The sequence below is a fragment of the Schistocerca nitens genome, chromosome 8 (assembly GCF_023898315.1).
Source record: "Schistocerca nitens isolate TAMUIC-IGC-003100 chromosome 8, iqSchNite1.1, whole genome shotgun sequence".
In the NCBI taxonomy this organism is placed as follows: Eukaryota; Metazoa; Arthropoda; class Insecta; order Orthoptera; family Acrididae; genus Schistocerca; species Schistocerca nitens.
Window position 1 is genome coordinate 354,130,188 of NC_064621.1, and position 144,179 is coordinate 354,274,366.

The window sequence follows — 144,179 nt, forward strand, 5'->3', positions numbered from 1 at the left end:
TCCATCGCACCCCCCTCAGATTTAGTTATAAGTTGGCACAGTGGATAGACCTTGAAAAACTGAACACTGATAAATCGAGAAAACAGGAAGAAGTTGTGTGGAACTATGAAAAAATAAGCAAAATATACAAACTGAGTAGTCCACGCGAAAGATAGGCAACATCAAGGATAGTCAAAACTCAGGAGCGCCGTGGTCCCGTGGTTAGCGTGAGCAGCTGCGGAACGAGAGGTACTTGGTTCAAGTCTTCCTTCGACCGAAAACTTTAATTTTTTTATTTTCAGACAATTATCAAAGTTCAGGCACTCACACATAATCAACTTCGCTCTCCAAAATTCCAGGACATGTTCGGATTTGCTTGGACATATGCAGGATTTGTCGGTCTACACACGGAAAAATTTGAAAACGTTATAACATATGTTTTGACAGAGCACAGGCTGTGCGACTGTGAAACTGGTACATTCATTTGTTGCAGTTTATGTGACAAACTCTTATGTTTTCATCACTTTTTGGGAGTGATTATCACATCCACAAAAAAACCTATATCGGTCAAGGTAGAAGAATCTTTTTACCCATTCGCCAAGTGTACAAGTTAGGTGGATCGACAACATATTCCTGTCATGTGACGCACATACCGTCACCAGTGTCCTATAGAATATATCAGACGTGTTTTTCTGTGGAGGAATCGGTTGACCTACGACCTTGCGATCAAATGTTTTCGGTTCCCATTGGAGAGGCGCGTCCTTTTACTAATCGCACGGTTTTGCGGTGCGGTCGCAAAACACAGACACTAAACTTATTACAGTGAACACAGACGTCAATGAACGAACGGACAGATCATAACTTTGCGAAAATAAAGAAGGTAAACTTTCACTCAAGGGAAGACCTGAACCAAGGACCTCTCGTTCCACAGCTGCTCTCGCTAACCACGAGACCACGGCGCTCCTGAACTCACATTATCCTTGATGTTGCCTATCTTCGCGTGGACTACTCAGTTTGTATATTTTGCTTATTTTTTTATAGTTCCACACAACTTCTTCCTGTTTTCTCGATTGATCTGTGTTCAGTTTTACAAGGCCTATCCACTGTGGCAACTTATAACTAAATCTGAGGGGGGTGCGATGTGGAGGTTCCCTTGTCAGTAACCGCTGCGACGCACCATAGATCCATGGAACTGCTTGTCGATAAAGAGGAGCAACGTTCTGTAATCCTCGTGCTGATGTGTTCCATTGTCTACCTGCCCTCCTTATTATTTTCTGGTTTGTACCCGACCATCAGAGTTTTACTCGGTCGGCTCTTAGGTCGTAAATATAGGCCGTAATATTGTACTAAGACACTAGTTGTCGTGTGAAAATTTGTCCCGCTATTTATTTTCCTTTCGTATTTGTACCCGATCATTAATGTTCTAATTAATCAGCTCTTGGTCGTAAAAACAGCCGGAACAATTGTACTAAGGCACATGTTGCCGTTAAACAAAGAGGGACCTTTTGGTTAGATTTAGCTGTTAACCAGTTCAGTTCTTTGACGGTAATTGCATTTCTCAGTCATTAGTTATACTCTGGACAACCTGTTCTAGTAAGCTGTTCGTTTCTGTGGTTTGAAAGTCCAGGTCATTATTTCTGTATTTTATCTGGATCTTGTGGTTCCACCGAGTGAGTACTCTTGTAAAAAGTGTTAATAAGTAATATTTTAAGACGTTTCTTCAGAGCGGTCTTAATAACTGACAATCAGTTTAACTTTGAAGATATTAACAGCCAAATGTGACCAGGGCTTTAGTCATACTAAAATTATCAGGAGATACTTATTGGGATCCAGTCGCACCTTGGTTGCCGATTGCAATTAAGAGGTTGGTTGCTTTGAAGTAAGCCTTATAATTTTCACATTGTTTACTAATCTGTTTAACCTTTAAGCACAGGTGCGCATCTTAACCTCTAACCTTTCGACATACAGCTTTAAAATTAAAAGTTAAGTCATTTGTTTTGAGCAATTGAATCACCCTTGTCATCAATGGGGCTTATATAGTTTTCATGTGTTGCAGAAGGGCATTTAATAAGACAGACTGTGTCCAGCGCGGTAGTAAAAACTGCTGTTTCACCCGATAACGGGCGGGCTGCTGGTTCGGCCGACTTGTAACCACTGTCATATTGTTTGCTGTTTTGCAGTACATCACTTCAGATTCGTTTTGCAAAGATTAAAAGCTTATTCAACTTAAGGTTAAAGGGCCAAAGAATTTTGCAAATTTGTTCATGTTGTTAAAGAAAATTTTATGGTTAAATGTATCGATTATCTGTAAAATACACTGTGACCGAGCGGTTCTACGCACTTCAGTCTGGAACCGCGCGACAGCTACGGTCGTAGGTTGGAGTCCTGCCTTGGGCATGGATGTGTGTGATGTCCTTAGGTTAGTTAGGTTTAAGTAGTTCTCAGTTCTAGGTGATTGATGACCTCAGATATTAAGTCCCATAGAGCTCAGAGCCATTTGGACCATTTTTTTGTAAAACACAGTTTATATATTTTAAGTAAACAAGTTACAAGTTGTGTGAAAAGAAAGTTATATTGGTGGGTCCTCCCTTCCAAGTTTTCCTTAATTCCAGTAAGTACCATGTGTCAGATTTAGATGGCAGTAATCATATAGCGATGATAAGAATACACAGTCTCGTCACATTAATGTCATGACCGCCAACGTTGGACATCAACGCGCGACATCCACTCACAGTCGACAGGTGGCAACACTACCAGTGGAGCGTAGATTAAGCTTTTGACAATCCTTGTCGTAAAGCGGAAATAGGTCGATTTATCTGACATACAAAAGGGCATTTTCATTGACTTTCGAGCCAAGGGTGGAAGTATTTCCTAAACAGCTAAGTGTTATCTTGCCATTGTTGTTAAAGTATATTGTGCCTGAGAAATGACCCTATACAAAACTGGCGCCGGGGCACCGTGGTGCACCACGGGCCATACATAACAGGTGTGAAGGACGGCTGTGGAGATGTACACGGCGAATAGACGTGCTATTGTTGAGCAACTGACGTAACGGGGTACCAACATTGTCTCCTCAACGAACGTTCAGAGAACGTCGCTCCGCAGTAGGTGCCAGGATCATACACCTATGCCGAATGCTGTTAATTTGCGATGAAGGATGGAGTTCGTACACCAATATCTCAAGTGGACGTCCAATGAGTGGCGACGGCCGGCTTTTTCAGATGAATCACGTTTTATTCTCCACTGGACAGAGGTCCTTCGGCGTGTACGGCTCTGCCACAATCTTCGGAAGAATACGGGCTCGAGGAGGAAGCGTTATCTTCTGGGGAATGATTTCGTTTCATTCCTTGAGTGATCCCGTTATTCTGGAAGGCACATCAACACAAACATGCATCTATCCTACGTAAATGCAGTTTGTTCTTCCTCAGCCAGATGACATCTGAGCATGTGCAGAACAATGTAACGTATCACACAGCTCGCATTGTAAGTGCATGGTCCGAAGATCACCAGAACAAGTTTACCATATTCCCCTGGCCACCAAACCCCCCGCCTTTAGCGCCACTGATCATTAACCTTTAAACCTAGCGTAGCTGACCACGGCATTGGACTCGGCACGACTCCGCATCCAGGGGTACATTCCAGAACCTTATTGCCTCTCTTCCTGCGTGTCTCGCAGAGATCCGAGCTGCAAAAGAAGGTTTTTCAGGCTTTTGACACGTGGTCACATTAATGTGACTGAATCGTGTACATTTGTAGAGGATAGAGTATTGTGGAATAGGCCACCGAGTCTTTGGACTACAAGTCAAAACGACACAAAATTATCTCCGAATAAGTGACAAGTAGCCGCATAGTTACTTTCCTCGATATGTAAATATAATTGCTGTTCAAATGTCAAATTTCAAACTGGACAAATGTTTCAAATGGCTCTGAGCACTGTGGGACTTAACACCTGAGGTCATCAGTCTCCTAAAACTTACAACTACTTAAACCTAACTGACCTAAGGACATCACTCACATCCATGCCCGAGGTCGGATTCGAACCTACGACCGCAGCGGTCGCGCGGTTCCGGAATGAAGCGCGTAGAACCGCTCGGTCACAACGACCGGCTCAAAATGGACCCCCCCCCCCCACTTCACTTATCAAATACAACGAAAGTAGCTGAACGGAAACGCTCAGCGTGTTTCAGAAGATCCCAATTGTTACCTTTAGCGTTTAGCCCTCTAGACCTTGTGTGTGTGATTTTATAAACATTAAATTACACATATGGGTAACGGATATGCGAAATTATCATGGCAGTTCTTCAGGGACACTTCTGCATTCACGTAAGAATATAGACAGTAAGGCATGGAAACCAATAAGTGCCCTTAAGATCATGACATTGCTTCCACCATCAGTGCACCGGTTGAGCAAAGTGTTGTTGAGATGGTACCTTCGATGTATTTCTCATATAATCGCAAGAGATTCTATAAATATGCAGAAATATACGGCTTCCCGTCACCATACAACATGCGAGATGGTTATAATTAAACTTTCGCTACTTGAGTGGATCCTAACACCAGAAACTGATTGTAGTAGCATAATGAAAGTTTGTGGAAACATTTGTAAAGAAAAGCAGAAGAGAAATAACGTACAAACCATTGAGTGAAACACATTTTAATTTCCACATGAGTGGGTAACGTTTTTTAATGGCGTACCATGTTTACGTTCCAGACTACAAGCTATAACGTTTCCTGGTAAAACATGCTTTATAGCTACGCAATTACAATTTTATTTATATATATGCACTGATTACGTCTGTGGACTCTGGATAATAATAGAATGGAGACAATTATGTTATATTTTGTTTTTGTAAAGGATTCAGTAGTGGATTTGTGAAATAATATATGTGTCGGTGAGTTCTGAAACACCACAGAAAAGAATTGATAAAGAAAAACTCAAAGATTTCATGACAATCAGCCATTGAATAAATAGTAGAGTAAGAATAATAATGTCGGTGTCGTCTTCTTGGAGTCACGTAGAGAGGAGGAACCTGTGACGCTATGTTTAGCGCATAGGTAGCTTTCATTTGTCAAGATTGTAAGCCGGACGCCATTAGGCGCTGATTATAAAGAAAGGTGTGTGAACTTGTTATTATTCAAGTTTTAAATATAGTTATTTAATGAGATTCCGTATGGTATTTTTAGAAAGCTTGCCTGGTATTTTATCCGTTTATTTAAGACATTTTCAGCTTTTTAAGGATTGTTCGTGGTGCTTAGCTGCGACACGGTGGAACGAGCCGCCGCCGCGGCAGATTCAAATCTGATAATAAGGGCAATCATACCGCAATAAGGGGTGAATTTAAAATTATTTCTTACAGCAGTTCGAGATCGGAGTACAAAGCAGCAGATTTTACGTTGAGTTTCACAGGCGGATGCGGGCAGCTAATATTGTAAACTTTAAGTGTCAAAGTTAAAATACTTTCACGTTTCAAAAGGAAATCTTGCTCTGAAAAAATTATGGAATGGTAAAAGTTATAGAAAAATCATTTTCTGCTTAATAATGATAGTCTCATGTTATAGTGTTAGCCGTGGTACTGATTAATAACTAATGTTCACGAAAAATCCACAGCAAGGTTTGAGGTTCTTTAAGCACTGCGTACGGTAATTTCATTATTTTTGATAAAAGAAATAATTTCAGAACATTTTTACGGTAGTTGTATCACAGATGGATATGTTGTGCATTCTATTGAGTTACAGTAATAAAACTATTCATTTACAAACAAGCCAGTTCCAGTATAATAATAATTAATCTCAGTTGTTCGTAACATAGAATTAACCAAAATAAACCAGTGTACAGAAAAAATATTGGAACGCGAAAAAGCGCTACTCGATGTGACGACCTTTTGTATCCACGATAGCCTTGAACCAGACTAGAGATTGCACTGGTGCTGCCCGAAATTTCTAAGGCGGGATGTTAGCTACTACAGATTTGCAAATAAGGAATTTCGCTCGCTCATATTTGCTCAATGGCGAATGGGAATGCTCGAAGCGGGCAGGCTGTGGTCGAACGAGGCGCCATGGGGAGCTCTGTGTGTCTGCACACTGGAGTCGCTCGTGACGTACTCCCACCATTGATGGAACTAGATTCACATCACTTTAGTTACGCTGTAGTGGCGTATCATTTTGATTCACAAGAGAAAATAGGTTTATGCAATAATGAAAATTTGGAAACTGTTTGGAGTTTCGCAGGAAAACAATGTGGCGACCAAGTCAAACTGTCCTCAAATTACCAAATTATTCCCTGGTACCGTAATTACAATGAATCGACTCGTTTGGAATAAATTCTCTTTCATCTGACCGAGATAAGGTTCCATGCCGCTCTGAAACTGCATTCGCTACCCACATTAAAGGCTGGAACGCAAAACATTCTTCTCGGTAAATTACACAGCATGGGAAAAGAGTGTTGCTACACTTTCACCTCTGAAGCGGGTCACCGTCACTACTCTGTATCTACATCTATATGGATACTCTGCAAATCATATTTAAGTGCCTGGCAGAGGGTTCATCGAACCACCTTCACGATTCTCTATTATTCCAACCTCGTATACTGCGCGGAAAGAATGAACACCTATATCTTTCCGTACGAGCTCTGATTTTCCTTATTTTATAGTGGTGATCATTTCTCCCTTTGTAGGTCGGTGTCAACAAAATATTTTCGCATTCGGAGGAGAAAGTTGGTGATTGGAATTTCGTGAGAAGATCCCGTCGCAACGGAAACGTCTTTCTTTTAACGATTTCCAGGCCAAATCCTGTATCATTTCTATGACACTCTTTCCCATATTTCGCGATAATACGAAACATGCTGCCTTTCTTCGAACTTTTTCGATGTACTCCGTCAGACCTATCTGGTAAGGATCCCACACCGTGGAGCAGTATTCTAAAAGAGGACGGACAAGCGCTGTGTAGGCAGTCTCCTTAGCAGGTCAGTTACATTTTCTTAGTGTCCTGCCAATAAAATACAGACTTTGGTTAGGCTTCCGCACAGCGTTTTCTATGCGTTCCTTCCAATTTAAGTTGTTCGTAATTGTAATACCTAGGTGTTAAGTTGCATTTACGGCTTTTAGATTAGACTGATTTATCGTGTAACCAAAGTTTAACGAGTTCCTTTTAGCACTCATGTGGATCACCTCACACTTTTCGTTATTCACGGTGAACTGCCACTTTTCGTAGCATTCAGATATCTTTACTAAAGCGTTCTGCAGTTTGTTTTCATCTTCTGATGACTTTATTAGTCGAAAAACGACAGGGTCAACTGCAAACAACCGAAGGCGGCTGCTCAGATTCTCTCCAAAATCGTTTATATAGATAAGGAACAGCAAAGGGACTATAACACTACCTTGGGGAACGCCAGAAATCACTTCTGTTTTACTTGATGACTTTCCGTCAATTACTACGAACTGTGACCTCTCTGACAGGAAATCACAAATCCAGTCACATAACTGAGACGATATTCCATAAGCAAGCAATTTCACTACGAGCCGCTTGTGTGGTACAGTGTCAAAAGCCTTCCAGAAATCCAGATATACGGAATCGATCTGAAATCCCTTGGCAATAGCACTCAACACTTCATGACAATAAAGAGCTAGTTGTGTTTCACAGGAACGATGTTTTCTAAACCCCTGGTTCAAATGGCTCTGAGCACTATGGGACTTAACATCTGTGGTCATCAGTCCCCTAGAACTTAGAACTACGTAAACCTAACTAACCTAAGGACATCACACACATCCATGCCCGAGGCAGGATTCGAACCTGCGACCGTAGCGGTTACGCGGTTCCAGACTGTAGCGCCTAGAACCGCACGGCCACACCGGCCGGCCCGATTATGTGTCAATAGACAGTTTTCTTCGAGGTAATTCATAATGTTCGAACACAATATATGGTCTACAATCGTGCTACATATCAACTTTGATATGGGCCTGTGATTTAGTGGATTACTCATACTATCTTTCTTCAATATTTGTGTGACCTGTGCAACTTTCCAGTCTTTGGGTACGGATCTTTCGTCTAGCGAACGGTTGTATATGATTGTTAAGCATGGAGCTAATGCATCAGCATACTCCGAAAGGAACCTAATTGGTATACAGTCTGGACCAGAATACTTGCTTTTATTAAGTGATTTAAGTTACTACACTACTCCGAGGATATTTACTTCTACGTTAATCATGTTGGCAGCTGTTCTTGATTCGAATTCTGGAGTATTTACTTCGTCTTCTTTTGTGAAGGAATTTCGGAAGACTGTGTTTAGTAACTCTGCTTTGGCAGCACTGTCTTCGATAGTATCTCCATTGCTATCGCGCAGAGAAGGCATTGATTGTTTCTTGCCGCTAACATACTTCACATACAACCAGAATCTCTTTCGATTTTCTGCCAGGTTTCGAGACAAAGTTTCGTTCTGGAAACTGTTACAAGCATCTCGCATTGAAGTCCGCGCAAAATTTCGAGCTTCTGTAAAAGATCGCCAATCTTGGGGATTTTGCGTCTGTTTAAATTTGACATGTTTGTTTCGTTGTTTCTGCAACAGTGTTCTCACCCGTTTTGTGTACCATGGAGGATCAGCGCCGTCGTTTGTTAATTTTTTGGTATAAATCTCTCAATTGCTGCCGATACTATTTCTTTGAATTTAAGCCACATCTGGTCTACACTTGTATTATTAAATTGTAATGAGTGGAGATTGTCTCTCAGCAAGGCGTCAAGTGAATTTTTATCTACTTTTTTGAATATGTAGCTTTTTCGCTTACATTTTTTTTCGCTTACATTAATGAAACCGACAAACTGCAGAGAAGGATTCGTGTCTGGAAATGGAGAAAGAATGTCCTACGAACATGTGTTCGGGAATGGACGGTATGCGTGTGCCAACAACAAATCGTTCCGGAACACCGTACAGAGCTACACAGCACCCAAGTCGCAACTGATGTTCAAAGTGACCTCCATATGATGCGGCTGCAATGCAGGATACACGTAATCGAACTTTGGCTTACACCATGTTGGCGGGCCGCTTGCCTGGAGCTTGTACCACGGTTCATCTTGATATCCTGTAGAACCCTTTCCTCCAAATCTCCTGTACTCACAGTCCGCCATATCCCTGCAAGTTCGTCTGTCTGAAAGGGCTCATGATCACACAAAAGCCAATGGGCTTAAAACGTTGTTTGATGTGGTTGGTGACGGCCAGGATACTTGTTTTGGTATAGACGCGCAGGCAACTGATTAGCCGGACAGAAACACCATCTCAGTTTGGTCGTGACAAGCATAGCGGACCATTCTGCTGCTCACAGTAAGCTGTGTCAGTCATACAGCCTGCAAGAAACAAGAAACGCACGACTCATTATCAGAGGAACTTTCATTCGTCAGCGCCATCTACCGTGCTAAGGAAACATTTCCGGACACCAACGACCTTTTTCCCTTCATTTCCAGTGAGGAATAAGTCCCAGCAGTTCGTCGGTTTTGTTAATGTTCCACAGTGTATTCAGGTTAAATACATATCAATCGCATCGGCAGAAGGAGTGTGGTAAGGACCACAGCCTGGTCACTCCGAAAACAGAGACTTAATTTTTTTGGCTGCTGTGAGGCTGCCATTCGCCCAACAGCCAGAAATGAATATTTACATCTATCACAAAAATAGACTAAGATATTACTGCCACGTTATACGAGTTTTGTTCTAACTTATCAGGCGCTCCCATGTCAACACATACTTGACACGAAGTATTTGACGACTTATCCCTATTAATGTACGAGTACAAAATAAATGCCCAGTCTTTGGAAGCGGTAACATCCGTCAAGTATCTATTCGAAATGATCTCAAATAGAATGATCAGATTACGCAAGTAACGGGGAAGGCGAACTCTAGATTGCGGTTTGTTGATAGACTCCAGAAGCGATGCAGTCTTTCAACAAATGAAATTGCATACAATACGTTAGTTCGTCCAGTCCTAGAGTATTGTTCGTCTATATGGGACCCTTACTAGTTGGGTCTGATTCAAGAGATTGAGAGGGCCCAAAAAAGAGCGGCAAGATTCGTGACTGGTACATTTAGCCATCGCGAGAGCGTTACAAATCTTATAGAAAATTTGAAGTGGTGCACACTTGCAGATAGACGACGCGCTAGACGGAAGGGACTGCTCACTAAATTCCGAAATCCGACCTTCGCAGAATATGTAGAGCATATATTATTACCACCAACTTCAAAATCATTTAATGATCACTATTCAAAGATGAGGGAAATTAGAGCTCGTTCTGAGGCGTTCAGTGTTTTTTTCCTCGCGCGATACGCGAGTGGAACAGAGGGGGGAAATATGACTCGGGCGCGAATTGTGCCCTGCGCCACACACCGCTTGGTGGCTAGCGGAGTATGTATGTAGATGTAGATGTAGATATGTATCAGGCACAAACATTTTTAATAATCGGAAGGGCGATCACAGAAATGTGACTGTCAGCTGCAACGACCGAATTTCGACTTTCTCCTGAAATGGTTCAAATGGATCTAAGCACTATGGGACTTAACATCTGAGGTCATCTGTCCCCTAGACTTAGAACTACTTAAACCTAACTAACTAAGGACATCACACACATCGATGCCCGAGGCAGGATTCGAACCTGCGACCGTAGCAGAAGCGTGGTTCCGGACTGAAGCGCTTAGAACCGCTTGGCCACAGCGGTCGGCTACTTTTTCCTCTACGAGACGGAGAGAGCGCACTTCAAGCTCTCATAGTGTCCACAGTTTTAGGCGATATTATTACATTTGTACTGTACTGGCAGAAAACCTCTGACGCTGAAACTGGCGTTCTCCAATTAAGTGCAGTTTCCATTTGTTAGACAAGCAGCATGTATTAAGTAAGAAACCTGAGTCTACAGCAATTTAAGGCCACCTCTGTATCTTCGGGCCCTGTATTACAATGACTTGACAGTTTGTACACCCACAGAAAAACAACTGTTGGAAACTTCTCGCCTTACGGTACTGCTACTGCAACTATGAACAGCTCGAGTTCCTATGCAATGTTGTTGCCGTAACCAGCAATCTTTTCAGAGACGCTTGCCTCCTGAAACATTTCCATGACTGTATCGCAATGCCTAACTACAGATTTACTTTCTAAACAAGCTGTTCCACCTACTCTTCCTTTTCGTTTCGATCTTGTCTGTATTAAGTCATCAATTTTCTTCATGGAATGGGCAGTCTGGCAGCATACGTCGCGTAATAGACCACTACAACTCATTTTTCAAATACTGATCGTCGAAAATGTGTTTCAGGACTGTGTTCATAACGCGTGTAAGGCATGGAAAATGCTAAAAGGATGTAGTGCGTAGCATATGTTATCGCCTCAGTCAATCAGCGATAAATCGAATTGTGGTATCAACGTTCGATACCACCCTTGTTAGGGGTTGCAGTTATCGACCGCCGTCCGTAATAGGTATCGCTGGACCCGCGAGTCGCGACCAGCACCGCTAGCGCCGCTCCGCGGCTTGTATCAAGTTTCTAGTGAGCTCTCGTCCGCTCTTGCCGGGACGTCAAGTAGTAAAGTAGCATAGCCTTCAGCTGGTAGGGAGCAAGCTCTAACAAGGTGCTTAGAAACGTACGGCCTAAGTCAAGCCTCAATAGCTATATGTTTATAATTATATGTATGCAGCCAAGAAGAATCCTGTAGAGACAGTTAAGTACAATATATATTACTTTTTACCAACGACTTCTAATTATTTTAGTCGTTGCAATCCAGACAGTGCAGTCAGCACCTTATCGATGCTACTGACAAGCCTGCTGTGATTTATATGATTGGCCACCAGTCAACATTGGCGACGAGTCGTTCATCGTTATCATAACACAAATCTTATTAAAATTTTCGAGCGCTACCCCCAACAATTTGAATAATACTCCTCAAATTTACTTCCCAACAAATTGCCTGGATTTTTTTCTAACCACCAAAAAGAGCTGTCGCCAACAACATATTTTTCAGTAGCTACTCTTGATAAACAAATTACGCAGCAACACACATGTAGCACATTTTCTGACCTTATCGACAGGTCCATGCACCTGCTGTGTATCCACACGCACTCACGCCTAAGGCCTGAATAATGCTGGGAATCACTCTAGCCCATATTTCATCGGCTTGTCTTTCATTGTTTCGTACTACCGTCGTATCCAAATTCTGAACTGACATTTAAAAGTTCCTGACACAAAATGCGAAACCCCACATCTAAATATTAATGTAAACTGACGAAGACCTCCAGCACTCATTTCTACGCACGTTTTTAAATGCCGTAGTTTTCAGTGAACCTGTTAATGTATCACAACTTATACTTTGTCGTGTTCTGCAGATATGCGCCCTCAGATGTGTGGTAACCGATGCACAAGGAGGGCAGAGCACTTGCCACACTACATGTACGAGACATACTTATATGCCAGTAATGAAAATCTCTCCCAAACTTTGCTACTATCACCGTCTTTTGAAGTCTTCATACATTCTTTCGAAGCATGTTCCGCTTTCGCACTCTCCTTGTTCTCAAGCCACGCGACTTAATCCTACAGCGGGCGACAGAGTGGTGCCTGGGTGACCGTAATAGACGGACGGGCAATTCGAGCATGAGACGCTCGAACGACCGTCAAGGAAGTCGAGTGGAGCTGCTCTTACAGTCCAGAGCTGCTGTATCAACATCTGTTGGACTTACGTGGAACTACAAGCTCCAAGCAATGCGAGCTAGCATAAACGTCAACTGCAGCCCTTTAATGGCTACCTCCTTCACTATGCTCATCTCCAATGTGTGTTAGTGGCCCATAGTTAAAGTTGTGCCCTTCAGGTAACCACACAGCCAGAAATTATACGGTTTCAAATTTTGTGACCATGTGGCAACACAGTTTGAAACGATAAGCCAAAGATTCTATTTCCTCCAAATGTGGCCGTCCGCTGTGGCCATGCGGTTCTAGGCGCTTCAGTCCGGAACCACTCCGTTGCTACTGTTGCAGGTTCGAATCCTGCCTCGCGCATGGATGTGTGTGATGTCCTTAGCTTACAAGGGGAGGCCGCCAATTGTGAAATTCAGATTCGATTCATACTGCGCATAATAAAAGCTCATGGCCAGAGGTGTAATGTGGCAAAGCACCAAGATGCACTTCTCAGCCGTTGTCGAGAAAATCGACACTTAAAATAAGCCGTTGCCGTGAAATACACTCTACGATTAATAATTTTCTACAGTGTCGTGGCGCAGCGGTAAGCGCTCGGGTTCGTAATCCGAAGGTCACCACCGGATCGAATCTCGCGCCATGCAACCTTTTTTTTTTTTAGTATTTATTTTTGTAATTCAAATGTGTACACACACACACACACACACACACACACACATACACACACACAATCAGTTGCAACAGTTATGCATATAGTAAGTTGTTGAAAGTCGTTTGTCGTGGAAAAACTGGCGACTTCGAACATCATTATGTTTTCCGCAAACAAAGTTGTATTTCACAAATGTTGTTAATTGTCTTCATAATATTAACCACGTATAGTTAACGGAAGACGTAAAAACGATATTCGGAAACGAATACGTATAGCGTAAGTCAAACATTCGAATTAGAGTGGAAACCCCACGAACACAAATTTGCTGTGGCAGGTATGAAATATAAACTCCGTTACTCGCTCGTTACACTTGAAGGACAGATGTTGAATGGGCCGAAACGAGCCGCCGCATAACAGCTTAGTTTCCTGCTAACTTCGAAAGAAGGTAGATGCGGTCCATAGCGCAACTTATAACATCGTCGAAAATCAGTGCGGACGTGAGAGCTTTGGTACACCCTGTTAAACAAACGGAAAAATGGAGGCGGTACAATTGGAGAGCGATCCGCCTTCACCAACATGCATAAGCGATTCATTAATAGAATATAAAAAACTAATAATAAAGAAAGTTGCATGGCGCGAGATTCGATCCGGCGACCTTCGTATTACGAATCCGAGCGCTTACCGCTGCGCCACGACACTGTAGAAATTTATTAATCGTAGAGAGTATTTCACCGCAACGGTTTCCTTTAACTGTCGATTATCTCGACAACGGCTGAGAAGTGCATATTGGTGCTTTGCCACATTACACCTCTGGCCATGAGCTTTTATTATGCGCAGTATGAATCGAATCTGAATTTCACAATTGGCGGCCTCCCCTTGTTAGTTACGTTTAAGTACACTACTGGCCATTAAAACTGCTACACCACGAAGATGACGTGCTACAGACGCGAAATTTAACCGACAGGAAGAACATGCTGTGATATGCAAATGATTAGTTTTTCAGAGCATTCACACAAGGTGGGCGCCGGTGGCGACACCTACAACGTGCAGACATGAGGAAAATTTCAAACCGATTTCTCATACACAAAGAGCAGTTGGCCGGCGTTGCCTGGTGAAACGTTGTTGTGATACCTCGTGTAAGGAGGAGAAATGCGTACCATGACGTTTCCGACTTTGATAAAGGGCGGATTGTAGCCTATCGCGATTGCGGTTTACCGTATCGCGACATTGCTGCTCGCGTTGGTCGAGATCCAAAGACTGTTAGCGGGATATGGAATCTGTGGGTTCAGGAGGGTAATACGGGACGCCGTGCTGGATCCCAACGGCCTCGTATCACTAGCAGTCAAGATGACAGGCATCTTATCCATATGGCTGTAACGGATCGTGTAGCCACGTCTCGATCCCTGAGTCAACCAATGGGGACGTTTGCAAGACAACAACCATCTGCACGAACAGTTCGACGACGTTTGCAGCAGCATGGACTATCAGCTCGGAGGTCATGGCTGCGGTTACCCTTGACGCTGCATCACAGACAGGAGCGCTTGCGATGGTGTACTCAACGACGAACCTGGGTGCACGAATGGCAAAACGTTGTGTTTTCGGATGAATCCAGGTTCTGTTTACAGCATCATGATGGTCGCATCCGTGTTTGGCGACATCGCGGTGAACGCACATTGGAAGCGTGTATTCGTCATCGTCATACTGCCGTATCACCCGGCATGATGGTATGGGGTGCCATTGGTTACACGTCTTGGTCACCTGTTGTTCACATTGACGGCACTTTGAACAGTGGACGTTATATTTCAGATGTGTTACGACCCGTTGCTCTACCCTTCAGTCGATCCCTGCGAAACTACACATTTCCGCAAGATAATGCACGACCGCATGTTGCAGGCCCTGTACGGGCCTTTTTGAATACAGAAAACGTTCGACTGCTGCCCTGGCCAGCACATGCTCCAGATCTCTCACCAACTGAAACGTCTGATCAATGGTGGCCAATCGCAGTACAACAGTCACCACTCTTGGTGAACTGTGGTATCTTGTTGAAGATGCATGGGCAGCTGTACCTGTACACGCCATCCAAGCTCTGTTCGACTCAATGCCCAGGCGTGTCAAGGCCGTTACTACGGCTAGAGGTGGTTGTTCTGGGTACTGATTTCTCAGGATCTATGCACCCCAATTGCGTGAAAGTGTAATCACATGTCAGTTCTAGTATAATATATTTCTCCAATGAATACCCGTTTATCATCTGCATTTCTTCTTGGTTTAGTAATTTTAATGGCCAGTAGTGTAGTTCTAAGTGTAGAGGACTGATGACCTCGATGTTAAGTCCCATAGTGCTTAGAGCCATTCGAACCACTTGAACCTCCAAATGTGTTAACGGAGTAACCGAATGAACTCAAGAGCAATGTGTCGATTCCTCGGGAGAGCAGCAGGTCTACTGAGGTTTTTTTGTCAAAACACCGTTACGATTAAAGCCCTGCTTGCGTTTCCCACAACCATGTTGACTGTCTGCCACAGTAATGCACCCTGCTGCTGGTGTTTCAGCCCTATGTTAGCGTACAGTACTGACAGAAAATCCTGACATTAACATTACTAACATCCTGAAGCATCAGGTCTGAACATTATTCCTATAAAGTTTGTTATACGTTCAATAAATGGCTTTCCGTCGATACTAGCTCAAGTAGCGAAAGTTTAGTTATAAGCACTTTTCATTTTCCATATAGCTACTGAAAGACAAAGTGGCCGCGAACCAAGATGTAAGCCGGCCGGAGTGGCCGAGTGGTTCTAGGCACTATAGTCTGGAACCGCGCGACCACTACGGTCGCAGGTTCGAATCCTGCCTTGGGCATGGATGTGTGTGATGTCCTTAGGTTAGGTTTAAGTAGTTCTAAGTTCTAGGGGACTGATGACTAAAGAAGTTAAGTCCCATAATGCTCAGAGCCATTTGAACCATTTGAACCAAGATGTAACTAAAACCACTGCTACGCAGTGCGGTCTACCTACGTATAAAGGCGGAATAGAGCATACACTTTTGTCAGTTTATTTGCTTTTCCAGAACATTAAACTTCCTCCTGGTAGACAATGTATAAAATTATTAAACTCATTTCAGCTCACCTGCAAAAACGTCCCTCTGTTCAACGTGTACATCTTTCCTACTTTGATCTCCAGCGGCTGTCCGACCACCATTGTGAAGGTAAGCAGGCTGCGTCTGCACCGAGTGTCGAAGTCCACCCACGCATTGCTGTATGCTGAGAGCATCAGCCTCTCGCTCTGTAACTCACGCAATCGGTTAATGTTTTACTCTCAAATAATAACACATATCTAACAAGATTATCCGGCTCTTTACTGGACATTAGTTGCATTTACATACAGAAAGATAACTAAATGAAATCGCAAGAGTATTGTATTTCAGAGAGTTGATATCTTAATGTAACGGGAGAGACGGAGATTATAACAAAGATATGACGCAAAGTCAACAGCGCAGTACTGAGTTCAGTGCGTACTGTGACGAAATGTTCGCTATCTGGAAACAATATGATTTTCGCCCACTTGCATGACTGTTGGTCCCATAACTTTTCGCATAACCTTTCTCTTTGCTGGGGACAGCAGTATTATAATCACTGAAAAAACAAGAGAACGCCTTGTAGAGGAAGAAAATTAAACCCTCAAGGAAGTTTACAACTGGCCAGTATGCAATAAAAGGAAATTCTTCAGAAAGAAAATAAATGCCGTGAATTTCAGTTTGGAGAGGGAGAAGTGATGTAAAATAAAATGTAGATATGACCTCTACATACTGCATTAAAAACACCAAATAACTAGTAATGAATATTGATTCTCGGTGGAAATGGCGTGAACATACATACTTGCAAATATATGTGATCAGCAAATTATGCTGTAAGAGTTCTGTTACCAGTGCGTAACAGTCTGTATCTTTTCGTTACATGCTACACATATGTACACTCAGTTGTTAGATATGGAATCCTTTTCTGGGGAACAATTACAAAAAATGTAGATACAGTCTTCAGAGTACATAAAAGGGCCATAGCAACAGTAAAAAAAGAAATTGCAGTCGAGCCCATTGTAAAAACCTGTGAAAAACACTAAAGACTAAAACTGCACCATGAGAGCATATTTGTCAACCAGTTTTAACCATTAGTGAGTGTGTATTGTGATAAAAAGCAGTGAACTATTATAATAAGTAATGATAGTAACACCAGAACCTTTCAGCTATGCAATAAGCATGATTTTTATGTCACAGAGAACTAGAGTCGTAATGCTTCATAGAAATAGTCTCTCTCTCTCTCTCTTTTACACTCTCTCTCTCTCTCTCTCTCTCTCTCTCTCTCTCTCTCACACACACACACACACACACACACACACACACACACACACACACACGCACACCCACACACAAACACACGGTTTCATAATACAGCAGATCTGAAAAATGGGCTTGCATAGCTACTGTCTGTATACTAATCGGTGAACAATGATTCATCAAGAATGTGATTAAGAACTGAACAAGTGTTATCCATCTTATTACACTCATAGCGTCCAGTTGTGCTAGTGTTTACGTTTCCACTTTTGTAATAATGAAACACATAATTTATAGCCACCTGATATCACAGTAATATATGTGATCACCTTGCAGCACATTGCACAAGCAGCGATTATCGAATATTAACGCGTAGACCTACCTTCTCTGCTCACGTCACGTGATAGCAAGCAAAGAGGAGCTACTTAACGCTAATGTTGTGAGTGCAACTCAGTATCTGAGTTCCAATATACTAGGAAATTAGTTTTATAACCAACAATCGTCTAGTACACTATCATGACAAACCAACTATCTGGTACACTTGAGTGCGATCATTGACCTAATGGCGTAGACTGGTTTATCAGTAACGTCATGACTGACGTCATAGTCCTAACCAGTTGCATCGTCCTTATCAGAGGGAAGACACGCCCCTTCCCCTCCCCAATCTCCAACGAATCAACAATTCTGGATGGTAGAACTAAACCTTTTTGTTAATGGAGCATTAAAAACCCTCTACCTTTTCCCTTCCTTCTACCCCATCTCCAGCCAATCACAGGACAGTATTAGAAATGAAACAGCCACTCAAAATTATAACATGATGGCACTAACGTAACTGTATTACTGGAAAATTAAAAAGCCTCTTTACCTCCCCTCTCCTCTCCCAACGTCCTATCACCACTTAATAATAACATCCAAGGTGGGGGAACTAGCTCAGTTGTGCTCTACGCCCCAACCACTCTCTTTATCTCCAAACAGTCAGAGGGAAGTTTTAAAAATGAAACATTGAGTCGAAAATCAAGATGGAGGGAACTAGCTCAGTTCTGCTTTAAACCTCCACTACCCTCCCACTGATCTTTCCAACCAATCAGGGTGAAGTATTAAAATGCTGGATGAAAATGGCACCAAGCTGCACTGTTTCCTTGATATTTACGTAAAGTTGAGTAAAGCACACTGTGGAATGTACTACATCCCTTCCCCTTTCGCCCAATCAGAGTCTAATATTTCAGCAATTTCAATGAAGCGCCATCTGATTTGTGCTCTATAGTATCGGAACTACCAGAAATATTTAGCAGAAAATAAGCCACACACCTTAAAAAGCACCATAATTGGACAAAACAACGAAAATGTGGTGAAATACGTTTTCATTCCTGACATAAACAATTGTATGTGAACTAGCTAACCAGTTGCTGAGGTTCATTCCATTCGCAGCTATATACGATTCGCTATCGAACCGGTATACATATATCACTATGGGACTTGAGTATAACATACTCTGTATAAATAATTAAAAACCACAATTTGCTTGCAAAATGTGACAATAGTGATACGCAGGTACTGAAGGCGAGATTTAAATGGAATACTATCCTGCGAGCTCTGAAATACGCGAAATAGAGCCAACTGTTAATTTATGCCCCAGTGGCTTGTGCCACAAACAGATGTTTGCAATGGTCAAAAGGTTAAGTGATCGATTTGTGGGTCCCACTTAGTACAAGACACTACACAACCTTGCATTAATTATTTTCCGAGTCTATGACGGCTTTCAAATATCACAATATTCTAAAATGTCCGTAAAATGCGTGAACGACACCAGCCAGTGTGCCACTTACATTACAGCAGTATCTAACTACGTAAAGTGTATTCTGTGTTCAGCAGCACTTGTTTGGTCTAAAGTTCGATAGGCATACCACACTTTCCAGTTCTATGTAGCTTCAAGTAAAATATTCTCGCTTATAAACTGTTTGTATAGCCTATTAAAATTCACACAACCTGCCTGCCTATCACGTTATGGAAGATTTATAAGAAAATTCGAGTAAAATACAATTTTATTATATGTCAGATTTCACACACTTTCCAAGCACAATGGGCCTTCAAATTGAATAATCCGCATCGAAGTTGTTTATATAGCATATTAAAATGCACCCGGCTTGGATGCTTATCGTAGTATGCAAGACCGCTACGAAAATACGAGCAAAATAAAATCATAAAACTTGGAAGCACTGTAACAAATGTATATGAAAAGTCTTGCACAGATAACAGTTTTGGGGGGTCCAAGTGTTCGGTTCCTGTTTGAGCTGGGAACATGCGTTAAAAAGTTTTTTGTTTATTCCGGACGAGCCACCATTAGTTTAGCCATTCCAACATCTGTCATACTGTAGCTGTGTTGCAGCATATTAAGCAAGGTGCCAACAACGAACAGGAGCTGCCAGCCAGGCATATTGTGTGAACCGATCAATTACATTTGCAAAAGATTTTAATTGGGCTGAAACTAATGCTCTGCTAATGGCACGTTTTGTATAGGCACTGTTCCGATTTTACGTGCAAAAACACTAACACTTAAGCAATCACAGACTGGATCCAGACCAATGGTTCAAATCTAAACTTTTGCTTTAGTCGCGCAAAAAGCACGTTCTTTGGGAGGTTTCTAAAGGGCCCCTTGTACTTTAAACTTGTACGAGTCGGTTCAAACTTTGCACAAAGGTAAATAAATAGACAAAGTCGAAAAAAAATGATTTTATCCAACAATCTTTATCCGTTATTGAGCTACTATGATTTAAAGTCACGCTAAATATAGCACATAAAATTTGTTCTTAACGTGAACTGAATGCGCCTAAACGATTTAGAGTGAACGAAATACGTAAAAAATGCATTATTACGGTAAAATTGTAGAGTCCCTCTCAAAATTTAGCTTCATACGGATTTCACGTGCAAAACCCCGTTTTTTGTGAGGTTTTTTATGCATGTCACTTCCATGTTTCAAACTCGTGCTAACCGAATTTTGTAAGAAGGAAGACGAATACATACAACTGATTCTCGTCCTGTTGTTCGTGAAATCTTTATTTGTTACCGCGAACATATGATAGTAAAAAATACATTCTTACGATACTTATAATAAGCGTTTGCAAAAAATCTTTCATCGCTCAGGTTCGACTTGCGGAAAATCACTCGTTTGCACATGAACCTGTGTTTTGCAAAAATGTGCCTCATTTTAATAGCTGCATTTGGATATACTTTAAAACAAAGCTGGTTGTTACAGTTGATTATCGTTTCGTTATTTATACTTTAAAGATTTTATTCGCCCGTGGATTAAAATCATCGAAAAATCTTTGAACGTGTAAGAGGATGCACCAAACCGGAATTGTACACATTCCTGTACAAAATGATAAATTATACCGTTTGATCGAGCTTTTAAAGCCTTATCGATGACGATGCAGAAGAGAGGTCACCTAATTTCTAACCAATTTTCTTGTAGAAAATTTGTTTTCAGACGAAATAAGCTTAAGTTCGTCAGTTGTTGTACAGGACTATGAAGTTGGTAGTATTTTCTCGTGTTGTGCTTATTTCAGCCAATCACACAGATACTTAATTCGGACTGGTTGTTGCAACACTTCGTGCCAAAATTATTCAGGTGAGTTTTTCTAGCAGCGGTTTCTTAATATTCAATTCTTATTATTGTATACTTTAAATAAACAATGACAAGAGTGTTAAGAGATAATAACAAGATGTATGCTTCGCAATAGTTTATTATTTGTTGCTGGTACTGTCCAGCGTTCGTGTAGCACATGATTCTTTAGATAGACATCTTTTTCTCATTTTGTTTCAGAAGAAAGATTTCTTTTACAACATAATTAGATATATTTTCAAATATTTTGAAATGATACGTTCACGCACCTGATAGCTAAGTTAAATGTAACCATACATCGGAAAGGTTTCCAATAGTTGGGCATATTTTGGTCCATCAGTTAACTGATCAGAGATTAAATCCTCAACTATTTAATAGTCACGTGGATTGTCAGCAACATAAATTAATTAAATTGTTCGTTAGTTCTTCTTGTGATTTAGAATGTTTCTTCCCGGTGATCGTCAGGTCATTGGATAGCCTACCCTAGCGCATTGTTGTCCGCACTTTGCGATACATTGTAAAGATACTTCCACATTTTATAATGGTCCATTGTAACTTCGTCTTTGTGTTATTTCGTACTGTTTCATCACAGGGTTCGTCATATGGGATATTTTTCAACTAATTTTAAGCGCAATTATGTTCAGTCTCGTGTTGCTGTTCGCGAAAAGGCTTTGCCGTTTAGACTCCATTTGAGAAGCAACCTTTTTAACAGCAGTATGTGGACACGGAGAAATTCGCAAGATTTTCTAACTTTCGAAGCTGTTACTTTACATGAAGTATAAGACCACGTCTTTTTTTTTTTTTTTTTTTTTTTTTTTTGAACAAGTATCCTACATTTTCGTTCGTATCGTAGGTGTGTGGTATCGATAGTTACGATGCCACAGCGTAGGTTGGCACTACGAGAGCGGAAGATCTTCGCCTACGACAGCGCCCTCTAGCCGACACTGTGCAGCTCTACGAGCGCCACTCCGCTTTCGCCCAGTTCATGAAGAGCAGACGGCCGACAACCATCGCTTTAGCTTAGCTTGCTATTGAGACTTTCTTATCTGGACCCTGGCTTCGCACCTACGTGCTCACCTGTATCAAAGATACGTGTTAATTTGTATATGTATATGCACCAGAAAAAAACCTCTTTTACTTTACTTGCAGAACCGACTTGTGACTAGCCTTACCTCACCTGCTCCTACTCGCTTCCTTTCATTCGCCCTCTTTGTCAGATTTCAGGAGCAGACCCACGCGCCGCCTTCCAGGCGGGATACAAAAAAGTGTATCTGTTCCGGCGTAACGACAGGCACCGGTACGAAGATGAACGCAAGAGCAGAGAAGCCTGTGAGACGACATCAGACAATAGTTCGCTGAGTAAGACGGCACCGTGACAGGAGCGGCCTCTACCCGAAGAGAACATATGCGCCTCTCCTGCCAGCCTCGGCCGGACAGTAGAAGATGGACACTGGTAGATCCGGACTAGAAGAAAGCACTAGAAGAGCTGTTACTTGTGATCCACATCCATTACTTGCATGGACATTCTGTACAGCGAAAGACAGTGATTATTTGCATGTCGTCAATAGCTTGCGATTCGACATTGTAAACCAAATTTAAGTATTGTCAATCTACTTTACTGTAATAAAAACCGTTAATGGATTTTCTTGAATTGTTGTATAGCTATCCGAGAAAGCAACATACTTTATCTGCGTAATATAAACTATCTCCGCAGACTATTATCATAAACTTGGCACAGTATTCAGCATTTCATTCAGTATCGTATTTATGTTTGCTGTTATTTGGTGAACCTTGTTCGATGTTTATGGTTATTTTTCATATGTTTGCACCTACAGTCTTACGCATATTTGAATAAAATGTAAGTATAAAGCAAAAAATAAAAAAATGAAAAAAGTAACGAGGTTATAAATTAAAAGACTGAAAACAAAAACAAGAAACCTCCCACGGGGATGAGACATTGACGTGGAGACAAGGCTTTTGTGCTCTGAGGACACAGTAGGCTGTACCTGACAGATTCAATTATACCTGGCTGGTAATGGCAGAGAGCCAGATCTATGATGCCCCACTCAAGCAACATGGTTATAAAGACTATAAAAAACCTGAATCGGATCAGTTGTCGCCCGAATCAACAAAAATCTACGTCCATTACCCAGCTATGGCACTCTGTCATAATTATGGTGGAGTAAAAGTTGAGAACCAGAGTGAAACAATGCTAATATTAGCACAAAAAAGGTAATATGTTTTGGCCATCCTTGAGGACACTCAAATCGAAACGTCTTGACAGGTTACTTGACTCCATGCATTACATTACATGGCGTGGGTACAAATACTAACAAGTAAAAGAGTGCGAATATGTCAAAATATTTTGATTTAAATGTCTTTGAAACTGCAAGTCTAAAAGCTGGTTTCCTTATTTTTCATCCCTGACTCTGTCCAGAAAATATCCGCCTTTTCTATGCTAGGATAGGACCGTTTTTTTGTTCTGGTATTACTCATAGTTAATGGTGGCATTCTGTTGTATCTTAATTTATACAATTAGCAACAAAATGTTGGGTTTTTTGTGTAAGCACTCCAAAATCATCCTCTCTAAGTATGAGCCTGAAACTACTGTTTCAGAAAATCCGTCTCAAAATGCAATGTCTCTGTCATCTTGGTAAGGTTAGCATGGAAGAAACACCCAAGCAGTTTCCTTCAAATGTGAGGAAGAGTGGCGCAGTGTCCCAGACACGACTTTTTACCCACGACCTGATCTATGACCAGCTGCTGTAGGCACTTTGCCCTCGCCTCAGGCATACAATGTTTGTCTGCGTCCACTGAAAGCTGAGGAGCACGATCCTCGTACTAAACATCATCTTTGCCTCGGCGTTATAGCGTGTGTGTGCTAGCGCGCGCGCCCGCATATGTGTGTGTGTGTGTTCTTGAAACAATTTTGAAAAAACTTCACCGATTTTCATCCAAATACCCAAGCTTCCCACTACGATAAACACATAAACAAATACAATAGCCCGATATATTAAATATGGCGGAGCCACACTACTTTAGGCAGTATTCCACTCGGAACACATCTTTATATGGTATTAGCAAATACGTCCGTTCCCTACTACAAGTCGTCTTGTCTAGTGCGTTGGGGAATTTTAATTATACGTCATATTTTCTACATAATGCTACTCCTAAAACATTCCACACTTTACTTGGTGTACACTTGCGGCTCTCTCTTCACATACAACAGTCAGTCCTCTTTTTCGTTCGCGGGGATATATAGCTGTTTTTTTAATTCTGAGATTTATTCTCAGTTAGGAGGCAGTTAGAATGGTGCATAATCGTGTGAGCGGAAGTTGGCAATACACCAATGTGCAATACGTTGAAGCACTAAAGAAACTGGTATAGCCAAGCGTATTCAAATAGAGAATTATGTAAACAGGCAGAATACGGCGCAGCGGTTGGCTACGCCTCTGTACTTGTAAGACAACAAGTGTCTGGCGCAGTTGTTACTGCTACAATAGCACGTTAACAAGATTTAAGTGAGTTTTAACGTGGTTTTATAGTCGGCGAACGAGCAATGGGACACAGCATCTCCGAGGTATGATGAAGTGGGGATTTTCCCGTACGACCACTTCACTAGCATACTGTGACTATCAGGAATCCGGTAAACCGAGCGAGGTGGCGCAGTGGTTAGCACACTGGACTCGCATTCGGGAGGACGACGGTTCAATCCCGTCTCCGGCCATCCTGATTTAGGTTTTCCGTCATTTCCCTAAATCGTTTCAGGTAAATGCCGGGATGGTTCCTTTGAAAGGGCACGGCCGATTTCCTTCCCAATCCATCCCTAACCCGAGCTTGCGCTCCGTCTCTAATGACCTCGTTGTCAAATGGTTCAAATGGCTCTGAGCACTATGGGACTTAACTTCTGAGGTCATCGATCCCCTAGAACTTAGAACTACTTAAACCTAACTAACCTAAGGACATCACACACATCCATGCCCGAGGCAGGATTCGAACCTGCGACCGTAGCGGTCACGCGGTTCCAGACTGTAGCGCCTAGAACCGCTCTGCCACTCCGGCTGGCCACCTCGTTGTCGACGGGACGTTAAACACTAACCACCACCACCACCCAATCCGGTAAAACATCAAATCTCCGACATCACTGCGGCCGGAAAAAGCTCCTGCAAGAAATGGACCAACGACGACTGAAGAGAACCGTTCAACGTGACAGAAGTGCAACCCTTTCGCAGACTGCTGCAGATTTCAATGCTGGTCCACCAAAAAGTGTCAGCGTGTCAATGATTCAACAAAACATAGTCAATATGGGCTTTCGGAGCCGAATGCCCAATCGTGTACCCTTGATGACAGCACAGCACAAAGCTTTACGCTTCGCCTGGGACCGTCAGCACCGACTCTGGGCTGATGATGACTGGAAACATGTTACCTGGTCGGACGAGTCTCGTTTCAAATTGCATCGAGCGGATGGACGTGTATGGGTATGGAGACAAGCTCATGAATCCATGGACCGTGCATGCCAACAGGGGACTCTTCAAGCTGTTGGAGTGATATGGGACCCTGATTCGTCTAGATACCACTCTGACATATGACACGTACGTAATAAGCATCCTGTCTCACCACCTGCATCCATTCATGCCCACTGTGCGTTCCGACGGACTTGGTCAATTCCAGCAGGACAAAGTGACAATCCAAACGTCCAGAATTGCTACAGAGGTACCAGGAACACTCTTCTGAGTTTAACTCTTCCACTGGCCACCAAACTCCCCAGATATCAACATTGTTGAGCATATTTGGGATGCCTTACAATCTGCTGTTCAGAAGAGATCGGCACCCCGTCGTACTCTTACAGATTTATGGACAGCCCTGCAGGATTTATGGTGCCAGTTCCCTCCAGAACTACTTCAGACGTTAGTCCAATCAATGCCACGTCGTGTTGCGGCACTTCTGGAAGCTCGCGGGGACCCTGCATGATATTAGGCAGGTGTACCAGTTTCTTTGGCTCTTCAGCGTATTACGCAGATCAGAGGAAGGCGCCATGACATCAGACTGCACATGAGTGTATCTCAGAACAAGCTGAGATTTATGCTCACGAAGCTGCGCATCTGTATCATGACTTACCACGCCACGTATTCACATCGAGAAGCACACGTTAAAAGATAATGTAAACCCGAATGTTTTATCATTAACACACTGCAGGGAATAATAAATCAGCATTAAGAAGTTATGCCGGCCGGGGTGGCCGAGTGGTTCTAGGGGCTACAGTCTGGAACCGCACGACCGCTGCTGTCGCAGGTTCGAATCCTGCCTCGGACATCGATATGTGTGATGTCCTTAGGTTAGTTAGGTTTTTAGTAGTTCTAAGTTCTAGGGGACTGATAACCTCAGAAGTTATGTCCCATAGTGCTCATAGCCATTTGAATCATTACGAAGTTATAATTTTATTATTAAAAGGTAGAATTGGCAGGAAAACAGTATTTGTCAAATGGACTTATTCCTAAAGATTAAAAGGACGTCATCTTATTCCTCAGAGGATGACATTGGCAAAACATTCGGGTTTGTATCACTTGTTAACAAGTCCTTTGTGATGTGTGTAGATAGCACATTAGATCCGAAATTCAGTGTTTTTAGTGATCTTAATACTTCCTACGAAAAGCCAGTCATCGTTAAGGAATTAAGATTTTAGTGTCCAAACGAACAAATAAGTCGACATGAACGTTGCTCAACAGTGTTAAAAAGATATCGTGTTATTCCCCGCAGGGTGCTTTTGTATCATCTGTTAACAAGTGCCTCAAGATATGTGTATATAACATCTCAGAGTCGCGGTACAGACATGCAGATCTCTCAGTTGTTCAGTATTTCTAACGACCTTAATACTGCCTTCGAAAAACCAATGAATATTAAGGACTTTTGATTTTAGTGCCAAAACGTAGAACTTACGGACAATACCAGCATTTGTTGACATGTATGCTATTCCGCTGGTTGAAATGACGTCATGTTATTGGTTACACATGACCACTGTTAAAACATTCGAGTTTGTATCATGTGATAACAAGTACTTCACGATGTGTACATACAGCACATCAGAGGCGTGACACAGACTTGCAGCTTCCCATGAATCCAACAATGAATCTTCAGCATGCATGAAATCTCAGTTTCTTCTGAGAGTAGCACACATGCATTTTGATGACACAGCACGTTCCGCCGGTCTGACGGCGTAATATTAGGCATTAGTGTCTCCCCAGCTTCCACTTATAAATTCTGCATTCCTTTAACTGTCTGAGATCTGTCGGCTACTGTAAAGATGAGAAATCAAAGAATCGATTTGTGCTTCGACTTCATGACTGCTCTAACGCCATACGAGGAACATGCAAGGAGAAGGATTCTAGGTACGTCTTCACGGTCAGCTCTTTAAACCTGATAGAAGTATCTAAGACATCTTTGTACAGGTGGTACATCTTACAGTGGAAACAGATGACAAAGAAATTAATCGGAAGAGAACAACATGCCATATTTACAATGCAAGGCTGTTTCAGCTCTTGGCAACATCCAAATTATTTAATCCTGACAGCATCACGCCTACGCAAAATACATACTGCCAGGCCTGCCCTTTGTCTGACACATAACCACACCTTTAAAACACCTGTCAATTGAAGAATATGGGTGACAAAGCGTTTCTCAGCCTATATATACTACTGGTGTGATGAAGATTTGTGAGATTGGGCCTACCGGTTGACAGAGTTCCTTTTCGACTTAAATAAAATGTTTTTTGCACAGGAGACATATATTGTCAGCTGCTCTGATTAGACGAAAACCTGCTAGCTTCTGCTGTTTCCTGTCATGGACTCGAGTCAGACACTGAGGCAGTAGACTGAACACCGAACACTGCTGTTCCCTCCACAGTTGGACACTGTAGGACATGCATGCATGCGAGTCATCGGTAGCTAGCACGCCCACTAGTGACTAGGCAATGACTTCCACGCCTGCCATCAGGTAAATCAAGTGAGGATAGTTTCCTGTAAATCATCATCATATTAAATTTGATTCGGACAAGGTCCATGTGTATCCTATGCCCATCACACACTAGCTGTAGTAACTGCTTTTACATTAAAAAATTTTCCCCTATCGTTTAGAGGATACTAGGAGTAGTCTCATAGCAACATCACACACTGATAATGTATGATAATGATATGTAGTTATTGCAGCGTCTCATTTATTTAACATAGTACAAGCACGATTTTTATAGCCATTTGCAGAATATGCTACGTAATATTTACTGTCATTTTCAAGCATCCCTCATCCATCCTCACTGGTAATACTAAGGACTGCAAGGAAGTATTACAGGATGAAAACGGACTACAGACGGATGGCAGGAACTACCACGTGGTTATAATTAAACTTCCCCTGTTTAACATGTTGTTGTTGTTGTTGTTGTTGTTGTTGTTGTGGTCTTCAGTCCTGAGAATGGTTTGATGCAGCTTTCCATGCTACTCTATCCTGTGCAAGCTTCTTCACCTCCCAGTACCTACCGCAACCTACATCCTTCTGAATCTGCTTAGTGTATTCATCCTTTGGTCTCCCTCTACGATTTTTACCCTCCACGCTGCCCTCCAATACTAAATTGATGCCTCATGGAAGGAAAATTAACACAAATAAAACAAAAGTATTGGCACTAGGAGGAAATAAGGAAATAAAAATAATGCTGAATCGAGAAACACTAGAACAGGTGCAAAATTTTAAGTATCTTGGAAGCAGGATAGACACCGACTGGAAGTGCACCACAGAAATTAAAACAAGGATAGCAAAGGCAAAAGAGTCGTTTTATAAGGAAAGGAGAATCTTCTGCAGCGGTCTGGACAGAGAACTCAGAAAGAGACTCATAACATGTCTTGTATGGAGTGTTCTTCTATATGGCGCTGAAACATGGATTATGAGAAAACAGGACAGAGAAAGGCTGGAGGCTTTTGAGATCTGGACATGGCGGAAGATGGAAAGAATAAGTTGAAAGGACAGAGTAAAAAAAGAAGAGGTACTGAGAAGAGTGGGAGAGAAAAGACAGTTACTAGATGTAATAAAGGGAAGAAAAAGAAATTGGATTGGGCATATATTAAGAAAGAATGACGGACTGATAAAAACAGTTTTAGAAGGTTATGTAGAAGGGAAAAGGAAGCGAGGAAGGAAGAGATTCCTAATACTGGATGACATGATGGACGGTACAACATACAGCAGCCTTAAGAAGGAAGCAATGGATCGCAGAACATGGAGAGGCAAAAGGACCTGCTAATATAGCAGATAACTGATGATGATAATGATGATGATGATGATGATGCCTCAGAACATATTCTACCTACCGATCCCTTCTTCTAGTCGAGTTGTGCCACATACTTCTATTCTCCCCAATCCTATTCAATACCACCTCATTAGTTATGTGATGTACCCATCTAATCTTCAGCATTCTTCTGTAGCACCAAATTTCGAAAGTTTCTATTCTCTTCTTGTCCAGACTATTTATCGTGCATCATACATGGCTACACTCCATACAAATACTTTCAGAAACGACTTTCTGACACTTAAATCTATACTCGATGAAGCAAATTTCTCTTCTTCAGAAACGCTTTCCTTGCCATTGCCAGTCTCCATTTTATATCCTCTCTACTTCGACCATCATCAGTTATTTTGCTCCCCAAATAGCAAAACTCCTTTACTACGTTAGGTGTCTCATTTCCTAATCTAATACTCTCAGCATTACACGACTTAATTCGACTACATTCCATTATCCTCGTTTTCTTTTGTTGATGTTCCCCTTATATACTTTTTTCAAGACATTATCCATTCCGTTCAACTACTATTCCAAGTCCTTTGCTGTCTCTGACAGAATTACAATGTCATCGGCAAACCTCAAATTTTTTATTTCTTCTCATGGATTTTAATACCTACTCCGAATTTTTCTTTTGTTTCCTGCACTGCTTGCTTAATATACAGATTGAATAGCATCGGGGAGAGGCTACAAACCTGTCTCACTCCCTTCCCAACCACTGCTTCCTTTTCATGTCCCTCGACTCTTGTAACTGCCGTCTGGTTTCTGCACAAATTGTAAATAGCCTTTCGCTCCCTGTATTTTACCCCTGCCACATTCGGAATTGGAAAGAGAGTATTCCAGTCAACATTGTCAAAGACGTTCTTTAAGTCTACAGATGCTAGAAACGTAGGTTTGCCTTTCCTTAATCTAGCTTCTAAGATAAGTCGTAGGGTCGGTATTGCCTCACGTTTTTCAGTATTTCTACGGAATCCAAACTGATCTTCCCCGAGGTCGGCGTCTACTAGTTCTTCCATTCGTCTGTAAAGAATTCCCGTTAGTCTTTTGCAGCCGTGACTTATTAAACTGATAGTTCGGCAATTTTCACATCTGTCAACACCTGCTTTCTTTTGGATTGGAATTATTATATTCTTCTTGTAGTCTGAGGGTATTTCAACTGTCTGATACATCTTGTTGACCAGATGGTAGAGTTTTGTCAGGACTGGCTCTCCCAAGGCTGTCATTAGTTCTAATGGAATGTTGGCTACTACCGGGGCCTTGTTTCGACTCAGGTCTTTCATGCTCTGTCAAACTCGTCACGCAGTATCCTATCTCCCATTTCATCTTCATCTACCTCCTCTTCCATTTCCATAATATTGTTCTCAAGTACATTGCCCTTGTATAGACCCTCTATATACTCCTTCCACCTTTCTGCTTTCCCTTCTTTGCTTAGAACTGGGTTTCCATCTGAGCTCTTGATATTCATACAAGTGGTTCTCTTTTCTCCAAAGGTCTCTTTAATTTTCCTGTAGGTAGTATGTATCTTACCCCTAGCGAGATAAGCCTCTACATCCTTACATTTGTCCTCCAGCCATCCCTCCTCAGCTATTTTGCGCTTCCTGTCGATATCATTTTTGAGACGCTTGTATTCCTTTTTGCCTGCTTCATTTACTGCATTTTTATATTTTCTTGTTTCATCAATTAAATTCCATATTTCTTCTGTCACCCAAGATTTCTAGTAGCCCTCGTCTTTTTTCGTACTTGATCCTCTGCTGCCTTCACTACTTCATCCCTCAAAGCTACCCATTGTTCTTCTACTGTATTTCTTTACCCCATTCCTGTCAATTGTTCCCTTATGCTCTCCCTGAAACTCTGTTCAACCTCTGGTTTAGTCAGTTTATCCAGGTGCCATCTCCTTAAATTCCCACCTTTTTGCAGTTTCTTCAGTTTTAATCTACAATTCATAACCAATAGATTGTGGTCAGAGTGCACATCTGCCCCTGGAAATGTCTTACAATTTAAAACCTGGTTTCTAAATCTCTGTCCTACCATAATATAATCTATCTGAAACCTGTCAGTATCTCCAGGCTTCTTCCATGTATACAACCTTCTTTTATCTTTCTTGAACTAAGTGTTACCTATGATTAAGTTGTGCTCTGTGCAAAATACTACCATGCGGCTTCCTCTTTCATTCCTTAACCCCATTCCACACTCACCTACTACGTTTCCTTCTCTCCCTTTTCCTACTCTCGAATTCCAGTCACCCATGACTATTAAATTTTCATCTCCCTTCACTACCTGAATAATTTCTTTTATCTCATCATACATTTCATCAATTTCTTCGTCATCTCCAGAGCTAGTTGGCATATAAACTTGTACTACTGTAGTAGGCGTGGGCTTCGTGTCTATCTTGGCCACAATAATGCGTTCACTATGCTGTTTGTAGTAGCTTACCCGTACTCCTATTTTTTTTATTCATTATTAAACCTACTCCTGCATTACCCCTATTTGGTTTTGTATTTGTAACTCTGTATTCACCCGACCAAAGTCTTGTTCCTCCTGCCACCGAACTTCACTAATTCCCACTATATCTAACTTTAACCTATCCATTTCCCTTTAAAGTTTTCTAACCTACCTGCCCGATTAACGGATCCGACATTCGACGTTCCGATCCGTAGTACGCCAGTTTTCTTTCTCCTGATAACGACATCCTCTTGAGTAGTCCCCGCCCGGAGATCCGAATGGACAACTATTTTACCTCCGGAATATTTTACCCTAGAGGATGCCATCATCATTTAACCATAGAGTAAAGCTGCTTGCTCTCGGTAAAAATTACGGCTGTAGTTTCCCCTTGCTTTCAGCTGTTCACAGTACCAGCACAGCTAGGCCGTTTTGGTTAGTGTTACAATGCCAGATCAGTCAATCATCGAGACTGTTGCCCCTGCAACTACTGAAAAGGCTGCTGCCCCTCTTCAGGAATCACGCGTTTGTCTGGCCTCTCAACAGATACCCCTCCGTTGTGGTTGCACCTACGGTACAGCTATCTGTATCGCTGAGGCACGCAAGCCTCCCCACCAACGTCAAGGTTCACGGTTCATGGGGGGTTAACATATTATAACAATGAAACTAATTACTTACGAGTAACAATTACGGTAGCATTAATGTCCAGAGTATGGGGTGCATAATTTCCATGCGTTACAGCGCCACCGTCCAGTTCCAACTATGGCCACCAGGTGCCGTGATCAGTCATCGTGATTCATAGTCTCACACACCTGACCAGTCGCTGTGCACTTGCTGACGTGTTAACATGAGCTTGGCCAAAAGGAGCAGCGCATTATTGGTGAAGCTCTATTATCAAAACAAAAGTAATGCTGCACCTTCACTTCGAGAATATCGTCGGCTGAAAGGATTAAGGAAGTGCTCTCTTTCTCCACCTGTTGTGCGGAGCGTAATGAAGAAGTTAGAATCAGCTGTAGAACAGGGCGTCGCTCCGTGAAGAGGCCGACGACCGGTTGCACCACATTCGTTTGATGAAATCGCTGTTGCTAAGGCAGACAACGTTATGCGCAATTCTCGATCGTGAGGCAGTGCTCATGCTGTGACACGACAGTTGAACATCCCGTGGCCCACTGTATGGAAAGTGCTTCGAAAAATACTCAAACGGCATACATACAAGATCCATATCGCACAGCAGCTTGCACCACAGGACGCTCTCCACTTTCTCACAAGGATTGATGTTGACGGGGGCTACACCTGGACCATCCTATGGACAGACATTTTTCTCTGACGAGTGAGGTGAACAAACAGAATTGCTGAGTGTCGGCATCTTCATCTCCAGCCACTGTGCATGACGTTCCTCTGTATGGTGAACGTGTCACTGTATGATGTGGCTTCACGGGTACGTTCTGCATTGGCCCATTATTTTTTGAACAAGTTGGAGCTCAGTAACCAAAAACATGCTGTGTGACTGATCAGCGTTACTGCGATGTGCTTCGCCAGCATGTCATACCCGTTCTGTATGAGAGAGAGGCATTGAACCCAACAGTTTTTATGCAAGATGGAGCCCCACCGCACATCACTCGTGAAGTTCACCTGCTCCTCCGGAACACAGCAAGTCCTTCCTGAAAGTATTTATATGGAGTGCAGCCATGTATAGGAAGTGAAACATGGACTATAAATAGCTTACACAAGAAGAGAATAGAAACTACTGAAATGCAGTGCTGCATAAGAATGCGGGAGGTTATATGGGTAGATGACGTAACTAATGAGAAGCTACTGAATAGAACTGGGGAGGAAAAGAATCTTTTGGCGCAGCTAGACTACAAGAAGGGATCGGTCGATACGACACTTTCTGAGACTTCAAGGTATCATTAGTTTAGTAGAGATTAGTAGCTTTTGAAATGTGATGCTACCGAAGAATGTTGAAGATTACATGGGTAAGGCCGGCCGCGGTGGTCTCGCGGTTCTAGGCGCGCAGTCCGGAACCATGCGACTGCTACGGTCGCAGGTTCGAATCCTGCCTCGGGCATGGATGTTTGTGATGTCCTTAGGTTAGTTAGGTTTAAGTAGTTCTAAGTTCTAGGGGACTTATGACCACAGCAGTTGAGTCCCATAGTGCTCAGAGCCATTTTTTGAACATGGGTAGATCGCGTAACTTATGAGGAGGTACTGAATGGAATTGGGGAGAAGAGTAGTTTGTAGCACAACTTGACTAAAAGAAGGGAACTGTTGGTAGCACACATTCTGAGACATCAAGCTATCATCAATTTAATATTGGGGGGAAGCGTGAGGGGTAAATATCGTAGACGGAGACCAAGAGATGAATGAAGTAAGCAGATTCAAAAGGTGCAGTAGTTACTCAGACATGAAGAGGCTTGCACAGGGTCGAGTAGCATGAAGAGTTGCATCAAACCAGTCTTTGGCCAGAAGACCACAATACACAACACATGACGTATTTGCTCTGTCTAAATAATACGAGACGCGAAGATAGTGTGGACGATTATTTGCACCCACTACTTCTCAAAAGGCAATCAGCTGACAATTTATTTTGTAATTATTGTTGTTAGGAAAGTCACTCATTTTTTACAATAACTGTGTGGCGATTGTCGTTTCGAATTAAAGAGTTAATAGCTTTTCATTTCAAGAGGCGCTCCTGTGAACTGTAGTAGGGCGTCATTCAGAGAGCATGCATGGCGTCTATGAGATTTTGAAATTTATTGGGAGGTGATAAACCTCGACTTCATATGAGACGTCATCCGAAAAGCGATGAAGGATGCGCCTTAGTAACTATTAGAGGAGTCCCTCCTTCCGCACATGGGTAAAAATACACTACTGGCCATTAAAATTGCTACAACAAGAAGAAATGCAGATGATAAACGGGTATTCATTGGACAAATATATTACACTAGAACTGACATGTGATTACATTTTCACGCAATTTGGGTGCATAGATCCTGAGAAATCAGTACCCAGCACAACCACCTCTGGCCGTAATAACGGGCTTGATACGCCTGGACATTGAGTCAAACAGAGCTTGGATGGCGTGTACAGGTACAGCTGCCCATGCAGCTTCAATACGATATCACAGTTCATCAAGAGTAGTTACTAGCGTATTGTGACGAGCCAGTTGCTCGGTCACCATTGACCAGACGTTTTCAATTGGTGGGAGAGCTGGAGAATGTGATGGCCAGGGAAGCAGTCGAACATTTTCTGTATCCAGAAAGGCCCGTACAGGACCTGCAACATGCAGTCGTGCATTATCCTGCTGAAATATAGGGTTTCGCAGGGAACGAATGAAGGGTAGAGCCACGGGTCGTAACACATCTGAAATGTAACGTCCACGATTCAAAGTGCCGTCAATGCGAACAAGAGATGACCGAGACGTGTAACCAATGGCACCCCATACCATCACACCAGGTGATACACCAATATGGCAATGACGAATACCCGCTTCCAATGTGCGTTCACCGCGATGTCGCCAAACACAAATGCGACCGTCATGATGCTGTAAACAGACCCTGCATTCATCCGAAAACATGACGTTATGCCATTCGTGCACCCAGGTTCGTCGTTGAGTACACCATCACAGGCGCTCCTGTCTGTGATGCAGCGTCAAGGGTAACCACAGCCATGGTCTCCGAGCTGATAGTCCATGCTGCTGCAAGCTTCGTCGAACTCTTCGTGCAGATGGTTGTTGTCTTGCAAACGTCCCCATCTGTTGACTCAGGGATCGAGACATGTCTGCACGATCCGTTACATCCATGCGGATAAGATGCCTGTCATCTCTACTGCTGGTGATACGAGGCCGTTGGGATCCAGCACGGCGTTCCGTATTACCCTCCTGAACCCACCGATTCCATATTCTGTGTGACTGATCAGCGTTATTGCGATGTGCTTCGCCAGCATGTCATACCAGTTCTGTACGAGAGAGAGGCATTGAACCCAACAGTTTTTATGCAAGATGGAGCCCCACCGCACATCACTCGTTAAGTTCACCTGCTCCTCCGAAACACATTTGGAAATGACCGAATTATCAGCCGATCGTTTCCAAACGCTTGGCCAGCACCATCACCTGATCTCACTTCCAATGATTTCCGGTTGTGGGGCTACATCAAGGACAATGTTTACCAGGAGAACATTCAAACACACGCTGATCTGAATTGCAGAATATCAAGAGAGGTAGCCAGAATATCCACGTACATGCCTCGTTCTTCTGTGCAGAATGCAGTCCTGCGTTGTCTGACTCTTCTGGACACTGATGGTCGCCGTATTGAGCCCCGTTTGTAGCAATAATGGTACCGGTATGGAACGTCATGATGTACCGTGACAGAACATTAAAAGTATTTCGACTCAATTGATTCTGCATTATTTCTCTTCCCCACGACCTTTACATTAATGCTACTAAGTTTGGTTCTCGTATAGCAATTAGTTTCCGTTAAATGGGGAAAGTTTAATTGTAAGCACCCGGTATTACTCAAGCCTTACAAACTGCAGCGTATGTATTGTAAGTTCATCTCGTGATAATAATGTAACATTTGATTATGAGTGTTAAAATTATAATGTGTAATGACGTTGACAAAAAGAGCATTACGTGACTGGAAAATATTACGCTGTCATACATAATTCGCCTACAGGACTAATTTTTTCCGATATTTTTCCAGAACACGTAGCTGCACTATATTAACTTGTACGTAGTCGTATGTCCTAGAATGAGAGCAATGGTATCTGGATGACAATCGATTGAAAAATTGTAAAATAGTCCCCTTTTGAAGAAACTGTTCGAGTTTTTTCTAGAGAGTAGCCATACGAATGTGATGGCCACAGAAAACAATTGTGGGCACACGTTTGTTCGTTGCAATAATTTCAGTTATGTACTTATAGCGGATATTTGAGGAGTACTTTATCGAAAAATGCCCAATACTAATTGTCTTAATTAAGATATAACACTCTGATGCTGCCATTAACCACATTAATATTGACTGTCATCTTTACGTAGGATGCTTCGTAATATGTAAGTCTGCAGGTATTCGTGGCCATTGTCACTGAAATTAAAAACCTTCTGGGTTGCTTGGCTGTGTCATTTTTCTTCAAACAATCGAACTTCCGACCCCTTTACTGTGATTTTCTTCAGAATCTTGCGGTGTCCACTGTAGACTGAACATTTTGCAAAGTTTACCATGTGACACTACACACAAACGCGCTTTATTGATGAATAATACTTCATCCACTAGTACTTCTATTTCTTATTGCACATATTTGTCCGTGAGGTTAGGGCTAGCAATGGGATCTACCTAGAAAATCTAATTGGTTTGTGATTTCCCCAGCTCATGTGAAAGACTTTGCTTGCCCGTGGGGTAGTTAATGTAGGCGCAGTCGCTGATAATCAAGCAGTTATAGACTTACCTGGTCATTTACCATCTGGCCAAAGATGCAATACATTCCGATGTTATATAGGAGGGCTGGTATTGTGAGAATTGACTTCAGCGCTCTTGTCTCACCTCCGGCAGTCTGTAAAAACTATTTATCCAAAAATATTATAATGTGGTTTTATGATTACAATTAAATATCTATTTATGCATTATTCTAGAATATATATTGGTCTACCATGATATTATGACCATCTGTGTAACAGCCGATATGGCCACCTTTGGTAGGGATAACAGCAGCGACGGCTCGTGGCGTAAAAAGCAATGAGGTCTCTAGTGGAAGTTGGCACTACATTTGCTCACACAAGTCACGTAATTTCCAGAAATTCTGTCAAGCGGGAGACAATCTCTGACGCCACATCTACATCTACATTTATACTCCGCAAGCCACTCAATGGTGTGTGGCGGAGGGCACTTTACGTGCCACTGTCATTACCTCCCTTTCCTGTTCCAGTCGCGTATGGTTCGCGGAAATAACGACTGCCGGAAAGCCTCCGTGAGCGCTCGAATCTCTCTAATTTTACATTCGTGATCTCCTCGGCAAGTATAAGTAGGGGGAAGCAATATATTCGATATCTCATCCAGAAACGCATCCTCTCGAAAAATGGACAGCAAGCTACACCACGATGCAGAGCAATCACATCCCAGATGCGTTCTATCATGTTCAGATTTGGTGAGTTGGGGAGCCTGCACGTCAACTGGAATTCGACACTGTGTTCTTCTAACCACTCTATCACACTCCTGGCCTTATGATATGGCGCGTTATCTTGTTGAAAACTGCCATTTCCACCAGGAAACACGATTGTGATGAAAGGGTGTACGTGGTCTGCAAACAATGTACGAAACTCCTTGTCCGTCATGGTGCCTTGGAAGAACTCCACTGGACCCTGCCAACGTGAATGTTCCCCAGAGGATATTGCAGCCTCCGTGAGCTTGTCTCCACCCCGCTGTTCACCTCAAGCAGCTGACCCCCTGGAACGCGACACATTTGCGCCCTCCAATCAGCATGATGAAAACGGTATCGGGATTCATCAGACTATGCTACACTCTGCCACTGCACCAACGTCCACTGCCGAACATCATGTTCCCAATTCAGTAGTAGTTGCCGACGTCGTGATATTAACATTGGCACATGCATGGGTCGTCGGCTGCACAGGCCCATCTTTAGGAGTGTTCGGTGTACTGTGCTTTCAGACACACTTGTACTGCTTTGAGGCACACCTGTACTGCACCCAGCATTAAAATCTGGCGTTATATCCCCCACAGTTCGCCGCCTGTCCTGTTTTACAGTATGCCGAGCCTGCAACATCTGATATCTGTAATGAGGGATGGCCGCCCAACCCCATGACGTCTGGACGTGGTTTCACCTTGATTTCGGCACACGAAGACGGTCACCACAGCAATTCTCGAACACCCGACAAGTCGTGCAGTATCTGAAATGCTCGTTCCAAGCCTTTGGGCCACCACAATGTGCCCTCTGTCAATCTCTGATAGATCACGCGCCTTCCCCACTCTTCAGACGGACAGCACGCTCACTGAAACTACATGCGCTGTGCCTATGTTTGGCTAGCAGTCATTCCTTGCCAATGTGCCATTGCTGTTGACTGAATGGGCTTATGTCGGTAATAGGTAATGTTCTGGCTGATCAGTGTATTTGTGACAGCAACAGACACAATGACATAGGTTAAACACCTTGATGTCTGTATCTGCCTGTTTCTTTACTTATCCCAATGAAATGTTTTGCATTATAAGGATGCCTAAAATTGCTCCAAGCATTCCAGGGCTACTTTGCAACTCTTACCAACACCATCTCCGTCCCCAGGGCTAAAATTTTATCAGGTCTGTCATACATCATCCCTAGGGCAACCGAAATGACTAGATTCAATATGATGATGATTCGTTTTATTATTACCATGTGCCTCATATCACAGGCGCACCCAACTCTAAGGGTGCTATGGCTGTCTCATCCTGCCGGTATTTTCATTTAAAAGTAAATCTGATACGAACCAGTTTTGGTTTCCATTGTACTAGATATTTAGAAGTTTACATGTCACTAATTTACCACCACCGGAAATAATGATCTGGGAGAGTCTTACATTCATCGTCATCATCATTTCCTTCGAAGGATTATGCGTTATAGTCATCTGTTCAGGTCTCTAACATCCATTCACCTTGTTCCCTCTTTCCATTCGGCCGATAATTCAATGTTTTCTTTTGGCAGTCTCTTTTATATCACCCTACCAACATGATCCTTACATTTCAGCCCATTCTCTCTTATCTTTATTAACTGAAATGATTTTTAAATCCGTATTTATTAGTATTTATCAGAGCACTCATTAAAATCCTTGGTAAAGAAGTAAGTTTGCATATTCAAAGTCGGGGACTTTGTGTAGTCAAAATGCATGAGAAATGTAGTGAAATAAGCCATATGATTAGCAAAAAAAGATGAGTTGTTAGAAATGTGACTTAAAAATGTATGAAACAAGAATGGACAATTTTGGTGACCAGTAACAAATATTATGACATTACATTGTATAATGTCAGAGTTCAACACCATTGTGATTATTATTTCATGAACTTTTTAGCATATTTATTACGTATGTGAAAAAGTATGTAACATGTACCAGTGTGGGCTATGTACGTTTATGTTTATATTTATGGCTAGCATGCCTCAGTGAAGTGTTATGCCTGTGACCATGCCCATTTTCACAAGGTGCTTTTTGTCTGTATATAACTTTACTTTTGACAAATCTGTATGTAATGTACTTTATATGCGCCACCATAATGACAAAATAGCATGAGTATGAAACTCTTAATGTAACATAATTTGTAACCTAGAAATTTTTTGGAGATCAGAAGACTACAGAATCAACTGTCAAGATTGGTCATCAGTAATGACCTTGTCTATAAATATATTTTTCAATTTAAATATAGATTTCTCCTTCCATTTTCTCAATATAAGAAACTACAATCAGAAAATAATGATCAAGGAAAAAGATGTTAAATCAAAGATACCCAATCAAGTGTTATCTTGCCGGAAAACGAGATTTTATTTCTAAATGTTTCTTTCAGGATTATGAAAAAAACAGTTGTTTAAACAACGTTTATGTAAAACAAATTTAAAGTGGTACAATTCTGGAGAATACTGTAATCATAATGTGTAGTATTTTAATTTAGTAATAACAAGTGGTAGAATACATATGGGAAACAGCTATTTTGTATGTCTCGGTACATTTTTTTAAATTGTCCTTAAGGGATATTCCAATACATACGGGAAACAGCTAAGTTAAATGTGTGGGTACATTTCTTTGAAATTATCCATAAGATATTCTAATAAAATGGGGGACATGTGTGTTCTGAATATATAATACAAAATAGTAACATGATTATAAAAGTATGAGCAGCGTTTAAAAGAAAAGGTACGAAACAACACTTTGGGTATAACTGAAGTCTTCATTCAAAAGTAATAATCAGAGGAGTGAACACGGCTGTCCTACAGTAATGAGCCTAAGGATTCCTGTTCCCGGGATTCCTGTGGGCGTAAGAGGGGCTTGTATTCTTCATCTCGTCGTCTGTCGTAACGCTTCCTTTTAACATGTTTTTTCTAGCGGACCAAAGCCATGGAAGTCGTAGAGCGATATGTTTGTGCGTAGGACGGATACTCAAGCTGCTCCCATATGAACTAGGTCATTACACCATATGTGACCGTGGAGATACGTGGAAGCGCGTTATCATGGAGCAGAATCACTAAATCCGTGAGCAGTGAAAGCCATTTGCTGTTGATGGACCTACGTAGGCTATGGCGTGTCTCACAGAACATGTCACTGTTAATGGTTTTTCCGTGCTCGAGGAATTCCATGAGTATCCGACCTCGGACATCGAAATCGACTATGAGATTCACCTTGCCTGTTGAGGGCACAGCTTTGAATAATTTAGCGGGAGGTGACGTTGCATGCTTCCTCTACCTAGTTGTTTAAAATACGCTATCCCAAAGCAAATTTCAACCGGTTTGGTTATTATGGCATTTCATATCTTTCATTAGAGCTCACACTTTATTTCATTGTAACATACCTACATATTTAAAACAGGCATATGTGTGAAGTCCTCTCGCTTCCTGAGAAAGCAATAATTTCTTATATTTCAGCTAAAAAAAAAACAGGAAGGCATTAGGTCTGTGCCGTGAGAAGCGTTTTGCCTGATCATTTCTCGAAAATTATTTCTTTAACGAGAAATACGGCAGACACACTGAAATGGGAGAAGTAGCCAGTTAGCAGTGGTTGAGTGAGGTCATGTAATGGAGCACTCTTTAATAATTTGATAGATGTGATGACATTAGTGTATTTTGTGGAAGAATGTAATATTTATTACTTTTTAGTTATAAATCACCTCTTATAAACTATAGCTATCGGTGCAGGATAGCTCCAGGCAAATTTATGGCGATCCAAGAATTGCCAGATCTTATTTCAACAATGGTTCCAGAATGTAGACGATATGATGCATTTTGGAGAAAAAGGAATCACCTGCATGAATATCAAGAGCTCAGGTGGAAAACCAATTCTAAGCAAAGAAGGGAAAGCAGAAAGGTGTAAGCAGTATATAGAGGCTCTATACAAACGAGATATACTTGAGGACAATGTTATGGAAATGGGAGAGGATGTAGATGAAGGTGAGTATGGGGGTATGATACTGCCTGAAGAATCTGACAAAGCACTAAAAGACGAAACAAGGCCCCGGCAGAAGACGTTGGGTTAGAGCTGCCGGTAGCCTTAGAGGAACCATCCATGACAAAACTCTTTCATCTGGTGAGCAACCTGTATGAGACAGGCGAAATACCCTCAGACTTCAAGAAAAATATAATAACTCTAATCCCAAAGAAAGCTGATGTTGACAGGTGCGAAAATTACCGAACTATCAGTTTAAGTCACGGTTGCAAAATACTAATACGAATCGTTCATAGAAGAATGGAAGAATTGATAGAGCCGACCTCGAGGAAGATCAGTTTGGGTTCAGGAGAAATATAGGAACACGCGAGGCAATACTGACCCTACGACCTCTCATAGATAAAGCAAAGGCAAACCTACGTTTATAGTATTTGTAGACTTAGTTAAAGCTTTTGACAACCTTGACTGAAATAATTTGTTTCAGATTCTAAAGCGGTTGGGGTAAAATACAAGGAGCGACAGGCTACTTAGAATTTGCACAGAAACAGATGATAGTCATAAGAGTCGAGAGGCCCAAAAGGGAAGCAGTGGTTGAGAAGGGAGTGAGACAGGGCTGTAGACTAGCCCCGATGTAATTCAATATGTGTATTGAGCAAGAAGGAAAGGAAACAAAAGAAAAGTTGGGAGTAGGAATTAAAGTCTAGGGAGAAGAAATAAAAGCTTTGAGGTTTTCCGATGAGATTATAAATCTGTCAGAGACAGCAAAGGACTTCGAAAAGCAATTGAACGAAATGGACAATGTCTTGAAAAAAGGACATAAGAGGACATCAACAAAAACAAAAGGAGAAAAATTGAATGTAGTCCGATTAAATCAGGTGATACTGAGGGAATTAGATTAGGAAACGAGACACTTAAAGTAGTAGATGAGTTGTGGTATTTGGGAAGCGAAATAACTGATGATAGTCGAAGTAGGGAGGATATAAAGACTTCCAATGGCTAGAAAAGCGTTCCTGAAGAAGAGGTAATTGTTAACATCTACTATAGATTAAGTGTCAGGAAGTCCAAAAAAATGGCTCTTAGCACTATGGGACTTAACATCTGAGGTCATCAGTCCCCTAGAACTTAGAACTACTGAAACCGAACTAACCTAAGGACATCACACACAACCATGCCCGAGGCAGGATTCGAACCTGCGACCATAGCAGCAGCGCGGTTCCGGACTGAAACGTCTAGAACCGCTCGGCCACAGCGGCCGGCTCAGGAAGTCCTTCCTGAAAGTATTTGTAAGGAGTGCAGCCATATACAGGAAGTGAAACGTGGACGATAAACAGTTTACACAAGAAGTGATCAGAAGCTTTTGGAATGACCAGTCTTTGGACAGAAGACCACAACACACAACACATGACGTATTTGGTCTGTCAAAATAATAGGAGACGCGAAGATAGTGTGGAAGCTAATTTGCATCCAATACTTCTCACAAGGCAATCAGCTGACAATTTATTTTGTAATTATTGTTATGTCAGGAAAGTCACTCTTTTGTTTATAATAACTGTGTGGCGACTGTCCTTTCGAATTAAGTAATAGGTTTTCATTTCAAGAATCGCTCCAATGGACTTTAGTAGGGCTTCAATCAGAGAGCATGGATGGTGTCTATGGGCTTTTGAAATCTATATGGGAGGTGATAAACTTCGACTTCATATGAGACGTCAACCGCAAAGCGATGATGGATGCGCCTTAGTAATTATTCCCAGAGACCTTCCTTCCGAACATGCGTAAAAATCCATGCCAAGCGTCCCAGGCTCAGTCTCAAAGGCTGGTTCAAATGGTTCAAATGGCTCTTAGCGCTATATGACTTAACTTCTGAGGTCATCAGTCCCCTAGAACTTAGAACTACTGAAACCGAACTAAGGACATCACACACATCCATGCCCGAGGCAGGATTCGAACCTGCGACCGTATCGGTCGCGCGGTTCCAGACTGTAGCGCCTAGAACCGCTCGGCCACCCCAGCCGGCCCCAAAGGCTGGTGCTTAGTGTTCTACTCGTAATGCTCTCGCTCTTTCTCCTGTTCGTTTGGAATCCATGTTCAAGCTAGCTGCCTTATTACTTCGGCCCTGATGATGACGTGTTTCACGTAGCCATCTTGAGTATCGTTTAGTTGAAATGGGAGTAGGGTATCCATTTTCATTTCGGTCTTTCGATTGTGGAGCAGAAAGAAGTACCTTATTTCGCTGTGTTGTATGTAAATGTGACGATGAGTGGAGCTCTATCCCAGCCTCTGACTTTACCATCAATGGACATCGAGGCCAGCCTGCTAACGTCTTATTGAAGCGACCTGTGGAGCCATTTCTCTGTGAGTGGGAGGCAGTTTTCATCCTGTTGGTGATAGGGTACTTTAATATTACGTCCGATACTAAGGTCGACTGTAAAACGCTTCCACTACCAAAATATCATCTCATGTGGTGGTCGTGATAACATGTCGCCGCTCTGTAGAGCACGTTTGGTTACAACATCGGTATGTGGGTGCGTTATTCTGTTGAAAAACTCAAGAATGACAGCACAACAGGTCGAATCATCTGACTGACGCACAATTTTGCAGTAAGCGTGCGTGGGATAGTTTCGACAGTGCTCCTGATGTCACGAAATCGCAGCCCAGACCATGACTTCAGAAATAGATCCAATGCGCCCGGCATGAAGACAGGTTAGTTGCAGGCCCTCAACTGGTGTCCATCTCATTAACACACGACCATCGCTGGCACCGAGGCAGAACCAGCTTTCATCAGAAAACACGACAGACCTAGACCCCGCCTTCCAATGAGCCCACGCTTGACGCCACAGGAGTCACAAATGCATGCTACAGGGCGTCTGGCTCGGAGCTCTACTAGACGTAACCCATTTCTAACAGTTCATTGTGTCACTGTGGTGCCAACTGCTGCTGAAATTGCTGCTGTAGATGCAGGACAATGCGCCACAGCCATACACCGAACACGGCGGGCTTTCCTCTCGGTAGTCCCACGTGGCCGTCCAGGGACCGGTCTTCTTGAGAGCGAACATTCTCGTGACCACCGCTTCCAGCAATCATGTATAGTGGCTACATACCCGCCAAGTCTTTCTGCAATATCGCAGACGGGACATCTAGCTTCTCGTAGCCCCATTACTCGAGCTAGGTCAAAATCAGTGAGGCGCTGATAATGGCGTATTTGTCACCTTACAGCCACTCTTGACTGACATCAGCTCACCACTTACAAAGGTAATAGACGCACGCGACCGTTAGAGCGTGTATTTAAAGCAAACCTGATCTGCATCCTCAGCAGCGATACTCGCGCCTCCGTTATCCGACTAGTGCGAAATTTGAGTAGACATCCTCTTTCAGATGTGCAATCACGCCTACCATCTTTCGTTTATGTCACATAATTCCTTCTTGGTACTGCGATTTTTTTCCGTCAGTGTAATTTTCTTTTCGTGACTAGTGTATGCGATTATTCTTATTAGCTACTCAAGTTGTACAGGTAAAGCTTGTTATAAATTTCGTAGACTGTATCTTGTTAAAGTGGTTCCAGCTAGGGGAATGTGCTCAGCAGGTATGGAGAAACTACTGGCTTACGTAGTGCTAGCGGTTGTTTTAAATGTTAAATCATGGCATATTTCTGTAGACGATTTATATTAGGAGCAGGAAAATTATATGTGTAAATAATACGTGAACACAAATATGGAGCTCAGCTGACAGATGTTATCAGTTGTTAAAGTACATCTACATCTACATAGATACTGCGCAAGGTATCGTATGGCGCGTGACGGATGGAACCCTGTACCACTACTAGTCACCTTGTTCCACACGCAAACAGTGTGAGGGAGAAGCGACTGTCTGTATACCTCCGCATGAGCCCTATCTCGTATCTTTTCTTAGTGGTCCCTTCGCGCATTATATGTTGGTGGCAGTAGAATTGTTCAGCAGTGAGCTTCAAATATCCGGTGGCTTTGCTGGATTTTGTGAATAGTACTGGAAGGATCTGAAACAGAGGTAACGTGTTTGTGACATTTTAAAACTGGAAATATAATCAGGTTCTTTTGAATTTGTATACTGTCTGAATAACCGAGATACGTAACACATCTCTATCTGAACAGTAATAAATTTGTTTTGTTATCTAGATGGTACATCTTAAGGTGCAAGATTATACCACAGCTTCCACCAGCAAACACTTAATTGATTTAATTAGTGGGCCATAATAGTACCGCTAATGTGTAAAAACTAATTGGCTGCTGATGTCTGTTACGTTTGTTCCGACAGTGATATTTGCGCAAAACTGTTGCCATCCATATAATTCTAACGATAGCCATGTTGCTCTTACAAACAAACCATTTGAAACACAATCAACACTTTTACCGTGAGAATTGCAGCCAGTTTTTCATGGTATAATTTCCTAGTGAAGGAATCGTCCTGTTATACTAGCGAAACCATAAAGATTACAATCGTTGACATCCATCCCCAGAAACATGCCATACTGAGTCAGCCACAAGCTGCAGTAACGATTGTCCCTAGTGGCATCGCAACGTTTTGGCGATTTATCTCCTTTTTTAGTTCCTTATATGGGCCTGAAACAAATTGGGAGTGATACCATTCTACGGGGTAAACCTCAACTTCGCCAACAACATTTTGGAGGTTCTTCAGGGACATTTTCTGAGCATTTTGGTGTCCGGCGACTCGTTACAGTAGTTACGATTTAGTTGTTTTTGCTACCGGTGCCTCGGACATGGATGTGTGTGATGTCCTTAGGTTAGTTAGGTTTAAGTAGTTCTAAGTTCTAGGGGACTGATGACCTCAGATGTTAAGTCCCATAGTGCTCAGAGTCATTTGAACCATTTGAACTTTCACACGATTACCAAAACACAGCAACATGTAAGAATCCGGTTATTCGTGGGCGCCTATGTACAGATATAAGGCTGCTGTTACTTTGTTGCAGTCGCTATAGGAACAGCTCTGCATTCAGTCGTTGTGCGTCTCTTCCGTTGCTTTCATTGAACCCACACCTGAAGTGCATATTGGTCAACTCGTCACCAGTAACTTCCACCATACTATGTATCATTGTTAACGTACAACTAACACTGCCGGAAAAGAACGCCTTCTTTAGGATCGAGCGGTGCTGAAGGCAAGCTTGAGGGCCAAGAATAAAATAGGCACTACTGTAGTCAACAGGAAGTACCATGAGTAAGTGTAACAAACGTCTTTCCATTCAAGTCACATAGTGAGTACTGTCCCTTGCACTGTTGTGAGGGTATTTCCAATCCAGTGCCGATAAAAGGGGGTATGAAATCAGACTGAAAGTAATTACTCTGTAATGAGTCACCGCAGACAAAGGGTCCTTTACGTTCAAGTACCCAGAAAATATTCCTGAATTTCTGAAATTTTCCTGGTGGCTTTCTGGTTCACCCTCTGTAGGGGATAAGGGACCAGTCTGCATAATGTAAAAAACAGGAACTGGTTGTCTTTCGTGCCAGCATTGGCCTCTAGCGATTTAGGGACGTTTTGCGAAATTCAATAGAGGGCGGGTGTAAATTAATTACAAGGCGTCTTCTCGCTCCCCGGTTGTTATCTACAGTATTGCCACGGGCCCACAAGATAACAGCCAACTTGCGATGCGTTGGACAACGTGTTGAGCACATCCTATGACTTTTATGTGCTACTTCTAGTGTTTCATTTGTCCTGTCCAAAATACGATATAATTCGACAGCGAAAGAGCTGTGCTCAAACGGAAGTGCCATTGCTTTATTTGTGTGTGTAATTTTCTATCTCAGTGAAAAGACACACAATGCCCCTCCATTTGAAACTTACGTGTTGCATTCAAAATGGTAGTTTTAAATATGAACCCCGGTTCGTGTATAGCCTGACACATTCTACTGGCTCTGCAACCATATAGCACGTGACTAAAGTTCTGTTTATCCATTTTATAAGGATATGGACCACCCCGTACAATTTCGCTTCTTGATACCGTCTTCCAGTACGTTAATACGAAATTAGTGCTGATGTATCATGTGCAGCCCGTAATTATTTTTACAATGTGTGGAATCAGGCAAAGATATATATACAAGTTATACAATAATTTCTAAAAGAAAACTATTCAAGCAAATTTGACACTGAGGTCAATGTTTACACACTAGAGCAAACCTATATTCAAAATTTATATGTAACTTGTTGTTAGAGCCCCCATGACATTTGCGACGTAGCTCTGCTATTTAAAGTTTTACGCCTTCAGTCTCGTACTTTGACAACTTGCTCCGCCACACTGTGAAAAACGGACGACGGAAGCCGTCGTCAACAGAAGAAATGGCACATTAGTGGCTCATATATTAAGGTGCTCAAGAGGAGAAGGAGCAGGAGATTAGTGTTTAACTTCTCGTCGGCAACGAGGTAGTTAGAGACGATCGAGAAGGGTTCACTTGGAGCTGGAAGTAAAGGAATGTTGTAGAATGTAAAATAAGTTGGTTCAGGAAACAATTGGAAAATGCAGTGTAGATTTTCGGGGGTTTTGATTATAGAATATACAAGTAGATGAAAAGATTAGCAACAGGGCTATTTTTTTCAACCTCTGATCGATCGCGAAATTAAAAACACACAGAAACCCCAAGTAAGCCTTGTGCAGTGCCTCTAGTATGCCCATCGATCCCATCACATCACACTTTTTAGTTCTGAATGCACAGCGAGCATGTAAAGATGATTAGAACAATAGAGTCTCCTGCCAAGTGTGAAGTGCCTGCTGAGGAGCGCCGCCTGATTTCATGCAGCCCACGTGACGTAACTGTCATACGTTTACTTCTTCACGATACTGCAGTTGCAACAACGACACTCCTACACTGTCTTTTATGGGAAGCCTTTGATATTTTAGCATACAGCCTAGACTTGGTTCCATTTGATTTTCATCACTTTGCTCACATGAACCTCTGGCTGTGAGGACACCATTTCGCCACAAACTGCGAGCTACAATCAGCGTAGAGAACTGGCAGTGTGCACAAGGTTCTATGAAGAGGGTATTGAAATGTTAGTACCACGCTACGACAAATTTTTAAGTCGGAGCAGAGAAGTAGCTGGAAGATGTAGCTAAACGTAGCAAATAAAACATTTTTGACTTTCACTGTGATTTCCATTTCGAGACCTATCGGACGTTTGGAAAACAAATGCCCTCGTACTCATCGAAAGACTGATGACTCAAAATGTTCTGACTCTATTGGAAAAGTGAAAGGAAATTACCACTGTAGCAGTGAAGATGTCGGTGCATATCCCGATGATCAAGGCCAGGAACAGAACGAAGATTGCTGTACTCATTGCTTCCTCTAGCAAGGCGACGGACCTGGAATAGAGAAAACTACACTTGTTTAACTAGTCATCAAAATAAGATGCTTACAGTTACCAGACTGTCGACTAATGTCAATTAAGAAACGATGGTCAACGTCCTGCAGATTTATGGGCCGTCGGAAATTATCACTCGAGACAAAACGCAGGAAACGTTTATTAATTAGTTTTGACAAACAGCACTGTTTTTCTACGATCCACTTTTAAGAATAAAAAGTTAATTTTAATCCTAAGACAGTGCAAAAATGAGAAAAGTCGCAATTAACCTCACACAATACCACATCATAATTCAGAAAGCCGGCCGGTGTGGCCGTGCGGTTCTAGGCGCTTCAGTCTGGAACCGCGTGACCGCTACGGTCGCAGGTTCGAATCCTGCCTCGGGCATGGATGTGTGTGATGCCTGTAGGTTAGTTAGGTTTAAGTAGTTCTAAGTTCTAGGGGACTGATGACCTCAGATGTTAAGTCCCATAGTGCGCAGGGTCATTTGAACCATTTAATTCAGAAAAAAATCTATGTGCTGCATATAATTATAATTATGGCATAGACTAGACTACTCGAACATTTTAGAGCACTAATAACCACTAATTCGGGTGCTCTAAACAACTTAACAACGACAGCTAAACTCTTAAGAAGAACAGAAAAGAATGTGTTACAGCCAATTTCCTTTATGAAAGTCTTGTAACGGTAATCCGGCAAAGCACCCCGGTCAAGCAATTACACTGCCGCAGGTGATGTTATCCAAATTACGGTGTAAAACCGTCTCTGGCCTTAATAACGGCCCCAGTTCGGCGCCAAAAATGACCCACAAGAGTCTTGAAGTATGACATACACAGCTGAAGCCACCACTTGATGATCAGCAGAGGTCCAAAACTGCAGCGAAGTTCACCGCTACGTTTCAACCGCCGTTTCAAATAGTCCCATCCATTCTGTATGGGAGCCAAAAGTTGGCATGGTTCAAATGTTCAAATGTGTGTGAATTCCGAAGGGACCAAACTGCTGAGATCATCGGTCCCTAGACTTATACACTACATAAACTGACTTATGCAAGAACAACACACACACACATACATACATGCCCGAGAGAGGATTTGGAACCTCCAACGGGAGGGGCCGCGCAGTCCGTGACACGGTGCCTCAAACCGAGCGTCTACTCCACGCGGCGTTGGTATGGTCTCAAGGTTTCTGACTACTACCTGAAGAAAATTAAAACCTAAAAGTGTTCAGCTATTTGTTAGTGGGTCTAAGACCAAATCCCACACTCAGCTCATCGAAGGCCAAAGCCTTCCTCCTCTGTAGCAAGCGGGAGGCGACGAAACGCGAGACCCTGGCGCCTCTAGACAGGCCCCTCTGAATCTCCTTAGTGTATTCATCCCTTGGTCTCCCTCTGCGCTGCCCTCCAATAGTAAATTTGTGATCCCTTGATGCCTCAGAACATGTCCTACCAACCGATCCCTTCTTCTAGTCAAGTTGTGCCACGAATTCCTCTTCTCCCCAATTCTGTTCAGCACCTCCTCATTAGTTACGTGATCTACCTATATAATCTTCAGCCTTCTTCTGTAGCACCACACGCCGGCCGAAGTGGCCGTGCGGTTAAAGGCGCTGCAGTCTGGAACCGCAAGACCGCTACGGTCGCAGGTTCGAATCCTGCCTCGGGCATGGATGTTTGTGATGTCCGTAGGTTAGTTAGGTTTAACTAGTTCTAAGTTCTAGGGGACTAATGACCTCAGAAGTTGAGTCCCATAGTGCTCAGAGCCATTTGAACAATTTTTTTTTGTAGCACCACATTTCGAAAGCTTCAATTCTCTTCTTGTCTAAACTATTTACCGTCTAAGTTTCACTCCCATGCATGGTTACATTCCACACAAATACTTTCAGAAAGGACTTCCTGACACTTCAGAAACGTTACTCGATGTTAACAAATTTCTTTTCTTCAGAAACGTTTTCCTTGCCATTGTCAGTCTACGTTTTATATCCTCTCTACTTCGACCATCGTCACTTATTTTGCTTCCCAAATAGCAAAACTTATCTACTTCTTTAAGTGTCTCATTTCCTAATCTAATTGCCTCAGCATCACCCGATTTAATTCGGCTACATTCCGTTATCCTTGTTTTCCTTTTGTTGATGTTCATCTTATATCCTCAAGACACTGCCAATTCCGTTCAACTGCTGATCCAGTTCCTTCTCTGTCGCTGACACAATTACAATATCGTGGGCAAACCTCAAAGTTTTTATTTCTTCTGCAAGGATTTTAATTCCTACTCCAAATTTTTCTTTTGTTTTCTTTTCTGCTTGCTCAATATACAGATTGAATAACATCGGGCATAGGCTACAACCCTGTCTCACTCCCTTCTCAACCGCTGCTTCCCTTTCATGCTCCTCGATTCTTATAACTGCCATCTGGTTTGTGTACAAATTGTAAATAGCCTTTGCTCCCTGTATTTGACACAGAATTTTAAAGAAAGTATTCCAGTCAACATTGGAAAAAGCTTTCTCTAAGTCTACAAATGCTACAAACGTAGGTTTGTCTTTCCTTTATCTATCTTCTAAGATAAGTCGTAGGGTCAGTATTGCCTCACTAAAGAGAAAACCACTAAAGAAAAAAGTTCAAATTGTTCCTTTAATACCCTTATCGTTAACTGTTTTCAAAAAAATTGAACCTGAAAGTCTGATTAAAACAGTATTAGACATTACTGAGTTGGTTTGTTTTAAGCTGCGATTAGTTTTGGTGAGACGGAATAGTAATCTAATGTACAAGCATTTTCCTTACAGTCGTAGAGGAAATTTCTACTGAAGATGTAGCTGACGCCTTTCTAAGCATGTAATGCCATTCATCGAAGCCTGAGACAGTCATTCTCAAGGAGCTGAAAAATTTCGGATTATCCTCTCATAGTTTGTTGAGCAAAACGTAAAAAACCACTTGTAGTAACCAACTGCTTCCAACTGGATACATCCACTAGTTGCGGTGTAATTTTCTCTGTTTTAAAACTTTCAGCCCTACGTAAGTCACTACAGCACAACATCGAATATTCATCACGACTACTAGCTGAAAACAAGAAGGAAAAAAAAAAAACAGATTCATTCTACTTTCATAGACTACTCACGACTACGAAGCAAACCATCTCTATTCTGAGAAGATTCTGACTGTACTAAAACGAGCAGTCAACTTCTTTTATTTCGTGTCTTCAATTACTATCATCACTTAGTCTCAGGGTTGATTGTTACCAGTTCGCCTTGCTTCCTTTTCTTAAAAAAACAGTAACAATTACTAAACGTTTCTTGAATAAAACAAAGCAAAATAGGAAAAGAATACAACATGTAGATAACTCTGCCTGGATCTGCGAAGGTCTGTCTCTAGTTTTAAAATGAAGATAGTTCTACTGCAATGGTAACTTAATGTCTGACTGTAAATGACCTCATTAACCACGTAGCAAGTGGCCACAGCCCCGAGTGTGGCGCATCGTAGTCCGCAGGAGCCGAACACCGATACGTGTAACTTATGTACTTGGGACTGAGAAGTGCAATGGATGTTCTTCCAGAGTTAAAAACAATTTACATATATGAGTTACATTCGGAACGCAGTATTGTATGTCCTAAAATGCACCTATCGTACACTGCCCAGCGACGACATGTTTTCTGCGTACTTTTCAAAATAAGCGTTTTGTTTCATTTTAATTCGAATTATCACGATAAGTCTGCGCAATAAACTAAATAAAGATTGTTCAATCAAGCTGACTATAAAATCTTCGAAAATCCTCTTTTTTATTTTTGTTTTAATCGAACAGTTTCCTCAAAGTCAAATGAGAAAGATTGCACAGCACAAAACAGACGCAAATCCGAGTTGCCTTTTTCATTTTTTACCAGAAAAGTAAAAGTTTCAATGAGCATCTACTATGTAGAAGGATGCAGCTTTGCTTCTTTTGCATAAAACAGTTTTTTAGAAGCACAAAATTTAACCCGATATTTGGCACTTTGCATTTCGTTCTACGGGACTCTGGATCTCGCTGCAATACGTCGTGCAACGCAGAAACACTCCATTCCTGTGGCGCCAGACTTACCCCTATAACGCATATATAGCATCTCGGTGCCCTTGAAGGTCTTAATTTCAAAATTTTACTGTAATTCTTGATTTGTATTCAAAATCCTTTCCAACATTGTTCCGCTTACCCTTTGGCATCCCTCTCATCAAGTCTGACCTAAAGTGTTCTCCAGTTTTTTTTTTTTTTTTTTTTTTTTTTGCATAATTCAACATACTTGACAAGACACCATTAACGGATATGGAGGACTTCAGAATCCGCCTTCTCTTTATACATGACCTCTATTCCATACTGACATTTGTTTATTAGTGGTTTTTAATTCAATAATAACTGTTGTTGTTGTTGTGGTCTTCAGTCCTGAGACTCGTTTGATGCAGCTCTCCATGCTACTCTATCCTGTGCAAGCTTCTTCATCTCCCAGTACCTACTGCAGCCTACATCCTTCTGAATCTGCTTAGTGTATTCATCTCTTTGTCTCCCTCTACGATTTTTACCCTCCACACTGTCCTCCAGTACTAAACTGGTGATCCCTTGATGCCTCAGAACATGTCCTACCAACCGGTCCCTTCTTCTAGTCAAGTTGTGCCACAAACTCCTCTTCTCCCCAATTCTGTTCAATATCTCCTCATTAGTTATGTGATCTACCCATCTAATCTTCAGCATTCTTCTGTAGCACCACATTTCGAAAGCTTCTATTCTCTTCTTGTCTAAACTATTTATCGTCCATGTTTCACTTCCATACATGGCTACACTCCATACAAATACTTTCAGAAACGACTTCATGACACTTAAATCTATACTCGATGTTAACAAATTTCTCTTCTTCAGAAACGCTTTCCTTGCCATTGGAAGTCTACATTTTATATCCTCTCTACTTCGACCATCATCAGTTATTTTGCTCTCCAAATAGCAAAACTCCTTTACTTCTTTAAGTGTCTCATTTCCTAATCTAATTTCCTCAGCATCACCCGACTTAATTAGACTACGTTCCATTATCCTCGTTTTGCTTTTGTTGATGTTCATCTTTGACCCTCCTTTCAAGACACTGTCCATTCCGTTCAACTGCTCTTCCAAGTCCCTTGCTGTCTCTGACAGAATTACTATGTCATCGGCGAACCTCAAAGTTTCTATTTCTTCTCCATGGATTTTAATACCTACTCCGAACTTTTTTTTGTTTCCTTTATTGCTTGCTCAATGTACAGATTGAGTAACATTGGGGATAGGCTACAACCCAGTCTCACTATCTTCCCAACCACTGCTTCCCTTTCACACCCCTCGACTCTTATAACTGCCATCTGGTTTCTGTACAAATTGTAAATAGCCTTTCGCTCCCTGTGTTTTACCCCTGCCACCTTTAGAATTTGAAAGAGATTATTCCAGTCAACATTGTCAAAAGCTTTCTCTAAAATGCTAGAAATGTAGGTTTGCCTTTCCTCAATATTTCTTCTAACATAAGTCGTAGACTCAGTATTGCCTCACGTGTTCCAACATTTCTACGGAATCCAAACTGATCTTCCCCGAGGTCGGCTTCTACCAGTTTTCTCATTCGTCTGTAAAGAATTCGCGTTAGTATTTTGCAGCTGTGACTTATTAAACTGATAGTTCGGTAATTTTCACATCTGTCAACACCTGCTTTCTTTGGGATTGGAATTATTATATTCGTTTTGAAGTCTGAGGGTATTTCGCCTGTCTCATACATCTTGCTCACCAGACGGTAGGGTTTTGTCAGGACTGGCTCTCCCAAGGCTGTCAGTAGATCTAATGGGATTTTGTCTACTCCGGGGGCCTTGTTTCGACCCAGGTCTTTCCGTGCTCTGTCAAACTCTTCACGCAGTATATCTCCTATTTCATCTTCATCTACCTCCTCTTCCATTTCCACAATATTGTCCTCAAGTACATCGCCCTTGTATAGACCCTCTATATACTCCTTCTACCTTTCTGCTTTCCCTTCTTTGCTTAGAACTGGGTTTCCATCTGAGCTCTTTATATACATGCAAGAGGTTCTCTTTTCTCCAAAGGTCTCTTTAATTTTCCTGTAGGTAGTATCTATCTTACCCCTAATGAGGTAAGCCTCTACATCCTTACATTTGTCCTCTAGCCATCCCAGCTTAGCCATTTTGCACTTCCTGTCGATATCATTTTTGAGACGTTTGTATTCCTTTTTGCCTGCTTCATTTACTGCATTTTTATATTTTCTCCTTTCATCAATTAAATTCAATATTTCTTCTGTTACCCAAGGATTTCTACTAGCCCTCATCCTTTTACCTATTTGATCCTCTGCTGCCTTCACTATTTCATCCCTCAAAGCATCCCATTCGTCTTCTAATGTATTTCTTTCCCGCATTCCTGTCAATTGTTCCCTTATGCTCTCCCTGAAACTCTGTACAACCTCTGGTTCTTTCAGTTTATCCAGGTCCTATCTCCTTAAATTCCCACCTTTTTGCAGTTTCTTCAGTTTTAATCTACAGGTCATAACCAATAGATTGTGGTCAGAGTCCACATCTGCCCCTGGAAATGTCTTACAATTTAAAACCTGGTTCCTAAATCTCTGTCTTACCATTATATAATCTATCTGATACCTTTTAGTATCTCCAGGGTTCTTCCATGTATACAATCTTCTTTCATGATTCTTGATCCAAGTGTTAGCTATGATTAAGTTATGCTCTGCACAAAATCCTACCAGGCGGCTTCCTCTTTCATTTCTTAGCCCCAATCCATATTCACCTACTATGTTTCCTTCTCTCCCTTTTCCTACTCTCGAATTCTTGTCACCCATGACTATTAAATTTTCATCTCCCTTCACTACCTGAATAATTTCTTTTATCTCATCATACATTTCATCAAATTCTTCATCATCTGCAGAGCTAGTTGGCATATAAACTTGTACTACTGTAGTAGGCGTGGGCTTCGTGTCTATCTTGGCCACAATAATGCGTTCACTATGCTGTTTGTAGTAGCTTACCCGTACTCCTATTTTTTTTATTCATTATTAAACCTACTCCTGCATTACCCCTATTTGGTTTTGTATTTGTAACTCTGTATTCACCCGACCAAAGTCTTGTTCCTCCTGCCACCGAACTTCACTAATTCCCACTATATCTAACTTTAACCTATCCATTTCCCTTTTTAAATTTTCTAACCTACCTGCCCGATTAAGGGATCTGACATTCCACGCTCCGATCCGTAGAATGCCAGTTTTCTTTCCCCTGATAACGACGTCCTCCTGAGCAGACCCGGCCCGGAGATCCGAATGGGGGACTATTTTACCTCCGGAGTATTTTACCCAAGAGGACGCCATCATCATTTAATCATACAGTAAAGCTGCATGCCCTCGGGAAAAATAACTGTAGTAGAGGCAATGTTGGTGTTAGCAGCAGCAGCAGCAGCAGTAGTAGTAATTGTGATTGTAGTAGCAGTACAAGTGCAAAAACAACAGACGTTTCCTTTATTTATTAGAGATGGCGGTACGCCTTGAGCTTTCCGAGGTCACATGGTTTATTGTTGCATTTTATTCTTGTCCTGTGTTGCTGTTGTCACTGTAATACCTAGTTTTGTTGCACCAATGCAGATATTGTTTCCGTCATGATTTGTTTAATTTTGTTTCAACTGTTGTTCGAGTAACACCTAAATTATGATGTTAGGACGTGTTCCGCTAAGGGCTGGTAAAAATTTTGTTCATTAAAACACAACCAGTTTCGCGGCCTACAGGCGCTTCATCAGGTGCAATCTATACGGTAAAAAGCAAAGTACAGTGTCACCACATTTTGCGGATATTATAATTAATAAAGGACTGTCAATCATATACTCACAACGTTAAAAGATAATAAGCATACATATGACTCCAACTCAAAATTTACAATTTGGTGAATATTGTCAATACTATGGCGAACCAAAGGTGACGAAGACGTGCTCCATTATTTTATGACCGATTGCTGGTAGGTGAAACATGCGGTTACAGAGGGAGCCACGTTTTAAAATTTGCCTGCATCTAAAAAAAGGGAAAAGAAAAATATTTTGTATCGATTGCACAGTGGACGATTCGAAAGGGGCCGGATTGGCGATAAAAACCTGATAACATGATAAGTCGCGTCGCTATACAAATTACTAAGTGGAATGTATCAGGTGGAAATGTGTTACCGCTGTGACGGCGGGCGACTTTGTGTTTGGACAAAGTAGAAGTGGCCCACACGAACGAGGAAGAGGCTGGCGTAACGGAAGCTGTCCATGTGACTAGGAACGCTGGGTCACTTCTTATATAAGCGTGAATAATACGAAATTTTCTGATGTAATAATACCTAAGACATAAAAGTGCACAGTTCATGTTGATTAACCAATTAGAATTAAAGGACTATACCATTCTTCTTAATTTAGATTGTTTATACGATTAGATAACATTCCATCACAACTTTTGCTAGCCTTGGACGAGCCAACCATGACAAAACTTTATCATCTGGTGAGCAAGATGTACGAGACAGGCGAAATATCCTCAGACTTCAAGAAGAATAAAATAATTCCAATCCCAAAGAAAGCAGGTATTGACAGATGTGAAATTTATCGAACTATCAGGTTAATAAGTTACAGCTGCAAAATACTAACGCGAATTCTGTACAGCCGAACGGAAAAATTGGTAGAAGCCGACCTCGGGGAAGATCAATTTGGATTCCGTCGAAATGTTGGAACACGCGAGGCAATACTTACCCTACGACTTATCTTAGAAGATAGATGAAGGAAAGGCAAACCTACGTTTCTAGCATTTGTAGACTTAGAGCAAGTTTTTGACAATGCTGACTGGAATACTCTCTTTCAAATTCTAAAGGTGGCAGGGGTCAAATACAGGGAGCGAAAGGCTGTTTACAATTTGTAAAGGAACCAGATGGCAGTTATAAGAGTCGAGGGGCATGAACGGAAAGCAGTGGTAGGGAAGGGAGTGAGACAGGTTTGTAGCCTATACCCGATGTTATTCAATCTGGATTTTGAGCAAGCAGTGAAGGAAACAGAAGAAAAATTCGGATTAGGAATTAAAGTCTAGGGAGAAGAAATAAAAACTTTGAGGTTCGCCGATGACATTGTAATTCTGTCAGAGACAGGACCTGGAGGAGCAGTTGAACGGAATGCACAGTGACATGAAAGGAGGATATAAGATGACCATCAACAAAAACAAAACGAGAATAATGGAACGTAGTCGCGTTAAATCAGTCGATGCTGAGGGAATTAGATTAGGAAATGAGACACTTAAAGTGGTAAATGAGTTTTTCTATTTGGGGAGCAAAATAACTGATGATGGTCGAAGTAGAGAGGATATAAAATGTAGACTGGCAATGCAAGGAATGCGTTTCTGAAGAAGAGAAATTTGTTAACATCGAGTATAGATTTAAGTGTCAGGAAGTACTTTCTGGGGTGTAGCCACGTATGGAAGTGAAACATGGACGATAATTAGTTTAGATAAGAAGAGAATAGAAGCTTTAGAACTGGTGCAACAGAAGAATGCTGAAGATTAGATGGATAGATCACGTAACTAATGAGGAGGTACTGAAAAGAACTAGGGAGAAGAGGAATTTGTGACATATGTCTAGAAGAACGGATCGGATGGTAGGACACATTCTGAGGCATCAAGGGATCACCAGTTTAGTATTGGAGGGAAGCGTGGAGGGTTAAAATCGAAGAGGGAGACCAAGGGATGAATACACTAAGCAGATTCAGAAGGATGTTGGTTGCAATAGTTACTCAAAGATGATGAACCTTGCACAGGATTACGGTAGTATGCAGAGCAGCATCAAACCGGTCTCTGGACTGAAGACCGTAACAACAACAAGATATACCCCTAGATATTAGTACGTAATAAAATTCTGTATTATAATCGCTTCTAAAGATTGCGACTCAACACTCCTTGTCACTAGTGTATGACGTCACACTGTCCATATGGATAGCCTCCGTTCCGCCAGCCAGCTGGCCTCTTCTTGTTCGTGAGGGTCGCTTTTACTTTGCTCAGTATCGAGTTTCCCTGCCGTCAGACTGGAACGACGTTGCCACCTGCCACATTCCACACAGCAATTTGTATAATGATGCCACTAATCATGTTGGCAGCGACAATTTTTTTTTCGCCAATCCGGCCCCTGTAAAAATTTTAACATCCGCTCCCTAAAAATATTTTTCTTTTGTCTTTTTAGATGCAGGCAAATTTTAAAACATGGCTCTGTAACTGCGGGTTCCATCTAACAGCAATTTGTCCCAAATGAATGTAGCTTGTCATCGGCACCTTTCGCTCGCCATAGTCTTGACTACATTCACTGAATAGTAAATTTTGACTGGGAGCAATGGCTATGCGTATGATTTTTTAAAGTTGTGGGTACATTTTAGACGGTGACACCGTTCTTTGCTTTTTATCATGGAGGTTGCACATGATGAGACGGCTTTTGGCCGCAAAACCGTTAGTGCTGAAATAAAGAACAATTTTCCAGCTGTTAACGGAATTCTTCATAACACCATGCCTTTTAACCACTGTGATACCCGGAATATAAAATAGTTTGTATTTTCTTATGGCTTTATCAGGAAAAACGTGACAGTCAGTACATGCAGCTGCAGCTAATTTAGAAATTCATGACACTCAGTCGTTTCAAGAGTCTCCTTCGTGAGAAGAGGGATAGAAGTAGTAAAGAATCAGACTTTGAACCTACTGATACGATTGTTCTGGAAAATTAGTTTACTTCAGATAATATTATGTTATTAGAGCCTGAAAATATTTTGCCACATCAACAACTCAGAGATGCCTGCACATAAATTAGTCGTAACGGAACTATTTGAAATTTAGGTCCTGCAACAACTTCTCGTACGGCTATTCACAATATCAGAAAGACGACGTCAAGTCTAGCGTGTGGGTTTTAACTTGTAACCCTAAGGATGCCTGGAACTATCTCATTTCCAAGGAAACAGTACATGATGTCATCAACTACACAAATATAGAAGGTAGAAGAGTAGCTGCTTTACATGGGAAAATAAGGAAAAACGTTTAACTTGTTGAAATGGAGGATTTTCTTGGCCTTTTACTGCTTGCTTGTGTTGAAAACAGTTGGGATGTCTGTGTAAGATAATTATTCTTGCATAAAAAGGCGAAGCCTACGTGTTAGGCCACAGTGTCAGTAAATAGACTCCAGGATACAAGGAAAATAAGATTCGATGGCAGGCGCATCTGTGAAGCCAGATCTGTAAACGAAAAACTTGCAGTTGATCGCTATGTAAGGATACTGTGTCTTGAAAAGTATAGAAACACAATAATTCGATTGATTCCACCACAGTTGACGGACAGTTACTCCCATTTCAGGGAAATGCGGCTTTATCCAGTATATTACCACTAAACTCGCTAAGTATCGCATGAAGATATTTTCGCTATGTAATTTTAAATCTGAATATGCTTCAAACGGAATTATTTACACAGGAAGAAAGCCCCATGAACCTATTAGGAAAAATCTTGGATTGTTTGTGGTGAAAGATCATACTGAAAGCATAGAAGGATGATCGAGAAATGTTACTATTGACAGCTTATTCACTAATATTCAGCTCGCAGAAAAGACGCTTTAGAAGCAAAATACATTCGCGTAAAAAAAAAGGAAGAAGAAAAAACAGAAATCCCCAATGAGGTGACACTGTGAAACAGTCTTCTTCAAGAGTAATGTGTTCCTTTCTTTATGCCTTTTGAGATAAAATCACAATGATGAGTCATGTTTCCAAAAATATAAATCAGTAATTCTCATTAGCACAATGTATCATGACAAAGAAATCATAAAATTCAACCAAACAGGAAACCAGATATAATAAAGGTCTATAACTTCACAAAGAGTAGACTAGATAGTTCGCTACTATACCTGCAATAGACAATTAAGGAGATGGACATTTGTATTGTCGATGAATATGATGGACGTCAGAACAATGAACAACGAAATTTTATTTTCTGCTCAACATCCGAGATATCGTAGCAGAAGAACCAATAGAAGGCGGTCGTTCCCAAGAAATGTAGTAGAGGAAGTGGTAAGACCACTGATGGAGCTTCGAATTCAGAGTCTTAATCTCCCAAAGAAAACAGTTGATGCCACGTACAGACATGGTGTGCAAAAAGGTGTCTCGTCGCTGAACCAATGTTTTGTATCATACAGCTAACACAGGGAAAGCACCATGAAAAAGTAGGAATTGTAAGAACAACATATGTGAAGAATGCAGTCGCAGTCTTTGGGCTTCTTGTTTGTCAAATGCTGTAAACGAAGGGAAAAGCAAGATTTTATGAGAAATGTATAGTACTTTTTTGTCAAAATATGAGCTATAATTCCTATTTTTATGAGCCATAACGATTTTGTAATTCAAGAAATTGAACTTACTAAGTCTTACAACATGTAAAATTGCAAGTTATAAGTGCATTAATGCAATTATTTGTGTATTTCGAATGCAAGTGCTTCCTCTCCACATATTAAATGAGATAACATCACAGTTGGGCCCAGCAAACGCTTTGATGGAGAAATATTCTTTGCTGCTGGTTTCTTCCCCAGCGTCGATACTTGAAATATTCCGTTATCGGATTCTTTTTTGTAAGTACCGACATCAAGTCCAATGAATTTACAATTTTCAAATACCATAACCAACAAAACAATTCATAAGAAGTCTTTGTAATTAAAAAAACAGCGATAAACTCTTTTCTGGTGCTCTTATGCGGACATGTTTTCCGTAAACACGACAACGCAATTAGGGGCATTCATTGTATGCCAAAATTCTTGTTCAGTACATTGAAATCTGCTACTGTAGGCGGGGTCATGAAGTCGGTACTTACAGAAAATAATCCGATAACGGAATATTTCAAATATCGGCTATGGCAAGAAAACAGCAGCAATGCAGGCAGCAGTCGTATTCTTATAATCAGTACATGCTCCGTTATTCTCGATAAGTAAGATGGGGATATACGGTATGCAAAAGACAGAGGTCGTTAGCTTTTTCCTGTAGCTTAGAATCTGAGACAAATTAAAACATGTAACTAACATATTTTCTATTTAAATATGACGACTGTAAGAAGAAATGGAAAATTTTAAGAGACGGTTACCAGTGGTTCAATCAGAAAAAAACAAATTACAAACAGGCCTCATTGCCTCAAAAACTCAAAAACCGAGAGATACGAAAAGCTGTCGTTTCTTCGTGACGTTCCACAACACAGATCTGGAGGAACAAATACTCCAGTGACATCAGTGGAGCCAGCAACACAGAGCAACCAAGAAGACAATGGAGTTTGAACTTTTCAACTTGACTATTCGGCGTCAAACAAAGAAGGTACGGCACAAACAAATGCAGCAGGATGTAGTTGTGAAACCTCTCAGCTAACTAAAGATGAACGTTGTGTTCCGGTACATAAACTAAAACGCAGTAAAGTTGGTAGTATAGATGATATGACATTAAAAATGTAGACAAAAAGAAACAAAAACAAGCAAAATTTGTTAAAAACATTTATGGAAAACAAAGATGATAACATTGACATATTTTTCCGACATTTCAACGAAGTTGTACGGAGTTTATCACCACTTTATAGGGCTAAAGCAAAAACATAAAATATAACATTGATTTTGACCGTGAATTAGTGGCTGCACGGAGCAACACACATGAATCATCAAATGGTATCAGCAGTCCTTCAACTTTCACACCTGTGGCGCAGTATTCGGTATTAGAAAGTAACTCTGACTTGCCGAGTCTTGGAAGTGGACCACGATGTAATAATGTGTGAAATTTGGTACGCTTCAGTCAATGTGAAAAATATTTTTCTTCTGCACTTACTGTATTTCTTAGCCACTGTGGTTTAATTTCATTTTTAATCAAACTGAGCATGATGAAGATCTGTCTTTTATTTAAACGACAATAGCTCCTGAATATGTTTTCAACTCGTCACAAATATTTTTTAATCAACGCTGTGTAACAGCCTTCAGCTGTACTACTTTTATATGAAGGCATTTCCAGCATTCATCTTCCCCCGTATATAGCAATAAAACGTCGTCATCCAGTAACAAAGCAATAACAGCGTGGAGTTACCAGACATCTCGTCTCGCATAGTTCTTACATGCTACTGAATCGCTTTTCTGTCACTGCGTTGCGCAATGCATCCACTACAGGCAACAGCATTGCAGTCTGTCGTCGGCACTTTTCTGTCGCCGTCGCTGCGCCCGAATCGCATCTTAAGACGGGATAGAATCAACTCAAAATTTTAAGATGCATGAGCCAGATGGAGCACTAAGACCACGCCACATCAATGACAAGACATTAGAAGTGTCATAAATGTAGTATTAGAAACTTGGAATGTGAGAGGATTACGACAAGACGAAGAAAAATTTCACAGAGAACTAAAAGTCAACATTGTAAATATAGGTGCCGTTCGTTCAAATGGTTCAAATGGCTCCGAGCACTATGGGACTTAACATCTGAGGTCATCAGTCCCCTAGAACTTAGAACTACTTAAACCTAACTAACCTAACGACATCACACACATCCATGCCCGAGGCAGGATTCGAACCTGCGACCGTAGCGGTCGCGCGGTTCCAGACCTTCGCGCCTAGAACCGCTCGGCCACATCGGCCGGCATAGCTGCCGTAATTGAAACAAAAAGCACAAAAGAAGTGAACGAACACATAATGCTTTCAGATGTGTAAATAAAATAACTAGGGCACGATGTGGAGGTGCATGTTTTGTGCAGACAGTTCTGTCTATTGAAAATTACGATGAGCTGAAAATCTAGTGTCCAAACGTCTCGCTAACGGATGCAGTGAGCAGTGAAAGTCATACTGGGAGCCTAGGAAAGCCTACGTTCTAAATGTAGATGAGAATAAATGTAGGTGAGAATAAAAGTATATACGGAAGAACCATACTGTGAGGGCAAGTGCTATGTGTAGCCTGTAACCGGTCAGTGATAATAAACAGCAGCTGCAAAAGATTTGAAAATAATAGTTTCTAGTACATCGTTAATCTTCCGAAATTCTTTGAAACATTATTCTACTGAGAACTTATTGAGAATTTGTGAGGAATAAGATGGCAGACGTGAAATACAAATCTGAGAAACAAATGGAAATCGTAAAATTTCCGGCCTGCGATCGAGTTCATCAAAAACTGCATCTCTTTACGTTTAATCGTCAGGAGATAGATGCGTTCGCTTGCCAAGGACTATAGCATTTTTCAGATTTTATGGACTTTGTTTACAATTTTTATGCAGATTATTTAACATGAAACCAATGCAGGAAAAAGATTCATAAATTAATGTTAACGGGAAGTCCTGTGTTTACGTCAGTGTTTAGGAGTTCATAAACTCACGAACTGAATCAATATGAAATTCGATGTTGTGCCCGAGAGATAACACATACTATTCAAATAAAGTCATAGAAACAAGACTTAAAACTTCCATCTATAGAAGGAAGTAATGATATTAAATTTCAGCAAAATCTCAGACGGATAAGCGTAAATGTGCTTTTCTTGATCAACGACACCTGAAAACCCGCTAATCAACAATGAACATATAGTTCTAAAAAGAAGTTTCAGATGAAACACTTCTCAGAATTGTGAAACTGAGTAGATAAATATATTACGCTCCGTGCATTTCTTTCAATGAACTAAATGCAACAGACTTCAGTAGAGATGCTTTCTTATCGTGAAAGAAGGAAAAGTACTAAAGATTAGCCGCAGACTGCTTACTTGCAAAGTCACTTTTTCTCAATTTTCTTCAATTCCATCGTTGCGGCTGGTGTAGAAAACAGAGTAAACTTTGAGGTAAATACAGTCTTGGTTGCGGAGGTTTTTATTTTTAAATTTCCACTCTACCCTTATTTTCAGAGCTATCATTTTAGAAATTATGTGCATTGTGATTCATAGCTATTTATATTCTATATATGAATACGATACTGTGCAACAGATAAATACATTGAAGTGCTAAAGAGAATGGTATAGGCATGTAAAGATATGAAAACAAGCATAATACGGCGCTGCTGCCGGCAACGCCTATATAGGACAATAAGTGTCTGGCGCAGTTGTTAGATCGGTTACTGCTGCTACAATGGTAGGTTATCAAGATTTAAGTGTGCTTGCAAGTGGTGTTATAATCGGCGCACGAGCGATGGGACACAGCATGTTCGAGGTAGCGATGAAGTGGGGATTATCCCACACGACCATTTCACGAGTGTACCGTGAATATCAGGAATACGATAAAACATCAGATCTCCGACATCGCTGCGGCCGGAGAGAGATCCTACAAAAACGGGACCAACAGCGACCAAAGAGAATCGTTCAACATGACAGATGTGCAACCCTTCCGAAAATTGGTGCATATTTCAATGCTGGGTTATCAACAAGTGTTAGCGTGCGAACCATTCAACGGAACATAATCGATATGGGCTTTCGGAACCGAAAGCCATTCGTGTACTCTTGATGTCAGCACGACACAAAGCCTTACGTTTCGCCTGGGCCCGTCAACACCGACGCTGGTCTGTTCATGACTGAAAACATGTTGCCTGGTCGGACGAGTCTCGTTTTAAATTGCATGGAGCATATGAACATGCATGGGTATGGAGACAACCTCATGAATCCATAGACCCTGCATGTCATCAGGGGATTTTCAAGCCGGTGTGGGGCGTTGGCGGTTGGAGTGATGATAGTCTAGATACGACTCTGACAGGTGAAACGGACGTAATCATCCTCCTCTGATCCCCTGCATCCATTAATGTCCATTTTGCATTCCGACTGACTTGGGCAAGCACAGCAGCAAAATGTAACACCTCACACGTCCAGAATTGCTACAGAGTGTCTCCCGGAACAGTCTTCTGAGTTTAAACACTTCCGCTGGCCATCAAACTCATCACACATGAAGGTTATTGAGCATATCTGTAGTGCCTTGCAACGTGCTGTTCAGAAGAGATCTCCATCCCCTCGTGCTCTTACGGATTTATGGACAGCCCTGCAGGATTCATGGTGTCATTTCCCCCCAGCGCTTCTTCAGACGTTAGTCAAGTCCGTGCCACGTCGTTTTGCGGCACTTCTGCGTGCTCATGGGGCCTCAAAAGGATATGAGGCAGGTGTACCAGTTTCTTGGCTCTTCAGTGTATATAGACTAGCCAATGCGGTCTGCCTAATTCTACTGCACTACCTGGACTCGAGGCCTGATTACTAGACTTTTCCACATTTTCTTTTTGTGAGCGAGGCCGCTCATACATGTTGTGCTCCCGCTTCATGAAGCTCTGCTGTCCTTCTGCTCCTAAATTGTGCCGCGTCCTTTACGCATGGCAACGAGTACGGTAATTAAATTTTCGGTATTCACGTTCATGGTCTCCTTAGCCGCTCTTCTCAAATCTATTTATTTCCAGTTTATCAAAGCTAAAATGTTTTGCTGCAATTTTTAATCGTTCCGGTTCTTTTCCGGAACCCAGTTGACAGGCACTGGGGATTTTCTAGTTCTTCATAATCATTCCCATTTTGCCGATGTATCCGCATAGTGTCATCATTTTATGGACGGCATTCGCCGTGACCATCTTCTATAACGAGAGTAAACTTTTTTGCCATAGTGTTCGTTTTTGACAATATGGGATCAGAACGTTTTCCTTATAACTACTTTTGAATTTTCATTTCATTGCGCGTAATCTGAAGATTAAAAAAATAAAATATTAAAAAATAATAGCTTCTGAAACGAAGGCTGTATTTTTATCTCGTTACTTTTTCTTAAATTTACAGTCTTATTTTTTACTTGGTGTCTATATTTTTAGGGAAAGGAATTTTCTGTCGCGATAGGGACTGTCAGGAATACTGGTAGTGGGAATTTCGTTAAGTGTTAATGTGTTTATGGTAGAATTGTGGTTCGTCAACTGGGGCACTCTGCTCTTATGTGATCTAGTGTGTCTCGCAGAGCCCAAGTTCGCGGCAGCCCACCGCATGTCACCAAGGATTTGTATCCGGGTGTAGTTATACGTGATCGTATGTACAGTCAACAAAACGTAACTGTTCGTAATTCTCGATGAGCTCAGGTATCCCCTACTCACACCACTGGTAACTCAACACACGGAGGCCTGCCGCTCTACTTGTAGCACACTTTCAACTGTATTTGTGCCCTTCTTATTGTAACTACTTCATTTTCTGTGATTGCGTATAATTTTCTGCGTTAATTGCGCAAAGAAAGTACATTCAGGACATACTAAACCTCTTTTTCAAGTTAACATTCTTCGTATGCCCAAGGATATCATTCCATCACTGCGCCCATTTCTCTATGTTAGTCTTCAGTGAAACGACCACTGTAGAATATGCGTTCAGCGTCCTCTTCTTCAGACTGCACAACTGAATCATTGTCTTTAATTAACTTTGAAGCTGGCTCCAAATGATTAGAAGACTGTGTTTCCTGCGGCTTGCTCTTATACTTCTTCGGGACCAAATCTTTCACTTCTAACTCCTTTGATCCCGCTGCAGCTTCCTTCTCTTTCAATTCTTTCAAACATTCCTTGTGTAGAGAGGATGATAACTCTTGATGTGGCTTGCTGATTCTGGGAGCTGGCCGTATACTATGCTGACTCACATTATTCCATTGTGCGCATCTTGTATGTCAAACCCCTGCCCTAGTGCAATGTCATTGTCTCTAAGTATAAGTGGCGAGCAAAAATATTCCGTCTGCAGACGCTGCTGCAGCGTATATGGTACCCAGCGCAGCTCCGTTGCGGGTATATAAGCACCGACAAATAGGCAAGGGGTCAGAGTGGCACTCTAACGGAAACTTTTCGATCGTCTCTTATATATTCCCGTTGCAGCGGAAAAGTCCTGTTAAGGCCCCATTGTTACTGTTCCCAACTACGCTGTTCGAAATAACCTCGTAATCAAAAAGAAGGGTAACTACTTGACGTCGGTTATTTGACCATCAGGTTTCTATTTCCCAAGGATAAAGCGTTTTAAAAGGACTCGTGAATTCCACGTAAGAGACTGCATTTTATGCGTGGAGTGGCGTGACAAATATGTGATGGAGGCAAGGTTTTGTCTTGCTTTGTCTATCGCACAAATGTGATATGATGTCCACCAAGTATTTGCACAGCACGATCATCACCAGTGGGTCCACCTTGGATCGCAAAATTGTGAAGTTATTGTAATATAGTACACCGTCGTGTGTTAGGATATCCATGGTATCACTTCTAAGGAATAAGCTAACTTGCGCTATATACCCAGTCTCATAGTTAAACCGCGGTTTGAAAGACAGTTAATTGCAGCGAATGAAAGAGTGAAGAATATAAGCACAGGAATATTCTTGCAACACCTATTCAACTTCAAACATTAAAGTGTACCGGAAAAATCTTGAAATTCTACGCTTTTAAAATCGATTCCTAATAATATCCCTTTAATAATGTCATCGTCACTGCTCTATACCCCACGCTCAGTTAGAATTTTAATGCTTGCCAACAGAGCTTAGCACTTACTTTAGTCAGAATCTAGCTGTCTCACATTAAAGAACTCTTCCATGACAAGGAGTTTTCCTCTACATTCATAATCTTTGTCAATAATAATAGTATCTTTTTGGTTGAAAACAATGTAATATCAGAACTTAAATGGCCGCTTTCTCAAATTCAATTTTAATCGCAGCAGGGCAAACCGCTGTGCATTTCATCACCTGATTTCTGTACAGATTTATGTTCCTTGAAGATGCCATTCTTTCTGTTGGAAAAGGGTATTCTACTCTCATCGTCTCAGGAAGAATATTATGCAGTTCCATACCTGTTATCACATTCGGATCGTTATCGTCGTCCAACTGGATTTTAATAAATATTGTCTGACAGAATTTAAACGTCTTATTCCGACATGTCAGGCTCAATAGTTGAACCTACTTTTCCGAGAATACATGTAATGTATGAGTACATTGTCAAACATTTATCCGCTCTCAGTAAGTTTCACCTTAATGATTATTTCTTCTGCGTCTGCTTTCCGTTTTGCCTTCGGCAACTTAATTTCGACCTGATTGTCTCAAAAATTCAGAATGATAGTGAATTTTTGTTTTCCCAAATAAAAAGGGAAGAATTTGAGTACATAATTTGAAAAGAAAGTATATCATTAGCAGTTTTATTTGTGCCAAGGAACTGATTAATTATTCCATTAGTTACTCTATCCTACATTTGAAATATCCGTTTATCAGTTTCACACAAAATTTTGTAAGTATCTGTTTGATCTAAAGTCACTTGCTCTCAAAATAACAATATTCAATCATTCTTACAAAATGAATGCCTTTAAAATAACTTGGATGAATTTTGTTTAAAATTTTGTGAGGTTTGTGATACAGCTTTTGTTAGCTCGTACTACAACATTTCTCTTTAAGACTACAAATAATATGCACCAGTGTGTTACTCATCAAGTCACAGACAGAAAGTCCTTTGACACGATCCTTGACGAAGACATGAAAAATAAAATATGGGGCAGATGGTGGAATCGAACTTTTGTTCGTTATTGCTCATTGTATTTGGTCGTAGCGGACGTCACGTGACATCCGTTGAAGTTCGTTGTTGATCCCTTCACTCCGTTTTTTAAAAAACAGACAAGCCAGCTCTCTGACCGAACACGCTTTTTTTTTAATCTCATATTGTTCGTTATTGGTCGTTGTATTTGTCCGGGCGGACGTCCCCACGCCGCTTGTTGAAGTTCATCGTTGATCCATTCACTCAGTTTTTTTTTTTATTATTATAGAGGACAGCTAACGCTCTGGCCGAACGCGCTGAGCTACCGTGCCGGCATCACGAGCTATACAGGGTGTTACCAAAAGGTACGGCCATTGTTACAGGAAATGTTCAAAATGTCCTCCGTTAGCGAGGACACATGCATCCACCCTCCGTCGCATGGAATCCCTGATGCGCTGATGCAGCCCTGGAGAAAGGCGTATTGTATCACAGTCGTCCACAATACGAGCACGAAGAGTCTCTACATTTGGTACCGGGGTTGCGTAGACAAGAGCTTTCAGATGCCCCCATAAATGAAAGTCAAGAGGGTTGAGGTCAGGAGAGCGTGGAGGCCATGGAATTGGTCCGCCTCTACCAATCCATCGGTCACCGAATCTGTTGTTGAGAAGCGTACGAACACTTCGACTGAAATGTGCAGGAGCTCCATCGTGCATGAACCACATGTTGCGTCGTACTTGTAAAGGCACATGTTCTAGCAGCACAGGTAGAGTATCCCGTATCCCGTATGAAATCATGATAACGTGCTCCATTGAGCGTAGGTGGACGAAACTAAAATGAGCTCTAACATGGAAATTAAGCGTTTCCGGACACATGTCCACATAACATCTTTTCTTTATTTGCGTGTGAGGAATGTTTCCTGAAAGTTTGACCGTACTTTTTTGTAACACCCTGTATGTACAACGATGATACCAACTCCTTTGAACCACATCTAGCGCTGCATGTCAGATTACTACATGTTTCGTGATTGATTTGGACATCCTATACTACCTTGTACAATGTTTACTTGGTATTAATTTCCAATATTGTGTATATTACGTATCGCTCGAATGATACTATTTAGCCGCTATAGGCAAACATGGGCGTTAATGGGGCGAAAGTGTTGCCATAATTTGTGATGGGGCTGTACACATCGAGAATGCATAATGCGGGACTTAGCCTGCGGACATTTATGTCTGTAGCGTTTCATTTTCACGACAGCTGTATCATTGTATATGTTTCCGTCTTCTTTTTGTAGTGATAGTCACACCCTACTTGTCACGTCTGATTTAAATCTGAGTACTCTGCTTCGCCAATAGAAGTGTCATTCTAATTGAATTTTTCCTCGCTATGGTAACGTTTGCTTATTTTCTCGGACACTGCAAATCGATTTTTTTTTTTTACAAGAACGTTATTCTGAGTTAGTCAATCAGAATTACATAGATTTTTCCTGTTATTTGTCATCTTTTCAAAAACCATTCATAAATTTCATATGGGATGGGCTTACAAATAACTTGCCTAAGTCCATTTTCTCCCTTTTTTATTTTTATTTTTTTTTTATTTTTAGTGTCCCATGGCATCAACTATCCATTTTCTGTGTACAACCAGTGGTTAAACGAGGTCCGGGAACGGAATGACTGAGCAAACCTGAAACTATCCACCACTCATCCTCATAATTACGTCTCTGCCAGTACTTGTGTCCTATTTCCCAAACTTAACAGAAGCTCTTGTGTACATCTTGCGGAAAATTTCAGGAACAGGTTGGGTTATAACCTTGCACAGCGAAAAGATCGCACGCACGAAAATCGTCGGACTCGGCATTGGGTACCTATTCACGGAGCTCGCTAAAAACGCCGGCTATCAACCAAACCAGCAGAGTGTCCGGAGGCACAGTCCGAGACAATGACGGAAACTGTAAGAACACTACAATGTGAAAAATTTAACACATAAAAGTGAGCGTAGGCTGAGTAAACAAGATCCGGTCTCATGCCAACGTGACTCAATTCAGAGTCCGTGTGGTTGAACTGACTCCAGAGACATTGCGATATTCACGCCACTTACGGTGGAGCAGTAGATTGCTCCGACTCTCGACCACCAACAGTTCCCTAACTGGCGCATAATGGTCTAGTGGGGATCCCAAATTCCTCCTCGCTTTAAAACAGCCAAAAATACCCAAGCCAGTGTCAGAGTAGTAAATTCAAAGAACGGTCGTTGACAGTGATATTTATTAGGGAATCCACCTAGGTGTTCTCCTCCAGGAGATCATGGGCGACACTTGGGCTGGTGATTGCTGATGCTCCAACAGAAACTGACAGTCGTAACATGATGAGGACTGAGGGATGAATTACGCTAGATGTGGAGGGAGATACTCCACTTCCATTAAATCTTCCCACGGCAAATAGTTGGCAATCTTTGCATCTCAGAGTAGGTCTTGCAATTCAATTATTTTCTGGATATATTACAATCTCCGTGTTCCTCTACAGTTTGTACCCTCTACAGCTCCATGTAGTACCATGGAAGTTAGTCCCTGATGTCTTAACACATGTCGTATCATCCTGTCCCTTCTGCTCACCTACTGAAACTATATAAAAGTTTTAGGCCCTGACGTCCCAACGACGACGCCTTACTGCCTCCCAGGTGTCTGCATGGAGAAGTATGCCGAAGCGGTGGTACCTAGTGATATATGGCAGCTTTTTCCAAAATATATAACATGAATTTATTAATTCAGTGTGCATATCTGAATAGAAAGTCAAGTCAGATCGCTATTGCAGTACGAAAACAGTAAGCATAGTAATTACAATGATAATGGCAATGATTGCTACTGTCATTAATTTTACATCTGGTTTCTTCTGGATAAGGTGATGGAGTTTTGTAATTACTGCAGCCTTGGACTTTTAGCTGACTTGCGAAATGGAAGTTTCATTTAAGGGAATGGCAGACCGTAAAAATGTTTTTTTTTTTTTTTTTTTTTTTTTTTTTTTTGCTGAAAGCCAGTCTCCGTGCGGGTAGAGCACAGAAAGCGGTTTGTCAGCCCAACCCTGTAGTGATGTGGAACGAAGATGTCAGGTGTGTCATAAAACTGCATTGTGCACGGAAAGGAATCCTGTTTTACACAGTCAAGATTTGAATAAGGGGTTGATTCATAGCAATTATTTAGGTAGCGGGGGAGAGTTTCTGTACCGACATGGAGACCTTCACATTGGCCATGACTGAAAAGGACAGATACTCTGTATTCTTGTTCAAATGTTCAACTGTGTGTGAAATCTTATGGGACTTAACTGCTAAGGTCATCAGTCCCTAAGCTTACACACTACTTAACCTAAATCATCCTAAGGACAAACACACACACCTATGCCCGAGGGAGGACTCGAACCTCCGCCGGGACCAGCCGCACAGTCTATGACTGCAGCGCCTCAGACCGCACGGCTAATCGCGCGCGGCTCTCTGTATTCTTCCCAACGAGACGAATATACCTCACTGGTTCACTGGTTAACAACGACAAAATTTGCAAGACTACAAAACTGTTAAGTTTGTTTAAACAATCATTATTAGACGTAACCTCTCAAGTGAGTGGAGAGATTCTGACAGTGGCAGAACTAGCTAAGTTTCGTAGAGGATAGTCAGTGACGCACTTCCCCAAAGAGCACTGTCATGAAGAGCATCTCATACCCTGGAACTCTGTGTCGTCTGTGGCAGCCTTAGGAGAAGTCTTTAGGCCCGTCCATAAGACATTCCAGTGCTTGAGGCAAATTCTGGAACTTAGAGTTGGAGATGTCTCTGACCTAGAACAGAACACAGAGGTTGCGCTGAACTTAGATTATTTCTGGCTACTACAGCCATACCTTCTGCCCGGTAACGTCTTTTGAGTGGTAAGTACGGGTTCTCATTGCAGCCACTGAGACGAGGATTTGCATGATTTGCATGGAGCTATCGTTTTGCTGGTTTAACTTTCACAGCCAGCTAGCTGCACCCACCATGCACTTGAGCGAGGTTACTGGTGTTTGTTCATACATTCCGGCACCTTCCCATAAATTATATTCTTTTCAGCAATCATTGACGGTATTTGGGAGCCGTTTTGTATTGTTTATTTCCTGTATCCACCTGAGGCCAAGGCTATTGTTAGTATTTGCAGACCTTTGTCTATTTACTGACAGCCTATATCCTTGATTTGGTGTACAAATTATTTTTGATGTCTTTTGTCAGTATACCAAATTGTTATAGTGGCCATTAGTCTCCATTTGTAGTTTGGTGGATCCCGTTATTAATATGTCTGTATAGGTGCGGCAGCCTTATTTTCATGCTAAATTGTTCACCCCTAATAATTTTCGCTTAATAAGCCATATCCACTACGTGACCTTGTTCTCTTTTATTCTGCGTGATCTTATGGGGAGCTTACCATCTTGTAGATCATCGGGGATAGAATCTGTAGCATTTCAGAGGTATGCTAAATAGCTCGACCGATACCCCACATAGGAATTTATCCTGGACGGGATAAATTTTCGAAATTCTGGAATGCTGTGACTTACACAGTCACTTTCTACATGAACCTTCGACCTGGATTTTTCCGATCCCTTGTGATCCTCTGATTTTCGTAGTCATTTTTAAAGGTAAATAAATAAGAATTTGTTGCCTTCAGTTGGTATATTTGATCACTGGTTATATCTTTGACGATAAGAGTATTTGCGGACATCATAAAAATAAACTTTAAGCAAGTAATTCAGACGTATGTTGCGTTTGCCGTACTAATCTGTCCTCTCTTATAGCAAGAAGGAAGAAAGTAAGTAGGGTCACCCTGGTCCTGAGTTTCGACGTTGCACCTTTAGGGAAACAATCAGATGTGTTTCTGTTTTTAGAAGGTTTCCAATGTTCTTCGTTGTATGACTAATTTAAAAACTTCATAATAAGGGGGGAGTGTTGTACTCATATCATTGTGAGGATGCGCCAAGCTTAACCCGTGTTCATATATATAGTTTGGAAGAAATAAGCGAAACTCATAGGGAAGTAGCTAGTCTGTCCGTAACTGCAGAGAATGAATTTGTTGTGGAAGTCCAGCAGAACAGTTCGCAAAGTATCGAAGGAATTTGCAAGGATCAGTATTAATGGATACTAAACTAAACTCCGTCGGAACAGGCCTTGGAAGGCCCAACGGTACCGACCGGCCGCCGTGTCATCCTCTGCCCACAGGCGTCACTGGATGTGGTCAGCACACCGCTCTCGCGGCCCTGTGTTAGTTTCCGAGACCGGAGCGGCTACTTCTTGTGGTGTCACCGCCAGACACCACACTTGCTAGGTGGTAGCCTTTAAATCGGCCGCGGTCCGGTAGTATACGTCGGACCCGCGTGTCGCCACTGTCAGTGATTGCAGACCGAGCGCCGCCACACGGCAGGTCTAGAGAGACTTACTAGCACTCGCCCCAGTTGTACAGCCGACTTTGCTAGCGAAGCTACACTCACCAATACGCTCTCATCTGCCGAGACGATAGTTAGCATAGCCTTCAGCTACGTCATTTGCTACGACCTAGCAAGGCGCCATTACCAGTTTATATTGCGATTGTTATTAATGTACCGTCAAGAGCGATGTACACCAATTATGGATTAAAGTTAAGTATTACATCATCTACGTACTTTATTTGCAATTCTCAAGACATTGTCCTGTTCCAGACCTCACGCCAGTCTGCGTGAGTTTAAACGTGTGCCTTTCGGCTACCTCCGAGTGGCTTGGCTGTCTTGCCAAGTCACTACACTTCTCAATGAAGTAGCTCCTCAGTTTGCCTCACAAGGGCTGAGTGCACCCCGCTTGTCAAGAGCGCTCGGCAGACCGGATGGTCACCCATCCAAGTGCTAACCCATCCCGACAGCACTTAATTTCAGTGATCCGACAAGAACCGGTGTTACCACTGCGGCAAGGCCGTTGGCAGTATCAGTGGATACTGAATCAGATACCACGCAGATAAATATAAATAATTCAGAGTTGAGTCGTCATATGGGGAGAATGAGATGATGCCACGGGCAACGTAAACCTCTGTAAGCATTAAACGTGAGGACAAGACACAGAGGGTTACTCTATAGCCACTGAATGTGAGGAAGTGATTCAGATGGTTACAGATGCTGCACTAATAAATCCATAATTGCCATCTTATTATCTCCAGTTTTTTTAAAATGAAATGGCCTGGCAAAATAAGCATCAGAACTAGAAAAACGACGAGCGTTATAAAAAGACAGAAGAGCAGCAGAAAAAGGCGCAAGAGCATTTTCCATGAGCTCCTAACTGCTTAGACACAGAATTAAACCGTCAAGCACTCATCAGAGTCATTTCCGCCAAACTTTTTACAGTGTTTTTGGAAATTCCATTTTATAAACTTCTAGGACTAGTAGAGAGATGAGGGGTACAAAAAGGCGGAGGAGTTTTTCAAATAGACAGAAAAAAAATTCGCAGCACTTGTGTTTATTTTTTTATATTAAACACTATGTTGTGCTAGCTGAGTAGCCAGCGTTGTATTTATTTCAGTTGTAGTAGTCAATTTCCTCCGTCCACCTATCTCTGTCCATCTCTTCTGTCTCACTCTGCCTCCTTCTCCACCCTCTCTCTGTCACCTCCGCACTCCCCACCCCTCGTTCTCTGTTCATCTCCTCCCACCCTTCTCTCTGCCAATCTGCTACTCGCCCCTCTCTGCTTCAAACTCCTCCTACACCTCTCTTTGTTCATCTCCTCTTTCCTTTCTGTATTCATCTCCTCTTCCCCGCCGCCTCTACCTCTTCACCTACAGCTGTTCCCCCTATCTCTCTGTGTCGTACGATGATATGATTTTACAGGTACATTTAGCGGAATATGTGGAAACTATTTGCAAAATGTGTTGCAGAGTTAGTAGCAAAGAAGTAATAAACTTTGAACGTCAGACTTCATTTCTGATACGACAGTTTCATTGCTTGAACTGCGAAAATCTACTAAGTGAAAACGTTTTCTCCCTTCCACAATTTTGTAAGATTTATAAGCGAGAAAATGTTTCGTAGGGGTCGAAATTCTGTATAAAGTTCGTAGCAGATCGCTAAGTGCTCTCGTCTTCAAATACTGGATGGTATGCTGTGACTTCAATGTCCAATTAAGGTGCACGCTAACTTACAAATAATAATAATAATAATAAATGAACTGAAACTGTCTCTTAGAAGTTTGTGTCCAAAAACGTAACCGTACTGGTACGGGGGCCCCAGAACTAGTCCGCAGATTATCAATGAATCAGTGTTCCAGTTAGTAGCAATCTACCAAGGACTACAGTGAATGGTTGGATTTTGTTATATAACTTAGCTGTGTTTATGTCTAACGGCCGACCAATCACTTGTCGCATTCACCCCAAAATCGTCAAATAAGACAAATAAAATTCCAATTAAATGCAGGCTGGAATTTGCGTAAAGAGAGTTAACTACAGTCACGGATTAAAGTTTATCAAAAAGGATTGGATTTATTTCCCGTTTTCTAGCGGTAACCAGTTTATGAGTAGCCAATACTGAATGTCATAACGCCAATATGAGAACTTAAATAAACCCAGGTGCACTAAAAACTCTCGCAACAATTTTACGTTCCGTTAGCTTAAAATTTAAGTTTAAGTTCCTCGGTTGCGAAATGGCAAAATCACAACTTTCAAAAACCATTCGCTAAGGTTGGCGGTGAAATTTCTATGTTCGAAGTCGTTTGACGAAAAGTTTTCAAAGTTCACAGTTTAAAAATATTTCTAAGTGTTTGCTAGCGATACACGAGTAAATTTTACAGGTCCACGTTTGGACACCTTTAACAAAATTTCAACACTTTCGCGAAACCGTGCATACAAAATTCACCACGACAACTGCATTCTAATGCTGCCAGAATCAGACTACTCGCCTCCTAGGGCACTAAAATCAGACAGTGCGAACGAAGATAGCTGCCAGATATTTATATCCTCACATTGTAACATGACTCAGAACATATAAAACTATAAATATATCGCTATCAATATGTTTACACATGAACTTATATGCTATTTCTCTCAGATTTTCATTTCTGCCTTTAGTTTTTCATTACGGTCACTGGTTATCTCATAAATTCTAATTCTGTCATGGAAAAAGTTTATGTTGTCATATTACCGTTTATATCTGTCAACGACAATATAACAATATAAAGTTGTAAGCAATTAACACTTAGCATACTGATACTTCCATAACTATATTTATTTTACATTACTTTCAACATATTAATTAATCTTATGGCTAAAGTTTACTATTTACCCGCTCGGAATACACATCCCAGACTTTATTTCAAGACTGGTAATGTTTATAACAATTTTGCTTTAGCGCTCTGATAGATCTCTGCGAGACCGATTCATACACACCTTGTTTACAAACATTAGCAAGGTTTTCGTCAGGTTAATTTTTAAACTTTATACCGTACGCAAAATATTTAACATAAAATAACTTAGAAATTATACATCGCAAGAGTGCGCGACTAAATCTCCGCACTCACCATAATTTGGCCCTTTTACTTGTAACAGTTGCTTTCTAGCATCCTAATGGGTTAATTTTTTATTGAGATATCTTATATTCGGCATTTTAGCTGGTCTCTCTAGCCAGTCATGGCAGCCTTTTCATCCATTCTTTGCTCCAACGGCCGGCGGGGACGGGAAATGCTGACAACGTGTTTGCAGAGCATTCTGAACATCTGCCGGACACCAGGGTTTCTCATACTTCCAAAACGACCAAACAGCAGAAGCGCAAAGAGCGTCGACGATGAGCGCCGCAGCTTCAAAGCCCCCATGTGGCCTGTCCCCACCCTTCTTTTACTGTCAAATTCGCGCTCGCGTAGCTACATCTATCATTCAACCCACATCAAACCGTGCAGGCATAGCCAAGCCTCCTCTCGAAGTTTATGGAGATCTATCTGGGGGTTGTACCGTCACAGCTCATAGTAGCTACACAACATGTACGTTATGCAACGAATAGTGTTTAAATAAGGATTAGACACACAGAAGATTGTATAGGCATTATAATTACTACTTCATTACTTTGAGCCATATGACGTAGCACAAGTCAACCAGTAACACCATTTTCACAAATATGGTAGTTCAAAAGTCAATGAGTTATGGGAGCCTTTATATTTTATTAAGTAACAGCTTTTTCATGAGATGAGAAAACATTTTATTTTCCAAGCACAGATCAAAAACTAACAAGAATAAACAACTCGTAACCAAGCCGACTACGGCAAAGATAAATATCTATCAGCTGCAGCTTTCACCTGCTGTTTTTGGCGCAGTGGATAAATGACGTCGCCACATCAGCCCCCCTCCTTTTGAAACCGGGTGCACCAGGTATGTGGGGAAACTTGCACTTGATTTTTCTACCAGCTCTCGTGAAAACATCTGGTGCAGGCAATGGCTGCTCCTGTTCTGCACTTGCTGCTTCGTTGTCCTCTTCTGAAACCGAGGGCTCGGCGAGACACTCTGGTATTTCTTTGGCCTCCACGTTTGAGGGTGATTTTGCAGACCGAGGAAGCAGTGTACCCTCTTCGGTGTAAGCAGGTTTAAGCCGCTCAATTGAGACTGTCTCTTCTTTACCATCATTATCGATTTTGAAGCTGTGGCTTCCTCTTGTGATTATCCTGTATGGTCCAGAGTAAGGCGAAACAAGCGGCGGGCGCACCGTATCATCCCTAAGCCACACGTGGGACGTTGCTTGCAGGTCTTTATGTACAAACAATCTCCGGTCTCCATGTCTGACAGGTTTAGTGGGTTTGATGTTTCTCATTCTAACGCTGAGTTGTCTCGCGAATTGCGTGCATAGCTCAGGGGCGAACGGCTGTGTAGATGCTGGAACGATAAATTCTCCAGGAACCCACAATTGCTCGCCATAAACCAATTCTGCGGAGGAGCATTGTAAGTCCTCCTTCACGGCCGTTCTCAATCCGAGTAGGACCAGCGGTAGTGCTTCAGGCCATGAAGTGGAACTACACATTAATGCAGCTTTGAGCGTAAGGTGTAGTCGTTCCACCATTCCATTACTAGATGGATGATAGCTTGTGGTGCGTAGGTGGTTGCATCCGCACAGTAGTAAAAGTTCATTGAAAAGTTGGCTTTCGAACTTCCTTCCGCGATCTGTTGTTATGTTTTGCGGAACGCCAAACCTGGAGAATCATGAATGCAACAATGCTTTTGCAACCGACTCCGCAGAAATGTCTTGTATTACAACTACTTCTGGCCACCTGGTAAAACGATCAATGATTGTGAGCAAATATCGTTGTTCTGAAGAGCATGATAGCGGGCCCACAATGTCCACATGTATATATGAAAATCTTACAGATGGCGTCGGGAAGTCAGCAATAGGTGCAAAGACATGTCTGCTGATATTATTACGCTGGCATGTTAGGCATGCACGCGCCCATGCACGACAATCTTTTTGTATTCCAGGCCACACTACTTTGGAGGAAACTAACTTGGCTGTAGCTCGTACTCCTGGATGTCATAGGTTATTTAGTGCACTATAAATCTCGCCACGATATTGTTCTGGTATGTAAGGTCGCTCCCTTCCTTTTGCTACATCACACCAAATTCCGTCTGGAACATTTGCGACAGACACACGTCTGAGCCGCAGCGGAGTTCTCTGTTCCTCTATTAGACGACGTAAGAAAGGATCTTCTCGTTGTTTAGACGCTAACTCGGTCCAACGAATTGAATTTAAACTGGCACAATTCCTAGACAGGCAATCTGCGACCAGGTTGTCTTTTCCTGAAATGTGACGCACGTCAGTTGTGAACTGTGCAATGTACTCGACTTGCCTGCACTGACGTGGTGAATTGAGCTCTGTGTCTCGTTGAAATATAGCTACTAGCGGCTTGTGATCGGTAAAAATTGCAAAGTGCCTCCCTTCGACAGACGTGCGAAAATGCTTTATGGCTAAGTAAATAGCAAGCAACTCACGGTCAATAGGTCTCAATTTTTGCTGCTGTCGCATCAGGTTTTTAGAGAAAAATGCGAGTGGCTGCCATCTGCCATCAACTTCTTGCTGTAGCGCTGCACCCACTGCTGTTTGGCTCGCATCAACCATGAGCGCTAAAGGAGCGCTCAATCTTGGATGTCCCAGTAGTGTTGCCCGAGAAAGACATTTCTTTAAGTCATGGAAAGCTGCTTCAGCATCTGGACTCCATGGAATTTTACGATTTCCTGTTGTATTTTTACCTGCAAGTAACGTTGTGAGTGGCTCTTGGGCGGCAGCTAATTTAGGTAAGTGACGTCTGTAATAGTTGAGCATGCCTAAAGATCTGCGAAGTCCTTTTTAAGTTGTGGGAAGGGGCATCTGTTGTACTGCTTCAACCCGCTCAGGCAAAGGTGACAGGCCTGCTGCTGAAACCAAATATCCCAGGAACTTAACCTCGCGTTTTCCAAACGTGCACTTTGTTTCGTTAATAATTATGCCATACTCTGTCAGACGGCGGAAAAGCTGCCGCAGATGTTCGACATGCTGATATACAGAACCAGAGAATACTAAAATGTCGTCCATATAACAAAATACGAATGGTATCTCGAAGCACCTCATGCCTGAATCTTTGCCATGTTTGGGCAACGTTTCTGAGGCCAAATGGCATAAAATTGTACTCAAACAAACCGAATGGTGTGATAACTGCTGCTTTTTAATGTCACATGGAGCCATGGGAATCTAGGAAAATCCTTTGGCGCAATCAATCACTCTAAATATATTGGCATTGCTAATCGTACTGTTAAAATCAGTCACATTGGGTACTGGGTAGCGGTCGGGAATTGTGCGGGCATTGAGCGCCCTGTAGTCTCCACATACTCTCCATGAATTGTCTTTTTTACGACCATGTGAATTGGAGATGCCCATGAACTATCAGACCTACTTACAATACCTGTTTTTAGAAGTCTGTCGAACTCAGCTCGCGCCGCGAGCAGCTTCTCTGGAGGCAACGGGTTGACCTTGTGTCGTGCTGATGTGGTGTTGAGTATTGTGTCTGCATTTCCTGGTTGCGTTGACGGGTTCGGTAAGTGCTGGAAAGTCTTGAGGCAGTTTACGAAAAAGTGATTCCTCCGACAGTGCTCTGATATTGCCTACAGTATACGAATCGTTACGACTGTCGGGTGTCTTCTTGCGTGACGCACACGTGTGCGCCCCGCTTAGTTGCGGGTACGAAATCGTATCACAATATCCCGACGCGGATGACGCGGTAGAGGAGCCGGAAATCTTCGTGCGGAAAGACACGGGCACATCGCACTGCACTTGAACCGACGCGGAAGACGCAGTAGGCAATATCCCTTTTGTGGGAACTGTCACGAAACGACGGTTAACCAGGTCGGGCATAAGTCGGTAGTTCCGTAAAAAGTCCGCTCCACTTATAGGACTCGGCACATCAGCAACCACAAAAGTCCATTTTGGATGGAAGTTGGAATTCAGATGTAATGCCAACTGTTTCTCACCATAGGTAGATATTCTGGAATTGTTTGCCGCAGTCAGCACATGTTGCGTTGTTGTCGTGAGTATATCACCTCTCTTTCTTGGATAAACACTGACTTCTGGACCTGTGTCAATCAGAAACTTCTCACCTGAAGAGAGGTACAACACGAACAATCGGTGTGATTGGTTGACTGCAGATACCGTGGAGTTTTCACCTCTTTGAATCACGCTATGACTCGGGCGCCTATGTTGTTGTTGACGAACGTTAGCGCCTTTTAACGCCCGCCTTTTAAGTTTGGGTAGCTGCAGGGTTGAATACATTGACGGGCAGTGTTACCGAAGCGTCTGTGGTACCAGCACCATTGATCTGTCAAATACTGTTGGATATCATTTCTTCGTCTTTTCCAACTGCGACTTCGTAGCTGCTGGTGGTGTGAAGTTACTTGCACGTTGAGTTTTGCCACTTGTGCTGCCAGTTGCTGTATGGTGGGTTCGGTCGATGAGAACTGCTGTTGGGAAGTATTATTGCATGTTCCTGGCTCACTGACGTCAGATTCCATCACACTACACGTTCTTGGGCCTCTATCCTGGCTGTAGTTGAATTCGGAACAAGCAGAAACTTCGGTTCAGGTGTTTGCGATGGTGTTTGCCTTTTTTGCTAAGACTTGCAATGGTAAGTCTGTTTCTGCTGCAATGACGGCACGGATGTTGGCAGGAAGTTTACGAAGCCATATTAGACGTAAAGACTCTTCAGGTAGGAGTTCCGGGCCGGCTAATGTACGTAACGCTTTGAGTACTTGTGACGGAGTCTTGTCGCCCAAATCTTCGTATGCGAAAATTTTTTGTAGTCGCAAATCTGGTGACAACGTATAATGCTGTATGAGAGCTTCCTTTAGCACAAAGTAATTTTGTTGCGACAAGGTTTCTTCTACTTGCTCTATCACTTCTAAATTTAGATGTGAAACCACTATATTAAATTAGTCAATGTTGTTAGACACCCCACACTGCCGAAATATGCATTTAGCCTGCGTGAACCAAAGCTGGGGGCGCGTCGGCCAGAACGCGGAAAGCTTAACATTTCCGTGTCGCGCGTAGGTACTCCCATCTTTTGCGTTAACATCTGTCGTTCCGTTTTGTGGCGAATCAAAGGGCGTGGACCGCGATCCTTGGTCGAACAGATTGTAGTCTTCAATCTTGATTCCACTGCCCCATGCTTTTGTCTCTGAATTCATTATTCTCGTCGGTATATATATTTTCTTTATGCTTCTGCTACGATTTTTCGGGGTCACCACTATGGGAGCCTTTATATTTTATGAAGTAACAGCTTTTTCATGATATGAGAAAACGTTTTATTTTCCAAGCACAGATCAAAAACTAACAAGAATAAACAACTCGTAACCAAGCCGACTACGGCAAAGATAAATATCTATCAGCTGCAGCTTTCACCCGCTGTTTTTGGCGCAGTGGATAAATGACGTCGCCACAGAGTAAATAGCTGTATCTAAGAGCAAATTAAGTATCTTTTTCTATTACGCATGATCTTCTCCAAGTTAACGATTATTTTGTACTACATATTTCCTAAAGTACCCTCTGTTCTTCCGAAAATGTCAGGCTATCTGCTTACAAAATTTGATCAAAATGGGTTTAGCGACCCAGTAATAATAAATTTAAACGTCATACACAATGCAGCATTTTCCCATGCATCTCAATATTTACGACGTCATATATCCCGAATTATGTTGTAAAGTAATATAATTTTGTAGGTACATGCACTGGCATATGTTAGCATTGTCGGAAAAATGTGTCACGAATACAGTTAGTAGTGAAGAAGTAATAAATTGAAACGTCATTCCTGATGCGAAAATGAACACCACTTTTTTCGACTTTTAGCAAAACGACGTGTAACTGTATTCTCATTTTTCGAAAAATTCTGGCCTAAATAATGAGGGGAAGCTATAAAGCTACGCTCTGCCTTATCTCGTTCCGAAAGTATCTGCAAGTGGCCAAAATCGCAGAGAAGAAACAAAAAACATAATATTACTCAGGGGAAAAGTATTAACGAAAAAATATTTTGTATACGCGGTATTACATAGCGATGTAAAATAAATCAAATAATAGATAGTATAAAACTTCATCCTCCTGACCTGAACATCTCAAGAATTCCGAAATTCCGTTTCGAACCGTGTCACCGCATATTGTCTGCAGTAGGAAAGTTGCAGAGTTTCAGTTCCGTGTACATACAAAGATTTGAACTACCAGAAAGCCCCCTTTAATAGGAGAATGAAAATTTATTTCTGGTAAAAATAATCATTACATTTTTTTAAGCCAGGATGATAAGCAGGAACACCTGTCTTAACCTGTGTGGTCCATCGTTCGTTACTAACTGGCGATACAGTCATCTGATGCTCAAGCTGCACCCTTTGTCAAGCGGTAGCGTGTTTGACTAATAATCAAAACGAGTTGCAACTGCTTAAATTTTGAATAAGAATCATCAGCGATGGCGGGCAATAGCTTCCGGCGTAAGAAGGGATCTTCGTTCTGCCAGTGGCCTTATCGATGAGAGCAGAGGAACAGACGGAGGTTCACGGCACTCTCTGTCTTTCGGGTGTGTATCTGCCCTTAAAAGGCGGAAAATCAGCTATGGTCAACAGCATGAAGATGCAGAAGGCAATGGAAACCACTGCATTAAAGATACATAATGTGTATCCACAGGACATGTGGCCTATGACTGAAAAAGTGTCACGATAATATCTCCATTGGAAAAAAATTCCGCACTAGACTGGAATAGAAGGGAGAACCGATAGAGGTACTCAAAGTACTCTCTGCCACACACCGTCAGGTGGCTTGCGGAGTTTGGATGTAGATGTAGATGTAGAGCACACCTCCGTTGCAGACGCCCCTTTGAAGCCTTCGTATAGTGCCGCCACATTTGGGAACTTCATGGAATTATACAGGCTGAAGCTGCAATATTCCGACGTGTCCCGCAACAAATTCACCATATTTTCAACGGAGGTTGGTAAAACAAAAAGAAATGTTTGTTGCATTAGTTATTAAAAACCTCTCGTAGTAGTAGAACTGCAAGAGACTATCAGGAAGAATCAATGCCGAAAGAAGTGGGATACGGAAGTACTAAAGAGTGAAGAGATACACTTGAAGTTCTCTCAGGTTATAGGTACTGTGTTAATGAATAACTCAGGAGGCAGTTCAGTTAAAGAGGAATGAACATCTTTAAAAAAGAGCAGTCACAGTTGTTGGAAAAATAAACGTAGGCACAAGGAGGGAAACTGCTATGAAACCATTGATGACAGACAACATAATGATATTGATCGACAAAAGAAAGAAGTACAAAATTTCGGAGGGAAATTCAGGAATACAGAAATACAATTTGTTTGGTAATGGAATAAATAGGAAATGCAGGGCGGCTACGGCTAATGGCTGCATGAAAAATGTGAACAAATAGAAAAAGAAAAGAATGTCGGAAGGACTAACTCAGTATATAGGAAAGTCAAAATAACTTTTTGTGACATTAAAAGCAATGGTGATAACATTAAGACTGAAGTGGGAATTCCACTGTTAAATGCAAAGGAAAGAGCGGATATGTAGAACGAGTTCATAGAAGACCTCTGTGATGGGGAAGACCTGCCTCAGGACGTGATGTAGAAGGAACTGGTCGATAGGAAAGATACAGGAGATTCAGTATTGAAATCAGAATTTAAAAGTGCTTTGGAGGACAAATAAGGCAAAAGGGATAAGCAACATTCCATCGGAATTTCTAAAGTCATGGGAGTAAGTGGCCACAGGATGACTATTCACGTTGGTGTGTAGAGTGTATAGTAGTGATATACCATCAGATTTTTGGAAAAATACCATCCACACAATCTCCAAGATAGCAAGATCCGACAGGTAATAGCTCATTCTTCCACGTTTCTGACAACAATACCATATAGAAGAATGGAACAAAAAACTGAGGATGTTTTGGATGACGATCAATTTTGCTTTAGGAAAGGTAAAGGCACGAAAGAGGCAGTTTTACCGCTAAGATTGATAATGGAAGCAACACTAAAGAAAAATTAAGACATGTTCATAGGATTTGTCGACATGGAAAAAGCGTTCGCCAATGTCGGATGGCCCAAGATGTTCGAAATGCTGAGGAAAACACGGATAAGTTGTACGAAAAGGCGTGTAATATACAATACGCACACTAACTAATACTGGAAGACCAAGAAAAAAGTGCTTGGACTAGGAGGGTGTATGGGATCTAGTCTTCGTCCCACTGTTCAGTCTGTACATCGAAAAAGCAATGACGAAAATAAAAGAAAGGTACAAAAGTGGGATAAAAATTCAAGGGGGAAGAATATCAAATGACACTGGTATCCTTATTGAAAGAGAAGATGGATTATAGTATCTATTGGAATGAACAGTCTGAGTGCAGAAAATGGATCTAGAGTAAATGGAAGAAAGACGAATGTAATGAGAAGTAACGAGAACAGCGGGAAACGTAACATAACATTTGAGGATCACGAAGTAGACGAAGTTAAGGAATTCTGCCACATAGGCATCGAAATAACCTGTAATGAACGGAGCAAGGACAACATTAAAAGCAGACTAGCAATGGCAAAAAAAGGCTTTCCTGGCCAAGGGAAGTCTACTAGTATCAAACATAGGCCTTAATTTGAGGAAGAAATTCATGAGAATGTACATTTGGAGCACAGCATTGAATGGTAGTGGAACATGGATAGTTGGAAAACTGGCACAGAAAAGAACTGGAACATTTGAGATGAGATGCTACAGAAGAATGATGAAAATTAGGTTGACTGGTAAGGTAAGGAATCTGGAGCTTCTCCGAAGAATCGGCGAGGAAATGAATATATGGAAAACACTGACAATAAGAAGGGATAGGCTGATAGGACATCTATTAAGACCTCAGGGAAGAATATTCATGTTACTTCAGGGAGCTATAGAGGGTGAAAACTGAAGAGGAAGACTGGAATACACTGAGCAAATAATTGGGGACGTAGGCTGCAAATGCTATTCTGAGATGAAGAGTAGGAAGGGAGAGGAAATCGTGGAGGGCTGCATCAAAACAGTCAGAAGAATGATGACCAAAAAAAAAAAAAAAAAAATATTCACTGCTGCTCTGTTTTCAGTACCTTTACTAAATTTCATAATCTCATAACTTTCCTCAAATGTTCTGCGAATTATACAGTACATCCTATAGTACATAAGCCACCTGATTTTGAATCCCCTTCACCAATTTTTCATCACTCTTTGTGCCAATATTTGATTGTCTTACGAGGCTCTGAATTTTTACAATTGTCGATTGCATCAGTTCGCTTTGGTCTGTGAGAATAATAATCCTCTGATTATGATGCAGATAAGAATTGATCCTTTTAAACTCCCTACTATCATTAACTACGCCAGGACATTTCCCCACTCGCTGGTACTGTCATTAGTAGTCAACAGACGAAGAACGTGAAGTACGCGTCGATCCTCCACTTAACTGCTCTTATCTTTAGCGTCCGGTTTTGTGCCCGTCTATCCCGCATTTTAGAAATTCTATTTCTCTGCTATTATAGCACATCCAGCATTCATTATATCAATAGGGAGCACCACAAAAGACTTGTTTGCCTTACTACTGATAACTACCTACAAAATTGTCATCGACCCACAGGGCCGAACGAGAGGCTATTTCCACTTCAAATTTATTTCTAGACCAATAAGAGTGCAAGACAACAATTTAAAGGAGTGCTCGACATATAATTCAAATGCCCTCGAACGACGTTGTACGGTGACCTCCGAATTTCCACTCCATTAATTGCTGTTGATACTTGAGCCCCAGCCCAATGACTAGACAAAGTTTTCAAGAAAAATCGAGAAGTGCAAATAGATGAAGGATTGTACAAACCTAAGGACTGCCTGATGGTGCTTGACATTCTTCGAAATCTGTAGATGTATCTCAAGATCTGAGATACATTCACTTGGTTTGTCCTGGTTCTTTAATGTTGCTGAAGTCTTCCACTTACGCAAAGCTGAAATGTTGTCGTTCAAAATCTCCAGCTCAGCAGCAACCCTCAGCATGAGGTCAACGAAGAAACAGTCAGTGCACACAACAGCAATATCAACGGACATCATACTCAGGAACTGTATCAGGTAGAGTGCCTCGTATGTGGGGGACGCGTACATGTCCAGTGGTAACCAGACGGCCAGGGGCAGAGAGCGATTGTTGCTGGAAGTGCTCCCATCTTCCGTGTTGAGGACCTGGTGAACCAGTGGGGGAGCGACCCAAATAGCCACAGTTACGGTTGTGGTCCCCTGCAAAACAGAGCACGTGTAAGGCTTCAGGGTAACGCAATACAGGTAAGAATACAGTGTAAGCAAATGGCAGCATGTATTTTTGCACGTTCCACAATTTCTGTTGCTTTAGTAGTTGCCACATTGCATGACACGTGCTGCATTCCAGCATGTAAGTCTCACTGCATACCGTATCATGATGTTCACCTTTCCACAATTTATTCTCTGAGAGACATTGTAACACATGCATACATACAGTACATACTAATGAGTTTGGAAGATACCAAATACTAGGTTGGTGAATCAATTCATTCCGTTTTTGTTTTGAATGTTGGCATTCCGACTGCTATGGGTTTATTTCTAAACTGTCATTTTTATTTGTAGTTCGCTGTCGCTGTTTGAGTTAACATACTGTCAGTTTGTCATTTTGAGACAGTGAGTGGTTCAGTGTACACTACAAAAGTGGAGAAATCGCAACATTTTCGACATATTCTTCTGTTTGAGTTCGATAGAGGGGTGACAGCAGAGAAGGCAGTCAGAACACGGTACGAAAATATTTTTCTCGTTTGAAGGAGGATCGTTTTAACATTAGTGACATTGCGGAGACCTTTTGGGTCTGATTAAGATAGTTTAAACGGATTAATCCAAAATCATCCACGTCACTGTACTGGAGAACTATCAAAATCACAAAAACCAAAACCAAAAATCTCTGCTTGCTAGTCATCAACTGGCTCGTGAACAAGACCGACGCCATTCGTATCCTCTATCGTTACTGGTGATGAGAAATGGTGTCTTCATGCTAACATAAGTAAGTCATTACCGACCCACCTCACTCATTTGACCTTGCACCCTCAGATTCTCACCTTTTGGCTGTCTATAGAGCACTCTTCAAGGAATGTCCTTTCCAGATAAAAATGAGCTCCGAAGAGGGCTCAGCGAGTTTTTCGCGTGAAAACCACGTGATTTCATCAGTCATGGAATCGAAAAGTTACCCCAGGGTTGGCAGGAATACATTATTGACGACTAAAGTCTCTGTGTCGTGTTTAATACACTTACGGAAAAATGCTACGAACTTTTGCACCAATCTAATAACACATCCATACATACTAATGAGTTTGGGAAGATACCATATTTGGAAAATTGTCACTGAAGAGATAGTGCTGTTGAAGAAAGGAAAGAGAAAATCTTGGAAACTAAAGACCTCAACTGTAAACAATGGTAAGATGAGATTCATTTCGTTCATCATAATCGATGCTTTTGGTAAGCTTGCAGTGTGTCATTCACTTTTTTATCATGGCGATTAGATGAGTTGCAATTTTAATGGCAACAGACCCATAGTGTCTTCCACGGGGTGGAAAACGTCAGAAAAGAAGAATACAAATGAAATATTTACAATGAAAAACAAATATGTATATGTACCTATCAAACATCCTAAGTGCAATGGTGCTCATAGATGCCCACGTAGTCAAAAATCTTAAACCTATTTTCATTTAAAACGTGATAGCAAACCTTTCACAACACACCCATATTTTCAATACATGGCGGTGTGTATGATAATTCGTACGCTATTGCAGCCATGCATCATCAAATAGAAAATATTAGATGAGTTGCAATTTTAATGGCAACAGACCCATAGTGTCTTCCACGGGGTGGAAAACGTCAGAAAAGAAGAATACACATGAAATATTTACAATGAAAAACAAATATGTATATGTACCTATCAAACATCCTAAGTGCAATGGTGCTCATAGATGCCCACCTAGTCAAAAATCTTAAACCTATTTTCATTTAAAACGTGATAGCAAACTTTTCACAACACACCCATATTTTCAATACATGGCGGTGTGTATGATAATTCGTACACTATTGCAGCCATGCATCATCAAATAGAAAATATGCTTTACAACACATACTTTCATATATCGCTTTACTGCACTGAATTTATACAGAAGACACACTGTTCGTAATAGTAGAATTATTTGATATTATTAATAAATCCGCAATGAAGTCGAAAGAGATGGCCCCCAAATTAATCTCTTAGGTTCCCGTGAACTGAAGTTTATAAGCAGTTAAACCTCTTAAGGCTGCCGGTAAATCACTGAAGAAGTGTGTTGCTGAATAATGGACACGTTCCTGAAAAAAAGTGACTTTAAATATATGACTTTAAATATATGAAGATTATTATTTTTTATGTTGATTCAATGAAATAAGCTATTGGTATGAAAAAGAGACATGTTTTCCAATATAAATTTCATAATAAATAAATATATTGGTAAATAGTGTTTAGTATGCTTAGTTTCCTAAACGGGACTCTGTAGGATGTTCTTCAATTCAAACCACATATAATTCTTATTACAGGGTTGTGGACTCTCAAAACTTTCGCTTGGCTTAATGAGTTATCTCAATAAATAATCCCGTAGACATTATAGAATGAAAGTAAGCGTAATTTCCAACTTTAGTATTACTATGTCATCTGTGTCTGACAACATTCACTTCGAAAATCGACGTTTATTTAGGTGCTTGATTTCCGTGAGTTCTCTTGCCTCTCACCATTACTGTAATTCACAATAAATTCTGAAACTGATGACCTTCCACTTAGACACATTTATTAATTCGTGCGTGGAATCCATATGCTCAACTTAAAGGCACTGTGAATTACAATTATGATAAGAGATAAGGGCACGAACCTAAATTAAGCATCCAAATGGTGCGAGACAAGGGGACTCCCAGATAACAATCATCCCTATGGGAACAGAAAACTACTACATCCACGTAGCGTAGTTTCAGACAATGGAACGGCTAAACATGTACTGTACAATCAAATTGGCAACACCAATTTATAACATAAATATCAACCGTCAGAAAATAAACGTTTACATTTACATTTTAAATTAAATGTAGATTCAAATGCGTCGGTTATTGATTTCAAAAACATGCCCAATTGATATTTGTCGACTATAAAACCATCCACCATGAATGGCAAACAATGGTTTAGGTACCGTACGTATTTTTTGTCGTAGAATCCGGATATGCAGTGAAAACAGGTGGTTCCCATTTGAAAATGCGAAGTTGACCCCGCTCACGCATTAGGGGTGGTTAGGTGGCCAGTTTTAACGCAGGCAGATGTCCCCATTACTAATATTAACTTCTCAGCAAGAAAAGTTTCTTGGTCTATGCGTCTTTTCCGACTTTTTTCAGGTTAAAACGAGAGCCCTGTGTTGACAGTGGCTGTGAGAGCAAGATGCTGACCATGAAGCCTTAGCTATAACGAGTAAATGGGTAACCTGGTTTAAAATGTTCTATGTTAAAAGAGCGCGATTGTCTTCCCTTGCCAACACTTTCGGTGAAGAAGGCGGAACAAGGACTGAGACTGGTAGTTCCAAACTTTTCCTGCCAGTCTTTTAAAGAGGAACAGATTCGCATCTTTTGTGCTCAGACAGGGGCATTTTTCCACTGGTACGTTTCATTGTTCTTTACATAATGCGAAAGCAGGTGTTGATATGTTATTCATCTGTAAATTTTTTTTGCGTTCATAGTGTGACGGCTACCTCGTTCAAACTACAAACACAACTGGCATATTGGAGTATCAGCTGGTAGCCTTCGGTCAGAGGGATCACGTGCAATACTTCCCATGTCTGTCAAAACTTATTTGTTAGTTGGAATACATTTCCCCCGTAACTGAGCATATTTTCCGCAAATCTGCCAGGAGCCCTTCCAGTTAGTGCAAAGTTACCCACCTGATATTTGTTTCACTACCGATTTACACGCAGGTGACAAACATCATGGGAACAAATGTGGTCCAGTGACATGACGCATTATCATTCCACAAAAATTCGGACTTTGTTTGGGAACATGAAGTCCATGAATGGCCGCAAATGATCTCCAAGTAGCCAAACAAAACCATTTCCAGTCAGTGATCGGTTCCGTTGGACCAGATGGCCCAGTCCATACCATGTAAACACAGCCCACACCACCAGGTTGCACAGTGCCTTGTTGAAAACTTGCGTCTATGGCTCCGTGAGGTGTGCGCCACATTCGAATCCTACCATCAGCTCTTATCAACTGAAATCGGGTCTCATCGAAACAGGCCACGGTTTTCCAGTCGTCTAGGGTCCAATCGGCATGGTCACGAGCCCAGGAGGGGTGCTACAGGCGATGTCGTGATGTTAGCAAAGGCACTCGCGTCGGTCGTCTGCTGCCATAGCCCATTAACGCAAAATTTTACCGCTCTGTTCTAACGGATGCATTGATTTCTGCGGTTATTTCACTTACTGTTGCTTGTCTGTCAGCACTGACAGATCTAAGCAAACGCCGCGGGTCTCGGTCGTTAAGGGGACATTGTATGTCCTATGTCGCCAATGTTAAATTATCGAATTTTGTGGACTATTATCTTGGAAACTTTCAAAGACACCAACTTATAATTTTCTATAATTTATGAATGCACATTTCTAGATACACTGAACTAGAATTATTACTAAAATTCTATTGTGGGGCATGTTATGTGTTTTTTTTTCTTTTCAAACAGAATTTTGTACATAAATGAACGTAAAAACAAAACAACTCAAGATATTTTTATTATTCTAGTGTTGAATCTCACACTTGGCATGCTGTGAAAATTTGGTGTCTCTACCATTAGTACTTTTTCAGAAAACTGGTCATTTATTGCAAAAAGTGTAGTTCAGAGATATTGAGGTTTAAAACTTTTTTATTACAAATTCTTATATAGACTTACATTTCTGCGTCTTTTATGCACTAGAATTGCCCTGGCCCATAGTCTGTGTCTTCTTCAGTGTCACAAGAGCCCAGTGCTTGCCGCCTCCGTTTCTTTCTTGCTTCTTTTGTCATTTGCTGAGCAGCTAAATCTGCTTCGCATAGACGAAGCTCATACAGTTCCCGCAGTCCTTTAGCTTTGTTCGGTCCAAATCTTACCAATAACTTCTCCAGAACCTTAAGTCTTTCATAATTCTCACCATTAAAAGTTATTACAGCATCAGGCACTGCTAACTTTAGAGTCATGAGGCCAACATATACATTTTTAGGCACACGGCACCACACAACATTATTGAAGGACTCATTCACATTCTGGGTCTTCCCATGTAAACAGTTCTTTAGTAGCTCAGGATTTGCCAAATCTCTGTAAATAGATTTCATTGCCTCCATTACTTCCAGAGGAAGAGAATGTTTATGTGTAAGTTCATGCAGGGGGCCACAAAATTCAGCTATCCTATATTTACACCACATGTTTGGTGAAGGTGGACACAAAGCTTGACATGGCTTTTCATCGGTTGATATTCGATGAAAGAATGTGCTCCACACAATTCTTTTCATCTTTTCTGAATTGTCACAGTTATATCTAATGGCCTTCCCATAATGTTCCTGTAATTTATCAATTACTTTGTCCGTTAGTCTTCCAGCACATTTTATTGTCTTGCCATCAGACAGTTTTGTGTTACCTAGCTTGGTTTTTAGGTTACGCAGACGTGTTCCCATCCTTTTCTTGACATGTACTACACAAAACAAAGCAATTCATAGCCTTCTAGACTGTGTAGTCCCCAAGATATGACTGTCTAACTGTGGCAGTACATGCGTAGTCGAGAAATTTGACAGTCACACGTCAACACTAAACTATTATTTGAAGGTCTCACAACTGTCTGATTTTAATGTATTATACACCAAAATGTTCAGGAAAGTCCAAAGTTCATTATGGAGAAGAAAACAGCAAATTTCAACGAATTTCACGTACAATTTCCCATTAAGTGAAGGCCGCAGGCCACTGCGTTGTCCGTGATGGGAGGTAATGCCTGAAATGTGGATTTCTCGGCACACACTTGTCGTTGTTCACGGAATACTGAATTCCCTAAAGATTTTCAAAATGGAATGTCCGGTGCGCCTAGCTCCAAGTACCATTCCGCATTCAAAGTCTGTTCATTCCGGTCGCGCGGCCATTATCAAATCGGAAACTTTTCACATGTGTCACCTGACTACAAATAACAGCTCCGCCAATGCACTGCGCTCTTATACCTTGTGTACGCGATAACCATTCCAAAATAATTACAATACGTAAGCTATAGACGTCGACTATTTTTAATTGCACTAGTCATGTGTCCAGTCGGATTCAAGTTCTCGTATGGAACAGCATTCGTAGGATTATTTGGTTTTCCGATGCTATTCCTTCAGCAGGACAATCGATACCCTAAGGACAAATTTTAAGATCTACTATGGCCAACGATGCAGCACATTTGGGAACGCAGCATCAGAGCCGATAGTAAGTTGTTTCCAAACACGTTGTTCTCCTTACCAAGGAGGCCAGGAGCAGGCGGTTTCCGAGTCTTTGGTAACGTCGCCGAGTGTCGTCGCTGCGTTCGCCGGTGCTGTTGCCCGTTCCAGTCTCGGAGAGCAGCTCCACCAGCTCCCGCAAGGTTGGCGCTTTCACCACGAAGCACACCAACTGAATGGACAGAGCGTAGTGTTAGTGAAACACAAGTCTTCACTAGATTCTCCGTGACGAGGGGTGGTGTGAAGGGGAGCGGGGGGCGGGGGGGGGGGGACACACAGACACCATGAATAGGAAGCTGTGTGCCGTCTTCTACCAAGCTCCGTAAGTCCGTAAACAGTCTGTGTCTATGGACCCTGTGTGTGAGTAGGTTTATTATCGTAACGCCACAGTAGGCAGTGGATAGCTAGCAGTTTTCCGACACTCTGCTACAACCATATGTTGCTTCTTATGCCGTCGCTTGGGACGATTATCGATTAACCTGCTGTTTTAACGATAGCTCTTTACAGTGAAATATTTGCTTATAAAATTGTAAAGCAATCCAACACCGACAACAATAGTTTAGATAAACATGCAAACGTCGTCAGCAGCAGGTGAATAGCTACAATATATGAAGATATTGAACGGATGTATGTAAAGGGAGATGGCAATTGATAGTTACGAGGGACTGGACGCGGTTGTAGGAGATGGAACAGTAGAAAGAATTATGGGAGAATACGGACTATACGGTAGGAATAAGAGAAAAGGAAAACTGAGTTCCACAATAAATTTCAGATAAAAAAAATGTTAAAATTTGTGTGAAATCTTATGGGACTTAACTGCTAAGGTTATCAGTCCCTAAGATTACACACTACTTAACCTAAATTATCCTAAGGACAAACACACACACCCATACCCTAGGGAGGACTCGAACCTCCGCCGGGACCAGCCGCACAGTCCATGACTGCAGCGCCCTTGACCGCACGGCTAATCCCGCACGGCAAAATTTCAGATAGTAATACCGAATACTCTGTTAAAGAATGGCAGCAGGAGGATGGTATTGAACCGGGGACCTAGAAACGACGAACGACGGAGAGGATTCTTGCCGCCGTAGCCCTGAGTGCTTCACACGCCACAGTAGTCCACCAACCCCACCGCCGCCGCACACCGAACCCAGGGTTATAGTGCGGTTCGGCCGCCCTGGAACCCCCGGGAATGTCACATACCAGACGAGTGTAGCCCAAAATATTTGCGTGGTAGAGTAATTATGGTGTACGCGTACGTAAACTCAGTGTTTGCACAGCAATCGCCGACATCGTGTAACTGAGGCGGAATAAGGGGAACCAGCCAAGAGGGTGTATACTTAGAAAAGGTCTGGAGAAACGAGAAGATTTAAATAGATTGCATTATGTTCGGGCAAGAATTCTGAAAAAGGATGCAGGATTGTAAGGTGTACTTTAGAGCAGACATAGACTCCGACTACAATTTAGTAAAGATGAAAAGGAGGCTGAAGTTTAAAAGACTACTCTAGGAGAATCAGTGTACAAAGAAGCAGGAATGAACAGATGCGTCTCAAGTATAGATACCGGGGTAATGAATACCTTAGAAGGCAGTTCAGTGAAGAAAGAGTGAACATCTCTAAAAAGGACAGTCACAGAAGTTGGAAAGGAAAGCATGGGTTTAAGGAAGGTAACTGCGAAGAAACTATGGGTAAGGTAAGAAATACTTCATCAGTTGAGCGATGAAAGAAGGACGAACAAAAATGTTCAGGGAAGTTCAATCACTTGGGGATGAAATAAAGAGGAAGTACACGGAAACCAACGTGAAATGGCTACGTGAAAAATGTGGAAAAATCGAAAAAGAAATGATTACCGGAAGGACTGTCTAAGCATATAGAAAAGTTAAAGCGTCCTTCACTTAAATTAAAAGCAAGGTCGGTAACATTAACAGACCAATGGGCAGTCCACTGTTGAATGCAGAGCAGAGAGCGAATAAGTGTAGAGAGTACATTGAAAGCCTGTGTGAGGGGAAGGATTTGTCTGATGACGTGATAGAAGAAGGAACAGGAGTCGATATACTAGAAGGAATAAGGGATCCAGTATTAGACACCGAATTTTAAAGAGCTTTGGGAAACTTAAGAGTAAATAAGACGGGAGGGATAGCTAACATTCCATCAGAATTTCTAAAATCGTCGAGGAAAGTGGCAAAAACACAAGTTGGTGTGTATATGTATCAGTCTGGCGATATACCATCTGGCTTTCGGAAAAATATCACCCACCAATAGCGAAGACTGCAAGAGCTGACAGGTACGAGAAATATCGCACAATCATATTAGTAGCTCATGCATCCAAGTTGCTGAAAAAAATATTATACAGAAGATTGGAGAAGAAACTGAGGATCTGTTAGGCGACTATCAGTCTGCCTGTGGGAAAGCTAACGGCAACAGAAAGGTAGTTCTGATTTGCGGTTGATAATCGAAGCAAGACTGAAGGAAGATTAAGGCACGTTCGTAGGATTTAACGACCTGGAAAGAGTATTCGGCAATTTAAAAAGGTGCCAGTTTCGAAATTCTAGGAAAAATCTGGGTAAGCTATAGGGAAAAAACGGGTAGTACACAATATGTACAGGAGTCAAGAGAAAACAATAAGGAAGATCTAATGTCTACGCATGAGTTATTTCCTACAACAATAACATAAACGTTGTCCACGATGTGTTGCGAATGTAGCTCGTCATCGTGAACATATCACTTACTACATTGTACTGAAGGAGTTGTTAGTACAGAGACATCGCACAGAATGGTTTCTTTGTAGAGTTACTCTTTTAATTCATTTCTATAGTGAATCCTACACGCCTTAGTTTAATAAAGAATTGTGCGATCAAGACTTTGCGTATTTTATCATTGGTATGCTTTTGTACTGAATTTTAATCCTACCCTTATCGTTCTTTAATTTCCATCATTGCTTCTTCGATTTCCATGCGTAGATTGAAAAGTAGATGGCAAATAAGGAAGGAAGTACTCTGATTGAAATGGGTCTAAGAAGGATGTATGACAGAGATGTAGTCTTTCGCCCGTATTTTTCAGTCTATACATTGAAATCGAAGAAGTAATGATGGAAATAAAAGAAAGGTAAGGGCGGAATTAAAGTTCAGTGTTAAAGTATACCAATGATAAAATATGCTGTCGACATTTCTATCTGGTGAATCTTGGAATTACGGAAAAGTCTTGATCGTACAGTTCTTTATTGAAGGAACCCTGTAGGTAACGCTAGCATTCACTATAGAAATGAAATGAAAGAGTAACTCTACAAAGAAACCATCCTTTGCGATGTCACTATACTGACAACTCCTTCAGTGCGATGTAGACGGTGAAAAGATATCGTAGACAACTTGAAGAGATACGTTCATATGATTGTTTTAGAAGATAAACTCAAGTGTTGACATTAGATAAAATTCACACAGCAATAAATGTGCTTCTTAAGGTTACATCGTAAAAGAGGCAACAGAGATACTCGCTAGTCAGTAATTATAAAATAATATATGTATGCAACCAATAACTGGTATAGTACAATGAAAACATGAAACCGGTATAAATCACAAAATAAAATAAGAGATGTAAGAGAATACATTCATAGCCATCAGAAGCAAAAATATTCCACAAGTATGACCAAATTTAGTCATACGACAATAGTCAAACATATACAAATGACTTGCATCAGAACGATATAGGTAACCCTAGATGAGTGCCAACAACTTTAAATAAAGTCGAAGCTAATATTACATTTTTTTTAAAAAAATTAAACAGCATAATGGTAAAATGCTGAATCCTGGAAACAATCTACCTTGAGGCAGATACGTGAGAACACCAGAAATTCTGTTTATATCATGCTTGACGATGAAGAGTTAGAGTCATTAATTGTTAAAAAGAAACTGATGCCCTAGTTTGCTTAATACTAAAACAGTGGTCATACTGTTGAAGAAGAAATGGATTCCGCCTGCACATGTAACATGTAATGCAAACCGTATACAAGATCATAGAAGTGCAGAATTATATTACATCGAAAATAAACTCTCTGAAATGATAGTGAAAACGAAACGTTCGTAACGTTATCCATAGTGTAAAGTACCTGTAATGTATCTATGATTCAAAACGAGAAGTTATATTACTGCACCCATAATGATGAACCCATTGACCGCGAACATTCGCGTAATATGATAAAATTGTAAAGTAAGTCATACAAACAGTACGAAGTATTAATGTTACCGCAATAAAGTGTACCGATGCGACACACAACGCCCGTAACTAATGGAGTTGCACAGAGAGGCAGTTACTATAAGGTCACATCCTGCGAGAACAGTGGCTCCATCTCTTGGGATTGAGTGAAACTGTAGAAGAAGCATGGCGAGATAGTCATATAGAACCAAGCATCAAAAAGATGTCACCACCTATCAGGGCGGAATATCAACTAACGTAAATTCACCTGTAATGGTTACAGTGCATATACCTCATGAAGAGTAGATGCTCATTGCTCATCTAAGCAATGTTAGATAAATTGGGTCAAATCTGAGATACATATCTTATAGTCTCTTCAAATAAATCTGAGAACCAATTCCTACTGAAATACTCCTGTTCATTAAATAACCGATGCGATTGAGAAATTTAATTAAACCCCTCTACCATCCTCTACACCCACAAATCCTTGATCTCTCCCATCATCTGTTATGCCAGTCCTGCCTGGATATCTGTGCACCCCCCCCCCCCCCAAATTCTGTAAAGCTCTCCAGATCCTTGAGTGCCATGCACTTCACCTTGCCTTCTGTATACGCCTCCCATACTCCACATTAATTGTCTATGACTTGATTCCTTTCCCCCATCTGCTCCTTTTCCTCGAACATATCCAACTCCTCTACATCTCCCACAGGCTTGATCCCCTCAATCCCCTGGATGCTCGTCTCTTCTCCAAGCCCTGCTCTCTACCACGCCTTCACCATTGTGTCCCACCTATCCTCCACCTCTAAACCCTTCATCTCATTTCCCAAGGTGGCTTCCATCAACTTCCCCTCCCAGATGATGCCCTCTCTATCTCCATTTTTCCCTCCTATAAACTGTGATCCTCACCTCCCAACCTTTTCCTGGACACCCTTCCCCCCCCCATTCCATCCTATTTTTCCCTGCCTACCCTCTCTTTGACTCCCTTCTTTCCCCTGAGTCCTTTTGCTTTCCCCTCCTCTGTCTTCCCCACTCCTTCTCGTGTTTGCCCTGCCCCTCCCCTTTTATGTGTCCTCTCTCTCCATCAGCTCCCCCATCTGCTTTTGCTTTTCCTCTCCTAGCCTCCTTTTTTCCCCTTCATCTGTCCTTCCCCCCTCCCCCCCCCCATCTGCCTTCATGTCTCCTCCATAGTGCAGTTTTAAGTGAGTGTTCAGTGTTGTGCATCCCCTTTCAGTGTTGCAACAGATATCATTTTTTAACTCTTGCAAACAGAAAACAGACTTTCCCCATGTGTTTTAATTGTGCCTGTCTAATTACTATATGGTTTGATCAGAATTACCAAGCATTTGTTTTTATATTTTCACTTTCGCAACTTTTCGCCATGTTACAGTTTTACACAGTTACAGTTTCATCGCCTGTTTTTACTGTTTGTTATTTACTCATTATGTTGTTATCTCTTCTGTAGGCTGCAGGGCGGCATATTACGCTGCTGCCAGCTCGCCCCCCTGTGGGGGGGGGGGGACCGAAATTCAATAAAGGAAAAACAATTTAATGTATACGTGCTTCAAATCCTTTCAAAATGATGGCTATGAGGGGAGACAATCAAAACTTCAAGCCCTCAGCAATCTAATTACTATATGGTTTGATCAGAATTACCAAGCATATTTTTTTATATTTTCACTTTCGCAACTTTTCGCCATGTTACAGTTTTACACAGTTACAGTTTCATCGCCTGTTTTTACTGTTTGTTATCTACTCATTATGTTGTTAACTCTTCTGTAGGCTGCAGGGCGGCATATTACGCTGCTGCCAGCTCGCCCCCCTGTGGGGGGGGACCGAAATTCAATAAAGGAAAAACAATTTAATGTATACGTCCTACAAATCCTTTCAAAATGATGGCTATGAGGGGAGACAATCAAAACTTCAAGCCCATCAGCAATCGGCAACACTCTACGCGTCTTCGTTTTTAAATGCTGTCGCAAAGCACTTGCTTTATTGGTAAACGAATGCTCCTGCATCTAATAATGAAATCTTTCCATGTCTTTCCAATAATGAAATTATTGCAGGCACCACACTTTGTCTTATATATATATATATATATATATATATATATATATATATATATATATATATATATATATATATATATATACAAAAAACAAATCTTTGTTCCTGTCCTACGTCAACCTGAAAATTAGTTTGCCGGCCGGGGGGCCGAGCGGTTGTAGGCGCTTCAGTCTGGAATCGCACGACCGCTACGGTCGCAGGTTCGAATCCTGCCTCGGGAATCGATGTGTATGATGTCCTTAGGTTAGTTGGGTTCAAGTAGTTCTAAGTTCTAGAGGACTGATGACCTTAGATGTTAAGTCCCATAGTGCTCAGAGCCATTTGAACCGTTGTTGAGCCAAACTTTTTCAAGATTTTCGCAATTTTGTCACAGTTAGAACCAGTGAAGGTTAAAATAACAAAGCTACCTTTCCTCTTTTTTTACTAGTTTGTGTTTGTTCTTCTGTACAGAGTAGAACAATTAACTAATACTTTGAGCTTTATACCCCTTTGCTACACATAACTGAACAATCGTCTGCAACGTCTTCTATCTTGCGTCCTGACTTATATCTTAACACAAGATTCCATGATCATGGAGCAAAAATACGCCCTTTTATGCCACATTCTTGTTCTGCCTGTGGCTTCACAACCCTGTGCTTACCTTACAGTTTTCTCCCACTCTGCCTCTCGTTTACTTTCCTTCTTTTCCCTTCGATACCTACGGCTCTGATGTTGTCTTCCACGTCGTCCAGCCATCGTTTACGTGGAAGACCTTCTTTGTAGTTCTTGTGTCCTCCATCCTCAGGACATGCCCCAGCCAGGCTATTCTTTTACTTTTAAGTAGCGTTGCAATATAAGCTCCTTGTATGAGATGATCCATATCACAATTGGTTCTTGATCTCCAGGTGCATTAGTTCTTTGTGATCCCTCCATAAATTTTCGGTAGCATCGGTCGTTCATATACTCAGATTTGTTATTCGGCAGTGCTAGTTAATGTCCATGCTTCCCATCCATGTGTAAACACTGGCCTGATCATAACCTTATTTCGAACTGTCAGTTTACCATCCTAGATGTCATTAGCTTCCCAGATTTGTGATAATACCTAATATCACTCAAAATGCGGGATTTTACGGGTATTTCAGTGGATATGGAAATTACTTTATTAATACTAGCCCCTGTGTATTCAAAATCCTCTACATGCTGAAAATTAAAATCTTCTGCTGACCAGTTAACCAGATTATTGTCCTGTTCTATGGAGTGTCGTATATTTAGTTTTCAGTTCGTTGATTTCCAGTCCCCTATGCAGTGCGGGTTCTTTCAGTTCCACCACTACTCTCTCCAGTGACTCCCTTCGCCCATTAACAACTGCAACAACGTTAGCATGTGCCGCCAACTGCGTGGCTCTTATACCTACGTGCTCAGATTTTTGCAGTTTTCGTATAATTACTTCCAAGGTGAAATTGAAAGGCATTATTGATATAAGCTTGTCTAAAGCTCTGACTAATACCGGAACAGTCGGTTAATTCCCCTTCCATTCTCAACATTGCCTTAATAACCGAAAATATATTTGGATGGTGTGCTAAGCACTTTTATATCTTCTAACATTTCCCTTTCTAGCCCATCGAAGACATGATTGAAGTCCACTTTGATGTAATGAGTTCTATGTTATATTCATATGCTTTTCTTTGTATTTGTCTAAGTACGAATATTTGGTCCACAAATGATATGTTAGGCGTAAAGCCGTACTGATAAGCATCCAATTTATCTTCCACATTTGGGACTAATCTATTGTATAGGATTCCGGATAAAATCGTATCTCTCTTATGTGTTGGGCACCTTCTGGAATTCTTTCTTGATTACAGATTAAACAATTTTATATATCCGTTTGTGTAAAGTAATGCCTCGCCTCCTTAGACGCTCGACAATTACACCATCATTTCCTGGAGATTTGTGATTTTTTTTAATAATTCACCATCTTCCATAGTTCTATTTTTGGTTCTACTGCATGGTATATCCGTTGCTCCCTGCTCGTGTGATCACTTTCCTGCATTTCTTTACAACATTCTCTCCATCTTTTCGCCACTTTCCCCATTTTCTGTCAGCAAGTTTGCATATTTATACTTGCAGCCAATTATTTTAGGTATATACCCTTTGTTTCGTCTTTTGACTTCTTATTAAATTTTCTACTCTCATTCCTATTACAGTGTTCTTTCATATCTTCTACCTTTATTTTTTGGGCTTCTTCTTCTTTTCTTCTGGATGTCTTTGCCGCTTCTACCTCCCTTTCATTATTCGTAACCCGGTTAATTCTTGTATTCCGTTGGAAACATTTTAGTCTTGCTTCTTTCTTCTGTGGTGACATTAACCCTTATTAATAATGACATCAGTGCAGGTAGGTTTACGAAATATTCCTGAAAGAAGACTAGTGTCAGTCCTAGCAAACTTTAAAAGTGAATTTAATATTCGGGTACATGGAGATAAAGTAGGCACATTAATATCTTTATCATGATTTCATATTTGGTACAATTTCTTAATTGGATTTCATAAATATGTAGTCAAAATGACTGACGGGTAGGTTAACAGTGAGTGGATTACCCATAGCTGATTCATTCGTCTATTACTACAATTTGTCGTTAAAGGTAAAGGCATTGAAAGACAAAAAGTGTTCTAATAACTTGATTAGTTCCAAAACCTCGACATGGGAAAGTTTATTATGTGTCAATAAATTATTTCTAATTATATCAAGAGTTTCACTAATTTGTATACGGTTGCACAAACAGAGAATATCCAGAGAAACTAAGTGGGTACCATCTGGGACATGAAGGATTTTGATTTTGTTCATTAATTCACATTAACGTAACACAAAAAAACTTAGGAAAAGATTAAGCTTTTTTGAATGTTTTGTTTAAAAATATGCTAATTTCACAATTAGCGCTGGAACGATTACTCACACTCAGCCTTATAGGATAATGTTACTTACGTAACTTCACATGAAGCCTAAGATCTGGTATTTTAGGCGTCATTGTAAGAACACTTTTCTTCTGAAAATCAGTTTCAAACAAGAAATTACAGTCTTTGACAAATATCTTTCCGTCATTGTGAAACTTATTCATCGAATTACCTGAGATCCCAACTATTCCTGCACCCTTGAAGAAATCTGCAGCTTTTTATGCGATATGTGCCACAAGTAGGAACCACACAGTTACCTTTATCTGATTTCGTGGCAATAATATGCATGTAATGGAGCTTTTATTAAGCAGTTGTAAAATGTGATTGCAGTCTACAGTATTTTTGGGTAAAATTTTGAAATCTCTGAGAGCTAACGCAACTTCGGCTTGTTGACACTTAAAAGCTTAACGTACTCACATACTGATTTAATCTCTGCAGTCGTGTTTTTTAAACGCTGTTTATTCATACGAGGAGCAAGGTTATGCCTAAGATCTATATTCAAGGTATTTAATTCATATGGGGAAAATCCAACGTTAAAAAGTTTAGCTACACGATCTGCAAAATTGTGAACGTTCGTACTGTCGCAAGCATCATATTTGAAATAAACACATAATCTGAACAGTTAACATGCCTGTTTATGAAATGTCTTTTCCAATCAAAGTAGCATTACATAACAAATTACTGACCTTAGATAAATCTGAATGAGGAACCAACTTCCCTAAATAACAATGAGAATCTAACGCTTTCCGAATCACTGTGCCTTTTATCCTGCAACCATCACGAAGCTCACGTTTGACAAGAGCTGCTTCAGATCTAAGTATTACCTTACGAAAATTTGCTGAACGATTTTGACACTTTTGCATAGTTAGGAGTAACACTGTAACCCTTAGCCTAGAAAGATATCACTCCATCCTCCTACTGAAGCTCGGCGAAGCACAAATTCCATTACTTGATGAAAAAATATATCCACGTAGAGGCAAGCGACCATTCAGATTTGCCACAACTTGGAAATGCAGAAAGGTATTGACCGCACAGTTCTTTACTAAGTCTTACGTGTTTAAAAATTCGCATCAGAAGAAACTTTACCCTAAAGTATACGAAGAAATTAACGGTAGCAAATATATACATACTAACGTACACATGCAGAGTAGCGATCCACATAAAGAATTTTCTATTTTTACAATTAACCTTCGAGCATCTTGCCCCTACTTCATGTCAGTGTACATCATTCAATCCTTTCGTCACCTATTCTGCGAAGAACTTCATCATTTATTTCCTTATCAGTTAGGCTTTGGAAAGGTGAAGCTACAAGACAGGCTTTCCTGACCTCGGAAGCAACACTAAAGAAAAATCAAGACACGTACATAGAATTTGTTGACCTAGAAAAAGCGTTCGACAATGTCGAATGGTGCAAGATGTTCGAAATTCGGAGAAAAACAATGTTAAGCTGCAGTGAAGAGGGGTAATGTACAACATTTAAAAAGGCCAAGAGGTGGCAATATGAGTGGAAGTCCAAGAACGAAATAGCCTGATTAAAAAGGGTGTAAAACAGGGATGTGTCCTCCGGTCTCACTGTTCATTCTGTACAATGAAAATGCAATTACGGAAATAAAAGGAAACTTCAAGAGTAGAAGTTAAATAAAAGGTGAAAGGAAATCGGTGATAAAACTCGCTGACAACATTGCTGTCCTCAGTGAAAGTCAAAAAGAATTACAGGATCTACCGAATGGAATTAACAGTCCAATGAGTACAGAATATGGCTGGAGGGTAAATAAAAAAAAAAAGACGAAAGTAATGAGAAGTAGCAGAAATGCGGGAACGTTTACACCAAAATTGGTGATCTCGTATTAATTGACGCTAAGGAATTCTGATATCCAGCAGCAAAATAATGAATGACGGGCAGATCAAAGAGGACATCGAAGCAATTCAGAGGCGCACTGCTAGATTTCTTAACGGTAGGTTCGAATAGCACCCAAGTATTATTGATATGCTTCGGGAACTCAAATGGGTATCCCTAAAGGGAAGAGGACGTTCGAGAAAATTTAGAGAACCAGAGTTTGAAGTTGATTGCTTAGTAGTTCTACTGCTGCCATTGTACAAGTCTCATAAGAACGCCGAAGATAAGAGAAACTAGGGCTTGTACGGAGGCTCTGTTCGCGAGTGGAACTGGATAGGAAATGACTAGTAGTGGTCAGGCAATCCTCAGCCGCGCACCGTACTGTGGCTAGCAGAGGACGTACGAAGATGTAGATGTATACTAGGATATTTTTCGACACCTCCGCTATCTCGCTAAATCACCATACCTGAATGCCATAGTAAAGTCTGTAAATAGGAACACTGGATGGACACAACAAATCAATATCTCCGCAGTTTGGTAGCTCTGCCTTATCTAATCATTACGTGGATGTGGCATACCTGAGGGAACTTCTGGTCCCTCTTTCTCGCATAACTATCAACGCTAGAGCTACTGATTTTATTGGGATGAAGTCTTCTGAGTGTACCTACATTGTAGTGTGATATAGTTGAGAGAGTTCGTTATACAGTTTCAATTATGACTTCGAAGTTATTGAGTTATGTAATTAATTTCTTATTTGTTGAGAAATACATGTCTGCAGTCCTGAAAAGCACCGAAATCCCCACGGGACAATACCGCAGCATGCCGTAGACGACCCTAAACAAAACGGCTCAAACCATCGATAAAACGGAGTTGGGCTGCACTATTTTGTTTCGGGTCATCTAGTGGAGTTCTGCGGTATTGTGAGGTAGGGTTCGAAGTAAGGTTCCAATGTGTACCAGGGCTGTAGATAAGTACGTGCAGCAAATAACAAAATTGTGGCTCTTCAGGGTTTTCAGGGAGTATGTGCAACATGAGGCTCTCGGTCTGGCACAACTGAGTTTCGAATGACTTATACTGGCAACACTTGCACACTGCAAGGTGAATGTGATGATCATCATCATACACGTTTGGGACACTGATAAATGTGCAATAGCAGAGCAGTATCTTAGCACAAGATACAGCATAGGGTATGAAAAGGCAACGAGTGTGTCCTGAGTTTCTCCCTTCTGGGACAGTGTGATAAAGGAGGCAATACACATTCTCACCGTGGATAACCTAAAAAAAGAGGACAAGTGCCAGTAGAACTCACGCTCTGAATGTTCCGCAAAAATGTAATTGTAGAGCCCAATAATAATTTAATGTGGCTCACCGGCCTGGTACAAATCTATTAGACCTACTTCAGATACTTGCGTGTCCCTAAGTTACCCAGTTTTCTAACCGGGAAAGCGGACTTACAGTTTAACGCTTACCCGAACCATGTGTTGTTTCTGACGACTCCTCACATATTTGAGAGATTATAGCTAGGTTAAAACGGAGACTGAAAAATCCGTGGTCTGACCGAGACTCAATCCTGCAACCACTTGGATACCACGCTCGCTCTTTACGGCTAGACCATCAGGGTCCTTGCGTATGTAAACATTTCATTATAGACACGATTTTGCAGTGCCTGTGTTATCCTGGTTACGATGCAAATTTCCTTTGGACATGAATGTCAAAACGAACAGACACTGCGGTGACTACAGCTGTTATGAAATACTTTAAATGAATTCGCAATTGCGAATAAGGGCAATCATCGGCTGCAGAATGGAATGACGACAATGGATTTCCCGCTTATCGCGAGTGATCGCCATGCCATTTAGCTGTCCGTGCATGACTCGAGGCGCGACATAAACTTGCGTCCTGGTCCGGCACAGATTTTCACTGTCGCCATTCAAATCTGCAGTCGATGTTTGTTCTTATTCGCAATTGCGAATTCATTTAATGTGTTTGATTATAGATGTTAGTGAGTTTGAGAGCATCAAAATATGTTACAAAAATAAGCGTATCATTTGTCCGCCCCGATAGCTGCGTGGTCAGCGTGATGGATTGCCGTCCTGCGGGTTCGGGTTAGATTCCCGGCTGGGTCGGTGATTTTCTCCGCACAGGGAGTGGGTGATATATTGTCTTCATCATCATCTCATCCCCACTCAGCGCGCAGGTCGCCCAATGTGATGTCGAATTTAATAAGACCTGCACCAAGGCGGCCGGATCTGCCCCGTAAGGGGCCTCCCGGCCAAGGACACCAAACTCTCATTTCCGTTTTTTCCGTATCTTCTGACTGCATTGACTTAGAAGCTTAACTCTTTCACACCACCAAGAGACCGAATGTGACACAATTTTCAACTTAATCCCTGTACGTGTGCCTGACAAAAAGCGATATTAACTGTCGGACAGACAGACAGACAAACGAGATGGACAACAAAGTGATACTATAAGTTCTCCGTTTTAACCTATTGAGGTACCTAAGGGACTCAGGATTCCAATTAAGTACAGCCTGGACCCCTGAGTCTGTCGCTATTATATATAGAAACAATGATTTTCGATGGCACTTTCAGCGTCATAAAGAGAAGGTTAGGTGTAGCATCAATTTTGGTATGGCTCATTACCACATCAACAATCATCAGCAGCTTTGGGCATCTGACGCATGCGCAGAAAGCCTGCAAGCAACTCGACTGCACATGCGCCACTTTCAGAGGCCTTTATACAGACGGTCGTAAATGCAGGCACTGGTAATAGCTAACTAGGCAACAGTAGCAAATAGTAGCTGGTGATATCGAAAAACTGCGACGAGGAAATAATGTCGGCAGACCCTAGTGCCACATATTAAATAGAAATGAGTAATCTTATTTTTTCCAGGTGATAATTAAAACTATGACAACAAATGGTTCAAATGGCTCTGAGCACTATGGGACTCAACTTCTGAGGTCATTAGTCCCCTCGAACTTAGAACTAGTTAAACCTAACGAACCTAAGGACATCACAAACATCCATGCCCGAGGCAGGATTCGAACCTGCGACCGTAGCGGTCTTGCGGTTCCAGACTGCAGCGCCTTTAACCGCACGGCCACTTCGGCCGGCCTATGACAACACATTTTATAACAGAACTGTACGATTGTGAACAAGGAAAGCGCTTGAGGGAGCTAACTTAACAGTCTTGGAGCTGCATACCTTGATAAAAATTTCGCTGTATATTACTACGACGAAGATACACGTGGCTAACTCCTCAAGTTCTTGTGGACGATCCATTAGTAGCTTGAGGAGAGGCATAACCACCAGCCCGCACGACAACGCCAGTGAGACGCCGGCAGCGAGGGCGCTGGCGACGCGGCGGCCGCCGTGTTGCGGGCCCCAGAAGCCCTGCAGCCGCAGCAGCGTGGCGCTGAGGCCCAGCACCGACCCCTCACCTGGGCTGCGGCGCGCCACGGCGCGAAGTGCAGCGCGGCGCTCCGGGCTCCACCAGCGGCCGCACATCTGCAGCACATCGGTGGGTGCACTGCGCGTGGCCCCCGGAATTTAGCCGACGGGCCCTAGCACGCTCCGATCGGCTTGCCACAAGACCGCCGAAATGGAGGTAGCTTAACAAAGAGAATAATATTACCAGCCCTAAAATATCAAAATACGGGGTGTCCCAAAAAGAATGACCCAGTTTTAAATAGAATTATTTATAAGGAAGAAGGGCTTAACAACAACAAATTGCATACTAAATTACTCAGAAAAGACAGAAGTTTATTAAAATCCATCATAAATGTTCAATATGTCCTGCATTGGCTGCACGGACGACATCTAGCCGATAGCCGAATTCATCCCAAACTGAGCGTAAGGTGTCTTCTGTCACTGAAGCTACAGCAGCTGATATTCTGGTTTTTACACTGCTGGCCATTAAAATTGCTACACCACGAAGATCATGTGCTACAGACGCGAAATTTAACCGACGGGAAGAAGATGCTGTGATATGCAAATGATTAGCTTTTCAGAGCATTCACACAAGGTGGCGCCGGTGGCGACACCTACAGTGTGCTGACTTGAGGAATGTTTCCAACCGATTTCTCATACACAAACAGCAGTTGACCGGCGTTGCCTGGTGAAACGTTGTTGTGAAGCCTCGTGTAAGGAGGAGAAATGCGTACCATCACGTTACCGACTTTGATAAAGGTCGGATTGTAGCCTATCGCGATTGCGGTTTATCGTATCGCGACGTTGCCGCTCGCGTTGGTCGAGATCCAATGACTGTTAGCAGAATATGGAATCGGTGTGATCAGAAGGGTAATACGGAACGCCGGCCTCGTATCACCAGCAGTCGAGATGACAGACATCTTATTCGCATGCTGTAACGGATCGTGCAGCCACGTCTCGATACCTGAATCAACAGATGGGGACGTTTACAAGACAACAACCATCTGCACGAGCAGTTCGACGACGTTTGCAGCAGCATGGACTATCAGCTCGGAAACCGTGGCTGCGGTTACCCTTGACGCTGCATCACACACAGGAGCGCCTGCGATGGTGTTCTCAACGACGAACGTGGGTGCACGAATGGCAAAACGTCATTTTTTCGGATGAATCCAGGTTCTGTTAACAGCATCATGATGGTCGCATCCGTGTTTGGCGACATCGCGGTGAACACACATTGGAAGCGTGTATTCGTCATTGCCATACTGGCGTATCACCGGGTGTGATGGTATCGGGTGCCATTGGTTACACATCTTGGTCACCTCTTGTTCGCATTGACAGCACTTTGAACACTGGACGTTACATTTCAGATGTGTTACGACCCGTGGCTCTACCCTTCATTCGATCCCTGCGAAACCCTACATTTCAGCAGGATAATGCACGACCGCATGTTGCAGGTCCTGTACGGGCCTTTCTGGATACAGCAAATGTTCGACTGCTGCCCTGGCCAGCACATTCTCCAGATCTCTCACCAAATGAAAACGTCTGGTCAATGGTGGCAGAGCAACTGGCTCGTCACAATACGCCAGTCACGACTCTTGATGAAGTGTGGTACCGTGTTAAAGCTGTATGGGCAGCTGTGCCTGTACACGCCATCCAAGTTCTGTTTGACTCAATGCCCAGGCGTATCAAGGCCGTTATTACGGCCAGAGGTGGTTGTTCTGGGTACTGATTTCTCAGGATCTATGCACCCAAATTGCGCGAAAATGTAGTCACATGTCAGTTCTAGTATAATATATTTGCCGAATGAATACCCGTTTATCATCTGCATTTCTTCTTGGTGTAGCAATTTTAATGTCCAGTAGTGTAGTTCATCAATGTTACGAGGTAAGGCAGGAACGTAAACACATTTTTTAATATATCCCCACACGAAGAAATCACATGGTGTTAAGTCAGGGGACCTAGGAGGCCAAGAGTGTAAAGCCTTGTCTCGTGGTCTTATACGCCCTATCCAACGTTGAGGCACGTTGGTATTGACTAAACTGCGCTCGTTGTTGTGCCAGTGTGGTGGTGCTCCATCTTGCTGTAGATGAAGTTGTCAGAGTCAAGTTGTGGGAATAACCAGTTCCGTAGCACTGCAAGATATGATTGTCCTGTTACGGTTTCTTCCTCAAAAAAGTAGGGTCCATAAACCTTGCTTTGCGAAACACCACAAAAACATTCACTTTTGGTGAATCACATTCGTGTTCCATTGTTTCATGAGGACTATATACGCACATTATGACGGTGAACCTCACCGCTAATATGAAAAGTTGCCTCATCGCTGAATATCAATCGTGACATTAAAGTGTCATCTTCTATGTCCTCTATAATAGCATTGTTAAAGTCCACTCGCTTCACTTTGTCAGTATCTCGAAGAGCTTCTACCAGTAGTAATCGGTATGGTTTGAGGGCTAAACGACGCCGTAACACACGCCACACTGTCATGCGTGGTAACGCAAGTTCTCGGCTAGCACGACGCGTAGATTTGCGGGGGCTCCGCTCAAATTCTTTTCGGATTTGTTCCACTGTTTGTTCAGGAACGCGTGGCCGGCCAGGACTTTTGCCTTTACAGAGGCACCCTGTTTCTTCAAACTGTTTATACCACCGTCGAATGTTCTTTGGTGATGGTGGTTTAGCACGAAATCGAATATGAAACGCCCGCTGAACTGCTAACACTGATTGAGTACGACTAAATTCAATAACCAATTACGCATTCTGTTGCGCAGACGCCATATTGCGCGAGACTGGCTGCACGCTCTAGGTCAGCGCTCGTAGCGACGTCTAGCGGATTTTTTCTGAAACTCTAGACCATGCCGATTACATCTAGCGCTGTTTCAGTTACCTAGTGACATTGGTCTCAATATTATTACAAGTTAAAATCGGGTCATTCTTTTTGGGACACCCTGTACACTGCCAGAAAAAATTAGTACACCCTTTTAGAGGTTTTCAATTCACTCAAGATTTATTGTTGCAATGATTACATTTACAGATCAATAGCGCCACCGGTTCTCAGGTACCAGGTATAGACCCGTACTGCATCATCCACAGGTGGCAATGCATGCGCTGATTCTCCCGTCCTCTCGATCATACAGATGGCGAATACTGTCCTGGGATACATTAAGCCACACCTGCTCGACCTCTTCACATAGTCCTCTAAGAGTTGTTGGCTGATGATTCGCATGAGTCCCTTCTCATCCCATCGTATCCCACACATTCTCGATTGGAGACAACTTCGGAGGTGGTGCTGGACAGGGAAGTTGATGCTCTCTTTCAAGCGCTGCTTATGGTCCCCTCCACAAACACTGAAGGTGCACGAGAGTTGTAGCTTACCGCACACAAGGTCTACGTCGTATGCGCAAACGACCATTACTTGCGTGCAGGCAGAATCTGCTTTCAGCGCTGAAGACCATGGCGCGACATTCCCTCTTCAAAAGTGATCCTTTGACGGCACCAGTCGAGCTGTGCACGTCGACGCTGTTGCGTGAGTGGAAGACGCAGAAGAGATGTGCGTGCCTGCAATCCCACTGCTAACAACCGGTTCGCAAGACTTCGTGTTGGCACGTCTGGGCTCACGAGCCCTCTTATCTGTGCTGTGGTAGTTGGACGGTCTGCCACTGGTGTCCACACAACGCGACGATCCTGGTGGGCGTCTGTGTTGCGTGGACACGCAGGACCTCGTATAGGGGTGTGAGAAAGTTCACGTGACCGATGAACAGGTGACGCAGCAGAACCAACTTGTGTGGCAATTCTTCGGAAGGACCATCCCGCCACAGCTTGACTTCTTTCAAACTCCCTGTAGGCAGCCCAAGTGCGTCTCACACGTTTATGCTACATTGAGCCATCTGGCTGTGACCATTCCGTATTAAAGGTTACAGACAGAAGGCGTTCTGGGAGTTATGTCACTATGCTATCTGTCGGCGGACGATGATGAAACCATTGACAGTATATCTCCGATTCCCCAGGTGGCATATGGCATCATCGGATCAAAATCGACGCCTTCTTTTCAGGTATACTGTTCTTCCGGCACTGTATCTTTTGGCTGGCCGGTGTGGCCGTGCGGTTGTAAGCGCTTCAGTCTGGAACCGCGTGACCGCTACGGTCGCAGGTTCGAATCCTGCCTCGGGCATGGATGTGTGTGATGTCCTTAGGGTAGTTAGGTTTAAGTAGTTCTAAGTTCTAGGGGACTGATGGCCTCAGCTGTTAAGTCCCATAGCGCTCAGAGTAATTTGAACCATTTGTATCTTTTGTTATGGTGTTACACAGCTTTTTAAAATTATTACGTAATGTAAACTGAACAGCAGCTTAAGATGTTACAAAACGCCACTTCTAAAAATAATATCGATGTGACATGAGATCAGATTAGTAGTCACATAATAAGCAGAATGTACCATTGAGAATTTCGCTGACAGAGGAAATGGAAATGAGCGTATGGCACCGTCGGCCTGGAGGCCCCTATTTGGGGAAGTTAGGTCGCCAAGTGCAAGTCTTATTTCATTCGCCGCCTCGTTGGGCGACTTGCGCTCCGGTGATGAGGATTAAATAATGACGAGGACAACACAACACCCAGTCCCGGAGCTGAGAAAATCTCCAACCCGGCTGGACATTGAACCCGGGCCCGCTTGCATGGGAGGCGAACACGCTACCACCCAGCTAAGCAGGCGGACGCTGACAGATAAACAAGGGTAAAATAAGAGGAAAGTGCCCTCCACGCATCCGCAATATTAGTATCGAAGTCCGAGAGGCAAACATCAGCCGTCTCATTGTTGGTACGTACAAGAACGTCAATGCTCGTAGTTCAAATTGTAATTGCGGCGCCAGATGACATGCCTGCAAGCTGCTGCACTCCTATAGTTGGATGGCAAATATTATAAGGGGAGATCAAAAAGTTCTACTTTGAGGACGTTGCTGCAGCATATACAGCGCGAAAAAAATTCGCAAACTCCGATTTCGCAGCGCGATTTCTCACATAATAGCAATACAAAAATGTATCTCACGAAATTTCATCCTGCGCATATTTCCAGCAGTAAATGGACGTTTAAGATTGGCCAGCTGGCAGCACAGAAATCACATGTGGTAACTTTCTCTGTCAGCATATATCGGTAGTTTTGTGCAATTGATGCAGTGGTTAGCGTTTTGGGTTAGCATACAGGAGGTCGAGGGTTCGTTTCTATGACGATGCATATTTCTTTTTATTTGCCAATTTCATTCTGCCATATACTATAATATACACCGTTGCAGAGGCCAAACGAATTTTACATCTTCGCTGTTTCTACAACGTAATGGACACGATGTTTCCACATTTACGTTAATAATAATAATAATAGTAACCATTGGAGATACTTAATAAACAGCATGCGCTTATCAGGCTCAATGTTGAAGGACTTAATTACTGATTCCGTGGTGATAATACGTACAAATGGTAACCGAGTTTGGAAATTATTTGCAAGGCACGTTGCTAGCCCTACTGGTGATATAAGGTCCTAACGAAATGCAATGGACCTGAGTATGGCAAGAATAATAGGTAATAATCGATGGACCACTGGGGGAGGTATACAGAAAACAGGTTTGGAACCTACTAGATGCAGGGGTGCGAAACAACTCTTGTCCACGACGTGCAAAAGGCGTCTTTAAAGACAGTGCCGAAGGATGAACACCTGTAGACATCCGTCAAAGGATGAAGAATTTGTATGGGGCAGCATGTTTGTCGAGAAACACCGTTGTGGAATGGTGCAACAAGTTCCGTCCCTGGTGCAGTTCTGCACAAAACTCCTGTCACCTGGGAGGTCAGCAGCATCCTTTACGAGCAAGTGGGAGACATTCGAGCAATCGCTGTATTGATCTGATCCCTACTTATGCAATTATCAAGCCTTCGGTCCTTCAAGAAAGGAGGAGGATGTGCAGCAGGGAGTTGTGGACTTCTTCACGCAGCAGTACACGGTGTTTTAACAAACAAATATCTTCAACCTGGGGCATTGGTGGTTTGATTGCCTCAATGCTCGCCAAATATAGATTGAACAAGAAATCCACGGACCAGGTTCCGAAGTTTTCTCAGGGATATTTCTGAGTACTTCGGTAAGGGGGACCCGTGGTCTCCCGTGTCTCTTTACAGAGTAGTGATGAAATTATGATTTCTACAATCTGTTATATAGGACCTTGTAATGTAATGGTAAGGTGCGTGGCGGGAAATCCAATATTCGCGAGATGGAATCACGAATTTTTCGGTCTTCGTTTTCACCCAGTCTTCAACTCTCAACGACTTGAGGGGTTTCCAGAAACAACGCGTGGCTCAGATTCCTCGTTGAACTGTAGGTCCCCGTTCCCCAGTTGGATAACTGCAGTAGATCATGGACACGCAACTCACCGAAGTGGCGTCCAATAGACACTGGCACCAGGCCTTTGAGCCACATAAAATTATTATTATTATCCTGTCTGTCATCCGAGTTATCTTCATTGATGGGAAAATTCCTTCACAACAACGAAAAAGTTTGTAATATGACAACGAAAATCACAGTGTAATGAACCAACAGTCAAATTTATGCAAAAGTAGTGCCATGAGGTTTCCGTCGATGAGAGGACGTTTCAGCATAGCTTCTTTGCTCCGGTCTTCCATCTGCATTCAGTGGACCCATACACGAGTTGCAGTTCGACAAACTTTCCATGAGTAAACCTGTTCGTATTTATGCATATCAAAGTTAACGAGCAACTAATTTAGCAGGAAGGAAAGGTGAGACAGAACCGTGCAGTACTGAAAGCAATCTTGATGTCAAAGGGTAAAGAGGGCTTTACTGTTGTCAGCAACGAATAACATCAGTGAATGTAACAAGCGTTTCCAAGCAAGACGCACAAAGGATACCGAGGACATTTTCAGTATGATGCAGATATTTTCAATGCAGTTCATTGTCATGTCTCTGGAGCACTTAATTTATCTTATTAATATACCAATTACGCTTGAAGTACAGGCAGGATTATCCCCACTTCGTTCAATGCTAAGAGGTGCTCCTCCAGTGTTTGAGAGCCTCTGCAATACTGCGAGTTAAGAAGGGTATCATTAAGATGAGATGAGGGGGATGGGGGGTTAGAGTTTATATTACGGTAACAGGTAGGCAGACGTACGAGAGTAACCCATGCAACTGAGTTAAAGGCAGTGTTAGGGTGATGCGGTGGCTAGCGCATCTGCCTTCTGACTAGAAGATCCAGGCTGGAATCCTGGCCTTGATACAAATTTTAATTAAATGCTTTGGTCTGTATTCGTTAACACAGATGCAAAGATAACTGAGAGAAAGAAATCAGACGAAATGCAATCCAAAACTTTGTCAATGGAGTTCTGGTTCATCCTGTGTACATATTTTTTTAAATGAGATCGTTATCGCGGTTGGCTAGAGATTATTTTTATAATTTGACTTGTGCTACAGCACAATATTTTGCCGTATACCACATGATAACAGCCTCAAAGCCGAAAATTCATTAGTGAAATTATTATTTCTGCAGTCTGTGGCGACTACGCTGTTTTTAAAGAAGTTCTACAGGACTGTGAACCCCAAGCTTTAGACCTAGGTGTTCCTAACCACGCGTTCCTGTGGGTTCCTCTGGTTAAACAGGAAAGGAAGAAAACAGAAAGCACATGCATGGGAATTGGATACACGTCCTAAGCTCCTTCCAACCCCCCCCCCCCTCCCACTGTCAATGTTCTTCTTTCTTCTTCTCGTCCTCTCTGTGTCTATGTTCTCCTCCTTCCACTTCTCTCTGTTCATACACCCTCTCCCCCCCTCTTCTGCTTTCTCTTTTCCTCTGACCACTTTGTCCATCTTCCCTCCCTCCCACCCCCCACCCCTCCCTGCTCCTCTAACATTTGACCTTGGCCCTCTGATAAGCCACATATATATATGGCCAACGTCTGTTCAAATGTGCATTACAGCATTGCGTATAATTTTAAAGTAAATCAGTAAATAATTTTTAGAGATTTCTGATAATAACGTTTCTCCTTTATGTGTTACACATTTATTTCCACATCATATATGTATGAAGAAAACAGATGTATAAAAACAAGCACGCATTTGAATGCAACATTGTGACATAATTTCAAGGTAATTGGTAAATAACTTTCACAGATTTAGGATGTTGAACAAACAAACATTTACATTTTTACATTGATTTCCCCTGTAATCATTGCAGATATGTTCTTCACAATGATATACTGCGATCTATGGATGAGGGGCAACGGGCAAATACGTACTTCTAGATTTCTGAGAAGCATTTGACATGGTGCGTCTCTGCAAACTGTTGACGGAGGTATGAGAACATGGAAAAGGTCCGCAGATATGTGAAAGGTTCGAAGACTTCTTAGGTAATGAAACCCAGTATATTGCCCCGACGGCGAGTATTCATCTGATTCAAGGGTATCGTCGGGAGGGCCTCAGGGAAGTGTGACAGGACTGATATTTATTTCTCTGTACGTAAATGATCTGGTGAACAGGGTGAGCAGCAATCTGCGGTAGTTTGCTGATGATGTTGTGGAGTACGGAAGGTGCAAAAGTTGAGTGGCTGTAGGAGGTTACAAAATAATTTAGATATAATTTTTCGTTGGCTTGATGAATGGGAGCTGGCTTTAAATGTAGGAAAATTTAAGTTACTTCGGATTAGTAAGAAAAACAAACCCGTAATTTTGGGCTACAAAATTAGTAATATCCTGATTGACGCAGTCACGTCGTTGAAACATCTGGTAGTCAGGTTGAAAAACGATTTGAAATGCAACGAACATGTGAGGATTGTGCTAGGGAAGACAAGTGGTCGAATTTGGTCTACTGGGTGAATTTTAAGAAAGTGTGGTTTGTCTGTGGATGAAACAGCATACAGGATGCTAGTGAGCCCTAATCTTGATTACTGATGGAGTGTCTAGCATCCGTACCACGTCGGATTAAACGAAGACATGGAAGAAATTGAAAGATGGGCTGCTACTGGTAGGTTCGAACAACACGTAAGCGTTACTGAGATGCTTCGGTAACTCAAATGAAGATCCCTGGAGGGAAGGCGATGTTCTCTTCATTGAGCACAATTAGGTAAGATTTAGAGAATCAGCATTTGAAGCAGACTGCAGAACGATTCTACCGCCGTCAACATACATTTCGCGTAAGGACCACGAAGAAGAGATACGAGAAATTAGGGCTCATACGAAGGCATACAGACGTGCGACGACTGACGTGGGACTTACATACTCGCAGCTTAATTCTCTGTCACTAGCACGTAATGGATATGGCAACTGAAAATGGAATAGAAATAAGAAATAAGACCGTTTGATTTCCTAAGTTAATGACAGAAATGACAGAAAAAGAATATCTCACGTTGTAACATAAGAAAGCAGCAAAGAACAGGTGTAGCCCAAAAGTGAGCCTTCAGGCAACAGCTGCCTATAGATAGCTCCCAGCAAGCGATTGCATACACCGAGGCAATAAACTAGTTACCTCAATGCTCTATCGGCAATAACTGTGGCCAGCCACTGTGGGCGAGCGGTTCTAGGCGCTTCAGTCTGGAACCGCGAGACCACTACGCTCGCAGGTTCGAATCCTGCCTCGGGCATGGATGTGTGTGATGTCCTTAGGTTAGTTAGGTTTAAGTAGTTCTAAGTTCTAGGGGACTGATGACCTCAGAAGTTAAGTCCCATATTGCTCAGAGCCATTTGAACCAATAACTGCGATCTGTTGTCATGATTATAAACAAGTCAGTCTGTTTAGAAGAACAATGCCCTTTCTCAGGAAGAGTCAAATGGTATACATCTACATCAACTGGATATTTATGTGACAGACCATTAAATTAACCTCAAACAACCTTTTTAATTTGCTTGGCACTCGATGACGTTAACATTTTTAAATGTAACAACGACAGTTTTTAGTAAACAAAAGAAGCAATTTATTTTTACCCGATTCCTTGTTTACCTGTAGAAATACCATGTTTGCTTTCTTGTTTTTTGAATGTATAAGGGGCAGTGAAATGAAAACGAGACACATGAGAAAAAATTAAGTAAACTACTGATTACTTCAAAAGTAATAACCATAACTGTTAATACAGTTATCCCACTGTGAGGCAAGGCAGTCAACGACTTCATGGAAAAATGTTCACGATTGTCTACGGAATCGTGATTGTAACCCGACGTTCACCTCTTCTTCCGAAGCAAATCAACGACTATGAACATCTTCCTTCAGGACTCCAAAAATATGGAAATCACAAGAAGGAGAGATCAAGGTTGTGACGAGGACGTGTATTGGCTTCCCAATGAAGCTTCTGCAGTTTAGTCCAAACAAGAAGTACGCCAGCTGCGGAAAAGTCATAAAGAACTTTCCTATGGCGGTAGGGATCCGCTACTCATTGACTTCCTAGAACACGGCGCAACAATTAATACACAGAGGTTTGTGGACACTTCGCAAAAATTGTAACGTGCCATTTGCAATCGCCCACGAATGTTGACGGATGGCATTAAACTCTAGTGTGATTATTCCTGTCCACATACTACAAAATTGCTTCGACTACGCCACAGAAATTTAATTTGGAAGCCCTTACACATTCTCCATACAATCAGCAACGATCTCCATGCGATTTCCATATCTTCGAAGCTCTCAAGAAAGACATTCGCCGTAGTCACTTTGCTTCTGAAGAAGTGGACTACGCCTGGTAAAATAATAATTCCGTAGGCAACCGCAAACATTTTTCCATGAAGGCTTTGACCGTCTTGTCTCACAGTGGATTAATTGTGTTAACCGTTACAGCGATTACTTTTGAAACAATAAAGAGTTTACTTACTTTTTTCCATTCTTCTCATTCTGATTTGATTAACCCTTATAATATACTGATACAAAAAGAGTTGTGCTCGATATACACAATTTTGGAGTGTCATAATAATTCTCACTTCCTGACATCTGATATATAACTGTGCGAAATAACTTTCAGAAGAATTAAAGAATATCCTTGTATCAAAACCAAACTTCGGTAGTAAAAATGTGAATATTACTCGTCCTAATGAGATTATAGCGTAGCAATCTATGGCTTTCTCAAAATGGCATTTAAAAATTTTAAACCGCTAAAATGGGCGGAAAATTATTAAGGACTAAATATATTATGAGACGGGCACTATGTGGATTTTAAATGATTTTCTAAGATGAATTACGGCAGCTGGTAAGACGATTTTTCCTTGCAGACTAAATTATTTAATCACGCGAGCTATCGTCATGCATGTCGAACAAGACTTTTACTTCCAGTTTATTCCCAAATATTGGGAACCAATTGTCCAATTCCAGCTTACTAGTTAGAAGGGTCTCAGATCTATGATGGGGCGAGGTCTTAATTAGACAGCCTTGTCAGTTAGGGTAAATAACCATGTGAAAAATCGGAAATGGAAACTTGAAGCATATATTTTATAGCAATCATAATAGTAGTAGTAAATAATATCGTTTGAATGGTTATCTTCAGCTGTTAACGTAATATTTCCATTTCACAATAAAATTTCTCCTTCTAGAATACTGTGAAGTGATTTGCTCTATGAGCTTTTGCCATTGATTATTTATTTCTAGTTTCTGCTACCAGTCACTTTTATTATTTTATTTTTAATCAAACATAATACAGCGCGTTTCGAACATGTTCTGTTCGTCTTCAGGGGTTTATACGTACATACATACATACACACAGAGAAATGATACTTAAAAATAAACAGTCTTAAATTTGATTAATCTAGAACTCTTTTTCCATTGTTTGTTACTGTAGCCGCTGGTGTGGCATTTGGATGGAGGGGGGGGGGGCAGATAGATTTGCATCAGTTGTGTGTTACGAAAATCTATCTGCATCCTATACAGCCCCCCCCCCCCCCAAATGCCACTAGAGCCGCTACAGTAACAAACAGTGGACAAAGAGTTCTAGATTAATCTAATTTAAGACTGTTTATTTTTAAGTAACATTTCTCTGTGTGTATGTATGTATGTATGAACGCCTGAAGATGAAAATAACATGTTCGAAACGCATTGTATTATGTTAAATATAAAATTAAAAAAATGACTGGTAGCAGAAACTAGAAATAGATAATTATCCCACATAGTCACAGTTCACAAACATAGTCATTATGGCTGAAAATAATTCTGCCATTGACTTGAGCGTCAAAACGAACAAAAGTAAAAGAAATCAAAACGAAATTAAATAGTTCAAACTTTACATTCTCACTCATGCGCAATTTAAAAAAGCTTTTGTAGCCATTAACAATTAAGAAAATAAACTGCCTAAAAACTATTCTAGAAATAAGACGTTGGTTAAAAAAAAATAAAAAACATTATGTGTCTTTAGAAGTCTGCGTGGATAAGAGAACTGAAATCCGAGGTTATTGAAATTTTAGAAACGGTATCCCGCCTCCGCGCAGACTGCTAGTTCAAATGGCTCTGAGCACTATGGGACTCAACTTCTGAGGTCATTAGTCCCATAGAACTTAGAACTAGTTAAACGTAACTAACCTAAGGACATCACATACATCCATGCCCGAGGCAGGATTCGAACCTGCGACCGTAGCAGTCGCGCGGTTCCGGACTGAGCGCCTAGAACCGCTAGACCACCGCGGCCGGCGACTGCTAGTTATCAGGACTATCCACTATCCATACATGCTTCTACCTGTGTTTGCGAAGCCTGCTTTACCTTGTGCTACTGCGTCCTTCTACACAGAGTCACTAAAGACGAAGAGACTGTTCTGTTGCCCGTTATTTTATGTGTTACAAGTTAGAGTCATTAACGTTGAAAATTTACCTTCCCGGCTACAGAACACACGGAATGTGAAATACTCGCTGTACTGAAACAAGAAGCTATTTCGTTCCCTTTCACAAGTAACGACGTAGAACGATGTAACGATGTAGATGTCGAAAAAATACATTTGTTTCGTGTTGAAAGACGTTCTTAATAAAATATGTCTGTCTGATATGAAGTAATTTGGCTAGTTGTGAAACGGACATTTTCAGGTGGAAAGTTCATGGACGGTACTGCTGATGACATCTTGGAGAGCAACATACACTTCCATGCAGTCAAGAAGTATCGCTGCTACTAGTTACAGTGTTTTCAAATTATTTATTCAAACGAAAACGACAGACCACCTGAACGATATGCAGGGATGATATTGATCTGACACCGGCTGAATAAAAAGCTTGTTATAGGTGTTTGGGTCCCGAGCAGAATTGTTAATGCTCAGGCGTTATAGTTCAATTTATGCAGCCCTCGTTCTGGGTGAAGTTTTTGCAAAGAAATGAAATAGATCACAAAATCATTTTCGATTAAGTACACTTTCTATTTTATTTTAATACTGACATCAAGAAAAAAATTCCTTAGTTGAGTTAATTTCAAAATACACTAGCTCTTGCAGGGAGTGACATTTTTGGTGGTGTGGAATTCCACTAAACATTGGAATACGAAACGTAGCTCGGATTAAGGCCTTGCAAGAATAGGCTATGTTTGGGGAATCGATATACTATGTTGGTTATTAGTTTAAGAGTGTTTTAGAATTTCTGGATGATGAATGGTAGGTGTTTATTAATTTACTATGAGTATTTGTAGTAGCTCACTGTGTTCGTTAATTGGACAGGAAAGTCGTAAATACAGGGTGTAGCAGAGGAAATGCATGTTTTTCACTATTGAATGACTGCGACACGATTTGATAAAAATAATAAAAACAAGCTTTAAGTGATAGATTTTTAATGCAGTTTTGAAATATAAATACTTTCATTAGGTTCGAAAAATAATGTCTTGGAGATGACGTCCTTCTTGCTGGATACAAATTTGGATCCTATCCCGAAAGTTACGCATGGCTCTCTCCAACATTTCATTCAGCACGGCTTCAATTTCCTGACGAATGGAATTCTTCAGGTTTCGATTGTGCGAGGCTTGTTCATGTAGATTTTTGATTTTAAATATCCCCACAAAAAGAAGTCGAACATCGACAAATCGGATGGGCGAGGGGGGCAGTAAACATCACCATATCTCGAAGTAACATGTTCTGGGAACATTTTTCGAACCACTTCCATGGGTGCCCTCGCTGTGTGAGCTGTGACACCGTCCTGATGAAACTATGTTTCTCTCATGTTCACTTGACGCCTTTCAAGTTCTGGACGAAGAAAGCTGTTTAACATTTTAACGTAACGCAGTTCTTTCCTCTTCAAAAAAAAAAAAAAAAAAAAAAACTATATTGTATGGGCAGTCTGCCAACATCATTCTCGTCGCCGCGTACTAGCAGTTCAAAAAACATGCGTTTCCTCTGCTTCGCCCTGTACGTATCAGAACATCAAGGAGGCGAAGATTATGTCTAGTTCTTATAGTAATTACCGTCTGCGTTTTTGGGTGGTTTATATGTAGAGGACCCATTGGTTGCACTGGGTGGTAATTTGGTTGAGACATAGCTGCAGGAACTGACGGGAAATAGGCATGATGGTTTGTAGCACATGGTAGTCAGTAAACTGTGTTAGGCAGATTACAAAGAATTTAGATTTGTACACTGTTTAAGTACGTTGTTTCGAGGCGTTGGAAGGTTGAACACAATGCATGCAATAAAGCGGTTGCTGTTTCCGAGAATGATATAGGTTGGGTAGTTTGCTGAAGAGATTGGAATTCCTCAGACAGTCTTAGGCAGTTTGTAAGTATATGTTGCACCCGTGATCTAGGGTCACGTCTTTGAATAGTGATCAGAAAGTCTTAGGTCCAGGTTCGAACCTCAGCACCGCTTTGGTGTAAGATGCCAACCTCATTCTGCCTAATGCCTTGTCAAAGATGGCGGAGAAGGGGACAGAGGATAAAGGCACCCTCCGGCCCTTAGGGGGGAAAACTGCCCATAAAGGTGGAAGAATGCGCAATTATCAACGGCTTGAAGATGAATAAGGCAGTGGAAACCACTGCACTGAAGACACATAAGGTGTATCCAGAGGACATGTGGCCTGTAACAGAAAAAAGTGTCGTGATAATCCTTTCACAGGCAAAAGATTCCGAAATAGGTCCCCATTTGAATCTCCGAGAGGGTACTGCCAAGGAGGCGTTGACTATGAGAAAAATATTGAATAACTAATGAAAGGAATGTGGTAGGGAAGCTGAAAAAACTGAAAAGAGAAATACAAAGGCTGAATCTAGACATAGCGGGTTTCAGTGAAGTGAAACGGAAAGAAGACGACGATTTCTAGCCGGATGATTTTAGAGTAATATCAAATCAGCTGAAAATGGTACAACAGAAGTAGGATTCGTTATGAACAGGAAGCATAGCAGAGAGCGAGTTATTGTGAACAGTTCAATGATAGGCTTGTTTTCAAAACCGACAGTGAATCAACATCGACAACAATAGTTCAGGTATACACATCCACGTCACAAGCCGAAGATGAACAGATAGAGAAAGTGTACGGGGCTATTGAAGTGGGTAATTGGAGATGAAAATATAATAGTCATGGGGGACTGGAATGTGGTAGAATGCAGTTGTAGGAGAAGGAGTGGAAGACAGGGTTACGGGATAGTATAAGCTTCGTACTAGGAATGAAAGAGGAGAAAGGGTAATTGAGTTCTGCAATAAATTTCTGCTAGTAATAACCTATACTCTATTCAAGAATCACGAGAGGAGGAGATATACTTGAAAAAGGGTAAGAGATACGGGAAGATTTCAGCCAGATTAGACCATGGTCAGACAGAGATTCCGAAATCAGATACTGGATTGTAAGGTGTATCCAGGAGCAGATATAGACTCAGTTCACACTTTAGTACTGATGAACACCAGGCTGAAATTTAAGAAGAATCAATACCACAGAAGTGGGATACCGAAATACGGAGGAACTATGGAATGAAGAGACGCTATAAGTTCTTTGAGGCTGTGGGCAGTATGAAAAGCAATAGCTCATTAGGCAGCTCAGTTGCAGAGGAATGGACATCTCTATGAAGGGAAATCACAGAAGTTTGAAAAACATACGTACAAAGAAGGTAATTGTAGAGAACGCGACGGTTTCAGAAGAAATTCGAATGCTCGACGAAAGAAGGAAGTACAAAAATGTTGCCGGCCGGAGTGACCGCTCTAGGCGCTACAGTCTGGAACCGGGCGACCGCTACGGTCCCAGGTTCGAATCCTGCCTCGGGCATGGATGTGTGTGACGTCCTTAGGTTAGTTAGGTTTAATTAGTTCTAAGTTCTAGTCGACTGATGACCTCAGAAGTTAAGTCGCATAGTGCTCAGAGCTATTTGAACCATACAAAAATGTTGAGGGTAATACACGCTTACAGAAATACAAGTAACATGCGTGAAATAAATGGGAAATGCATGTAAGGTAAGGCGAAACAGGTGCATCAAAATGTGAAGGAATTGATAAAGAAATGACTGTCGGAAGGACTGACTCAGTATGTAGTCAAAAGAACCTTTGGTGAAATTGAAAGCAAGGGAGGTAACACAAAGAGTTCAATGGGAATTTCACTGTTAAATGCAGAGGAGAGATCGGGTAGGACGAAGGGGAAGACTTACACTGTGTGGACGAAAGTATCCCGACACCCACAAAAAACAAACTTTTTTTATATTAGGAGCATTGTGCTGCCACCTACTGCCAGGTATTCCGTATCAGCAACCTCAGTAGCATCAGACATCGTGAGAGAGCAGAATGGGGCGCTTCGCGGAACTCACGGATTTCGGACGTGGTCAGGTGATTGGGTGTCACTTGCGTCATACGTCTATATGAGAGATTTCCACGCACCTGAACATCCCTAGGTCCACTGTTTCCGATGTGATAGTGAAATTCAAACGTGAAGGGACACGTAAAGCATAAAAGCGTACAGGCCGACCTCGTCTGTTGACTAACAGAGACTGCCAACAATTGAAGAGGGTCGTAATGTGTAACAGGTAGATATCTACCAAGACCATCACACAGGAATTCCAAACTGCATCATAATCCAATGCGAGTACTACGACAGTTAGGCAGGAGGTGAGAAAACTTGGATTTCATGGTCGAGCGGCTGCTTCTAAGCCACACGTCACGCCGGTAAATGCCAAACGACGCCTCACTTTGTGTAAGGAGCGTAAACATCGGACGATCGGACAATGGAAAAACGTTGTGTGGAGTGACGAATCACAGTACAGAACGTGGCGATCCGACGGCAGGGTGTGGGTATAGTGAATGTCCGGTGAACGTCATCCGCCAGCGTGTGTAGTGCCAACAGTAAAATTCGGAGGTGGTGGTGTTATGGTGTGGTCGTGTTTATCGTGGAGGGGGCTTACACCCCTTGTTGTTTTGCGTGTCATTATCACAGCACAGGGCTACATTGATGTTTTAAGCACTTTCTTGCTTCCCACTGTTGATGAGCAATTCGGGGATAGCGATTGCATCATTCAACACGACCAAGAACCTGTTCAGAATGCACGGCCTGTGGCCGAGTGCTTATACTACAGTAACATCCCTGTAATGGATTGTCGTGCTCAGAGGCCTGACCTGAATCCTATAGAACACTTTTGGGATGTTTTGGAACTCCGACTTCGTGCCAGGCCTCACCGACCGACATCGATACCCCTCCTCAGTGCAGCACTCCGTGAAGAATCGGCAGCCATTCCCCAACAAACTTTCCAGCACCTAATTGAACGTATGCCTGCGAGAGTGGAAGTTGTCATCAAGGCTAAGCGCGGGCAAACACCATATTGAATTCCAGCATCACTGACGGAGGGTGCAACGAACTTGTAAGTTATTTTCAGCCAGGTGTCGGGATACTTTTGAGCACATAGTGTACCTGATATGATAGAAGAAGAAACAAGAGACGATATGAGAGAAGATCGAGTATTAGAATTAGCATTTAAAAGAACTTTGGAAGGCTTAAGATAAAGTAAGGCAGAAGGAACAGATAAAATTCCAAAAGAATATCTAAGGAAGTGGCAACAAAACTATTTTTCACGTTGGTGTGTAGAATGTCTGACACTGGCGATATACCAGCCGACTTTCGGAAAAATATCACCCACACAATTCAAAACAGCAAGAACTCTTTAGTGTGAGAGTTATGGCACAATCAGCTTAACAGCACTCGCTTCCAAGTTGCTGACAAGGATAATATACAGAAGAATGATGGTCAATTGGCTTGAGGAAAGGTAAAGATACCAGATACACAGTTCTGATTTCTCGGTTGATAATGCAAGCAAAACTAAAGCAAAATCAAGACACACTGATAGGATTTCTCGGCCTGGAAAAGCCGTTTGCCGATGTCAAATGGTACAAGATGTTGGAATTTCTGTGGACAACAGAGTAAGTAATAGGGAGACATGAGTAATATGCAACATATACAAGAACCAAAAAGTAATAATAAGAGTGGAAGGCCAAGAACGAAACGATCGAATTGAAAATGATGCTAGACAGGGAAGTAGCCTCTCATTCCTACTGTTCAATCTGTACATCGAAGAAGCAATGATGGAAATGAAAGAAAGATTGAAGAGTGGAATTAAAATTGAAAATAAGATTCGCTGATGACATTAATATCCTCAGTGAAAGTGAAGAAAAATTACACGATCTGCTCTTTGGAATGAACAGTCTAATGCGTACACAGTATGGACTGAGAGTAAATCGGAGGCCGAGGTGGTAAAACAACCTATGACGGATGGAGATAGGAGGTCCTCAATAGGAAACTAGCACTGGAAAAAGGGCATTCCTAGCCGAGATAGGTCTACTAGTATCAAACATTGGCCTTAATTTTAGGAAGAAATTCCTGAGAATGTACGTTTTGAGCGCAACATTGTTTCATAGTGAGTCATAAACGGCGAAAAAACCGGAACAGAAAAGAATCTAAACATTTGAGATTATATGTTACGGAGGAATGTTGAAAATTAGGGGGCAATAAGGTAAGGAATGAGCAAGTGCTGTGAGTAATCGGAGATGACAGGAATATATTTATAACACTGACAAGATGAAGGCACTAGATGACAGGACATGTGTTAATAGACCAAGGAATAACTTCCATGGTACTAGAGGGAACTGTAAAGGGTAAAAACGGCAGAGGAAACAAATATTGGAATACATCAAGGAAGTAACTGAGAACGTAGGTTGCAAGTGCTACTCCGAGATGCAGAGGTTGGCACAGGAGAGGTATTCATGGCAGGCGGCATCAAACCAGTCAAAAGATTTATGACTCAAAAAAGATGGTTTACGAGTTAGAAAATAATAGAATTTCCGTTATTAATATAGTGGGGAGAGAGAAAAGGGAGATAAAGAAGTTGGTAACTAGCGAAGCCCATTTGGTGGAGAGATATCATAAAATGTGATACTCTGATTTATTGGTTGGGAATACATGAACACCAACGTGAACATTCAGTTCCGGCATTTCCTGAGCGTTTCTCGTCCTTTTTGTGTCAGGAAAACAGTTCTGATGGTATTATCGGATGGATTCAATATACTTAAAAACCATTAGGTATAAATTATTTCGTTTTAAGTTGCAGTACAATAATAGAAATTTTGAGGAATAATGTCATAAATTCTTAAATTAAGTGTATGTACTCAAGGAATCAACAGATTCTATCAATGTTAGTTTCATCATTTCCTTCAATCTTAGTGGTTTGGCTTGCCTCATCCGCACTTTACCGTAAAGTGTCGCAAGTCATACTTTCGAAAGTAATTGATAGAATTAGATGTTAATTATTCCCGGCGGGGTCAGGGATTTTCTCTGCCTCGTAATGACTGGGTGTTGTGTGATGTCCTTAGGTTAGTTAGGTTTAAGTAGTTCTAAGTTCTAGGGGACTGATGACCGTAGCTGTTAAGTCCCATAGTGCTCAGAGCCATTTTAGATGTTAATTGGAGCCCGTTGTCTAATGGTAGGTTTTGGACTAGTAATCAAAACGTCGTGGGTCCGTTGTTCAGTCCCAGCTTCTGAGCTAATTTAGAATAAAGATAATAGCAACTGCGGCCGAAGACTTCCGGCATTAACACTCACCCCCATTCTGCCAGAAGTCTTGCCAAAACAAAGAGGGGAAGTGCACGGCAACCTCTTGCTTTCTGGGTGCAAAACTGCACATAAAAAGTGTAAAAAAATCAGCAACGCCATGAGGATGCAGAAGCAATAGGAACCACTGTATTAAAGACAGATAATGCGTATCCACATGAGAAGCGGTCTGTATTTTAGAATGTGTCATAATGATCTCTTCATTGGCAAAAGATTGCGGACTGGTATCCCATTCCGATCCGTGGGAGGCTGCCGCCATTGGAGAGGCGGTCATGAAGAAGGATCAAATAGCCAACGAAAGGGTGACGTTCTACTGAACGAAGCGGGAATGTGGTTGGGAATTCTAGAAAATTTTAAAAGGAAAATGCAAAGGTTGAATCTAGATAGAGTTGTGGTCAGCGAAGTGAAGTGTTAAGAAGATAAGGATTTCTCATCAGACGAGTGTAGGTAATATCAACAACCGTATTATGAAATGGTTTAAGAAGACCAAGATTTATTACGATTAGGAAGGTGGATCAGAGAGTGAGAGAGTCTGTGGCAGTGCAGTGACAGGGTTGCCCTCATCAGAAGCGGCAGCAAACCAACGCCATATATGCATGTCGACGTCACAAGCAGAAGGCAAAAAGGTACAGAGATTATCTGGGGATATTGAATGGGTAATTCAGTATTTAAAGAGACATGAAAATCTAATAATCATGTTCGATTGAAAGGTAGCAGTAGCAGAAAATGGTACAACGGGAGAAGGATTCGTTAAGAACAGGAAAGTAGGGAGGAGAGCGAGTTACTGTGTAAAGTTCAGTGATAGGATGCTCCCTATCAGAATCGACGGCGATAGTACAGGTATACATGCCGACGTCGCAAGGTGAAGACGAGGAGATACAGAGAGTATATCATGATATTGAAAGGGTAATGCACTACGTAAAGGAAGATGAAAATCTAATAGCCCGCATCTCGTGGTCGTGTGGCAGCGTTCTCGCTTCCCACGCCCGGGTTCCCGGGTTCGATTCCCGGCGGGGTCAGGGATTTTCTCTGCCTCGTGATGGCTGGGTGTTGTGTGCTGTCTTTAGGTTAGTTAGGTTTAAGTAGTTCTAAGTTCTAGGGGACTGTTGACCATAGATGTTAAGTCCCATAGTGCTCAGAGCCATTTGAACCATTTTTTTGAAAATCTAATAATCATGGGGGACTGGAATGCAGTTATAGGTGAAGGAGCAGAAGAAAAGACTTCAAGAGAATATGGGCTTGGGACAAGGAATGAGAGAGAAGAAAGACTAATTGATTTCTGCAATAAATTTCAGCTAGTAATAGAGAAGAAGAATCACAAGAGGAGAAGGTATACTTGCAAAAGGCCGGGCTATACAGGAATATTAAAGTTAGATTACGTCACGGTCGGACACAGATTCTCGAATCAGATACTGGATTTTAAGGTTTACTCAAGAGCAGAAATAGACTCAGACCACAATGTAGTATTGATGAAGAATAGGCTAAAGTTTAAGAGATTAGTCAGAAAGAATCAATACACAAAGAATTGGGATACAAAAGTACTAAGGTATGACGAGATACTCTTAAAGTTCTCTAAGTATATATTAGTTCTGCAGATAGTTCACTTGAAGAGGAATGGACATCTCTAAAAAGGGAAATCACAGAAGTTGGAAACAAAATCATAAGTACAAAGAAGGTAGCTGCAAAGGAACAGTGGGTAACAGAAGAAATACTTGAGTTGATCGACGAAAGAAGGAAGTACAAGAACAAGAATGTTCAGGGAGATTCAGGAATACAGAAATACAAGTCACTGAGGAATGAAATAAAGAGGAAGTGCAGGGAAGCTAAGACGAAATGGCTGTAAGGAAAATCGAAAAAGAAGTGATTGTCGGGAATACTGACTCAGCATGTTGGAAAGTCAAAACAACCTTCTCTGAAATCAAAAGCAAGGGTGGTAACATCAAGAGTGCAACGTAAATTCAGTTGTTAAATGCAGAGGAGGGAGCGGATGGGTGGAAAGAGCACATTAATGGCCTCAATGTGGGGGAAGATTTGTCTGATGTGATAGAAGAAGAAACCGAAGTTGATTTGGAAGGGTTGGGGGATCCAGTATTAGAATCGGAATTTAAGAGAGCTTTGATGGACTTAATATCAAAAAAGGCAGAAGGGATGGATATGATTCCCTCAGGTTTTATAAAATCGTTGGAGGAAGTGGCAAAAAAACGACTATTCAGGTAGGTGTGTAGAATGTATGAGTCGGGTGACACACCATCTGACTTTCGGAAAAAATCATCCACACAGTTCCGAAGACTTAAAGAGCTGACAAGTGCGAGAATGGTGGCACAATCAGCTAAACACTCATGCATCAAAGTTGCTGACAATATACAGAAGAATGGAAAAGAGAATTGAGGATGCATTAGATGACGATCGGTTCGGCTTTAGGAAAGGTGAAGGCACCAGAGAGGCAATTCTGACGTGGTGGTTGATAATGGAAGCGAGACTAAAGGGAAATCAGGATTCTTTCATAGGATTTGTCAACCTGGAAAAGGCGTTCGACAATGGCAAATGGTGTAGGACGTTCGAAAATCTGAGAAAAACATTGGTAAGTTATAGGGAGAGACGCGTAATATACAATATATACAACAGCCAAGAGAGAATAATAAGGGTGGACGACCAAGAATGAAGTGCTCGGATTAAAAAGGGCGCAAGACAAGTATGTAGTTTTTCGCCCCTACTGTTCAATCTGTACATCGAAGAAGCAATGACAGAAATAACATAAGGATTCAGGAGAGGAATTAAAATTGAAGGAGAAATGATATCAAAGATGACATTCGTTGATGACATTTGCTATCCTAAATGAAAATGAAGAAGAATTACGTGATCTGCTGAATGGAATGAACAGTTTAATAAGTGCAAAGTATGGATTGAGGGTAAATCGAAGAAGACGTTAGTAATGAGATTTGGCAGAAACGAGAAGAGCGAGAAACTTAACACCAGGACTGATGGTCACGAAGTAGATGAAGTTAAGGAAGTCTACTATTTAGCCAGCATAATAACTAATGAATGACTTAGCAAGGAGAACATCAAAGGGAGACTAGCACTGGAAAAAAGGACATTCTTGGCAATGAGAAGTCTACTAATATCAAACGTAGGCTTTAATTTGAGGAAGCACTTTCTGAGGACGAACGTTTGGAGTACAGCATTGTATGGTAGTGAAATATGGACTGTGGGAAAACCGAAACAGAAGAGACGTGGAGCTAAGAACGAATACTGAAAATTAGGTGGACTATAAGGTAAGGAGTGAGGAGGTTCTGCGCAGAATCGGAGAGGAAAGGAATATGTGGAAAACACTGGCAAAAAGAAGAGACAGGGTGTTAAGACATGAGAGAAGGACTTTATAGTGCCAGAGTGAGCTGTAGAGGACAAGAACTGTAGAGGAAGACAGATATTGAAATACATCCAGTTAATAATTGAGGACGTAGGTTGCAAGTGCTACTCTGAGATGAAGAGGTTGGCACAGGAGAGAAAATCGTGGCGGGCCGCATTAAACCAGTCAGAAGACTGATGACTCAAAGAATAAAAAAAAGGAAAATTAGGGGCAGGAATTGAAGGATGGTTTGAGGGAGAATATGGGCCTGGTAGTAGAGATGAAAGAGCAGAAAGATAAAGTAATGCGATAAATTTCGCATAGTATACAGAATACAGTGTTCAAGAATCATACGAGGAGGGAGTATACCTTGAAATATTCCAGAAAAATGGGAATATTACGGCTGGATTTACGATATTCAGATTCCGAAATCAAAATATTCGATTATGAGGAATATCCGGGAGCAGATATAGATTAAGAACACAATTTAATAATTATGAAGGGTGGAATCAACTTTAAGACGTTCTTCCGGAAGAATACTTGTGGTAATAAGTGGGATGTTGAAGTACTCGGGAATCACAAGACACTTTTGAAGTTTTCTGAGGCTATAGATAATGCCATTGTGGATACCACTGTAGGCTGTTCAGTCGAGTCGCAACGGACATCTCTACAAAGGGCAATCGCAGAAGGTGGACAGAGGCGCAAGGAAGATTACTGCAAATAAGCCTTCGGTAATGAAACAAATACTTCAATGAAACACCGTGAAGAGGAAGAAAACAATAATTTGAGACGAATAGGAACTCACCAACATAAATCATGCATGAATGAAAAGGAAGAACAGGGTAGGCAGCAAAAGTTGGAAAAGAAATTCTCATTAGAATGAGCGATTCAGAATAGGTCTAAAGAAACATCTGAAATTAAAAGGGCTGTAACATCAGGAGTGGAAAGGGAATTCCACTACCAACTGCAGACGAGGGAGCACATAAATAGAAAGGAAATATTGAAGATCTCCACAAGGGGTAGGGGTAGCGGGGGTGGAGACATGTTCAAGATGTGATAGAAGAAGCGGGAGTTGATATGGAAGACGTAAGGGCCCAGTATCAGAGTAAAAATTTGACAGATCTTGGAACCACTTCAGATCAAATACGTCAGTTAGGAGAGACAACATTCCTTCGATATTTCTAAAATAATTAGGGGAAGTAGCATAAAAATGACTATTAATGATGGTTTATAAAACCTATGAAACTGAAGACACACCACCAGACATTCGAAAAAATATGTTCCACACAATTCCGAGGACAGCAAGAATACATAAGGGTGGAAACAATGACAAAAACGACTTAACAGTTAATGCATTCAAGTGGCTGACAAGAATAATATACAGAAGAGTGATAACGACGGTTTAAAAAGGTGTGAGATGTTTGAAATTCTCTTAAAAACATCTGAGAGCTACAGGAATAGATGGGTGATGTACAGTATGTACTTGAATCATAAGGGAACAGTAAGCCCGGAAGACCAAGTACGGAGTGCCTGGATTAAAACTGGATATAAGGCAGGAATGACAATCTTTCACCCTTTAGAGTTCAGTCTACACATCGAAGAAGCAGTGAAGGAAATAAAAAGAGAAGTTTACTACTACAACCCATAGCTCTTAATTTGAGAAATAAGTTTCTGAGAATGTACGTTGGACTGCAGCACTGTGTTGTAGAGAATCGTGACTTGGAAATCAGGAAAATTTGAGAAGGGAAGCGTTTTGGTTGGTGTGCCACAAGAGGATGTTGACAATTAGGTGGACTATTAAGGTAAAAGATAAGAAATTTCTCCGCAGAGTCGACGAAGAAAGGAACATATGGAGAACATTCACACGAGGAAGCGGTCAGTGAGTAACTTCCGTTGTACTAGGGAGTTAGAGGGTATCAACTCTAAGGGAGACACAGATATTGGAGTACACCCAGAAAATAATTAAGGACATTGGTTGCAAAAGCTTCTGTGAAATGAAGATGTTGGCACAGGAGAAGAATTCGTGGTAGGCCGCATAAAAGGTCAGAAGAATGATTACTCAAGAAACATACAGGTGTGGGGGACTTACAGAGTCTGCATTCAGGCTATGCTATGTCTGGACGAACAGCCACGGTGTCGGTCTCTGTCAGTGACGTCATCTCGATATGTGCATGGATACAGCACACTGCTCCACTGGCTGTTGTCAACTTTCCAGGACTTTGGGCCGCTATTTCTCGTGCAAGTAGCTCGTCAGAGGACATCGCGAGCGTGAGTGTATTCCGCTCCAGTACAACGCTATGTGACAACGCTGCATTTTGAATAAGTATGTATATTGAGGACAAACAACCCTAGGTATGGCACCAAGTCTCTTTATGAAAAGTAGGACATTCCTTTTTTAACAGTAAATATACTGGTGGTGCAAGTGGAAGACTACCCGACTCACAATTCTCCGTTTTTTTACGACCTGTCTTACACGATGGGTGGGCAGTTCAGAGCACTGGTGGAGTTGGTTCCATTCTGTAGCCAGCGGGATCTATTAATTTGATCCCAGGGTTCGATTCCATGGAATCACGTGAAGGCGATGGTGCACTGTAATTTTGTTGACAGCACCTGTCAATGCAGCCATGGCTATCACTATGGTCTCTTCGTTGTAGGAAAGGTTTAGCAGAATGTAAATACTCTGCGATTAGAGGAAACCGCTCACGGACAAGCAGAAGCGCAAAGTCGTCGATAGGCACACACAAAAGAACGAAAACTTGGGTAGTAATCCTGTTGAGACCTAGAGCAGCATACGCACATGCACACGCGAACATATACCCCTAAATGTTGCCGGCTGGACGAACAGTCATGATATTCGCTAGTAATTTTTTTATTTATAGCCGCCGAATTATGACACCTACTAAGTGTTTTTGTTTTTATTTACTTTTTCTAAAGAGATGCACCCTTTTATTGTTTCATTTGAAAGAAATCTGTAAGAGAACTTAGGTGACATAATACGTATTGGACTTCATTGGATAACAGCGCCGCAAACTACTGTCCCCCCGTAAGGAAAAGATGTTCGATGATCGCCTGACCTATTATACCAAATATAAGGAAACACGTAACTCATGAATCGTTCTTGTGTTTACCTTTGCGCTTAAAGCTTATCTGCCTGCGTTCTGCTGGTGTAACGAGCAGATAAGATGCTCTTAAAGCTGTCGAGACATTTAAAATGTGTACAACAGTTCAAAAAGTGAAAATGGTTTATGGCGAATGTCAGTGGTGCGGCTGTATGCTGAAGATTTCCAGATAATGCGTGCCAAGTACATTCTGTTTTGTCAACATTATAACAAAAAATTATAGGAACTGGAAGTGTAGTGAATATAATACACCAAGGAAACAGAAAAGAGCACTGATTGAAAGAAAAATGAAAGTAACATTTTAGCAGCAGTCACATACAATGAAAATGTCACTAAGAGGCATCTCCGAAGTACGAGAAAAATCAATCAACAAGGGTTATACGTACAGTACATTCCATCACATTTTATCCTCTTCAGATTTCACTGCAACTACAGATTAATGAAAATCACATCCAAAATTGGTCACAGTTCTCTGAATATTTCCTGCATAAGTCAGTCTTGGCAGGGAATCTAAATTCATTCAGGTATCTCGGCTTCCTAAGATATGCTGCTGCCGCAGTTATTTGAATGCAGCCCGCTGGACATTGGGCAGCCAGTATGATACCAAAATGACAGACGTCCCTCCCATTCTGAACATACGAGGGCTATTCCGAAAGTAAGGTCCGATCGGTCACGAAATGGAAACGACTATGAAAATCCGATAAAGTTTTGCACAGATGTGTTGGGTAGTGTCTCTAGTATAACCCCAGTTAGCATCACGTCGCTCTTCTCATTTCTGAGCTCGCAGTGAGTGCGTAAAGATGTCTAGAAAATAGTGTCTGCCGCCAAGTACGGGGGCCTGGTGAGAAATTTCCCCTGAAGCTATGCAGCTAACATTACATAACTGTCGTGCTGTTTCGTCTTTAAGACAATTCTCAGCCGCATTCTGCAGGGGCAATGAAGATGCTCCTGCATCGTTTTCAAATGGAAATGTGAGATTACCCACAATACAGCCCGTAATTGTCTCCCTCTGAGTTTCAGCTCAGGTCACATGAACCGCTGGTTATGAAGACAACATTTCGGCACAAGACAACGAGCCGTAGGCCAGCGTAGAGAATTGGCGGAGAGCACTGGCGGCTGCCTTCTATAGCGAGGGTATGGGAAAGTTGGTACAACGCTACGATACACGTCTAAGTCGGGTCGGCGACTATGGAGATAAATAGCTGCAAGGTGTATCTAACTGTTGCAAATAAAACATTTTTGATTTTTACCGTGGTTTCCATTTCGCGACCTATCGGACCTTACTTTCGGAATAGCCCTCGTATAATGACAAATCTCTTAAGAGAACAGTTGGAGAGCCCTGGGACGGTCGCTCAGGAAACGCAAAATGGGCTGCACGCTCTCCAGACTTAACACTAACATTCTTTTACCTGTGGCAAAAAGCAAAACAAGAGGGCTATGACGAAACACTGATGACTCACGAAGGCACGAAATGCCTAATAACACCGACCTGTGCTGCCATTAACCCGAGATGAAATTTCACCAGACTCACTTTATAGCGTGCAGCAATGCTCAGACCGCTACTGTCGCAGGTTCGAATCCTGCCTCGGGCATGGATGTGTGTGATGTGTTTAGGTTAGTTACGTTTAAGTAGTTCTATGTTCTATGGGATTGATGACCTCCGATTTTAAGTCCCATTGTGCTCAGAGCCATTTGAACCATTTTTGAAGCAATACTAAAGCTCTACATTTTGAGCGATTGGTGAGCAGCTTTGGTAAACACACGAAACGTACCAGAGTTACATGTTTGCTGACTTTTGGCATAACACGGCAGACGTTTCTGAAATATCTTCTCCTAACCGTATGACAGTGTCCTGTGACACTGTTCTCTTGATACTATTTGATCGAGTCCCATACATCTCCTGTCGCTGAAAGTTCTTTAGAAGCTTTATTAAATTGCCACAGAAAAAAGTATATAGTTCCATTATAAAAAAGCTCTGTGTCGTAATTTGGAGACTATAAACGATAAAAATTACTTGCAAATGGGAAGTAATTCACCATATTTTCCACTATAATTTAGAGAAAAAGGAACCTCGACATATTTATTCATTCTTGATTTTTTTTAAGAATAGTTGTAGTTTGGCTGTTGTGGCACAAATGATTTAGGACAGTTGGGCGGAGGATATTTGTTTGCGTTGTTGTGACACCATATATTCAGGACAGTTGTGTGATTCGTTTATTTCTAATTCTGCGCTGTTCGTGCTAAGTATCACGTTTATCTTGCTCTCATCGGCATCGGCGGGGCGCACCGATCCTTGCTTCAATGAGGGTTCCTCACTGGCCTTTTGTTACCAAAAGAAGAGTCGGTGCTAGGCCTACATGTGCACTGTTTCTTCACTAGTTTCACAACTATAGTCCAGAAGTCACCTTACGGTGTGTGACGGAAGGTACATCTTGGAATACTGCTATTTCCCCCCCTCATTTATGTTCCAGTCATGAATGGTGTCCATGAAGGACTGTTGGCAAAACTCCGTATGAGCTCGAGTTTTTATATTACCTCCACTGTCTTTTCGCGTAGTGTACGTACGATGCACCACAAATGAATTATGAGAGTGGGATGGGAGTCAGTTAATGAGATGTACATGTACGGATAAACTAATGATTACAATTTCATAAAGAAGAATTTATTCAAGACAAAGAGCTTCACAATTTGAGGAAATCAGTAATCCGTTGGTCTACGTCTGGTCCTTTTGCAAGTAGTTATTCGGCTTGGAATTGATCGGTAAAGTTGTCGGATGTCTTCTTGGTGGATATTGTGCCAAATTCTGTCCAACTGCCACGTTAGATCAACATTTCGAGCTGGTTGGAGGGCGGTGCTCGTAATGTGTCAAAGTTCTTAATTTTTGAGTGATCCGACAAACTTGGTGGCCAGTGTAGGCTTTGGCAAGCACAGACAAGCAGCAGCATCTCTCACCATGTGCGGGCGGGAATTATCTTGCTGAAACGTAAGCCGAGGGTGGCTTGCCATGATGGACAACAAACCGGGGTGTAGAATATCGTCGACATACCTTTGCGCTGTAAGGGTGTCATGGATGACTAATAGAGGGGTTCTGCTGTCCAGAGTGTCTCCAGAAACGATTTCGCTTGGCGTCGGGGCTTAATTCGAACCGGGGCTCATCACAATATACTCTAGTCACTGAGATTCCAGAAGCGTCTTTTCTGGCCATCGGGGCTTAATCATCGATAAAGACAATTCTACTCCATTCAATGAGATCCCAGCCAAAAAAGTGTCTGAGTGTCGCCCCTCTCGCGGCTCGACAACGAGGAGAGATGACGGTCTAGGGTGCCATTCTTTTCATAGCAGAGTCCCTGTGGTTGTCTTCCGTGGCACCCTTACATCACAACGGAATGTTAACAATACCTACAACGAAGTTGTTCACTTGTAGTGAAAAGCTGCTCACGGTTTGCTTCGGCTTAATAATGGTTTACTGATCGAAACCGGTTGCATTTAGCACATAAATAAATAGCTGGTGGTCATCTATAATGACGTTTCTAATGTACTGGCGATTCTTACAGTTTGCTCCCTACCACTTGGCACACTAGAATCGCTCTGAGTGTGTCTAGAAGTGTTTGTGTTCTGACCCTACAAAGTAGGGAGAATGTCTCGTGGAATTGATTCGATACCGGAAGAACTGTTGTCTGTGGATTCCTGAAAGTGTCTCTTGTACGAAGTCGTGTGACTAGGGCTCCCGTCGGGTAGACCGTTCGCCGGGTGCAAGTCTTTCGATTTGACGCCACTTCGGCGACTTGCGCGTCGATGGGGTGAAATGAGGTTGATTAGGACAACACATCACCCAGTCCCTGAGTAATTTAATTAAATAAGAACAGGGAGGCTAAATTCAGGACAAATAAAATCGTTTCCTGTACTAGTAAACTATTTCTATCATCATGTTGTTTACAAAATGATTCAGTATAGAAATGGTTTACTGGTAATTGAATTTGAAAAAGGACCCACGAATCTTGATCCAGGTACCAGATAGTTATAGATGACAACGATTTGCCACCCGATAACTTAAAACACACAGATAAGAACAAAATTAAACTCAGCAGCAATAGATTCTGCAATTTACTATACTTAACGTTAAACGTACTTGAACAACCGTTCCTAGGTGACGTTCCGCGGTATGAACTTGCTTGTCTGAACACAACACGAAGGAGATTATAGAATACTTCTCCAAACTAAATATTGACCTGGACAAAGAGGCACGCTTGTGACAATGTCGTATGTAACGTACACCCTGCACGACTGCGATGCGTTATTTACCTTTGGTGCACGGTGTGTTTACATCTACATCTATACTCCGCAATTCACCTCATGCACGTGGCAGAGGGATCCCATACCACTATTAGTCATTTCCTCTCCTGTTCCACTCGCAAATAGGAGGAGTAAACGACTGTCCATATGCCCCCATATGAACCCTAATTTGTCCTATCCTTATGCACAATGTGTTTTGGAAACTGCAGAGTCGTTCTGCATTCAGCTTCAAGTGCCGGTTGTCTAAGTTTTCTTAATAGCATTCCTCAAAGAGAATGTCACCTTCCCTTCAGGAATTCCCATTTGAGTTCCCGAAGCATCTCAATAACACTTGTGTGTTGTTCAAACCTACCAGTAGCAAATCTAGCAGTCCGTCTGTGATTATTTCGATGTCTTCCTTTAGCCTGACCTGTTACAGATCCCAAGTACTCAAGAATAGATCGTTCTTTGTGGTGTCTTTTACAGATGAACTATACTTTCCTAAAATTCTTCCAATAAACTGAAGTTGACCATTATCCGCCTACAGTCACTCAACGTCGCCGCACCTTTGTCTACCACCGTTAACTTGTCTCTTATAACTTCGGTACCGGCCCCTGCCGTCGGAGGTTCGAGTCCTCCATCGAGCATGGGTGTGAGTGTTGTCCTTAGCGTTGAGTTAGTTTAAGTAGACTGTAAGTCGAGGGACCGACGACTTCAGCAGTTTGGTCCCTTAGGAATTTACACACATTTGAACAATTTTTAACTTCTTTAGGCGCTTTTTCTTCACTGCATATGGATTCCAATTCCTTTCATCGCTTGCACATCACCGCCTGTTCTTCTTACTAAAGACTGTTGGGCTGAATCTGGAGCTTCGTCATACACAGCCGCATCAGCTCCCCATCACTCTACGGTGTGTCCAGACATTGATTTTTTTTCGCCGTCTTCTCAAAATATTTCACTGGACTCTTCTTCCCACAATATTCGAAGACGGTCTTTTTGAGCAACTCACACTTTATACGATTTTTTAAAATCGTCATATGATGTGCAGTTCTTTGCCACTCTCTGCATGGCTTTTGCTTCAGCATCTTCCATGTGAGTGCACATAAAGTGCAGTTTATACGCTAGTGGCCAATGTTCCCGTAAACCTACTTGGAATTTCTGTATAGCGTTCCGTGGATGCAATGTGTTTCCATCTTGTTTATAATGCTGAAACTTCCTGACAGTTAAAAAGTGGTCATTATGAAAATTTGCTGTTCCACCATATGCCACTAACACGACCACTGTATCCATCTTCCACCTCTTGCCGCCATATTGGTTCAAAAATGTTCCAGTGTGTGTGAAATCTTATGGGATTTAACTGCGAAGGTCATCAGTCCCATAGCTTACACACGACTTAAGCTAAATTATCCTAAGGACAAACACACACACCCCACCCCGAGGGAGGACTCGAACCTCCGCCGGGACCAGCCGCACAGTCCATGACTGCAGCACCCAAGACCGCTCGGCTAATCCAGCACGGCCGCCATATTGGTACTTTCTGCTTATTGAACCGCTATCGATTGTTGCAGACTTTCTAGGTGCGTACTGCATCGTCTTAAATGTACACCGTTTCCAGTGTCTACTTACCCTGCAGCTAACATTTTGACTATTACAGATATGTTTTCGCGTCCTGGACTTACGCACGTTATAGATTCTGTGCCTTGTCTTGCCGACGCCATCGGAATGTTATACGTCATAGACTGTTTTGTGCTGTGTCTTGAGGTACATTGCGTTATTAGTTGTACACGGTATCTGTCCCTGGTCTGACTTGACACTTCGCTACATGTCCCATCGGATTTTGTTGTGGCATCATCATTTCTATTTTGAACCTGACGTTACCTCTCGTAATCCGCATAATTTTGACTACTGATTGTATGTTTCTCTCGTATACGTTTGGTCATTGGCTCCTTCGCATGATGTACCAACTGCGAATTTTGTGCGTCCTACGTTACACTCAATTACGACTCAAAATGTCTTTTCGCGTTCTTTCTCACTTCGTGTACCCCGTTTTTCAGTAGTTCTGTGTGGTGGTCTTTGGCCACTCTCCACACTTCAAATATTCCGTACCTTACCCGTATTTAGTTCCCGGGTTCGATTCCCGGCGGGGTCAGGGATTTTCTCTGCCTCGTGATGGCTGGGTGTTGTGTGCTGTCCTTAGGTTAGTTAGGTTTAAGTAGTTCTAAGTTCTAGGGGACTGATGACCATAGATGTTAAGTCCCATAGTACTTAGAGCCATTTGAACCATTTTTTACCCGTATTTAGTGTACGTTGAGCTTTAGTCAACTCTTGTGAGGTTACAGAAGGGCTCATGGACTCCAAAGTCACGTTCCAGCTATCTTTGGGTTCCTCCATGCTTTGCAATATTTATGATTTCAACCGTTATAATTGTTCCTTGTTTTTGGATTCAGTTGTGAGGGTTCTATTTTTGAACTTCCGTAACGTAGTGCATGTTGCTTTCTGTCTTACAACCATTTCTTCTGTTGCTCCTCTCGCCCTACCTGAAGCCCTAGTCGCGACTATTTTGAAGTTAGCGCTCTCGACTCAAATTGAAATGGCTCTGAGCACTATTGGACTTAACATCTGAGGTCATCAGTCCCCTAGAACTTAGAACTACTTACTCCTAACTAACCTAAGGACATCACACACATCCAAGCCCGAGGCAGGATTCGAACCTGCGACCGTAGCGGTTACGCGGTTCCAGACTGAAGTGCTAGAACCGCTCGGCCACTGCGGCCGGCACTCTCGACTCACTTTAGAGTCTCTTTGCATACGGTGTTTAATTCGCCTCCGATTTTTGTAGTTTCTTTCTGTACGTCACGGATATTTTCCACCAAGTGCCCTTGTTGTGTTGTCAGTTTTTCAAAGGCGTCGTGGGTTGCCAATCGCGTCATCTCTTATACGATCTAACCGTTCATTTAGCGCCTCTTTGGTCTCTGGAATCTCTTGTCGGTTTTTTCTAATCTCTTGTTGGGTCAGTTTTTGACTATCTGATATTTCTTGGCAGGTTTTTTATTTCTTGACTGGTTTATTTTTGAGTTACAGGAATTTCCCAACTAAGTTTCTGAAAAAATTCCAGCATGTCAAGTTCTTCGTCGTGTTTACTGTCCTTCTTTCCTGTTACCATTGCATGCAATCTTTTCCTTTTTCGTTTGTCAACAGCCGATTCTTTCTCCCCTGTACATAATATTGGTGCACTGAAATGCAACCTTTCGGTATTACGTTCGCTACGCTCTTGGGACGTTCGATCCTCTACGATTGTGTGCAGTTCCCCGTAAACCAGTTCGTCATGCTCATCATCACTCACGATTTCCGTTACTCTCCCACTTGACTCATCATCGATTACTTTTGTTTCCCCAAGTCTATAAATTTCACGATGTAATACTTCTTGTTTACTTGGTATCTCTACTTCATTTCGAGTCTCCTGTCCCACCTCGTTCTGAACACGATCAGTTCCAGGCTGCTCATCCAGCTCGATCTCGTCCAGCCCCTCTACCTCGCGATTCTGTTGAGACCTATCACTGTTTGCCATGTCGAACCGGTCTGACGTTCTTTGTCCCTCTAAACGTTTACGAGCTTTGGCTCCTAGTCAACACGCAATTATAAGATTTTACACTTTTCAGGAAAACCATTCATGTTGTATCTGACATCTCTGATCTAAAAAAGTTTTGAAAGGACTTTAATTTTGCAAAAAATTGCTGTATTCTTTATTTTTCCTGACAATACTACATTACTCTCGTGGTTGAGAGGAATCCAGGGAAAACAAAAACAAATATAGAAAACATGAGCATGTGCACTATAATATAGTAAATTTAATGTTTCCATCAATTCCAGATGTGTGACACTCTTACTGTATTCTCCTGGATGAGCCTAAGTGTTTTTCTTGGAGTGAAAGAATTTCAATATTTTTCAAACTTTCAAGCGAAATATTTACTCTGCAGACATGGTCAAAATAATTTCTGTAGTCATCTAATGACATCAACTGATCAGAATCAGTACCATTTTCTGTATCCTGGTAACTTGATCTAATTGCCATTGCTTACCAGAATTACTATCATTTTCGCCAATCCTGGAATGTTCACTTAA

General features: G+C 41.8%; 1 protein-coding gene across 1 annotated transcript; it reads right to left on the minus strand.

The window, feature by feature from the left end:
- Nucleotides 1–16,382: 16,382 nt before the first annotated feature.
- On the minus strand, nt 16,383–109,431 carry LOC126199562 (odorant receptor 43a-like). Its single transcript, XM_049936483.1, has 5 exons — nt 109,129–109,431; nt 94,928–95,077; nt 88,244–88,650; nt 49,333–49,432; nt 16,383–16,547 (listed from the first exon to the last, which is right to left on the minus strand). Exons 1-5 carry the CDS (start codon nt 109,429–109,431, stop codon nt 16,383–16,385), a joined length of 1,125 nt encoding a protein of 374 aa, XP_049792440.1.
- Between the last annotated feature and the right edge of the window lie 34,748 nt (nt 109,432–144,179).

What these genes read in the sequence shown, in the direction of transcription:
- LOC126199562 (XM_049936483.1), bottom strand. Translation starts at nt 109,431, where the DNA reads ATGTGCGGCCGCTGGTGGAGCCCGGAGCGCCGCGCTGCACTTCGCGCC. An exon ending in GCCTGCTCCTGGCCTCCTTG is followed by an intron (nt 88,651 to 94,927) that starts GTAAGGAGAACA and finishes TCTGTTTTGCAG; the next exon opens with GGGACCACAACCGTAACTGT. An exon ending in CACCATCAGGCAGTCCTTAG is followed by an intron (nt 49,433 to 88,243) that starts GTTTGTACAATC and finishes TCTCTATTCCAG; the next exon opens with GTCCGTCGCCTTGCTAGAGG.